Source organism: Brassica rapa, chromosome A07, assembly GCF_000309985.2.
Source record: "Brassica rapa cultivar Chiifu-401-42 chromosome A07, CAAS_Brap_v3.01, whole genome shotgun sequence".
NCBI lineage: Eukaryota > Viridiplantae > Streptophyta > Magnoliopsida > Brassicales > Brassicaceae > Brassica > Brassica rapa.
Window position 1 is genome coordinate 247,446 of NC_024801.2, and position 143,214 is coordinate 390,659.

General features: G+C 34.5%; 12 protein-coding genes, 2 long non-coding RNA genes, 1 other non-coding gene and 2 pseudogenes across 20 annotated transcripts in view; 11 read left to right on the forward strand and 6 right to left on the reverse strand.

Annotated features, from left to right (window-relative positions):
• Nucleotides 1-4,934: 4,934 nt before the first annotated feature.
• On the forward strand, nucleotides 4,935-7,600 carry LOC103828184 (WD repeat-containing protein 70). The gene is made up of 8 exons (XM_033274539.1): nucleotides 4,935-5,467; nucleotides 5,532-5,744; nucleotides 5,811-6,011; nucleotides 6,071-6,178; nucleotides 6,308-6,445; nucleotides 6,523-6,774; nucleotides 6,857-7,177; nucleotides 7,262-7,600. The coding sequence occupies exons 1-8, from the start codon at nucleotides 4,991-4,993 to the stop codon at nucleotides 7,442-7,444; spliced, it is 1,893 nt and encodes a 630-aa protein (XP_033130430.1). The 5' UTR covers nucleotides 4,935-4,990; the 3' UTR covers nucleotides 7,445-7,600.
• Nucleotides 7,601-12,080: 4,480 nt separating this feature from the next.
• Nucleotides 12,081-18,793, reverse strand: LOC103828185. Of its 3 annotated transcripts, none has more exons than XM_033274538.1 (19): nucleotides 17,578-18,793; nucleotides 16,288-17,217; nucleotides 15,996-16,196; nucleotides 15,825-15,908; nucleotides 15,602-15,661; nucleotides 15,463-15,507; nucleotides 15,167-15,363; nucleotides 14,586-15,065; nucleotides 14,379-14,469; nucleotides 14,105-14,284; nucleotides 13,952-14,041; nucleotides 13,731-13,793; nucleotides 13,571-13,645; nucleotides 13,447-13,497; nucleotides 13,197-13,274; nucleotides 12,976-13,110; nucleotides 12,787-12,894; nucleotides 12,627-12,692; nucleotides 12,081-12,551 (listed from the first exon to the last, which is right to left on the reverse strand). In XM_033274538.1, the coding sequence occupies exons 2-19, from the start codon at nucleotides 17,191-17,193 to the stop codon at nucleotides 12,477-12,479; spliced, it is 2,985 nt and encodes a 994-aa protein (XP_033130429.1). In that variant the 5' UTR covers nucleotides 17,194-17,217; nucleotides 17,578-18,793; the 3' UTR covers nucleotides 12,081-12,476. The 3 variants fall into 3 exon arrangements, with proteins under 3 accessions (XP_033130429.1, XP_009102043.1, XP_033130428.1); XM_009103795.3 differs by having other exon boundaries at nucleotides 16,288-17,258; XM_033274537.1 differs by having other exon boundaries at nucleotides 16,288-17,258; nucleotides 17,546-18,793.
• A 403-nt stretch (nucleotides 18,794-19,196) lies between these two features.
• LOC103828187 lies at nucleotides 19,197-21,336 on the forward strand. Its single transcript, XM_009103796.3, has 3 exons — nucleotides 19,197-19,738; nucleotides 20,109-20,195; nucleotides 20,275-21,336. Exons 1-3 carry the CDS (start codon nucleotides 19,430-19,432, stop codon nucleotides 21,202-21,204), a joined length of 1,326 nt encoding a protein of 441 aa, XP_009102044.1. The 5' UTR covers nucleotides 19,197-19,429; the 3' UTR covers nucleotides 21,205-21,336.
• A 463-nt stretch (nucleotides 21,337-21,799) lies between these two features.
• On the forward strand, nucleotides 21,800-25,754 carry LOC103828188 (receptor-like serine/threonine-protein kinase ALE2). The gene is made up of 8 exons (XM_009103797.3): nucleotides 21,800-22,244; nucleotides 22,628-22,723; nucleotides 22,820-22,933; nucleotides 23,037-23,405; nucleotides 23,481-23,741; nucleotides 23,850-24,239; nucleotides 24,351-24,576; nucleotides 24,683-25,754. The coding sequence occupies exons 1-8, from the start codon at nucleotides 22,172-22,174 to the stop codon at nucleotides 25,374-25,376; spliced, it is 2,223 nt and encodes a 740-aa protein (XP_009102045.2). The 5' UTR covers nucleotides 21,800-22,171; the 3' UTR covers nucleotides 25,377-25,754.
• Nucleotides 25,755-35,945: 10,191 nt separating this feature from the next.
• Nucleotides 35,946-45,771, forward strand: LOC103828189 (myosin-13). Of its 2 annotated transcripts, XM_009103798.3 has the most exons (38): nucleotides 35,947-37,377; nucleotides 37,777-37,902; nucleotides 37,991-38,134; nucleotides 38,209-38,354; nucleotides 38,443-38,608; nucleotides 38,699-38,757; nucleotides 38,854-39,013; nucleotides 39,118-39,267; nucleotides 39,342-39,469; nucleotides 39,532-39,678; nucleotides 39,766-39,867; nucleotides 40,029-40,086; nucleotides 40,163-40,264; nucleotides 40,356-40,393; nucleotides 40,478-40,604; nucleotides 40,701-40,871; nucleotides 40,953-41,084; nucleotides 41,165-41,277; nucleotides 41,358-41,418; nucleotides 41,491-41,647; nucleotides 41,736-41,929; nucleotides 42,037-42,156; nucleotides 42,248-42,346; nucleotides 42,450-42,662; nucleotides 42,758-42,918; nucleotides 43,008-43,119; nucleotides 43,196-43,309; nucleotides 43,387-43,557; nucleotides 43,645-43,794; nucleotides 43,887-44,048; nucleotides 44,153-44,263; nucleotides 44,371-44,441; nucleotides 44,530-44,629; nucleotides 44,705-44,761; nucleotides 44,866-44,922; nucleotides 45,004-45,084; nucleotides 45,169-45,239; nucleotides 45,368-45,771. In XM_009103798.3, exons 1-38 carry the CDS (start codon nucleotides 37,375-37,377, stop codon nucleotides 45,483-45,485), a joined length of 4,452 nt encoding a protein of 1,483 aa, XP_009102046.2. In that variant the 5' UTR covers nucleotides 35,947-37,374; the 3' UTR covers nucleotides 45,486-45,771. The 2 variants fall into 2 exon arrangements, with proteins under 2 accessions (XP_033130883.1, XP_009102046.2); XM_033274992.1 differs by having other exon boundaries at nucleotides 35,946-37,377; nucleotides 44,866-45,084.
• Nucleotides 45,772-46,477: 706 nt separating this feature from the next.
• LOC103828190 (zinc finger CCCH domain-containing protein 21) lies at nucleotides 46,478-48,796 on the forward strand. Its single transcript, XM_009103800.3, has 8 exons — nucleotides 46,478-46,939; nucleotides 47,102-47,186; nucleotides 47,312-47,452; nucleotides 47,554-47,645; nucleotides 47,783-47,971; nucleotides 48,051-48,181; nucleotides 48,258-48,360; nucleotides 48,422-48,796. Exons 1-8 carry the CDS (start codon nucleotides 46,769-46,771, stop codon nucleotides 48,617-48,619), a joined length of 1,110 nt encoding a protein of 369 aa, XP_009102048.1. The 5' UTR covers nucleotides 46,478-46,768; the 3' UTR covers nucleotides 48,620-48,796.
• Nucleotides 48,797-48,890: 94 nt separating this feature from the next.
• Nucleotides 48,891-48,964, forward strand: TRNAV-CAC. Its single transcript has one exon. It is a non-coding gene; the product is annotated as a tRNA-Val (tRNA).
• A 27-nt stretch (nucleotides 48,965-48,991) lies between these two features.
• LOC103828191 (monothiol glutaredoxin-S12, chloroplastic) lies at nucleotides 48,992-50,315 on the forward strand. 2 transcript variants are annotated; one of them, XM_018652795.2, is made up of 5 exons: nucleotides 48,992-49,353; nucleotides 49,439-49,512; nucleotides 49,722-49,796; nucleotides 49,882-49,955; nucleotides 50,048-50,268. In XM_018652795.2, exons 1-5 carry the CDS (start codon nucleotides 49,076-49,078, stop codon nucleotides 50,090-50,092), a joined length of 546 nt encoding a protein of 181 aa, XP_018508311.1. In that variant the 5' UTR covers nucleotides 48,992-49,075; the 3' UTR covers nucleotides 50,093-50,268. The 2 variants fall into 2 exon arrangements, with proteins under 2 accessions (XP_018508311.1, XP_009102049.1); XM_009103801.3 differs by having other exon boundaries at nucleotides 48,999-49,353; nucleotides 49,929-49,955; nucleotides 50,048-50,315.
• A 2,058-nt stretch (nucleotides 50,316-52,373) lies between these two features.
• Nucleotides 52,374-72,696, reverse strand: LOC103828192 (BURP domain-containing protein BNM2A). Its single transcript, XM_009103802.3, has 3 exons — nucleotides 69,638-72,696; nucleotides 59,844-68,243; nucleotides 52,374-55,174 (listed from the first exon to the last, which is right to left on the reverse strand). Exons 1-2 carry the CDS (start codon nucleotides 69,692-69,694, stop codon nucleotides 67,464-67,466), a joined length of 837 nt encoding a protein of 278 aa, XP_009102050.1. The 5' UTR covers nucleotides 69,695-72,696; the 3' UTR covers nucleotides 52,374-55,174; nucleotides 59,844-67,463.
• Nucleotides 60,263-61,102, forward strand: LOC103828250. The gene has a single exon (XM_009103865.2). The coding sequence runs from the start codon at nucleotides 60,263-60,265 to the stop codon at nucleotides 61,100-61,102; it is 840 nt and encodes a 279-aa protein (XP_009102113.2).
• Nucleotides 72,697-73,395: 699 nt separating the features above from the next.
• LOC117126897 lies at nucleotides 73,396-76,458 on the forward strand. The gene is made up of 2 exons (XR_004449620.1): nucleotides 73,396-75,549; nucleotides 75,654-76,458. It is a non-coding gene; the product is annotated as an uncharacterized LOC117126897 (long non-coding RNA).
• A 1,145-nt stretch (nucleotides 76,459-77,603) lies between these two features.
• On the reverse strand, nucleotides 77,604-82,391 carry LOC117126616. Its single transcript, XM_033275114.1, has 3 exons — nucleotides 80,501-82,391; nucleotides 78,338-80,079; nucleotides 77,604-77,654 (listed from the first exon to the last, which is right to left on the reverse strand). The coding sequence occupies exons 1-3, from the start codon at nucleotides 82,389-82,391 to the stop codon at nucleotides 77,604-77,606; spliced, it is 3,684 nt and encodes a 1,227-aa protein (XP_033131005.1).
• Nucleotides 82,392-102,395: 20,004 nt separating this feature from the next.
• On the forward strand, nucleotides 102,396-103,343 carry LOC103828193. The gene is made up of 2 exons (XM_009103803.3): nucleotides 102,396-102,500; nucleotides 102,597-103,343. Exons 1-2 carry the CDS (start codon nucleotides 102,444-102,446, stop codon nucleotides 102,786-102,788), a joined length of 249 nt encoding a protein of 82 aa, XP_009102051.1. The 5' UTR covers nucleotides 102,396-102,443; the 3' UTR covers nucleotides 102,789-103,343.
• Nucleotides 103,344-104,117: 774 nt separating this feature from the next.
• LOC117126462 lies at nucleotides 104,118-111,242 on the reverse strand (annotated as a pseudogene).
• Nucleotides 111,243-112,275: 1,033 nt separating this feature from the next.
• On the reverse strand, nucleotides 112,276-114,038 carry LOC103828195 (annotated as a pseudogene).
• Nucleotides 112,801-127,003, forward strand: LOC103828253. 2 transcript variants are annotated; one of them, XM_033274413.1, is made up of 2 exons: nucleotides 112,801-115,024; nucleotides 115,067-127,003. In XM_033274413.1, the coding sequence occupies exon 2, from the start codon at nucleotides 124,264-124,266 to the stop codon at nucleotides 125,374-125,376; it is 1,113 nt and encodes a 370-aa protein (XP_033130304.1). In that variant the 5' UTR covers nucleotides 112,801-115,024; nucleotides 115,067-124,263; the 3' UTR covers nucleotides 125,377-127,003. The 2 variants fall into 2 exon arrangements, with proteins under 2 accessions (XP_033130304.1, XP_033130305.1); XM_033274414.1 differs by having other exon boundaries at nucleotides 112,801-114,982.
• A 15,320-nt stretch (nucleotides 127,004-142,323) lies between these two features.
• The window catches only part of LOC117126463, a 1,482-nt gene continuing 591 nt past the window's right edge, over nucleotides 142,324-143,214 (reverse strand). The window contains exon 2 of the long non-coding RNA XR_004449045.1: nucleotides 142,324-142,924. This is a non-coding gene — a long non-coding RNA (uncharacterized LOC117126463). The remainder of the gene's footprint in view (nucleotides 142,925-143,214) is intronic.

Genomic DNA, 143,214 nt, shown 5'->3' on the forward strand with positions numbered 1-143,214 from the left:
TAAATTCATCCATACTAAGTTAAATTAAATCAGATTTGAAAAGTTAAGTCGATAGAACATAATCAACATAAAATATAGTTGAGCATTTCATACAAGTTTTTTTGTCATTGAGTTTGTTTTTGTAAATGTTTGAATACAAAATTGGAAAAGAACTTCTTACATCGCTGAAATTTATTAATGTGAAAATTGCAAATTGGTAATTTCATCAGCATAAACATCATCTTCATCAGTTAAAAATAGCATGTTGCAAAACCCACATGTGATTATTATATTCATTCACTTCATAGCTCAAATTAGAGCTTCAAATTTTGCAACTATGAGAGAATGTACGGGATATTCTTTGTGTAACGACCCACTCCCAAAATATTTAAAGTTTTAAAAGAAACTAGATTTTGATCCGTGCAGGTGTATTTTTTCAAAAATATGTTATTGTTTGTTTTTCATGTTACTATTTAGGGTTGAACAAAAAACCCGAATCCAAAGAGCCGAACCGATTCTGATCTGAAAAAGTAGTACCATATTTGAACAAAAATTGATTAAATATCCGAATATTCAAAACTTTGGTATTTGGAGAACTGAAACCTAATGCGAGTCGAAGTATTTTGGGTATCCGAAGGTATCTGAATACTTATATATATTAATAATTTTTTGATTTAATGTGTATAAAAACATCCAGAATATTTATGATAATTTTAAGTTGATTTAAGTACTTGAAAATATATACAAATAGTTAAAAGTAAATATCAAAAATAGTTAAAGTATATTCAAAACACCAAAAATACTTAAAATAATTATTGATTTTCTATCCAAATATTTAAAACAAACCAATTTATATGTTAAGTTTAGGTACTCTGACATATGTTATTCTTATATGTAATATATTATTTTTTTTATAGATTTTGAGAAATTTAAAGTATATAATGAATTTAAAATTTTTAAAAATAATTTAAATGAGTTATTTTGAATCCGAACCGAATCCGCAAAGATCCGAACCGAACCCGAACCAAAATTTAGAAATATCTGAATGGGGCTGAAATCTTTGACTCCGAAAACCCGAAACCCAAATAGACCCGAACCGAATCCGAATGAGTACCTGAACGCCTACCCCTAGTCGCTATTATATTATATATATATATCATATAATTAATCTTATTTTATATGTACCATCATATAAGTAATCATATAATTAATATTATTTTATACGTACCATCATATGAATAATCACATTATTATATTTTTAAAATTTAATGTGAAATATAAAACCATGATTTAAGTTGGTGTTTGAAATTGGGCTTTGTATTGTATTTTTCTTATATATATTGAAAACAATTTTTTATAATAATCGGAAAATATTTTAGTAAAATAAAGTTTTGAATATATGTATATTTTTGAATAAATTTTGATATAAATCAATTTAAAATTATTATGAGTTGAAATATATATATCAAGTAACATAAGCCCATTATTTTTTAATATAATGTAATGGACTTTTATTTTTTTCTTAATAACATAAGCCCATTACATTTTTTTCTTAATATACTAATATTCATATTTCCAAACAACATTATATTTTTTTTATTATACTATTCATGTTTCCAAACAAAATCTAAAGGTACTTCTACTTTAATAAGATAGATAGATCACGAGAAATTAACTCTACAAGGATAATAGAGAAAAATATAGAATTTAATTTCTATCATATTTAGAATATAGCATACATGTAAGAACTCACATTTTATCTACGATATATAATAGATTAAAAGATAGAACACAAGTTATCTTTTTCTAAATTTTCCACATATAAAAAGCCTACAATATATATTGTATTTTATAAATAACAAAGACATTTAGTTAGAACCGAGGAAGCTGTATTCTTTTGTTGGATATATCATAGAGAAAACTTCACAAATTATAACTTCTATTAAATGTATAAGATAAATTAGAATTTCTATTTTATCCTTGTAAAAAATGTTATAATATACATTCTATCAAATTTAGTTCAACATATCCACCATGGTGCCACCGTAAACTAATTATCTGTCGTAAAAAAAACTATGAGAGATTGAACACCACCAACAATCGAGGAGATATCGGCCATCTACTCGAGCTAGAACCGCGAAAAAGACCAACACATGAAAAAACTATTGCACCAGAACAGAGAACCGCCAACAAACCATCACCAGACCCAAGACAGAAGAATACAATGAGCTCTATCAAAGCTGAAGAACAAGAGATCAACCTTACTCCACATTAACAAAAACGGAGGACGAGGATAATATAACCAATGAAATTAAATGAGTAACTAAAATCTAAAATGAGAAGTAGCAGAGGCATGCTTAATGTGCATTTAAAAAGGCCATTGTCTCAGGCCCCGGGAGATAATACGATTTTTGGGGTCCCATTTCATGAACTGTTGTGTATCATACTATAGCTGTACAACATTAAATTCTATTTGTCCCCATTCCAAGTTTGACACCCTAAGTTAATTTTAGTTTTCTTTGTTTTCCAAATAAGATTAGGAAAGCGAAATCTTTTTTTATCTTGACAAGTTTCCAAATAGAAAAGATGTATCTCCAAACAATAAATCTAAATATATAAATAAGAGTATAAGGAATACAAATGTCAGTTAATTTTGAATAAATTCTCTATTCAATTTGAAAATTAAGAACTAAATATACTTTCTACAATTGTGTCAGTTTCATTTTCTCTCAAATGCATCAAAATTATGTCTGAAAAAGTAAAAACACAAAAAATCAATTATAATTTTGTAAGGAACCTAATAAGAAAAATTATTTAAGAAGTAAATTATGAAAGTCTAGTGAAAGATGTATTTTTTTGAACTGAGGCTAACTAAAGTGAAAGAGTTTAATAAAAATAATAAAGACATATTTTTATTTTGTTTTTGATTTTTTTCTCATTTCAAAATTATATTATAATATTTGCAAAATACATAGAAAAATGCCCCATTTTCTCCATTTACCCTAAGCACGGCACTGAGAAGTAGATCTACGATCTCCAAACATATTTGATCTACAATCTCAAAGAGTTAAATTATTCAATAAAGAAAAAGTTTATATTTCTCTGTCTTTAAACACAAAATCTTTACTATATATTGAAAGAAAAGTTCATATATGATGAGGCCATACAAGTAGTGGTTCCCATAGTTAGACATGGTCCGTCTACCCGAAGTGGAGCCAAGGCCATAAGAGAAGGTTTCTCCAAAGCCGTCCAACAAATCCTAGATCAAGACGGACAAACCGGACAGAACCAGTTCCTGATTGAAGAGATGGTCCAATTGAAGATTCAAGATCAAGCCGGTCCAATAGAGGTTCAAGATCAAGCCGGTCCAATTCAATTCAGGTCATTCGACCATAACCGAACCGGCCTAATCATTTCCACATGTGATCTCGGTTCAGACTCCTTCCCAATCCAAGCGGGTTCTGAGTAATCCGCCCCATTCCATTTAAGATAAGCAAGTACAATTACATTTATGATTTCTAACTGGTTTATCGTTTTTGGTTTGTGCTGGTTTTCTTTATTATAATTGCAAAAAACTTATGAGCAAATTCTTAGTTCTTTTATTTTATTTGAGTCCAATAATTCAAGACCTTTCTTAGCCTTTGCCTTAGTGTCCAAGAGTGACGGCCCATCTTGTTTGGCCTTGTCAATTTAGAGTCCAAGAGAGTCCAAGTTGTTCTTGATTCAAAGTCCCCTAGAAGAGCATAGCTGCCGGATATTTAATCCCCACTATAAGCAGCCTTGTATTTTTTTAGCTTATGAAATATATGAGTCAGTTTGCCCCAGCAAACAAACCATTTTCTCTCTAGTTTTGCATGTGAAGCCAGCTAGAAAGAGCCTTGAATCTTATCAAGTTTTCATCACCAAACTTGTGGCGATTCCTCACTCTATTCCATCCATCGATTCTGCTTGAGAGAGACACACATCCAGCAAGCCGGATTCCATCCTCAATCCATTCTCCATCCACTGTTCTTGTTGAGAGAGACACGTCCAGCAACAAGGATCCATCCGTCATCCTTCTTATTTGATTTGTTTTCATTTTGCATATCATTTAGTTTGAATCATAAAAATCCATAAAAATCATATATGCTTCAGTTTATCATTTCTCATTTAGTTTACTTTATGTTCTTCATATTTAAACCATAAGAACTCATAAAAAGGTTTTTCATTTGTCTCAGGTACAAATCGGCCGATCCATTCTTCCATCGCAGCCGCATAGCCGATCGTCTGTCCGTCTGTCCAGTCCGATCCAAACCAAACCTCAGTCATGACGTCCGTGTAATCGGAATCCCAGCCTGCAACATTTGGTATCAGAGCTTAAGGCTCATGATTATGCGGTTATATCTTGTCATTAAACTTCTTGCATATCGTTTTTGTGTTCATCCATTTGCATTAGAAAACTCAAAAAAAAAAATATTGTTCTTAGTGTTCTTGTTGTTCTTCATTGTTCTCGACACATTCATCTTAGATCTTGCTAGATCATTGTCGTGTGGCATAAGGAGTTGTCAATCTGTGTGTGTGATTGATCGAACAGCTTTTCTTATTTGAGAGGTCGATTTTCAATTTGCATTAAATTTGATTGTTAATTGCTTAGTTTGTCTAGATTGATTAGTGTTGCATTTATATTTATTTTTCCCATCAGTTTGTATTCATTTCTAATTGTCAATCATCATTAAAAAAAAATTGTTTTAAATTCGAATTGCATTTACTTTGAACTTTCCTTTTTTTTTTATTTCTTTGATTGATTTGATTTTCAATTTCAAACTTAAAAAAAAAAATAAACTTTCCTTTTTAAGTTATTTCCTTTTTATGGAGAATGAAAAAGGGTTAAAAAAAGGACAACATTGGGACTTGCATAGTGAAATGGGCCGAAGTGGGATATTATGAAGGCCTTATAAATCGAGGTTGGGTAATTTATATAACCGTCGCAAACGGGAATGTCCACGGCGGGGCTAGGTCATCGAGATTAGCCATGGAGGATGATGAATTGGAAGCTATGCGTGCTCACTTCCCTCTTTCTTTCGGCAAGACTTCCATTGTTTCGCCGCCCTCCGAATCCATCCACAGCGCTACTCGCCGCGCTGACGCCGGAGCTTCGTCGGACTCCAAACCTAGTTCCGGCTTTCCGTCTCTGTCTTCCTCTTCTAATTCCTGGATCCAATCTGTTCGCCGTCCCAAACGCAACCCTAATAGCACCGGCGGTGCTAAATCTAGTCTCTCTCCTTCCGAGGATGATGTATCCGTAGAGGATGACGGAGTTATGGTGGGACCACCACCGCCGCCCCCTACAAGGGACGGTAATGATTCTGATGATATGATCGGTCCCCCGCCACCGCCTCGTGCTGCAGATGTAGATTCAGATGAAGATGATGTTGACGACGACGACGATGAGGAGAATCGGTACAAGATCCCTTTGAGCAACGAGATTCAGCTCAAGGGACATACTAAGGTACTCAACAAATCTAATAATTGCTTTCGGAATATTGAAAATTGAATCTTTTCTGGTGGAACAGATTGTTTCGTGTCTGGCTGTTGATAACGCCGGAGCTAGGGTTCTCTCTGGCAGCTATGACTACACTGTTCGTATGTATGATTTCCAAGGGATGAACTCCAGACTACAGTCTTTCAGGCAGATTGAACCATCCGAAGGTCACCAAGTTCGCAGCTTGAGCTGGAGTCCCACTTCTGGTCAGTTTCTTTGCGTCACTGGCTCTGCCCAAGCTAAGGTGTGTGTGTGTTTCTTTATTCAATAAAAGGTTCATCTTCTGCTCACATTCGTTTGCAATTTTCAGATTTATGATCGTGATGGTCTTACCCTTGGTGAGTTCATGAAAGGGGATATGTACATCCGTGATCTTAAGAACACTAAGGGCCACATTTGCGGCTTGACTTACGGAGAATGGCATCCCAAGAATAAGGAAACCATTCTGACTTCTTCTGAAGACGGGTCTTTGCGTATTTGGGATGTTAATAACTTCCTAAGCCAAACACAGGTAACGATGAATATCTTGGTTTGATTGTTACATGCAAGTGATATCACTTTCTTGGACAGGTTATTAAGCCCAAGCTTGCTAGACCGGGGAGGATTCCTGTTACGACTTGTGCTTGGGATCGTGAAGGAAAGCGTATCGCTGGTGGCATTGGAGATGGATCTATTCAGGTAATGGCTATCTTCTTATCTCTCTCTTTTTCAAGATTTCCTGATGTGTTTGATCAAGTTTAACAAACTTATAATATTATGATTGTAATTTCCATGGATGAATGGTCGTTTTGTTGTTTATTGATCCAGATTTGGAGTCTCAAGCCGGGATGGGGAAGCAGACCAGATATATATGTTGGGAAAGCCCACACTGATGATATTACCTCTGTTAAGTTCTCTAGCGATGGGAGAATTCTCTTGTCAAGAAGTTTTGATGGTTCTCTAAAGGTAAACCCCTAAACCATGTCCTCTTTTATGACCACTTTGCGTAGAGCTATACGACAACTGAACTATTTCTTGATCAGGTGTGGGACTTACGGCAGATGAAAGAAGCCCTAAAGGCTTTTGACGGTCTCCCTAATTTTTATCCTCAAACCAACGTTGCCTTTAGTCCAGATGAACAAATCATCCTGACTGGAACATCCGTTGAGAAGGACAGTACAACAGGAGGCTTGCTCTGCTTTTACGACCGGACCAAACTCGAGATTGTTCAAAAAGTCGGAATATCTCCAACTTCCAGCGTGGTGCAATGCGCCTGGCACCCGAGGTTGAATCAGGTAAACAACAAAAACAATGTTCCTTTGAGATTGTTTTTCGACATTGCACTAAGAGTCTAAGAGAGGCTTATATTGTGTGTAGATATTTGCAACATCTGGAGACAAAAGCCAAGGAGGAACTCACATTCTTTACGACCCAACTCGGAGCGAGAGAGGTGCATGTGTGTGCGTTGCACGTGCACCAAGGAAGAAATCTGTAGACGATTACCAACCAGAACCAGTAATACACAACCCTCATGCATTACCGTTGTTCAGAGACGCACCAAGCCGTAAACGACAAAGGGAGAAGACTTTGAAGGATCCTCTTAAAGCCCATAAGCCTGAGCTTCCCATGACTGGTCCTGGTCATGGTGGAAGGGTTGGGACCACTGGTAGCGGCTTATTAACGCAGTATCTTCTCAAGGTAAAGGCTCTGTGGTATCTTCCTCGAGTTTTCTGACTAGTGATTGTAATACATTGAAACTCTTTTGTGTTTGTGTGTTTGCAGCAAGGTGGGATGATAAAAGAAACATGGATGGACGAAGATCCAAGAGAAGCAATATTGAAATACGCAGAGGTTGCTGTGAATGATCCCAAGTTTATTGCACCTGCTTACTCTCAGACCCAACCTGAGACCATCTTCGCCAAATCGGATGATGAAGAAGAAGAAGGAGGTGATGCCAAAAAATAACTAGAATGCTTCCAAGATACCTCACTTGTATGATGTATAATGAACATGTACGTTGTCAAAAAGATCATGTCATGGCACTTTAGAATAACCCCGGGAGTTGCATTTTCGGTGTTTTAAAGTTCAAAAATTAATTTCATTTGAAATTAGTTGCATTCAGACAACTGGATCTAAATGTTGCAAAGACCAATATTAGAAACGAAACTACATCCATAATCCAAACTAGGCTTGGGCATTTTGGAAATCGGTTCCGGTAGTTCGTTAAGGGTTCTATTTACTATCTGATTTATTTTCGGTTTGGTTCGGATAGTTTCGGTTCTGATAGTAAAACTATGAACAAAAAAATATCCGGAAAAAATACGGTTCTCATTTGGTTCCACTTCGGATAATTTGGGTAAAATATTAGTTATTTTGGATAAAATATCAGTTAATCAAGATGATTTAGATAAAAAATTTTTTTGGATATTTTGAATTACGTTAGATATTTTGGATAACACTATCCATATACTTTTGGATAGTTTTGGATATTTTCGGATAGTTCGGATACTTTTAATTATTTTCAAATATTTTTTGATACTTTTAATAAATATTTAAATTATATAATGTTATAAGTATATACTAGATTTTGACCCGCGCTTTGAAAGCGCGGGATAATATTTTGATTAAATTTTTTTATTTAACAGTTACTAAGTTCTGGTCTGAATTTTATTTTATTTGAGTTTTGACATACTTAACCGAGAGTAATTTATTTTAACTTTTCATAGTGATAGGCATTCAGGTTTAAGGTTCGTCTCAGTTAGGGTTATTCAGTTTTTAAGTTATTGGGGTTGGGGTGTTAGGACCCGTTTAGGAGAACCATGCATTTTTTGAATTAGATCAATTCGGGCGATCTGTAGTTCGAGTCGGGTTTTTATTTTTTATTAAAACCGAAGTAAGCCGAATTAAAATAGTTAGGCTTTAATTTGGATTTAAAGCAAAAAATACAAAAAAACGCAAAAAAAACCCTGAGTTAAACTGAAAACCAGGTAATTCATGTAATTTGGGAGGAGGGGGGGGGTGGATATTTTTTTTGGTAAATTATATTCTATACAGATATAAATTAATATTATATTATGTTTAATATTTGGATACCCGTTTGATTTTCAGTTTGGTTTTAGCTCTTTGGATTTAGAAAAATGGGAACCATTCACATTTCTGTAAATCACGGTTACAAATGGGATGATTAAATAATAAATAATGGGATGATTAAATAATAAATACTTTCTCAATATATAGTATAGATTATCATATAATATGTATATATATATATCTGAAATAAAACATAATCGAATATAATTAAAATAAGAATTTTTCGGAAACTTTCAACTAAAAGTCTATTGAATAATACAATATATTTTATATCTTAGTGTTTAAAATATTTTATAATTTTAAATCTAAATATAATCAATATTTTTAGGTATATAAAATGTATTTATTATATTTGGGTATAAACCGTTCAAATATGTGTGAACACTGATTAATTTTTGGTTTTGTTATTTTTTGTTTGGTTTCACTTTTTTTGGTTCTGTTTCAATTCGTTTTTGGTTTTCAGTTTATACGCTGAAGCATAAATTTGTTGGTATAATCTTTTTTTTGTGCATTTCAAATAATTGATTTATACTCCCTGAGTTCTAAAATAATCGATGGTTTAGAGTTTGTTTCAAAAATATATTATTTATCTTTCCAGTGCATTTGTTACTAAATAATAATGGTAAATTGTAAACTTATTTATTGAATTTTGATTGGTTAAAAATTGTGTAAAATAGTTAATCACAAAAATATGCATTTAATACTAAGATTTAATATGCTTTATTATGAAAATCTAAAAACATGTAACATTTTGAAACAGAATAAGTATTTATTACTGTTGTCATTTTTAAAACAGTGATTTCTTAGAATACATGACTGGTTTTTTCTTGGAACATTGATATCATAAAAAAATGTTAGGTATGATACTATTTATACATATAGCTTACGCATAGATTTCTGGAACTGCACAAAATACTAATAGGATTATAATTGTAGGAGATTATGGAAGTTCCTATATTTTGTGGATGGTAATATTTTCTAAGATACTAACAAAATTCGTGGAGTTTCAAACATGTCTCCATGTTTACACCAGATATAAATATGGGATATATTTAATTTTGTTGGCTGATCAAAGCTTAAACCATATTTCTCATGGTTCGTATTTATCATGTTACTCATTTCATCTAGCAACAGATTCAAATAAGTTGGAAATCAATGTTGCCTCATCTATAAAATTTTGAAAAGTATGTTTATATATCATTGTAGTCCGTGGAAAGAAACATTGTTTCCTATAAAGTTAATAGGGAAGAAGGTTTATGAGAAACTATAATATAAATAATGTTAATCATGGGTAAATGTGAAAAAAATTTGAAGAGAAAAGTATAGCTCGATCGCTTGTAGGTAAACCATATTTACATTTTTTTCATTTTTTTTCAACATATCATTTATAAAGCTCAAAATCCAGGAAATGAGTACAAAGTTGCTAGTTAACAAAAAAAAAAGAGTACAAAGTTGCTATGTAAGATTAAAAGAAGAGAGTACAAAGTTGTTAAGTCTAGAGGCCAGAAATGCTTTTAAAACACATGAGAACCACTAACCAAATCTGTTTTGGTCTACCGGCGGAAGTCCTCCCTGAAATCGAACCACTGGTGATGTCTTCGTTTCTTCCGTAAACCGCGATCTTCCGTAGCCTTGTACTCCCAGAGCAACATCTCTTTTGCTCATAATAAATGCTTTTGGACTGAAGAACTTGACTCGCCAGTGATCAAAACACAGGAAAATCTGATAGATCTAAAGAGAGACACATTCTCGGACCGCTCCCATCGGAGAATGCCAGCCTCTGATTCTCACCTGGGTCAAAAAACCAACTCCAAATCCATTAAATTTCTTCCAAGCAGAGATAATTTACTCATAAGCCGAGCAAAGACCGATACTCATATGAAAGAAATATATTTATAGCCATAGATGAAGCACATTGAACAAAAGCAAAGCCTAACAAAAGCAGATTAAAATACTAAATAGATTCAAGAAAAAGAAACTAAATATAATCCATCTAAATAGGGAAGTTCATATATTAAACATAGTTAAAATAGACGATAGGTAGTGAATATAGCTTATATTTTCGTCTGTAAAAAAAAGACGCTAAAGTTCACATATTAAATATAGTTAAAATGGACGATAGTTAGTGAATATAGCTTACATTTTCATCTGTTAAGACCATCTCAAGAGAATAACCATTTTTGAGATTGTTTGACTTCCATGTATGAACCACTTTCACCCGAACTCTCCATGCATATTTGAAAGGTTTAACATCACTCAAGTTACTGATTTTGATAACAGAATTCATAAGTGTAGATCAGGGTATAGAGCGTTTGAAGGTTTAGAATGATTATATTTGTTGTGTTTGATTCGATATTTATATATTTCTTATCGCTAGAAAATTAATAGGATAGTAAACATATTAAAATTGTTTATAATTAGAAATATTCTAGGGATATAGATTATTCGAGATATATTAAGTTACAACAATATACTATTTTTGGTTTTCGAGATCTATTAAGTTACAACAATAAAATCTTATTGTTAATCAGTTACAAAAAAAAATATATATTATTGTTAATCTCATTATTTTATAGAAATATAAGAATTTTGTATATACAAATGTATTCAAAAGATGTTATTTTTTATACCCAACTGTTAAAAAATCAACTTAATATTTTAAATAAAGTCATGAATTTAAAAAAAAAACAGACCATAGCTAGTTTATAGTTTCGTCTGTATCTGAATAAGCAATTGTTAGTGTTGAAGCTTGCAGAGAAAAGAATTTTGATAATATCATGAATTATAGCCAAAGTAAAAAAATCTAATCAAAACCAAGCAAACAAACTAAAACACTAAGTTCGTGTATAAAATATTGTAGCTCGAGGAACATGTTGTCGTTGGTTTTGTGTGACCAACATTTTCAATTCTCGTTTGATTCTTTGACCTTGTATTCCCCTGTTTGAGTCAAAGCTCTATATTATTATATTTCTCTGTTTTCTGTAAACTTTCCTCTAAAGCATAGATATATACACAGTTGGTTAACACGCACAAATTTACAAAAACCGGGTTAACCAAAGGTTATAAACATTCGATATATGTTAATTTATATAGCAAGGATAGGAAAGTTATATTTAAATTATAATTACAATGGTAAATTTACTAAAGTAGTAGAAAAAGATCACACGGACTTAGGAGGTGGTTATCTGAGATTTATGGAAAATAAAATAAAAAAGAAAACATTTAATTAAAATCATAGCTTAAAAATAATCTAGTGGCAATGTCTTGTAAATATTGTTGAAACAGGAGGGCACTTCAAAAAATAGTCTTCTGTTTTAATAGTATTGATAATTAATATTCTTATTTATTCGAGTATTATTTCGGATATAGAAATTTAGAAACCATTCAGATATTTGAGGGTTTCGGTCCGGTTTCAGATATCTCGGTTCCATTCTGATTCAGTTCTTCTGTTGCTGGTTTTTTTTTGCCCAAGCCTGATCCAAACCATATCATGTCTATATACCAAGCAAAAGAGCACAACATTTTTTTCTCTTGTGAGATTATTATGAAAAATCAAATCAAACACTTGAAATAAGCAAAACCGGTTTCAAGTGTTATGTACAACTTTTGTCAAACAACAAGCTCCTATTGAGCGTTGATTAATTTACAGGAGTAAGAAACAAGTTTAGCTTCTTAATGATACAAGGACCAGACATGATAAGCATGTCTCTGTTCTTCTTTTTCTTTTATTGTTTTCTTACCTTTTTCTACTGCAGTAAAATCTGAGTTAAGACATTTGTATACATCACATGTGGAGTCTTCTGAGTGTAAAAGGGTGGTTAAAGGTACCCTCATTTGCTTCTTCATATGATTTGACTTTGGTTGGTTTCTTCAGTTTGTATTGTATAAGTTGATGACAAAGTGAGCTTTAGAGACCCCCGTTCTCGAAGCTCGATAGCCGTGAGTCTGATAGAACGCTAAACAGCTGTGTATCTACAAATAACTACAAAATCCACAACAAAACTTGTAAGCTCTGGATTCGGAAACTCAAGCCAACAACAGGATTAGAATTTTGTACCTTAATGAAGGGTCTGTCTCTACCAGAAAAGGAATCGATAAAACTGTCCTTTAGAAGTAGAGAAACCTGAGGAGAAAAAGATTTAGATATAGTTACTGAGAGATAAGAGTGGAAGTAGCTCTTGTTATGCTTTGAGGATAGTCGCTATATAAGAAAGTACCCTGTCGCTATTGGATTGAACACTTGTTATGGTGTGAGAGTGTAAATCTGAGCAAAGAGACTCCATGTAATCTCTCATCACTCCCAAGAATTTAGTGGCAGCTTCCGCCTGCAGAACATTCACTCATATGAATCCAGGGTTCAAGTAATACAAAGTATAGGCCCATGCATTGGTAACGTCTCTACTTACTTGTACTTGATTGCATTTATAAACGGGGTGTTTTCTAGCAGTCGAGCTATGATGAGCCAGTGTGGCATGGATTGGAGTCAACTGAGCCATGAGTTCTCTCCGCTGAGGCAATGCTGGCATGTTACATATTTTCACCTGAAGAAACACACTTAACGTTACATGCCACCTTGATATTTGACAGAAAGAAAGAATAAGAGACTTTCATGAGAAGGCCATGAAACCTGATTGTTGATGATGTTAACTAGAATAAGGTTAGACGTCTTCACCTTCCAATCAGTAGGCTTACTGTGTATACCGACCTGCCAAGTGGCGAAAACGCAGACAGTTTGAGCAACAAGAAACATAAAGTTCATGAATTACAATCCAATAACATCCACTAGACTGATGAACATTCAACTCCCCAGAATAAGTAATCATCTAGCTAGTAACGACACGTCATGAGTTACTTCATATGAAAAAAATTAAACTTACAAGGAACGGAACGGGTGCCTCGAGGAAATCAAACATCCTCCCGGGAAGAACCTGAAGGCAACAGAGAGAAGTTACGACATGGAAACTCCCATTTTGATTGGTCCATTAGTGATGTGATACTTACCGGAAGCAATAAACTCTGCCACTGAAACGGTCGAATCATTGGGACAAGAGACAGTACTATTGCTGACAAAACACCCTGCATTAGTCGTCTGTTAGTCCATTTAAATTTCCCCCCAAGGAGCTGAATATGAATAAACGATTAGAAGACAGATTTAACTAACCAGATTTGGGCAGATTACCACAATTTGCTTTTCTAACAAAACTCCAGCAAGGAGTGACAAAATCTGGAAGGAAAAAGATACTTTGTTACTTATGATAACATTAACTCAAGGCCCAAAGAAGAGTCCAACGCAACAATGAATAGGATTTTAACGACATGTTGGTTCCAGAGTCGACACTAAGCCATCAAAAGAAAAGAAAGGAAGGTGGGAAGAGGGCGTACAGTTTCAAGAGAGAGAATACGACAAACTGTTGCCGTTGTCCACATTGAGAGACCCATAGCCTCCTCGGCAGCTGCCAACCTCGCATTTATCTTTGGCAAATTTAAATGAGATGAGATTACAAATTAGAGGCAAGACTTGATATAAAGGTATACCTCGGAAGAATCAGAAGAGTAGACAAATTCTTCTGACAATCCTAGAGCTGAAACAGGAGGTCTTGTATACGCAATGGATTGTAAATGTTCCAGCGGCTGGAACACCACTTCACTTCCACGGGAAGGAATTGCCAGTGAATGGTAGCCGCAGATTAATTGTAACGCATCATTGTTATGTTCCTATCAAGGTCATGACATACCATATAACAGTTGTATATGAGAACAATGAACACTGAGATAAGTAGAGCAACTAAATGGTTAACCCACTCCTTACCTTAGCCCATTCCAGAACTAAATCATCTCCGAAATCATTTTCGCTGTTGGATATTTCATCAACCTCATCTGACAACACACTTCTAGCTGAACTGCCATATATAAAAAGGCAAATCTGAAATTTTACTGGTAAAGAACTGAATCATAACAATAATTTAAGATAAGTGGTTAGATCAGATTTGATGGATAACAATTGTGTTAAACTTACCTGAACACGGACTCACAGCTTTCGTAACGCTCTATCGGTTGGATCCTAGGATCTGTACATGTAACCTCTGGAGAAGCGTGGCCGTTCTCAAAGCTTTGGGACGTTCTGTCGGGTGTACCCAAGTGGTTCTCAAATACTTCAGAAGAATTATCATCGTAACAATGGAAAACTTTTCTCCCATCTCTTTCTATTTCCTTGATCTGACTTGCATCTGAAGTATCACTGGCGACAACACTATCTGGAGACTGCGGTTCTGCAAAGCTCGCAATGTCACTATCAGATATCAAGCCTGCAGCAGCGGCCGTGAGTGCCATGACTCCATCCACAGGTATTGCAGAAGCCATCCAATCAGCAGGGTTGCTACGAGGTGAAGAAACACAGCTATTCATTCTGGAAACTGATGGACTATGGCATGCAGCAGCAAGAGACATCTCACTAACAAATTCAGTTATCCGTTTGAGACGCTCTTGTGCAATCATACTGCATCAACAAGTAAAACGCCATCAGTTTTCAAGTTCTTGGATCTCTAAATCATTGCAAGGAATAGCCACTACTAGGAGTAATAGGGGCATCTTTTGTACCTGTTTAACATCTCAAAGTGTAGCTCAAAAAAAGGAACTCTGGTCAGCAAGCAATAGCATCGAGGTGCAGAAACCAAAAAACGACTGCCTCCTCCAGATGGATGCAAGGGTGACGCAGTGCTTAAAACACCAGGGGGCCTCTGAACAATCTCCGAGACATGTAAACAAACACCATATAATGTCGCATCATCTGCTACCTGACAAAGAGAATTTTGAGAAACTCATGTAAGTTTTTACATGGCTAGTGGATGTCTGACACTTCAACAGTCCAGGGGCATGACGAAAAGATAGACTACCTTGAACGAAAATATGAACGATGAGTCATCTGTGCCTAAATGTTCCTGCAGTAAACACAAATTATCATGATCTATTCTAACTTTCATAGATGAACTACAGAAGCTCAGAGAGAAACTTTACTAAGATCAATTTTCAGACCTGTCCATACACAAGCTCATTTAGATCACTGAGAGACGGGGACCTCTCCAACAGTCGTGCCTGTAAAGGAAAAAGTTTTTAAGTCTCAGTTGTTGCATAAAGTTACAGAATCAATTCTCGGTAAATTTTCCAAGTAAGTGAGACGGCTCATAACTGGTAATATATACCAAAGTACACAGTCATTAAACAAATATAAAGAGACACGGATCATAAAGTATTATACCTTGACGCCACCAGGAAAGCAGAAAGCTGCTAGATCTTTTGGACGCATCGCCACCTTCTTCCCAGGAGGGTATTTAAAAAGTATCTGTACATGAAAATAAAAGTTGACATAGAAAAGAAAGAAACTATGTAAATGCCATAAGAATGCTTAGAACGGAAAATAATCACAAACCTGTGGCTGCAGTACTGGAAACTGAGGCCCACGGTGACGGAGTATTCTGTAGTCTGCCACTTCATACCTTGACATCTCCGTCTCCCACTTCTTCCTTCTACGGAAAGCCTCCTCAACTGGCTTCAAATCAGTTTCCGGATGAAGCCCCACAATGATAAAATGTTCAAACAGTGAGGTTGGCTCCTTATATTTTGTTTGGTCCTAGAGCGTTTATCAAATTTTTTAAAAACATTAGTCAGATAAATAGTTTCAAAGGTTTTGATAGAAGAGCCTAGAAAGAGAGATTAAATACCAGAAGAGCTTTAGAGGAGTGGAGCTGGTACCACTGTCTTTTTTGGTTAGCTAAGACCTCAGGGTTGAAAGTGGGCCGATTATCATCACGCAGATTGCTGACCCCACGCCAAGCCTTCTGCATCTGTGTTTTCAGTTTCTGGAAACTGTTTGTGCGCCTGTGTCCTGGAGTCCCTATCTCACTCTGGGCGCGCCTATGTCCTTGTGATGGTGACTGTGGTAACACTGGTCCATTGAAGTATACGTTTTGAGATGTCTCTCCAGCTGATTTCACTGCATCAGGAGAGTCTTGCTCTCCTGTAACTTGTATCATTTCCATCTTTCTAATAACTGAGTTATCAACTTGCGGGTTATCTTCACCATCCTTTCCAAAAACCCTGTTCCCATCTCCATTTTCGCATCTGTTACTAGTTCCTGTATCTTCTTCAGTTCCAACCACATCAAAATGACCATTTGACACTTTTGTATCCGGTGATGAATCCGAAGCAGATTCTTTATTATCCCTTGATACAAAACCGAGTACCTTTGCATCTCTTTCCAAGACAGTTTGTTCTTCTTCATCCCTATTTACACTTTCCAAAGGCTCATCTTCATCTTCTCTGTTAACGCTCTCAGGTGAGCAAAACCCAACTTCTTCCTCACAGCTAGCTTTCAAATCTTCCAACGCATCCACTTTGGGAGAAGAGCAATCATTTTTCTCACATGTAATTTGTTGTTCATCATTTTCTCCATCCTTGGTTTGAAGACCATCTCTTTCCACCACCAAATTATTCTGCTGCTCATCACCATCCCTAAAGGCCTCAGTTTTATATTCATCTTCCACATCCATCTTCTTGGGGTATCTTAAAAAGTCATCTCTATTCCCATCTCCACGATGAATTGCTAACATGTCTCCCTGCCTATCCATCCCTATTTAAAACCCAGCTTTATGCTGCTCAAACAACATCAGCAGAATCAATAACCCCCAAACTTCTGCTTAAAAATAATAATAATAACATCAACATCCATCAAAGAGGAGAATATTAGCAATAACACAAAGATGATGAACTTGACCCCAAAAAAACAAAGAAAAACACTTCAAATTTCTAATGGAACTTGAAGAATCTAACGATCTCAAAAGCCGCCTGTTTTTATTTTATTTCTATTTTATAACGAAAACCCTAAATTACCAAATTAGTTGAAATCCAAAGGGATAACGAGGACTATGTACGAATCATTCAAGGTTACAGCTATTAAACCCCCCGAGTCAATATGTTTACATCAACGAAGGGAATCGGTTCAGGAAATTAACCTTCAGCAACATCAATGATCCTGGGGACTTGTTTTTTTTTTTTATGATGAAAATTCAAACATAAAAAGCCAAAAAAGAAGAAAACTTTGTAACGGAAGGTTGGATAATGATTTATGGAGGGAACGAAATTAATGCGAGGCGTGAGGATTAATTAGAGAGAGAAAAAAAAAAGAGATTATCTAACAAAACACACACCAAAAAAAAAAGAAGGAAATGAATCTTTCTTCCTTTTTGTCTGTGAGTGGAAGGCGAAAGAGACAGGAGGTAAATAAAAGTTTGTGGCTAAAAATAGAATTTTACGTAAAAGGGGAGGTTATACTTGATACCAGGAGAGATGAACAACATCATCTTTTCTTTTCTTTATTTCATTTTTCATTTTTACTCCCTCACGTTATTTTGCCCCCTTTAGTTGTTCTACTATAAAACGTGGCTTCATGTTATGAGCATACCACCCAAAACACTTAATTATGCAAAATCTGACCCAAATGCAATCTTACAAGTTCAATAATAAATTAAATTCCCAAAATATCATTATCTAAGCGATGATGTATATAAGTTTTGGACAAAACTGAAATAATAAAAACTTGTTCACCAATTAATGAAAACATAAAAGTTGAAGGTGGTATAGCTTATAAACAACGTTGGAAAGTTGAATTGACTTTGAACGCGCTTTACCGAACCAAACGGTTGTGTTGAGAATATATTGGTTCAGATGTCTCTCTCACGCGCCACTGTCTTCCTTCGATCTCAGCCGTTGGATTTGACTCTTACGAATTTCGCTTCGACTTGGATAAGGAAAAAGCATGAAACTTGAAACTTATGTTTAACCAATCTTATGTTTTCAGAACTTTTGAGTACAGTAAACTAAACACAAGCAGTGTGCTAAAAATTTAACATGGTGTAACCCAAATTGAAAGGAGTAAATCATTTTCAAAACTTTTAAATTTTGATATTTGTCTTTTATATATATATTTTTTATTTTAGTTTGATTGCATTACTCATAAATAAAAGAAGTTCGAAACGTTTATAAAACATATAAAATATGCTTTTGCATTTTTGTTCCTGTTGTATATGTGTTTGACAATATACAATAACCACTCATTTAAGAATGATCGATGGATCATATATATAACCTAATAACCATCCAGTCATCCACACTTTATGTTCATCATAAATTGTAGATTTGTAGAGAAGACATATAATCTCATATCTTCATGTAGAAGTAAAACATGCAAACCTGAGAGAGGAACGTGCAGTAACGCGCTAAACGGTGCTTATTACGCGGAAGGTGGTGAAGCATTAATTATTTAAACCGTGAAGACGAGATCGAGGTCGCACATGCTCTTTGCCCACCACCACCACTACTTTTTTTGCCTTTGGAAATGGCGTATTTTACAAATAAAGGAGTATGTATATTTTCATCCTTGTTTCATATACATTAAATTACTAAGCTCGAGGTCGCCATACAGTACTTACATTGTAAGCAATGACTCGATAATAATGGAAAAGAAGTTGATGAGATAATAACAACAGTCGAGTGAAACAAACTCCATCCTACCTAATGAGTTCCATCGTTTGGGCTGGACTTACCAGGAGGAGTAAAAAAAGCGTGTTGGGCCAGGCCCAGATAAAGGCATTATTTTTTTACCCTCGATGCTTTTTAATTCACCTACGAGTCAATCTAGACCTACCTATTGTTGATCCAGTCGGTTGAGGAAGGGGTTGTCACCTCAGCTCAACTCAATTTCGGCTCTCAAGCCCTTTCATTTACTTGCTCCAAATTTCTGAAAATCAGGTGACCTCCGTAAATACCTTGTTGGTCTCGATTTCATTCAAAGAATCTTTTACGGTGATGGGTTCGGGAAATCACGAAGTTGTGGATGTTAGTTCAGACGAGGAGGAGGAGGTGGATACGCGTGTCGACGAAGACTTCGATTGGCTTAACGATCTGTCTTCGGACAGCACCGATGTAGTCGAGGTGCTCTCTGAGATGAAAGGCTGCGTTGATTCTCTGTATCGCAAGCCTAAAGCTTTGGAGGACGATGACGACGATTGTGTGATTCTGGACGGTGATCCCGACAAGACAACCAAGACTGATACTGATAAATTAGCCAAGGATGATGATGACGATGAGGTGCTTGTAGTGGGTCAAAAGGGTGAGGTATTGAATTCGAATCCCACCTCTATTTCTTGCTTCTCTTTCGCCTAAAAGACAGAGTCTTGTTAACTTATATGCGATTCTCTACAGATTAGTTCTTGCGGTAACTATTGTCTCGATGGTCTTGTGTGAAAATTTGTGTTCCTTTTCTGTTAATCTGTTTGGGATTCAATGTTATCAGGATTGAGAATCTTCACGCTTTGAATTTTTTTGAAGCCATTTGTTTCTGGACCTGTCTTGGGGTATTTGTGTTAACTGCTTATTAATCATTCTACTGTTTTTTTTTGTTGTTGTGTTCCATCTTCATGCAGGTGTGTGTCTTGTATACTAAATGCTCCCCTAATATCAAAAGCCATAATCATTTGTTTTGTAGATAGCCTGTAGAGACTTCCCTCATCCCAGACATTCCTGTGCTAAGTACTCTTTCAACTCAACATCACATGAGAAATACTGCGACATGGTAACCATCTCAAAGTTTCTCTTATTCTCCACTGAGCTTTCTTTCCCCGGCTAATCCTCTTTTTTTTTTTGCTTTGAAGTGTCACTGTTATGTCTGTGACATCCCTGCTCCATGTGCATACTGGTGTATCGCTGTCTCCAGCATAGACCATTGTCATGCTAATGACAAAGAAAAGATTTGGAGGAATCAACGAGAGTTCTTCAGGACAGGAACTATGCCCACCGAACCGTCTCCAAAACCCCTACCAGCTTCACCAACTGTGACCCGCCAGATTCCACCGTCTCCTATTCCAAATATCATCAGGCTGTCCCAAAACCCTTTGCCAGGGAGCATGATCGGGATCCGGCCTTGCTCATCATCCAGCCGTCTTGCTGCGAACCTCTCAAACGTCAGCGCCAGGCAGAGAAGTCCACACAATCATGGGTTGCAGTCATTGATCGGTGGTCGCAGCAACATCATCCGAAAGGATAGAAGTTCTTATAGTGGTGCTAACTTGAGGTCCCGGATGGCCTCGTCAGGAACTCGGTATAGTGGTAACAGCATCAGGGTGGGTCTACATACCAATGCTAAAGTCTCACAATCCACCCACCATATCCCTTCCGTAGTGGCACCACCAACCATAACCGCAGAAATGTACGCTCAACAACAACAACGCAGTCCTCATCTCAATGTCCCTGATTATCGTGCAGCGGTGACCGGGTCTCAGAGCAATCTTTACACTCAACATTCAGTCCAGAGCAAAAGTGTCGGTCAGTTTCAGGCAAATGCAGGTCTGTTCGCGCCACCTGAAACTCCTCTTACCACTGGTGGTTTGCAAGCACAGACAGTTCAACAGCAACCACCGGGAAGCAATGATAACAACGTCTTGCAGACCAAACTGTCGGAAGTTGAGAGCTGGCTTATGGACAGCTCTAACCAAGTCGGCCTGGTTAGCCCGTTGCCTGAACCGGTAGGTGAAGACAATGTCAGTCCGTTGACATTCGATTTTGAGAACTTCTTGAATGACTGAAACAGTACTATAGTTTGTAAAACACCCAGCTTTCCTTAATGGATTGTATGAATTGTAGAGGGAGCTTAGATTACTTGAATCATTATTGTGTATATAAATTTATTAGCTGTTATTATTTTAACTGTGTCACAACGAAGATGTCTGGCCAGGTAGAAATTGTGCAAGAGAGGACGACGACTGAGGTGTTGAGTTCATAGATGAGGTTCCCCTCTCGAATAGAATAGAGGTTAAAGGATTTGGTTTTGGTCGGTTTAATCGGTTTCATACAAAATTTAAGTTTCGTTTTACAATAAACCGGATTGGCAAAATTCAAGTAAGGCCCATGGAACAATAATGAGCCCATTAAAGGTCGGAGTGGGAAACGCCCAAAAAAGAAACGGTTTTGTGGATGTGACGGTGGCAAACGGCCACGAGTTTTGTCGTTTCGAGGAGGATAGAGAACACGCGCGTGAGAGAGCGCGTTTGTGTGTTGCTAATGGCATATTTTTTTGTTTTGTTTTGTTGAGCCTTTCTCCGAAAGCAGTCTCACTACGGCAACACACTACCCTACGCCCCCCTTCTCCCCACCATCCAGCATTAAAGTCTCTCTCTCTCTCTCTCTCTCTCTCTTCGCTTCTTCTGCTTCGAAATTACTTTACTCTTCTCTCTCTATCACACTCTGATACCTTCGCCGGAGAAGCTCGCTCTCGTTCCTTCTCTCTATCTCAAACCTAGTTCTCAACGTTCGACTCTGCTTCCCACTGTGTGTAGTAGATCTCCACCCGCATTTCGTGGATCTGTGAAAATCGCGTTAAACCTCTGTCGAAGCTAGGGTTTTGTGCTGGGGGAAGAAATCAATGTCTGTGAAGCTTTGAGGAAGTTTATGGTTAGTCGTCTCTGGCTTCGTTTTGGTTATTCGGAGGTAAAGATGCGGAACGTTAGGTGTTTCCGCCGCTGACGAATAGTGGTTTCAGAGTATCTATAAAAGATGCGGAACTATGCGATGCTTGTGCTGCTACTTCTCCTCCTTCATTCTCTCGCCTCCTTTCCCGTCTGCTTTGGTATGCACTAGTTTAGTATACAGCCCATCTTTTTCCCCGATTGAGAAAGGATAGCTAAGTTTTTTTTCTTGCTCTTGACAGCTCAAGATGAGCTATATTTAGATATATTTTAGGAGCTACCTTTATTATTACTGTATGTATAAACTAAGCAAAAGGTTGAATCTGTGATTGTGAAGCGTAATAGTGACGATTACTTCACACCTTTTGTGCCTTATTTGCCACCACTCACTCAGATATATAGACCTTACTTTCTCTCTTCTGAGTATCTCTTGAAAACATTCTCTTGCCAAACAATGTATGTAGTATTTAACGTAGGCTTGACATGTATATATAGAAATAAAATTGAATGTGGATGACTTATCAGCTTTTTCTATCACTTGCAGCTAGGCTCTTTCCTATGAGCTTTCCGTTTACCCGGTCAAAATCTCATCAAATGCGTTTCTTTCATCCTCATCTTTATCCTCCTGCATCTTCACCAGGTCAGCTAGGGAATCCCTTTTTAGCCACGTAGTCTGGACAAGTGTTCTAGTGCAATTACTCAATGTTTTTCTTTCTTTCTTTCTTTCTATTTTCAGCTTTTTCCCCCAACCCAAGTCACATTCCAACAACAAGACACAGCGCTCATCATCACCAGCATCGTCGTTGGCATTTAAGACCCAACGTTACTGCAGCTCCACCTCCCTCAAATGGTAATCATTTTGCTACTTGTTTATTGCTTTGACTTCAATCGATAGATAAATAAGTACTAATTACTCCATTATGTGTGTTTCTTCTATCTTTTCTTTTTGATAGATTGTCAGCAGACATGCGTGGAGCCTCTTACTTCAACTCCCTTTGGTTCACCTTGTGGTTGTGTTTTCCCCATGAAAGTTCAGCTTCTTCTAAGTGTCGCTCCTTTTTCTATTTTCCCCGTGACCAGCGAGTTAGAAATTGAGGTTGCTGCTGGAACATACTTGGAACAAAGCCAAGTGAAAATTATGGGTGCCAGTGCCGACAGTGAAAACCAAGGAAAAACTGTGGTGGATTTTAACCTTGTTCCACTTGGGGAAAAATTCGACAATACTACGGCCACCCTTATCTATCAAAGGTTCCGGCACAAGAAAGTGCCTCTAAATGAGTCTGTTTTTGGTGATTATGAGGTTACACACATAAGTTATCCAGGTGAACTGATTTCCTTTGTAATCTACCTTTTCTTTTGTTTTCCATTCTGTTTGAACTTATCAACTTCGGCTTCAGGTATTCCTTCTTCTTCACCATATGGAGACATTGTGGAGGGTGTTCCAACTGCAAGTACTGATGGGCTTCCAGTCACTGCAAACGTTGCCAACAAAAGCCAGGGAATAGGTTTCAGAACGATTGCAATCATTGTCTTGTCAGGTTTCGTGCTCACTCTTATTTTGGCTGGAGCTATATTTATAGTCAGGAAATGGAATAAAGTTGGGAAGTCATCGACTGCTGTCGGTCCTGGATTGCCTCCATCGATGAACAAAAGGCTTGGTAAATTTCTCCCTCTTGACTTTGTAATAGCTACTTGCTCTTGTAGCTTTATACGACAGGGTGAACTACCTGCATGAATCTGTTTCTGAATGTTTGCACACGTTGCAGGTGCTAGATCTATGTTTTCCAGTAGCGCCAGAAGCTCGGGATCAGATTCATTGATGTCGTCGATGGCTACATGTGCTTTATCCGTGAAGACCTTTACACTTTCCGAGCTCCATAAGGCAACTGATAAATTCAGTGCCAAGAGGGTTTTGGGAGAGGGAGGGTTTGGTCGTGTTTATCATGGCAGCATGGAAGATGGAACCGAGATTGCAGTTAAACTGCTAACTAGGGACAATCAGAATCGAGACCGTGAATTTATTGCAGAAGTTGAAATGCTAAGCCGTTTGCACCACCGCAATCTTGTGAAGCTGATTGGAATATGCATTGAAGGCCGTACACGTTGCTTGATATACGAGCTCGTCCACAATGGAAGTGTTGAGTCCCACTTACACGGTGACATTCTCTATCCTCTGCACTTTTTAGTAACCATATTTCCCAACTACATCTGTCACTTGTCGTTGTATCACCTTTTAAAGCCTGGTTTTCCTGGTGTTTAAAAAACAGAAGGAACGCTTGACTGGGATGCACGGTTGAAGATTGCACTCGGAGCAGCGAGAGGACTGGCCTATCTCCATGAGGATTCGAATCCCCGAGTAATCCACAGGGATTTCAAGGCCAGCAATGTTCTCTTAGAAGATGACTTTACACCAAAGGTCTCAGACTTTGGACTGGCCAGAGAAGCAACCGAAGGAAGTGAACATATTTCCACTCGTGTCATGGGGACCTTTGGGTATAGCTTCTTGCTACTTGTCTTGCTGTGGATACCTGATCTCGTGCTTATTTGATGTATACAGATACTCTGATTAAGCTTGAGCTTACATTGGTTATAATTGCAGGTATGTGGCCCCTGAGTATGCAATGACAGGGCATCTCCTTGTGAAAAGCGATGTATATAGTTACGGTGTGGTTCTACTCGAGCTTCTCACCGGAAGAAAACCGGTAGACATGTCTCAACCTTCAGGAGAAGAAAACCTTGTGACGTGGGCGAGACCTTTACTAGCAAACAGAGAGGGGCTGGAGCAACTGGTGGACCCCAGATTGGCTGGAACCTACGACTTTGATGACATGGCAAAAGTGGCTGCGATAGCCTCCATGTGCGTCCACCAAGAGGTCTCACACAGACCGTTCATGGGTGAAGTGGTGCAGGCACTGAAACTTATATACAACGATGCAGATGAGACCTGTGGGGACTATTGCAGCCAGAAGGAGTCATCAGTACCGGAATCTGCAGGCGATCTGGCTTTCTCGGATAGCAGCTGGTGGAACTTGACACCTCGGTTAAGGTATGGTCAAGCGTCTACGTTTATAACCATGGATTATAGCTCAGGACCGCTTGAGGAGATGGAGAACCGGCCTCACTCTGTCTCTAGCATTCCTAGAGAAGGAGGCCTGTATCTACCAAACAGGTCAGGTCCGTTAAGGCCAGTTCGAACTAGAAGAAACTTTTTCAGATTGAGAGGAAGCATGAGCGAACATGGTGGACCATCATCATCTAGACATCTCTGGTCCGGGAATGGCGACTGGTTCTAAGAAACCTGAAATGTACAGTGAAAAAAAGGGCTCACAACTCTTGAGCTGCTTGGTTAGGTTTGGTCTAATCCAGTTTGGTTCGGTTCATCAGGCTGGGTAAAGACATTCCAGTTAGAAGTTTCTTTTTTTGTTTTTTCACTTTTCACATCTTAAGCAAATAGATTTAATTGTTTGTTTTTGCAAGGATGCAAAAGCAACAGCACAGAGAGGGTTGGTTTGTTTTGTATGTTGAAGGACGTCTGTATCTATTTCTCTATTTTCTTCTTCCCCTACAAAAACATCTTCTTATTGTTTTTTTAGTGAAGTTAGTGTAAGCCTTTTTTTGTTTTTATTAACATTTGAAAGTTTAATTTTAGTTTATATGGATTTTGTTGTGTATTTTGATCAAAGAACAGATGCCAAGCCTTGCTCAGTATCCTCGCTTCTTATCTTCTTCAACTTTTTGTTCGAGTCAACATTATTATCTGGCTTGACAAAGCTGCTATGCCATCCTTGTTTCTTCCTGTCATAATTGGAAGTTTCTCACTTTCTCCATCCGCTTCTTCCAAATATGTGTATCTCTTTTGTATGGGCGATCGGTGTGTCTAATCGGGTTCGGATTCGGGTTTCGTTTTTGGGATCACAGTCTTTAGCCAAATCCCTTTCTTATTATTTGAGGAGATTTTTTGAAAGCAACTTTGACTTGATGTGTTATTAACTTTGTCATTACTTATGTGGCAACATCAAAATTATTCACATACACTATATAATTGAAAATCATTTTCTCACTAAACTAATTACAGATATTGTCATTATCCATTAAGATGTAGCCTAACATAATATTACTTACGTGGGACTCGATATATATGATATTGTATATACACCATATATACATGCTAGAGCGCTGCCCAATAATTTAACCCAACGCAATAACAAACATGATTCGGTTCAATATTATTCTTTTTCGTTATCAAGATCAGAGACATTGAACTCTACTGTAACCTCTTTACATTCGGTTAACACTTTTTAGTGGAAAAAAATATATAAATAGCAGAACACATAATATTTTTTTTGTTTAATATATCAGTATATGACTTATAAGTAGGCTTACTATTAGCAATGAACTGCATATTAATATGTGGACGAATATATATATGAAGTTCACCCAAATTAAATACACTAACTGCATATAAGTGTTAGCCTAGGTTATGAGGACGAATGTATATTTTTGTGGACGAATGTATATTTGACGTTCACCCAAATTAAATACACTAACTGCATATAAGTGTCAGCTTAGATTATGTGGACGAATGTATATTTTTGTGGACGAATGTATATTTGACGTTCACCCAAATTAAATACACTAACTGCATATAAGTGTCAGCCAATGTTTTGAAACCCGACCCAGATCCGCGGTTGAACCGGTAAACCCGGTGACCCAGAAAAAATCTGGTTTGGGTTTTATGAAAAACCCAATATTTAAAAACCCGCAAAAACCCACTAAAACTCGGAACCCGATACCGGTTGAACCACCGGTTGAACCAATAAATAATTTTACATCATTTTTTTAGTTTTTAGATTATGTTTTATATTCTAAATTTCCAATTAAGAAGTTAGATGTTGGCAAAAAAAAAACTTAGGTTTTCCATTTTCAGTTTTATATTTGTGATTTTTAGATTTTGATAAAAATTTCACTATGTCACTTGAAAAAAATGAAGTCAATAATGGTAGAGAGAACTATTAGTTGATGTGATTTGGTATTAGTTTATTTCTGATATTGACAATTTATTACAATGATCTTTTACTTTTAGTTTATTTTGAATTTGAAGTTTACTTTATTATTTGCATTAGATATTTAAATATTTGTGAATTTTATATCTTGACTTTTTTAGATGTCATAACTCTTACTTTGTTACAGAAAAATTTAAATAATCTAAACTACTTTTTGATATTTTGTATGTCAAATGAAAATAAAAATATGAAAATTAAAGTTAAGAATTTTCTAAATACTTTTTAAACATAAAATATATACATATTCAAACAATTATTTTATGTTTTAAAAAATATTTAAAAAATATTAAACTTTAGTTTTTATATATTTATTTTCATAGCTAATATATTATTATATAATAAAATTAATTAATTTATTAACCCGCGGTTCACTCGCGGTCGACCCAGTAACCCAGCGATCCGGCAAGACATCCGGTTCAGCGTCCGGGTCGAGTTTAAAAACATTGGTGTCAGCTTAGGTTATGTGGACGAATGTATATTTTTGTGGACGAATATATATTAATATGTGGACAAATGCATATTAATATGTGGACAAATGTATATTTTTGTTTGATATATCTGCTTTTTTTATTTGGGTGGATCCAAACTTTTATCTAAACGCATATCCATACTATTAAAGCAGGATCCTATTGTCCTTTTTACCTTAATTTACATTTTTCTTTACTAACATTGCATGTTTCATTAAGGACAATCAAGTAATATTAATAACACATCTATATTGGTATCAGAGCTTAAGGCTCCTGATTTATCAGTTATATCTTATCCTTAGACATCTTGCATATCGTTTTTGTGTTCATCCATTTGCATTATAAATAAAAAAAAAAATTGTTCTTGATTATTCATTCTAGGACAGTGCTAGATCATTTTCGGGGGTTTGAAAGAGTTGTCAATCTGTTTGTCTGATTGATCGACCAGCTTCCCATATTTGGAGGTCGATTAGCATTGAATCTGATTGGTAATTGTTTAAATCACTTAGATTGATTAGTTTTGCATTTAAGTTGATTGTTTTGATTAGTATTGCATTTAGTTCAGATTGTCATTCATATTCATTTAAAAATAATAATAATCAATCTCATATTTGAATTTCATTTACTTTAGAATTTTCATTTTTTATTGATTTGATTTTAATTTCAAAACTTAAAAAAAAAATTCAACTTTCCTTTTTAATTTAGATTCAAATTTCATTTTTCATTTAAAATTTTTTTTCAATCTATTTTCAAATTTGATTGCATTTAGTTTTCTACTTTCCTTTTTTTTCTTGATTGATATGATTTTCAATTTTAAACTTTTGTAAAAAAATATTCCAACTTTCCTTTTCAATTAATTCGAATTTTCTTCCATATTAAAAAAAAACAAAAATGAATCATTTGCTTTTCTTTGATTGATTGTTTCTTTTCTTATTTGTCTAAATCTTCTCATCCTTCTTTCTTTACTTCATTTCAATTTCCTTTTGCACTTGATCTTTTTTGTTCTTTCTTAACTACAGGAGAGACATGGTAGACCTCAATGCTACTGGAGTTCAAAACCAAGCTGACATCAATGCTCAGCTGCTCAGCTGCTAGCTGCCCAAGCCCAACTCACGGCCGCTATGACTGCTATGACCGAGCAGCTGGCTTGACTGGAACGAGGGAACCGTCCCAATGGTCCGCGTCCTAGAGGGATAAAGCATCCTTATCTGGAGGATCCACAGCTTCATTCCGACGAGGACAGTTCTGATTTTGAACCGCCCGATCGAGAGGAGCCTCGACCTGTCCAAGCCGGACGAGAAGGTCGACGCGAGCATCGGACCAAGGAGATGTGATCCCAATCAGGAGGAGGCGCCGTGATGAAGAAGTTCCATGGCAAGGAGGGAAAGACCTCAAGCTGAACCCACTGACCTTTTCTGGAAAGGTCAATCCGGAAGCCTATGTTGAGTGTGAAAGGCGTACAAAGTACATCCTTGAGTACTACAACTATTCCGAAGCCAAGATCAAGGTCCGGGTCGACCAGAAGAGAAAGGAGGTGTTGTTCGAACCAGGCGATTTGGTGTGGCTGCACATGCGACATGAGCGGTTCCCAGAAGAGAGGAAGTCCAAACTGTCGCCACGAGGGGGTCCTTGAGAAGATCAATGACAATGCTTACAAGCTTGAGCTTCCAGGTGAGTTTAAAATTTCTCCAGTGTTCAATGTATCTGATTTGTTCCCTTTTCTTGCAGATGATGGTGTTCTGAGGCCAGAACCTTTTCAAGAGGGAGGGAATGATGAGGCCATCCAAATAGAGGTTTCCATAGTTAGGCGTGGTCCAACTACACGAAGTGGAGCCAAGGCCATAAGATAATGTTTCTCCAAAGCCGTCCAACCGATCCTAGATCAAGATGGACAAACCGGCCAGAACCAATTGCTGATTATGGAAAAAGAACTTCATTTTTATTATTAGAAATAGAAATCTGAACATGTTTTAACATCACAACAACAAGGGGTTAAATAGAAAATAAAACATTAAAAGTGAACAATTGCATCCCTTTATTGCATCTCTTCAATGCATCTTTTCAATAAAGAGTTGTGTTATTACGAATGAAGAGTTGTGTCTATTTCTCTTTAAAACTCTTAAATAAAAATAATAAACTAAAAATCATAACCCTTGACACATGCACCCCTTGGTTAAACTCAATTACAACCAACGCTTCCTCTTAATTGTGTTTCTATCTAACTCCAAACTCTTTGTATTTTTCTTCAACCCCTTCATTCTTCTTGCTTTGTACTTAATTGAATTTCCATATGCATCCCTCTTGATACGATATATCCACTTCCAATTGTTGCTACTTTTCTTCTCGAGCTTTTCTACAAGTTTCCATTTTGTGTTTGTATATATCATCTTTAATTCATCACTTATAGCATTTCTCCATACCTTGATGTCAAATGCTTTATCATGTGATTTCAGTTGATTTGTAATGCTAAAACAACTTTAATGTACTTGAACCGAATCTTCACACTGCACCATTTGTGCCATTTGTGGTTTATTTTTTGTTGATATCTTCTTGTAAATTTAGATGCATCCTCTTCTGGAAGTGTCACGTCTCTTGACATCTCCACCTTTTCATTTTGTAAAATCATCTCTTCTTCATGAGTGATTTTTTCACTTACTGCAGAATAATTCTACTTTACTGGAAAACATTTTTGAACCATTTGTTTTTCTATAATCTTTTTTCCCTTAGGATCTGAGATTATGCATTGCTTGTTTACGAACAAAACATGATATCCACGAGATATCATTTGCAAAAATCTATGCAAACTTTTTTGCTAATCCATGAACTAGAAAGACATCCTTCATCACTCTTTTTCCTTTGTTAGTCATGATACTGATATTTCCTTTCCCGGTTGTCAATGCGACTTCTCCATTTCAAACTTTGATTGGAACTTTAATGCTTCTATCTAGTCTTGTGAAGTTGTTCACTTCCTTCGTCAAATGGTTTGTGCAGCCACTATCCACTAACCAAACATCTTCGTCTTTGATTTTCTCTGGACTCTTCACTTGCACTAAATAGCATATGATCTTCATCATCTTCATCCTCAATACCCATCTCTACTCGTTCATATTTCTTCGAACGTCAATCTATTGAGAAATGTCCAACTTTTCCACAGTTGTAACATTCTTTAAGGTACCTTGAACCTCTTTGCTGATCAGCCATGTTCTGTTTCTTCCAACAGCTAGATTCCGTGTGGTTGTTTCTCTTACAAAATCCACACCACCTTTTTTCCATGTTCTGGCTTATAGCCAAAACTTATTCCTTTTTGCCGAACATTAACAGCGCATTCCGCCATGTTCTCACTTCGGTTTTCACACGTTTTTTCGTGTGCCTTCAGAGTTTCTATTAATTATGTTATCGACAATGAAGTCAAATCTTTTGTTTGCTCCATCATAACCACAATGTTGTCAAATCTATATGGGAGAGATATGAAAATGTTCTGGAGAATATGATAGTCTGACTTCTCTTTACCATGAACCGTCAGTTGATTTCCTAAATCAATTAATTTGTCAGTGAAAACTATAATGTTATCACTTTCATTCATCTTCAAATTTTCATACTCCCTTCTTAACGATTGCAGTTTGATCAATCATACTTGTGGAGTTCCTTGGAATTCAGATTTCAAAGCATCCCACACTTCTTTTGAAGTAACCGATGGTGCTATGTGAGAGAATACCTTATCAAAAACAGCAGTTTGAAGAATATGTAGTGCCATCATATCTTGTGATGATGCTTCTTCCCACTGATTTCTCAATTGCAACATTATAAGAGTTTCTTCTGTTTGTGCTGATTGTTTGGTCTTCATTCTCCCACTATCCACAATTCTCGAGTTTTTGAAAATTATTGTCATTTTAATTCGCCAGAAATCATACTTGTCTCCATCAAATATGAGAATCACTTGTTGCATTGTTCCTTCCATCATTTCCATTTTTTTTTCTTAAATTCTTTTTTGCAAATACTTACTTCTTTTTTTTTGCTTTAGTTAGCCCTTGAACCAATAAGGTTATGATACCATCTACAAGAAACTAAAGTTTCTATAATAGAACAAAGTATAAGAGTTTCTCTTAAAGAGAGAATAAATAATTATATATCATAATCTTTGTGATTGTGATCACTACAAACTTAGGAAAAAAACTTCACTTTTATTATTAGAAATAGAAATCTGACTATGTTTTACATCACACCAACAATAGATTAAATATAAAATGAAACATTACAAGTGAACAATTGCATCTCTTCATTGTATCTTTTCAATGCATCTTTTCAATGGAGAGTTATGCTATTACAAATGAAGAGCCGTGTCTATTTCTCTTTAGAACTTTTAAATAAAACTACTAAACTAAAAATCACAACCCTTAACACATGCATCCCTTGGTTAAACTCAATTGCAACCAACAATACTAACACAAAACACAAACCCAATCCCACTATATTTTAAATGAGAAGTCATTTAAGTGACTTTTGTTTATGTATCGTTCATATGTGAAATTTTAAAGAATTTTTTTAATTTGATTAGATGTTATATTCGCTTATGCACGAGTTTGCATTAGTAATTTAGTTTAATTTTGTGATACTTAAATATATGTAGAATTAGTTTATATTTATTAAATGATGTTTTTATGTTTTTCTATAAAATTGTACCTTTTAAAACAGTTACTTCTTACCTTTTATTATATATTTATAAAATTATAAATTATGTTTAAAAATGTATTTATCTTGTTATAAAAAAATATTTTTTTATATTTTGATATTATATAGATTTTTTATTCATGCAAGTTTTTAATAAACTTTAATATTTTAATCATATAATTTATTTTAATGACATACACGATTAAACTATTTGCATAACATTTAAATCCTATCTATATTTATATTTTTTACATTTAATGTGTGAATACTATATATATATATGTGATAGTACATAGTCGGAGCGGACATTATCTTTAGAAAGACTGAACCTCAACTACCACTTAATCTTTATAAATGTGTGTTTCCAAAAAAATAAAAATAATAATCATAGTAAAGAAATATTATGATTCCAAAAGGATAAGATAAGCTGGCAAATGTTGGTTGACCTGAACTAACATGTGGATATGATATTTCGTAATAGCAAGGTGAGAAATCTTTTTTCATATATTGAAAATTTAATACTGTCAAAGCATATAAAATATTAAACATATAAGGAAATGAATAAAGAAAAAACATTATAAAGATGTTGAAAGACCAAACACAATTTTGGTAAAAATCTACTCAAAATTGGAATGATGCATACAAAATTATTATAAATAGATGTTTATTTCTTGAAAATTTATATAACAATCATAAGATAAAATAAGAGAGAAAAAGTAGAACAAAGTTTGATTTTTTTTTATCTAAGAATGGCAAAATAGAGTGCGATGGTAGCAGTGATAATGATGGTGACAATTGTTATGGTGGGCACCGTAGAATCAGACCCATCAGATGATTATCTAAAATGTTATCTCAATTGTGCTTTACCATGTGATGATCATGATGTTGATTGTTTAAACCTTTGTAAAAAGAAATGTAGTGGCATAATCTCTCATCATGGTCCAGGAGAACCCCCCGCTCATAATTTCCAATGGTACAAATCCTTCTACTCCTTTCATTTACAATTCTAAATTTATGAATTACTGTTTCATGCAATAAATTATAAACTCATATATGTTTTTTTTGCACAAATAGAACTTCACGTGGAATGACATATGTGGATGTTCACGGAAGGAAAAAATGATAAGAGATTCATGGAAAAATTTGATCATTTCTACCATTTTAATCTTATTTCCAAAATTAAATAAAATAATGATAAAACAAACATTGTAATATCTATTTACATGTCTGTTTATTAAAATTAATGACTAAACCTAAATATTAAGATCTATTTATTTATTATCTCAAATATAATGATAAATCACTGTTTAAATCGCTGAATTATTTGGTATTTATTAACAAAATTGTAATATCTATTTACATGTCTGTTTATTAAAATTAATGACTAAACCTAAATATTAAGATCTATTTATTTATTATCTCAAATATAATGATAAATCACTGCTTAAATCGCTGAGTTATTTGGTATTTATTAAAATTAATAAAAAAGCCTAAATTCCATACAATATGAAAAATTAACAAAATCACTTCCTAAATAATAGTATAGATACAATTAAATTTTCACTCTGTAGATTATATTAGTAAAAAGCGTTAATTCCAACCTCAACCATTTTTCGTCTTGACTTTTCCTACCTGAATTTAGATACCATGCTTATTTAATCCCAACCTAATATTTATTTTAAATTAACTACATGAACTATCAAAATCAAACCGAAATCAACTCTGACCAAAATAATATTGGTGAACGTAAAATCCAAAAAAACTAAAATATTTGAAATTCAAAAATAAAACTAAACCCTTAAAAATAAAAATAAAACCCGAGAAAAAACTATAAATATCCGAAACTCAAAAATATAGTTGAAACCTCGAGAAAAATAAAAATAAAATTAAAGGATAGATTCAAATGACTAGAAATTTTAAATATATTAAGTACCAAAATATACCCAAAATATGCCAAAAAATCACGGAAAAAAAGCCAAAGACTTAAAATATACCTTGATACCAAAAAATAAGGAATACATTAGACTATTCATTTATTGATAGAGTATAAAAGCCATATGTGAACCTATTTCATGTATTCTCGAATTTTTGGGTAGCTTTTATGTTATGGTTTCTAACCAAAAAGTGATCGTATACCCGAATAATAGTAATAATATATATTATAAATTTTTTGTTTCATAATTCTTTTTTCATTTTTGGACTTTCAAATCAAATTTTTGTTTTTTGGATATTTATTTTAAATATTGGGTATTTATTGTTTGTCACATACTTTCACGTATATTTTGATTTTGTGTATATTTTGATACTAACTTTTTAGTGTTTTTTAGCTATTCATATATATATATATATATATAGAGAGAGAGAGAGATGGTTGACCAATGTTAAATTGATTTTGGTTTGAAGTTTTTAGTTTAAATAGTCCATTTGAAAGTTTATGATGAAATAAACACGATATCAAAGTTTAGATAAGAAAAAGTACGACGAGAATTATTGAGGTTAGAATTGACCCTTATACCTGAATGAAAACATAATATATGCACGTGTATTAGGGATGGAAAAATGTATGTAAATTTTGATTTGATTTGTTATCTGTTTCAGTTTGAACAAAAAAAATCAGATATCCGTAACTTTACGAAGCAAATCAAATACTAATATGCAATATTCATAAAAGACAAAGAAAATAAAAATATTAATATTTTTAGGAACGAATATCTAATCCGTTATATATATATACATATATTTAATTATTATATATGAAATTATATAATTTATATAAAATATAGAATTATTATATTTTATGTTAATTATACTTTATTTTTGTTTTCTAAATTTTTTTAGTTATTAGAATTTCATTAAGTAAGTAATATTTTATTTTATAATAAAATATCATTTTATGTTATATTATTGGATTTTTAATTTATTTTTATTGTAATTGTAAGGATCGAATCGAATATCCAGCTTAAAAATAAAATTTTCTGAACAATATCCAGATAATTGATGTACGAGTTACCATTGTTGTTAATGAAACACAACTCCTCTTGACCTTCCAAACCCTCAACCTCATTAACAACAATGGTAGCTGGTACATCAATTTGATGTTAGGAGTTTTCAAGGCTCTTAAGACAAATGATGTAGTATAAAAGATTGTCGAACCAGTTCTGAGAGATATCAAAGCACCGAGAATGCAAGTACTCACTTAATCTAAGTGCAACCAATGATTTAGATGGGTTTTAAGCTATGACTAAAACTAAAAAGCAATAACAGAATGATACTTTCTTTACTAAGGGAAAAGAGAATTCATGGGCATAGGAATTAGACCTTGGGTGATCAAGTATCGAACTAAGGATGGCAAATGATCAATCAAACTATCGACCTTAAGCCTAGACACAATTCTAAGCAAGCTCTATGTCTAGATGAATGCTCATTTGCTAACATATCTCAAACATCAAATGTCTTTGGTTGAATAATATGAAAGCAATCATTATTAACAAGTCTATTAGCTATCTTAGCACTTTTAACAACAAATGTTTTTGGCAAAATATACTAAAAGCCTAGGAGAGTTGTCTCAGGCATTTCATCAAACATCTTTTGGGTGGGAAATGCCTATTGATCAACTTTTGAGTGACCAACTCAGAAGATGCATTATGAATACTCTACTAGCAAGGAACAAGAATGATCTATACTAAAACATCCTAGAACTAACCTAATCACCCTTAATCTCCCTAACCCATGAATTCAAAAGGTGATTACTCACTAATCTCCATGATTCCTCTTAAACCCATATTGGATTTCAGATTAATCATGTAGAGAAATAGATAAGAAATCAACAAGAACACAAGATGAAAGCAATAAAATCTGAATCAAAAGAAGTTTTACTAGTTGTTCTCTAGAAAAGAGATTATCTGCCTCCCATGGCTTACAAAAGTACTTAACTTAGGTTTAGACAATGTAAAACAACAAAACAAATGACCAAAAGGCCTCTGAAATAACATAAAAATCGTCCAAGCAAAACACATCGGGAGCGACCTCCTGGAGCGACTATGCTATTAGTCAATATATCAAAACTAAATGCAAAATAAAATATTGCATATTGTTATTTCTAACAAAATGAATAGATATATAAATCTAGCTTAATTTAATGTCACCGACGTGGAAATAATTTAAGTAAAGATAAAATTAACAACTAATCTCTTTATGTTATTATTACCACTAAATGCTTCTTACCTTTATCTTCATATTATTAAGTCTTTTTACTATAATTAACAAAAGTTCTAATTATTAACAAGAAAATGAAACTAAATCAATAAATGCACATTATGATAATATTTTTAACAAACATTTCCTTACATTTTAAGTAAACAATTACTATTTTTCTTTTATTATTAAAAAATAGAAACCAAGTCACATGTACTCATACTATTGGTTAACTAAGATTTTTATTAAAATCTATCTACATAAGATTAGATTTCAAGTTAAATTTATGGTATTTTAAGAGATCACATCTAATGTATTTAGAAATATATTTATTCAAAAATGGTATTTGTAAAAATGTGAATCTGATGTTTTACATAGTGTTTTGAGTAAAATAAGCAATAATAAGCAAAAAGAGATGTTGACAAAAGAAAAAGCAAAAAGAGAATTAAATATATCCTGCTTTGGAAAATTTATATTTGACTATTTTAGTTATAGAAAACAAAAACAAAAAACAAAATAGAGATGATTATTTGTTGGTAGCAAGAAGGGTATTTCAGGAATTGATTATTTCTTAATGAGCAATTTATGTTACTAAGAAACAGAGAAGACATTAAAAGAAAAACGAAATTATAAGACAAAACCAAACATAAAAAAAAAGAGAGGAAGATTTATCATTTCTTCATGACCAATTTATTTCTTCCAAATTTGCTCAAATGCCTTTAAGCTCTCTCACATACCCAACTCTATATAAGATTACAGTTTAGATTTTCTTTTTTATGTTTGTTTTGCATTGGCTCTCAACTCTCCAGCTTGAGCAAGTGAAGGATCCTTTGTTGCTAGAATCATCTCTTTCGCTTAGGGTGAAAAAGGGTTTCTGATTTGATAAATCTCCGGTGAAAATGGTACTCTAATCTTTGGTTTCATTTCTTTTACACATTTCAATTTCAAAGTTTTGATCTTTTTTCCAGTTTCAAACGGCAAAGGCTTTTGATACATTTTTTTTTTTGTTTTATATTATTGGGTTTCAACGTACTTTGCTTCTTCTGGGCTTCAATGTACCTGGAAAAGTGATTGTTCAGTGATGAACATCATAGTGAAAAAGGGTTTCTGATGTTTTTAAGGTTTTATCATTTGTTGATTTCATTGTGAATATTTTAATTCGTTTTATTTAGGTTTTATTTTATTTTTATTTTGTGGGGTCTAGTTCTTGAGCGTTAAGCCTCTAAACTGTTTTGTCTTCACTTTCCGTTAATTAAAGTGTTTTTTTTTTGTCACGATTAAGAGTTTCTTGCTTGCTTCAGGCTTCTTCTACAGTTAAAGTTGGCTCCTTCGTTTGGGTGGAAGATCCAGAGGAGGCATGGTTAGATGGTGAAGTTACTGAGGTTAATGGAGTTGATATCAAGGTCCGATGTACTTCAGGGAAGACGGTATGTGTAACCAGACTTTAGATGCACTTTGACTATGCATAAGGATGGAATCTGTGTATGTTGGTTTGTTTCTCATACTTTTTTTCAGGTTGTTGTCAAAGTTTCAAACACATATCCAAAAGATATGGAAGTTCCTCCTTCTGGAGTGGCCGACATGACAACGCTAGCATATCTACATGAACCAGGAGTCCTCCAGAATTTGAAATCAAGATATCACTTAGACGACATATATGTGAGCTTCCTTTACCTTTCTGTTTTATTGGTTCTGTTAGACATTTGGACTGAAATTTTGTTTTCTTTTACTAGACTTACACAGGAGATATTTTGATTGCGGTGAACCCTTTTAAACAACTAGAGAACCTTTACAATGACCATACGATTGCACTCTACAAAGGAGCTCCCTTTGGATCATTGATGCCTCATCCGTTTGCAGTTGCTGATGCAGCTTACAGGTACCTGTCATTCAGCTTTGAAGTTTTTTTTTTCTTTCTATCTTGTTCCATTCATCATTGGTTGTTTCCTGCTTTACATTTTTTGCAGACAAATGATTAATGAGGGTGTTAGTCAATCAATCTTGGTAAGTGGTGAAAGTGGAGCAGGGAAGACTGAGACTGCTAAAACGCTTATGAAATATCTGGCTAAGATGGGAGGTCGAGCTGTCAATGATCTCTCGACCAGAAGGAGTGTTGAAGATCAAGTTTTGGAGGTATGTAATGGCAATATTTTTTTTATTATAGAACTTGTGGATTTGTAAAAGATCATTCTTTGACATGAGTGGTTTGTGTTCTTTGTGCAGTCAAATCCTGTTCTAGAAGCATTTGGGAATGCAAAGACCGTCAGAAACAACAATTCAAGGTGAATGGGAACACACACGTTTCATAACTTTTTTCTCATACTGAATATCCGTTGGCTGAACTTTCATTCTATAATCAAAAAATTATCATGTTGCAGTCGATTTGGTAAATTCGTGGAGATTCAGTTCGATCAAAGGGGAAGGATATCAGGAGCTGCTATCAAGACTTATTTGTTAGAGAGATCAAGGGTGTGCCAAGTGTCAGATTATGAGAGAAACTATCACTGCTTTTACATGCTTTGTGCTGCACCAATAGAGGTACTGAAAGTTTGAAGTTTCATTGACGTTTCTAGTGTCGTCTAAGCCCATACCTCTGAAATTATTGTCCTGTTGTTTCTCATTTACCCTTTGTTATTTGACAGGACACTAGAAAACTTAAGCTAGAGGATCCAACAACATACCGTTATCTGAATCAGTCTCGTTGTATTAAGTTAGAGGGGATGGATGATTCGAAAGAGTATACTAAAACCCGAGAAGCAATGAGCATTGTCGGGATAAGCTCAGAGGAGCAGGTAGTTTATTGTTCCCTTCTGCTAGTAAAACAGTGGTGACATATGAGTGTAATTTGATATCACTTTCTTTTCAGGAAGCAATATTTAGAATTTTGGCGGCTATTCTTCATCTAGGTAACATAGAATTTACAAACGGAGAAGAAACAGACTCGTCAGCTCCAAAAGACAAGAAGTCACTGAAGATTGCAGCTGAGCTTTTCATGTAAGTCACTGATGACTTTGAATGATAAAAGAAGCTATTCATGACTCTTTATATTTCGGCAGGTGTGATGAGCAAGCACTGGAAGATTCTCTTTGCCAACGTGTAATGGTGACACCTGAAGAAACACTTTCCAGATGTCTGGATCCTGAATCTGCAGCATTGAGCAGAGATGCTTTGGCAAAATTTGTATACTCAAGATTGTTTGATTGGTATGTGTAGTATCTCCGAGCACATGGTTCTCTTTCTTGTTTCCCAAAATGTTACTTTCCTAACTCTTTGCTTATTGCTCTTTGTAGGATTGTTAACAAGATCAATAATTCAATTGGGCAAGATCCTGACTCGAAAAACATGATCGGAGTGCTTGATATTTATGGATTCGAGAGTTTCAAGACAAACAGGTGCATATGCAGTAAACCGGTTTAGTAAAATCCTATGGAACAAAAGGCTCACATGATGACATGTATCTAACTCTAGGAAGCAATGGATATATTAAAAGTCACATTTCTTTTTTTTTTTAATCAGAAAAGTCACATTATTTCTCAAATGCACTTTTTTGCAGCTTTGAACAATTTTGCATCAATTTGACCAATGAGAAACTTCAGTTCCACTTTAATGAGGTTTGTCTGAATTCTGATCTCTCTCTTCTGATATCTGCCTTATAGTATTGATCCATGATCCTCTTCCCTTGGACAGCACGTCTTAAAAATGGAACAAGATGAGTACAAGAAAGAAGAAATTGAGTGGAACCACATCGATTTCCCAGATAATCGATATGTTTTGGAACTTATTGAGAAGGTAACTAACTAGTTTTACAAGCGAGCTCTTTGTGAATAGCTTCTATTTTAACTCAAACTGGCATGTTCATCACTGTTTTCTCACGTTTCAGAAACCTGGTGGTATAATTGCTCTTCTGGATGAGGCTTGGTAATCCTAAGAGCTTTGACTTGCTATTAATCAGCGTGTTCTCTCTCTGTTTTGATATTGACATTGCATAACTTCATCTTGCAGCATGTTCCCAAGATCAACACATGAAACATTTTCTCAAAAGATGTATGAAACATTCAAAAAGAACGAGTACTTCCGCAAGCCAAAATTAGCTCGTACTGACTTCACAGTTTGCCACTACGCTGGTGATGTGCGTAGAAAACCTGCTTTAGCTTTCTCAAATTCTAATAACACAATCATGTCCTAAAATACTAAAAGTACTGAGTTTTTGTTTGTTTGTTTTCAGGTCACTTATCAGACGGAACAGTTTCTGGAAAAGAACAAAGATTATGTTGTCGCTGAGCATCAGGCTCTTCTAGGTGCTTCTAGGTGCACTTTTGTTGCAGGTCTATTTCCTCTTCAAATGGAAGATGCTAGCAAACAGTCAAAGTTCTCTTCTGTAGCTTCACAATTTAAGGTAGAATGAGTTTTTTTTCTTTTATTATGTAGACAAATCGTTATCTCAAAATTACTAAGTCATTATCTTTACTTTATGCAGCAACAATTGGCATTATTGATTGAACGTCTCAGTACTACTGAACCTCGCTATATTCGTTGCGTTAAGCCCAATAATCTTCTGAAGCCTTCTATCTTTGAGAACCAAAATGTCCTGCAACAGCTACGTTGTGGGGTGAGATTCACTTACCATTTTTTTGGTTTGTTAATTTTTTCGTGCAAGTTTTAAACTTCTGTATAAGCATTTTTTTACAGGGTATGATGGAGGCAATTGAGATTTGTCGTGCTGGATATCCTACACGAAAACTTTTTGATGAATTCCTGGACAGATTTAGTATCCTAGCAGCTTCTCTTACTTTGGATAAGAGGTTTGAACTCTCTCAACTCAAAGGCTGAAAGCTTAACTAAGCTATTGAAAACGTTCTAACTTTAGGCTTGTTCCTACTAGTTATGATGAGAAAGAAGCCTGCAAGAAACTTCTGGAGGCAGTTGGACTCGAAGGATACCAGGTGCTCATTTGATGAATGCTTGTTTGATTTTATCCTGCTTTAACGTGGAGCTTAACGTTCTTGTTTTTGAAGATTGGAAAGACGAAGGTTCTCCTCATGGCTGGACAGATGGCTGAATTAGATGCTCGGAGGACTGAGGTCTTAGGAAGAGCTGCCAGAATTATACAGTGGAAATTCCGCTCCTACCTTCTCATCAAAGCTGCAATAAATATGCAGGCTGTGTGCAGAGGTATATGATAATTTAATTATTTTATTTAGTTAGAGAACAAATTGGAGTGTTGCATTTACTTTTTGCTTTGTTATCCATCATTTTACAGGTCATCTTGCTCGACATAGGTTTGAGGACATGCGCAGAAAAGAAGCGGCTGCTTTGAAGATCCAGAGAGCTTTGCGGATCTACCTTGAGAGGCGTACTTACATAGAAGCTGTTGTTACAGTTCAGTCATGTTTGCGCGGCATGGCTGCTCGCAATGCACTACGAAAGAAGACCAACGCCACACTTGTTATTCAGGTGGCTTACTCTTCTCTTCTTTTCATCTTTGAGCTTTGCACGCTTTTCTCATCCCTCCATATTTCTCTTAGACTCTTGAGTTTAATTTTTCATTACATATATACCAGATCAATTGCCGTAGATTCCTGGCGGAGACGCACTACAAGAAGCTGAAGAAAGCAGCGGTTACTACACAAAGTGCATGGAGAGCAAGGCTAGCCCGTAAAGAACTGCGAGAGCTTAAGATGGTGAGCCTTATGTCCTTTGATATTTTAGTTTAATGATTGTTCTGAACAAAAGGAAAAACTGCTGCAATGACGCTTTCATATTTTTCTGCAGGCTGCAAAAGAAACTGGAGCCCTACAAGCTGCCAAGAGCAAGCTTGAGGAGCAAGTGGAAGATCTCAAGTTGACACTGGAGCTAGAGAAACGCTTGAGGGTCAGATTATACATCCTCGAACGTTGTCCTCTTTCTAAAAATCTATCTCTGGATACTGATTCAAAAAATTCTTCAACCTGTCATTGTGGCTTTGACGTTGTAGGTGGACGTGGAAGAAAGTAAAACACAAGAAAATGCGAAACTGCAATTGGCATTGCAGGAAATACAAGACCAGTTCAAGGAAACCAAAGTGTCTCTCTTAAAGGAAGTGGAAGCTGCGAAAAAGACTGCAGAAATGGTTACTGTGGTAAAGGAGGTTCCTATTGTTGACACTGAACTAGTGGAGAAACTCAAGAGTGAAAACGAAAACCTCAAGGTATGGAATTTGCGCTATACTTTTCTATTTTTGGAATATCAAAGCTGTAGAAAACCAAAGCAATGTTTGGAACTTCATTTCTCTTTCATATGCAGTCCATGGTAACTTCGCTGGAGCAGAAGATAGATGAAACAGAGAGAAAATTCAAGGAGACAACCAAAATTAGCGAGGAGAGACTGAAGCAGGTTTTAGAAGCTGAAAGCAAGGCTTTGGAAGCTGAAAGCAAAATCGTTGATTTGAAGACAGCCATGGACAAGTATTCACTATTGGCCTCTTAGCTATTGAATTTCCACAGAGGTTTTAAGGTTTCCGTACATCACATATGCGTTTTTTCTCCATTTGCAGACTACAAAAGATGTTAGAGGATGTGAAAAATGAAAATCAAGTTTTGAAGCAATCTGTCTCAAGCACACCTGTTGAGACAGCATCAGGACATTTCCCTTCTACTCCAGTAAAGGTAGACAGACATATCTAGAGAAATATTTGAAATGACTCTCTCAATCTATCATCCTAATTAGCTATTGTTGGCGCAGAACCTGCAAAATGTCCACCATCCTAGCGAAGAAAATGCGTCTCTGCAGGGAACTATGTTTACCACACCAGCAAGGATTCAAGAACCGAGGGGATCCCGTTTTGATCCTCGACATGTATGTTGTTTAGTTCATTATGTCCTTCCAGTCTTCGGTTGAAGAGAGATTGAATTTGACTCTTGTTCTTGGTACAGGAGGATGTGGATGCCTTAATCAACTGTGTCACAAAAAGTGTTGGATTCAGTCAGGGGAAGCCTGTAGCGGCATTTACCATCTACAGATGTCTTCTTCATTGGAAATCTTTTGAAGCAGAAAGAACCAATTTGTTTGATCGTCTTGTTCAAATGATTGGTTCAGCTATCAAGGTACATTGTTCATTTCCATAAAACAAATCTTTTCTTTTTTAAGTCTCTTTATGCCAGTGTTGAATGATCAATGATTCTTACTATCAGAATGAAGAAGAAGACAACGCTAGTTTGGCATATTGGTTATCCAATACTGCGACCTTACTGTTCATGCTCCAACAAAGCTTAAAATCTGGTGGAACCGGGGATAATACTCCACTTCGAAACTCACCTTCCTTGGTCTGGTGGATGACCAAGGTACATAATATAATCATCTTCGTTTTTTGTTTTATCTTGCTCCCCCAAAAAACTTAAAGAAAAAAACAATTCTTACCGTTTTATTTTACCAGGGTTTCCGTTCTCCAGCGGCTGAAGCGATTCGGCCAGTTGATGCCAAGGTTCCAGCTCTGCATTTCAAGCAGCAGCTTGCAGCATATGTTGAAAATATTATTGGGATTATCTGGGATAACCTGAAAACGGAGCTGAACACTTTCCTTACTCTCTGCATCCAGGTGCTTATGATCAACAATGCTTCTCTAACTTTTCATTGTATGTATGTGTTTAGAGCTGACATTAAAGAATCTCTCTCTCTCTCTCTCTCTCTCTCTCTCTCCAGGCACCAGTTACCTATAAGGGGAATGCACTGATATCTGATAGCACTGCTAAACACTGGGAAGGGATTACTGAAGCCTTAGATGCACTGCTAATCACACTTAAAGATAACTTTGTATGTAAAACTCTTTTCCACTCTTATCAAAATTTGACCCCGGTACAAAAAGTTTCTGCTCTCTAATGTATGTCAAGAGATTCTTATTTAGTTTATTCTTGTTACAGGTTCCGCCGGTTCTTATCCAGACTATATTCTCTCAGGCCTTCTCGCTCATCAATGTCCAACTGTTTAACAGGTGAGAGATTGTTTGTTTGTTATTGTGGAATATGAATCTTTATTATAAGCAGACTTTGACCCGACGAGATAACTGTTCTGATCTGCAGCCTTGTCACCCGACGTGACAACTGTTCATTTATCAATGGAGAATATGCAAAATATGGTTTAGATAAGTTAGAGAAATGGTGCTCGGAAACAAATGAAGAGGTATTACTTTCCTTTCTCTTATTTTGTTGTTGTCAATAAACACAATGTCTCACCTATGCGACTTGCCTTTGATAGTATGCTGGCTCATCCTGGGATGTACTAAAACATACCAGACAAGCTGTTGGATTCTTGGTATGTTCTAAACTTGTTTTTGAATTTGTGAAATATCTTCTAAGCAAATCAGCTTAAACTTTGCTTGAATCTAAGTAAGAGTTTGCATTTTCTCACATCAACAGCTCATCCATAAGAAAGACAGAATCTCATACGAAGATATTGCAAATGATCTGTGTCCAGTAAGTCTCTCTATCAACCAACTCATTTGTTGGACTTTGAGTTTGTGGTTATGCTTGACACCATTTTTTTCCTTGACTCAGATCCTTAGCATACAGCAGCATTTCAGACTGTGTACTCTGTACAAGGATGAAATCTACAACACAGAAAGTGTTGATCAAGAGGTAAGCTTTCTGAGGAAGTACTGCTGTAATTTTTTTAATTCTTTGTCTCTTGTAGTTTTGATCTTCTGATGATCGATCAATCAGGTGATCGAAAGCATGGGAAAAGTTATGATACTGATAGACGTCAGCGACTTCTTGTTAAAAGATGATTCTAGGTAAGTATCTATCTTCTTACTGTAAATATAGTAGGAATAGGAAACTTTGAATATCGTTTGCTGCTTATGAAAATCAAATACCGATGACCTTGACTAAACAAATACCGTTTCCTTTTGGGCTCCTGCAGCAACAGCATGTCCATGTTGATCGATGACTTATCAAGTTCGATGCAAGATAAGGACTTTTCCCAAGTGAAACCTGCCGAGGAACTTGTGGAGAACCCATCTTTCGTTTTCTTGCAGTAGTGCAATTCATAGAAACCAAAACTGCCCCCTTTTAACAAAAAAATATAGGAGGAAGAATCTCAGAGAAAATGGCTGAAGAATTTTTTAAGATTCGCCAGTTTGTTTATTTGTTTCTCATTACATATCTCTCTCTAATTATCCCAGAGAGCTTAATTATATAACTTGTGTTGCTGGGAGAAAACAAAAGACATGGTCAGTTCTTGTTGGTGTTGTGCAGTTTTTCTTATATATTTTCCTTCTTTATCTAATTTTATAAGTTTTATTTCAGTTCTAATATTTTTTTATTTATTGTAGTTAAATATTAGCAATTCCAAAGCAAAAATAGATTTATGTTGCTAAAAAATAGATTTATGCTCAAATAAGCTTTAGTGATATGAAACAATTACAAAAAGGAAGGTAATCGCTCATCAGAGCTTTATTTTGAAAGAAAGTAAATTAAAAAAAAAAAGTTTGAGGTTGACTCATAAATGTTGAAGGAGGAGAGCTGCAATTCTCTTGGTCACATTCACAATGACACAAGTAGGGATATTTCTTCAAATCTACTTGCTTGAAAATCGTATTTGCATGGGCTTATGGACTTGTCATTAGTCAATACAATGGACTTCGTCAGATCATTCAAATATCAAATGAAGTGAAGTGCACCAGTAGTTATTATGGTTATGTTTGGGTCTGAGAAGATGTCGTCTCCATTCTCCACCCATATGGTATATAGTTTGTACAAAAAAGTATGCTTTTAGTAGGAAAAAAAATCAATGATATTTTTGTTGTTGTAAATTGACATGCATTTAGCTGTGTGCTCAATAGTATTTGTGCTCATTCTCTATTGAATTATTTGAAATCATGGATTATAAAAGAATGTTGTTCTTTAGAAGAAAAGTATAAACTTAATGGGCTCAAATTAAAGCGAGCCGTAATATAGGCAGGCCATTAAAAGGCCCAAACATCGAAGTGTCTGTGGAGTAGACAGACATATAGCTGCTATTAGCAGGCAAATGTTGTTCCTTTATGTCTCATCTTCTTTTTGCTTCCTATCTCGATCGGTAATAAGTGATTTAGGGTCTCTGCGTCACGGGAAAAATATCTGAATCTCCGCCTTTTTGGTTCGATTCAGATTCTGTGGTCTTTTCTTCGGGTTTTGATTTAATTTTTTATTTTCACACAGAATCCTAAAAACCCTAATTTTGATTACATTAGCTATAGAACCTTGTCGAATATACATCGGAGAAGAAGAAGTTTGTGTCTTTTTGGATTTGATTTGATTTGATTTGATTTGATCGAAGAAGATGCCTCCAAAGCAACAACCAAAGGCTGATTTGGCGAAAAAGCAGAAGCAAGTGGAAGACAAAACATTCGGTCTGAAAAACAAGAACAAGAGCAAGAACGTTCAGAAGTATGTCCAGAGTCTCAAGCAATCTGTTCAGCCTAAACCCGACGCAGCTAAAGTTGCAGCCAAGGTAACGAACAAATCATTCCTTTAATATTCTGATGAAATTGGGATTTTGAGTTTCTTGATGCTTTGGAGTTAGAGAGTTAGTTTGTTACTGTAACAGTCGGTTCTTTCTTCGATTAAGCTCTTACGAAAAGAAAATGTTTTTTTTTTTGTTTGTTGAGGGCAGAAAAAGAAAGAGGAAGAGAAAGCGAGAGAACAGGAGTTGAATGAGTTGTTCAAGGTTGCCATTAGTCAGCCTAAAGTTCCTGTAGGTAATGTTTTGTTTTTGTTTTTCCATTAACTAAAATGCTCTGCTGTAAAGTTTCAGTCTTCCCTGTGTTGTTTTGATGTTGGTGTTTCGATGTATTTATAGAATTTTGGTGGTGGTTTGTGGCAGGTGTGGATCCAAAGTCAATCCTGTGTGAGTTTTTCAAGGCAGGGCAGTGTCAGAAGGGATTCAAGTGCAAATTCTCTCATGATTTGAACATTCAGAGGAAGGGTGAGAAGATCGATATTTACAGCGATAAGCGTGATGAAGGTATATAGCACAAGTGCAGCAGCAAAGTGCCTTTTATTTACATCCCTTCTGTTCTTGAACGATGGTCTTATGTTGGTTTTTTTTTTAATATTTGTTTTAAGATGGAGATATGGAGGAATGGGATCAAGAGACCCTTGAAAAGGTTGTGGAATCGAAGAAAAATGAATATAATCAGAATAAGCCAACTGATATTGTAAGTGCTTTCTTCTTTCTCTCGCTGTATCTGAACTTTGTTACTGGGTGGTTGTTGAGACATGTTGTTTGAAGGCTTCTGGTTTCGTAATATATGACTTTATATAATATGTTTACCGATGTATAAATAAATTATAGGTATGCAAGTATTTTCTGGACGCGGTGGAAAAGAAACAGTATGGGTGGTTCTGGGCTTGCCCCAATGGTGGCAAAGAGTGTCACTACAGGCACGCTCTTCCTCCTGGCTATATCCTTAAATCTCAAATGAAGGCTCTCTTGGAAGAGGAGTCACAAAAGATGCCAGTTGAAGAAGAAATCGAGAATGAGGTTTGATACTGTTTTTCCCAATCTGCTAGGACCAGGACCCTGAGCTTGATTCTTTTGTTTTCTTGTTGTAATGTTACAGCGTGCAAAACTGAAAACCGCAACACAGATGACACCTGCGCTATTTATGGAATGGAAGAGGAAGAAGATAGCTGAGAGAGATGCAGGTCTGGCTGCTTCTCAAGCCGAGAGAGCTAAGAACGACCGTATGAGGTAAATCCACCATTCATCACTTTCGATTGTTTTGTTCCTGGTAAGCTGAGCTGATTCATTGTGTGTGTGATGGCAGTGGTCGGGAGCTGTTTCTGTCGAATGCAAGCTTGTTTGTGGACGATGCTGAGGCTTTTGAAGAATACGAGAGGGAAAAAGAAGAGGAAGAGATTGAACAGAAGGTAAACTCTCTCTCTCTCAGACCGAGTCATGTTAAACGTAATCTAAAATTTTATTTCTCAGGCAAAGAGCAAAGAAACAGAGGCAGGGACAAGCAAGAGTAGTGGTGATGCTACTGAACAGTCTTCAAAAGAAGTGGATGAAGAAGACGACGACGATGATGATGATTTGGACATGGATGAGCTTGATGAACTGGAAGCAAGCTTGTCGAAGACAACGATCCAGATTCGTGAGCCAAACAGTGAAGGATCATCATCTTGAGAGGAAAATTAAAATGTGAGAGGTGAAGAGAGGAAAGCACATGTTTTACTCTTGTGTACTTTTGATATGGTTTGGATTTTACAGACGCACAAAAACCTATTTTGCAGGTGTTTGAATAAACTTGTTACTCTTAAATAATGTCTCTCATCAAGGACTGGTAACCAGTGTTCTTTTCTTTTGGTTCTTTGCTCTTAAAGTTGTGTATGTAGTCATATCATCATCGGCTCACATTAAATGTTTTATTATAAAAATGAACAAGAAAGATCAGAATGTCTGGGTGGTGTAGTCGGTTATCACGCTAGTCTCACACACTAGAGGTCCCCGGTTCGAACCCGGGCTCAGACATATCTTTTTTTTTTTATTTTAGCGAGAAAAGAGAAATCGGAATAAATTGCTGAGAAAGAAAGAAAGAAAGAAAGAAAGAAAGAGGAGAAAGAAGAATCATCGCAGCCTGCCATGGCCGCATCAGCCAATCTCGGGAGCCTGAGATCGACGACGACGTCGCTGTTTTTTTCGAATCGGCCATTCTCTTTGTCCATGTTAAGAAGCTCCCTCGTATTAAGGACATGCCTTATTAAGCCCACACCTCTCCGGCTCCTCGTGTCGTGGCCACCGCACCACGGCTCTTCCGTCAGGGCCATGTCATCATCGTCATCGTCATCTTCCTTGGAGGAGACAGTTAAAACGACTGTAGCAGAAAACCCTGTGGTTGTCTACTCCAAATCCTGGTGCTCGTAGGTTCTCTCGGAACTCTTCTCTGTTTACTTTGTTCAATTGGAGACTGGTTGACCTGAGTTTTTTTTTGCTTTTTGGGTGAAGATACTCGTCGGAAGTGAAGTCGTTGTTCAATGGGCTTCAAGTTAAGCCACTCGTTGTTGAACTCGATCAACTTGGTATCTCCCTACTTCTTTATTCTATATGGTTCTGCTTCACTTGTTTTGCCCAATTAGATTTAATTACAATGTCCTTGCTTCCCTTTTACTCTGCATCTACTTTATACTTGTTATGATTCTTGTTCTGTCTTATTATGGCCAAACCATTTTCTGCTTCATGGTATCGCTTCGAACACACATTCTCACCATTGTTTTTCAAACATTTTCAGGTGCAGAGGGGTCGCAGCTGCAGACTGTCTTGGAGAAACTCACTGGACAATTCACTGTTCCTAATGTTTTCATCGGTTAGTTTGTTGTTTCATCATTTACTTTCCTCAAATTAGATTTTTCTTAAACACCAACCTTTTTATATTTGACATCTTATCTTAGTCACTGCTCCATCACTTTACAAATCTTATTTCGTATTTCATGACCAGGAGGCAAGCACATTGGTGGCTGCTCAGGTACAACACTCTCAAGATCTTTCTCGATAGCTTGTGTTTTTTTTTTCTTTTCTTTCTGATAACTTGATCTCCGTATCTTTCTTGTTGCACAGATACGCTGCAGCTGTACAATAAAGGACAGCTCGAGCCAATGTTAGCTGAGGCCAATGCCAAAACCGGTCGGACCTAGGGATGAAACTGGTTGGAGATTTGGTTACGTTTCCTTTTTGTTTTATCAGAACCTCTGAATTAAAATTCTTCAAGTTGACATGATTTGGTGTTTTAACGTTACTGTCTGCATAGAGATTTCATAAGAACCTATTTTACGTACGTCTTTTCCATGGAAGTAGAATAAATAAACAGGCATGCTGGTTTCTGTTACTAGACCGGGGGTTTGATCGAGCCAGTTTTGGTCCATACGTTTTGGCTCAAGATTACAAACAGACGAAGACAAAAAAAGTATCTCATTTGACTTCTTCGATCTCGTCCAATGCGTAATTGTTGGTCGATATATTTGCGCTCTTCACCTTTGAGAACTGGACCACAGCCTGATATCGGCTCTTATGAATTGGAGAGGCCTGACGAAGATGTGGTTGCTGCAAACCAGAATCTCCAGGTTGCTCCTCCGATTGTTTGACCAGAGACTACAAATATTATACCATAAACTTTCCAATTCTCCGGTGGACAATCTAAACTATCTAATCTTACGTATTAAAATAGAAGTGACAACTTTGATTCATGTGATCTTTTTTAAAATAGACCTAATGGACATATTCTTAGAATGTCATGTTACATTTAATATTTAATTTTATCATTTAAATTTTGGGTCTATTAGAAATTTTTATTAGACTATCAATAATTTGATTTAAAGTTTTAAACAGTAGATGATCCATTTGATTTATATATTGTATAAATTAAATAGATATAATTTAATGTTGTAATATTATACCTTCATATGCTAAATATTTAAATATTTGTCTATCTTAACTTTTACCCGATATCCGAAGCCTACCCGAATCCAATCCAAAAAACTCATACCGAAATCCGAACCGAAGTACCAAAATATCCGAACGGGTATTGAATTAGGAGAGATTGGATATCCGAACCCGAACGGGTAATATCTGAACCCGAATGTAAATCCGAAGATAACCGAACATATGTATAATTAACCTTATATTTCTAGTTTATATCTCACATCTCACATTTTGTATAAAATATTTATATTAATATTTCACATACTTTAAGTTCATATAATATACATACAGTTACAAAGAAAATGATTTGCTACTCACTTAAAATGCATTTCAAACTTTTAATTTCAAGAATTAACAAAAAATTACATCCAAAATTTAAAAACAATAACCAAATTAATGTCTTTTTAGTTTCAAAATGTTATGTCCAAATCTATTAACCATTCAATATATTAAAAATAAAAAATAGTTAAGTGAAAGTTATATTTTTAAATACAAGAAATTTGAGAAATGAAAAATTTAATTTTTTTTTCAAAATCTAAATATCTGAACCCGATCCAAAATAACCGAATCCGAACTAAAAATATCCGAACCCGACCCAAAGTTCAGAAATACCCGAATGGTTCTACACCTTTATACCAAAATACACGAAAATCCGAAATACCCAACCAGAACCCGAACGGATATCCGAACGCCCACCCCTAATTCCCCATTTTAATTTGATTTTGGCTCGCTGACATTGTGATATAATAGGCCCACTTTCCTAATTATATTTGTGTCCATCATAATTAACAGTGTGGTATAATAGGCTCACGTTTCCTCTATTCGTATTTGTGTGTCCAAATCTAACGACCACAATAACCATTATAAACCAGGTATGATTTCACTGGCATTATACCATACATACACATGTCACTATCAATTTGTGAGAATATATTGTTATGAGTATGGGAATTCAACAATATTCTGAATAAACTTGATACATACAAGAATATTTTATGCAGGTAGAATGTTGCATTATTCACATTTTTGATACATAGGTGACAAATATTAAAAGTTAGCGAGTGCTAATCCCTAAAAGGTGAATCTGAACTCCGAAATTCATAACCTAGACCCCAAAATACTTAACATAAACCCTAACAATAGTTTTGATTCGCTTCCTATGATACATAACCCTAACTCTAACAATGCTTTTCACTCGATTCCTATATTATATTCCAGATTTGATTATAATATTTTTACGCAAAGAATATCAAAACAAATAATGATAAAATTTGATTCCTATGGTATACTCCAAAATTTGTTAGTAGTTTATACTCTGATATTATATTTTTAACATGCTAACTAGATTTTGGGTAACAATATTTTGATCGATTTTTTAATTAATATTAACGATTTTAGGATGGTTACAAATCGTTTTTATGATATAATTTAATACTAATTTCCAGAAGAAACGATTTTACGATTGTTAGAAAATAATATTACATCGAGACAGAAATTTTTGCTTCTTTCCTTTTCTGTTTTTTTTTTTTTAAAGTGAATGGGTCATAGACCACACATTTTTTCGGCACAATTTTTTTTACTCTGGGCCATTCGGGCCAATTTCAAACATATTGGCTTCAAATGGTAACTATCGTCTCGCCCCGCTCCGCAGTTAACAGTAACAAAAATCTTTATATATACTATATATATATTTTTATAACTGTTAAAACCGCACCGTAGTTGAAATGCTTGTCCCGCACCGTTCAAACCGCATTCACCATTCCGAGCCATTGTTTATCTGAACAAAAATAAACTCACATTAACACATGATTATTAGATTTTTCTGTTTCCTCAATAAAATTTAAACTTTCAAAACATATTGAAATATTTATAACGTAATCTGAAAAACTAATCAGATCTGTGGACTAATGAGTTTCACACTTTAAAATACAGTTTATTAACCGGTTACAATTTTAAATAAAATAAATTTAGAAATTCACTACATAATAAGATTTATTGATTAGATAAATACCACTTTGAATCCTTTCACAAAATCAATTACAATTTCGTAAACATAAATTGTCTTTATAAAATAATAATAAAAAGATGATAATTTTTAGCAACTAAAAAGAGAAAATAAAAATAAATGAAATATTACATTTCACAATTATTTTTCAATTTTTTAAAAAAAAATTAAGAGAAAAACAAATCCGCGCTTTAAAAGCGCGGTTCAAAATCTAATCTATTTAAAGTAGGATTCTATCTATTTTTAGCCTCTAAAACACCCTATTATTTACTACTTATGCCACTAGTTTTTCAAAGAAATTATGCCACTAGGTGTGAGAGTATTAGTGTAATTAGTTCTTTGAACACAAAATGATTTTCTTCCTATATATTCTCTCATTATTTATAGCGATAATACATATGAATTATTTTGTTTCAATGGTGAGCTGTTATACAATATAGAAATCACCTACACTGGTTATGTCCATATATTAAATTCAGCAACAGCCAAATAATAACCCGTACAACATATATGTGTTCTAATCCCTAAACCACAAAATACATACCCTAATCCATCTTTTCATTGTATAACCTTGGTACTACTGCCTACTGGTCATAATTACATTATAACAAATAAGTTTCTAACAAAGATAAACATATGAGCAAACATGTATACAAAAGTCGTGTATAAACTTTGGCTGGTATAAAGGTTAGCTCAAAATTTACAAATATTTGTATTTTAAATTGTACAAAACTATACATAATCCCTAAACAATACACTGATTTGATGACAGAAAAATATTATACTATAAGAAGTTAATAAAATAACAAGATACATTCCCTTTTTTCACATGAAAGAAAAATATTTGTAAATTGTTAAATCAGTCTTATAAGATATTATTGAAAGATTAGGAATTTCCTAAACTATGGTTGATAATCCAAATATTCCAATCTTCCTAACAAACAACCCTTATCGTTTCATTATTTTTAATAAGATTGATATATTGATTTAAATTTTTTTAAACGGATTATAATTACCTACAAAAAGCAATAACGTGGACAACACAACTGATTTAATTGTAAATAAATATTATTGAAAGAATCGAATTTTCCTAAACTATGGTTGTAAAATCTGAATATACTGTTTCTTCCTAACAATATTAACTGATTGTTTCATTCTTTAAAATAAATATATATATATATATATAATATTTAATGCATACACGATTTTAACCAACACTAAATTACACAATATATTATGAATATCATTAACTGTATAAATATATTCCTTAATATCGAACATAAATTCATACAACTTCCATAATATACAACTAGATTTTGACCCGCGTTTAAAAAACGCGAGTTTGTTTTCGAAATTAAATATATTTTAAACGAATTTCAATATAAGATAATGGATAAATCTTAGCATGTTTATCCAAAAGCACGAACTAAAACATACCAAACTGAAAAAACCAAAGCTGAATTGGATTTCATAAACTGAGTAGATCATATATTTATGGAACTGAAAATTTGAAACTGGTCCAGTTTCCAACTTTGTTACCAAACCAAAAACCAAAATATTCCAACTGAGACCTAACCAAACTTTGTAAATACCTGAACGGTTTCTATATTTATAGAATCAAAACACCAAAAACTAAAATACTCAAACTAAAACCAAATGATGAGGACTAATAGTGCATCACATTTAAATGGTGTGAAGAAAGTATACAAATTATTTAACTCCTTTTAGTAGTGTGGTTTATATACAAAGATATTAGCAATGGCTTTCAAGTCTGATTCGGACCTACAGTCGAAATGGTAAACCTGATGGATATATAAATCCAGAATAGCTGATGTTCTTCATGTAATATTCTATTAGAGTTTCTATCAACTCATATGTTTCCATAAAATTTGAATTTAATAAAAATTTATTAATTTAAAAACTTATTAACCCAAAAACTGCTATTAACCAGTGAACTGACACCGGTTGACTTGCTAAAAACCTAGAAAAATCTTATAGTATCAATTTTTTTTAAAAATTGATTAAACTTCTCATATAATAAATTGTATTTTTGTTATTCATTTGTAATGATCAGTAATATTAATATACATGGTATATATATCATTCATGTAGTAGTGTTAAAGGGGCAACTTAAAACAATCGACAATAATAGTTTTATAAACATTGAACAATGAACATAACTATTACTAATGTTTCATGGTATTTATATATATATATATATATATATATCAAATTTACGTAGGAAATATTTCATGGAGTAACTTTTATAGAATCACAAAGTTAATAAGAAGTCCTTCTCTTATTCAATCAATCAAGCAATAGCTCAACAAGTCAATCAAGTTCTCTTAATCACAATCACAACTCACGCTTTTGTCTCATGACAAAAGCTTATATATATAAAGCCATCAAAACCTATTCCTAGTTGATAAACCCAAAACATGTTATGATCATTATCTATAACAATTCATAATCCAACTAGGAATTAGATAACTTGTCGCTTAAGGTTTCTTCAAGCTAACTCCAACATTCTCCCCCTTAAGCTTGAACTCACTCACATCTTCAATTCCAATCAGTCTTCTCATTTCAACGAACTTGATTCTCCCGAGTGGCTTGGTTAGTATATCAGCTCTCTGTTCGTTGCCGGGTACATGCTCAACTTCAACCTGTTCATTCTCCACACATTCTCGTATGAAATGGAATCTCCTATGAATATGTTTGCTTCGACCATGAAACACTGGATTCCTTGCTAGTTGTATTGCTGACTTATTATCAACTCTGATGGTTATCTTTCTACACTCCTCATTCACAACCTCGCTCATCAGCTCTTGAAGCCAAATAGCCTGCTTTGCGGCTTCAGTAGCAGCCATAAACTCTGCTTCACAACTTGATAATGCAACGATCTCTTGCTTTGTAGAACACCATGTTATGGGACTGTCTCCAAGATAAAATACATGCCCGGTTGTGCTTTTCCCATCGTCTATGTCCACATTATGTGAACTATCACTGTAACCTTCAAGTTTCATACCTTTTCCTCTTTGAAACCGGATGCCAAGAGTACACGTTCCACGCAAGTACCTTATTACCTGTTTCAATGCTGCAGCATGAGACTCCTTTGGTTCTTGCATATATCTGCTAAGTACTCCCACGCTAAAAGAGAGATCTGGACGAGTATGTATTAGATAGCGTAAACATCCAATGCTACGGCGGTATTCTTTCTCGTCCACGCTTCTCTCATCTACTGCTTTAGAGAACTTCGAGTTCATCTCCATGGGTATATGCGTAGGGTTACAAGAAGCCATACCAGTTTCCTCAAGTATTCTCCTTGCATATCGATCTTGTTTCAGAACAATCCCATCTTCTTTTTGAATCACTTCAATTCCAAGGTAATAAGTCAACATCCCAGGATCACTCATCTCAAATTTAGTAGCCATCTCTTGTTTAAAGACATCTATCAACTTCAGTGATGTTCCGGTAACAAGCAAGTCGTCTACATAAACAACGACAACAAGAAGTTCATTGTTCATCTCCTTACGATATAGTGATGGTTCCTTTGAGCAACGGTGGAAGTTTAGTGCTCGCAATATCTGATTCAGCTTCACATTCCAGGCTCTTGGTGCTTGGCGCAGGCCATAAAGAGCTTTCTTAAGCTTATACACCTTATCTTCCTGACCTTTAACAATAAAACCTTGTGGCTGACTCACATATACTTCTTCTTTCAAGTCTCCATGGAGAAACGCAGTTTTAACATCTAGGTGGTGAATTTTCCACCCTTTTGAAGCAGCCAATCCAATGATCAAGCGTATTGTCTCAATGCGAGCCACTGGTGCGAAGACCTCATCATAATCAGCACCATGCTTCTGGACGTATCCCTTTGCCACGAGTCGAGCTTTAAACTTATTGATACTACCATCAGCGTTACGTTTTACCTTAAAGACCCACTTTAGGCCAATAGCTTTCGCTCCTGCAAGTAAACAGACGAGGTCCCATGTTTTATTTTTTTCTATAGATGAGATCTCGTCCTTGCAGGCATCAATCCAAACCTTAAGCTTCTTAGCCTCATCGTAATCCCACGGTTCTTCGTTTATAGCCATCAGCAGCCGCTCGCTTTCAATTTCAGCTAGAAGAACATAGTCGTCAAGGTGAGACGGTCTTGTACTAACTCGTTGTGATCGCCTTAGGAGTTGAGGATTATCTTCTTCCTCAACTGTATACTCTTCATAGTTTTCTTCTTCATCAACATCAGGTTCATTCTCAGCTCCTTCTTCTTTATCTTCTTCTTCGTCAATACCCATGTTCTTTATTGTAATAACAAATTCTCCCGGGTTGGGATGCTCTGTTTTCTGCTCTGTTTCGCTCCAATTCCACTCTTTATCTTCGGTAAAATGTACATCACGGCTTACTACTATCCGTTTGGTAATAGGGTCTAGCAGCCTATAGGCTTTTGACCCTGGTTCAGTTCCCAAATGGACCAGCTTTCTCGTTCTATCATCGAGCTTCTTCCTTCCTGGCGTCTCAGTTCTCGCAAAACAAATGCATCCAAAAACTTTTATGTGACTGAGGTTCGGTTTTGCTAGGCGTAACATTTCATATGGTGTCTTTCCTTCTAATGATCTCGTAGCCACACGATTGATCAGGTATGTCGAGTGTCTTACTGCCTCGCCCCACAGTTCGTTTGGTATGTTCATGTGTTTTAAGACGCTCCTTGTCATCTCCATAAGGGTACGGTTTCGTCGCTCAACCACCCCGTTCTGTTGAGGTGTATAGGGTGCAGTCAAGTGTCGCTTTATACCGTTCTTGTCACAGAATGTATTGAACTCATGAGATGTAAATTTTCCTCCCCTATCCGTTCGAAGCATCTTGATCTTACTCTGCGTTTCTTGTTCAACAAGTTTCTTAAAGTTTCTAAACTTTTCGAATGCTTCGCTCTTTTCTTTCAACAACGCAGTCCACATATATCTTGTATTATCATCTATAAGCACCAATACGTATCTCTTCTGAGCTGGTGTAGGTGGAGAGATTGGGCCACACAAGTCTCCATGAATGAGATCAAGAGGTTTAGTAGCTCGAAACGCAGTTGCTTGTGGGAATGGTTTTCTTGCTTGTTTTCCAAGTAAGCAAGAAACACATGTTTCAGTTTTGATCATGGTCTCTGGTAGACCAGTGACTAGTTCCTTTCTCGACATTAGCTTCAACGTCTCGATGTTGACATGGCCGAGACGTGCGTGCCACAGGGTTGACTCTGACGCTGCAGTTAACTGTAGACATTGTATACGGTCAACGTTCAAGATCACTTTGTAGAGTCGACTTGCAGTCCGAGCAGTTCGAACCATTACTTCTCCATACTTGTCAAACAATGTTAAGGTGTTGTCTTTCATACGAACCTCGCATCCAACTTCGGTTGCTTGTCCCAAGCTAATTATATTGCTCCTAAGCCCCGGAATGTAGTACACATTGTTTAATATCTTCTTCTCTCCTCCATCAAACACAAACCGAATAGACCCTTTTCCTTTTATGTCGATTCTCGAATCATCTCCGAACCTTACTTTTCCTGTCACTGTTTCATCCAGGCAGTAAAAGAATAGCCGATCACCACACATATGATTTGAAGCACCATTATCTAGATACCATATCTTCTCTGTATCTTGATTAGCTTCGAACATAGCAGTGTTTATTTTCTTTTCATTAAGATAGACAACCTCGTGTACCATCAACTCATCAGCATCTTGAGTGTCATCGTCCTTTCTCTCCACGGTTTCTTGAAGCTTAAGCTTCTTGTCCGGACAATCAGTCGCATAGTGACCTTGTTTATCGCAGCTGAAACACGTGATGTGAGATATGTCTCCACTTTGACGTTGTTTGAATGCTTCTCTTTGACTTTGATATGTTGATCCGGTACGGCCTCGGCCCCTACCTCGCCAGTTAGATCTACCACCTCGGCCACGGCCTCGTCCATAGCTTCCCCCATAACTTTCTTGACTTGTATCACCATACATCAATTTTTCTTTGTCGTCATGTGTGTCATCTTCTTCTTCTTCAGCGATCTTTTCCTCATATGCTTTCAAACGCCCAACTATATCCTCAAAACTGGTGATGTTAAGATCAAGGACTTGCTCAAGAGAGGCAACCATATGAATATATTTCTTTCTTGGCAAGCTTTTGAGGAATTTCTTCACAAGTTTGGATTCTTCGATTGTCTCACCCAAGGAAGCAGATTTTGATGAGATTTCAGCAAGTTTTCCAGCAAATAGATCGATTGTTTCATCATCTTTCATCTTGAGTCTATCAAATTCTGCCATTAGGGTTTGTAACCTGGCTTCTTTGACTCTCTCAGCTCCCACATGGCGTGCTCGTATTGCTTCCCACACCCCCTTCGATGTATCAATGTCGCCAACTTGTAGAATTAAGGCTTCGGGTATGGATTGAAATAAGAATGCTATAGCCATATTGTTTTTCTTCTCATCTTTTGATCCGGGATCAATTGTTTCCCACACCTCACACACTTTAAGCGCTATCTTCATTCTCATGGACCAGACTGTGTAGTTTGAAGAAGATAACATTGGGAATTTGACAGCAGCTGGGCCGGTGTCTTTGTTCTTGATGCTCGCTTCTTTGATGTCGTCCATGGTTGCAGTTTCTTAGTTTGTTTGTGTGTGGATCTGATACCAAATATAGAATCACAAAGTTAATAAGAAGTCCTTCTCTTGTTCAATCAATCAAGCAATAGCTCAACAAGTCAATCAAGTTCTCTTAATCACAATCACAACTCACGCTTTTGTCTCATGACAAAAGCTTATATATATAAAGCCATCAAAACCTATTCCTAGTTGATAAACCCAAAACATGTTATGATCATTATCTATAACAATTCATAATCCAACTAGGAATTAGATAACTTGTCGCTTAAGGTTTCTTCAAGCTAACTCCAACAACTTTTATAATTAAATACTATTCAGATTCATGTTCACACGAGTATTTCACTATTTATTAGTGTTACAATCAGTATATATTTAAAATGTGTCTAGAACAATTTTTTTATATAGTAAGTATAATAATATGGAAGAAAGTGGATATAGCAAGGTGGAAACTATCGACATATGATTAAAATATATTTGATTTGCTTAGTTATAATTTCCAGTTGATTGCAGGAGAAAATATAGGGTATGAAACATTTATTGATATTTTATAGTTAGGTTAATTTATTATATGGCCCAACAATTAATTAAGTAGGTGCAACAACTTTTTAAAGTAGATTTTTTAGGAATGTTTTCCTTTTAATAGTATTGATATTCAGAAGACTGGGGTTTTGGCTGACTCCTGATTCGAATAGGTTTTCTACAACAATTAGATTTATGTTGCAGCTAAGACCAATTCTTAAAGACTATATGCACTGTGATATTGGTAATGGTGAAGCTGCGAGCTTCTGGTTTGATTCTTGGACATCTCTTGGCCCTTTAATCGACTTCACAGGCCAAGGAGGTCCTCGTAGTCTTCGTATAAGGAAGGGCGCTAATGTCAATCAAGCCTCAACTAATGGATCCTGGACTCTACCCGCAGCACGTTCCAACGCTATTCAAACCATTCAGGAGGTCATCACTACGATTGATCCTCCAAATTCTACTAAAGGTACGGATACCTTTAAGTGGCGTAAATCTGATGGTACTTTTGGTCCCATTTTTTCTTCCAAAGTGACTTGGGAGTTCTTGCAACAACCCTCTCCTACTGTGTTTTGGAGCAAAGATATTTGGCTTAAAGAAAATATACCGAGAAACTCCTTCGTGGCTTCGCTTGCTCTTCTGAGAAGGTTACCAACTAAGGACCGACTTTTGCATTGGGGATTAAATGTCTCTTGGGTTGTGTTCTCTGCTCGTCAGGTTTGGAAACTCATCATCACCTCTTCTTTGAGTGTGATTATTCCTCCTCTCTTTAGCTGCCTTTTGCGTCGCACATCTGGGATTCACGCTGCAGCAGCTTGGATTCTGCAGCCTCATCCTCCTGCCAATCACAATGCATCCGTGCTCATGAAGCTCATCTTCCAGTCTATCATTTATATTGTGTGGAAGGAGAGAAACACACGCATTTTCACCGCTGTCTCCACCTCTGCTCAGGGCCTTCATCTTCAGCTGGACAGGCTACTAAGGGACCGCATTCTATCTCTTCCTGCCAGACTGCAGCCAGCTTCCTCTGCTTGAGTTTTATTTCCTCTGTTACCGTCCTCCTTGATCGTTTCTCTCCTTTTGTTCTTGTTATTGAGTTGGGTTGATCTTGTTTCTTTTCTTTTCTTTGTAATAAGTTGCTTGCAACAATTTAAAAAATCGAAAATGGTATAAATCTTAACATTTTACCAAAAAAAAAACTTCCATAAAATGCATGTAATATGCATTGAATATTAATGCATGCATCGCCTTTGAGCTGATAAAAAAACGATACCAACTTCCATATCTCTTCTCCTGAAAAATATTCCAAATTATATTATCTTAACGGCATAAACGATATTGGCTTTGAGATCACACAATATATTCTCAACTTCCTAAACAGTACAGATATATTCATAACAATAATTATTCATTTCAAAAAAATATCTTCTAGCATTTTCTTATAAATAAAGACGCCTTCTATCGACCTAAACTCACAACTCATTCAAAGAAAATACAGTAGACACATGAATTCTATTCCGAGACATCATGTATGGTTATACTGACACACCTTTTTGTACAATATCTGATATTACGTGTATATGCATACTAATTAATTTAATCTGCACACTACCACAATCAAATGGTATGTCGATGTAGCACTTGTTGCAGGCTGAGATTCAGACTACGCGGATGGCTTGACTGAGGTTCGGATGGATCGGCCTGGACAGAACGGACGGACGGTCGGAGGAGCGGCAAGGTGGATGCGATGGAGAGATGGCCACCCGATTGGTACCAGAAACAAATGAGAATGATTTTTTATGAGTTTATAAGATGAAATATAAAGTAAACTAACTGGAGAATGATGAACAGAAGCATATATGACTTTTTATGGATTTTAATTTAAGATGGTCGATCTAAAATTATATGATGCGATTGAAACAAAAACAAGAGAAGGATAGAAGATGGAGGATGGATTCTTGTTGCTGGGCGTGTGCCTCTCTCAACAAGTACATGAGATGGAGATGGCGTGAAGATGGGATCTGGCTTGCTGGACTGATGTCTCTCTCAAGCTGGATCGGTGGATGGAATGGAGTGAGGAATCACCACAAGTTTGATGATGAAAACTTGATAAGATTCAAGGTTTTTTCTAGCCGGCTTCACACTCAGAACTAGAGAGAAAATGGTTTCTTTGCTGGAGCAAACAGACTCATATATTTCATAAGCTAAAAAAATACAAGGCTGCTTATAGTGGGGATTAAATACCCGGCAGCTATGCCCTTCTAGGAGACTTTGAAGCAAAAACAACAAGGATTCTCTTGGACAACTAAATCGACAAGTCCAAACAAGATGGGCCGACTCTCTTGGACTCTAAAGCAAAGGCTAACAAAGGCGTTGAATTATTGGACTCAAATAAAATAAAAGGACTAACAATTTGCCCATAAGTTTATTGCAATAAAAATAAAAGAACCAAGACAAACCAAAAATAATAAACCGGTTAGAAATCATAATTGAATTCTTACCTTCTTACCTTAAATTGAATGGGGCGGATTACTCAGAACCGGATTGAATTGGGAAGGGGTCTGAACCGAGATCACATGTGGAGATGATTATGCCGGTTTGGTTCTGGCCGAAGGATCTAAATTGAATTGGACCGGCTTGATCTTGAATCTTCAATTGGATAATCTCTTCAATCAGCAGCTGGTTCTGGCCATTTTGTCCATCTTGATCTAGGATCTGTTGGACGGCTTTGGAGAAACCTTTTCTTATGGCTTGGCTCCACTTCGGGTAGTCGGACCACACCTAACTATGGGCACCTCCATTTGGATGGCCTCATCATTCCCTGCCCCTTGAAAAGGTTCTGGCCTCAGAACACCATCATCTACAAGAAAATGGGACAAATCAGATACATTGAACACATGAGAAATTTTTAACTCACCTGGAAGCTCAAGCTTGTAAGCATTGTCATTGATATTCTCAAGGACCCTGAATGGGCTAGTCCCTCGTGGCGACAGTTTGGACTTCCTCTCTTCTTGAAACCGCTCAGGTCGCATGTGCAGCCACACCAAATCGCCTGGTTCGAACAACACCTCCTTTCTCTTCTGGTCGACCCGGACCTTAAGCTTGGCCATCTTGGCCTCCAGTTTCTCCTTGACCTTCATATGCATGTTCTTAACAAACTCGGCCTTACTAGCACCATATCGGCTGCGGTACATGGAACTGGGGAGCTCGGAGAAGTTGAGTGGCGTTTCTGGCTTAAAACCATAGACAACTTCAAAAGGAGAGGGGTTGGTAGCAGAGTGCTTAGCGTGGTTGTAAGCAAACTCAATAAACGGCAAACGAGATAACCAATTATTTAAGTTCTTACCGACCGTAGCTCTCAATAACTGAGAGATTGTACGGTTTACTACCTCTGTTGGCTGCCAGTCTGTGGATGACAAGTGGTCGAGAGAAATAGTTTAGTACCGATTTTACCCCACAATGTTCTCCAGAAATGGATCATCTTGGAAAACCTGTCTACCACTACAAAAATGGAATCTTTGTGGTTTATCTTGGGCAAACCCAGGACAAAGTCCATAGAAACATCTATCCAAGGGTGGTTAGGAATAGGTAAAGGCATGTATAAACCATAAGGATGTGACCTGGATTTTGTCTTAGACAGACTGTGCATTTGGCACATAGGTTTTCAACATCTCTCTTCATGTTTGGCCAAAAGAAATAGTCGGTTAGGACACTTAAGGTCTTGTCTCGACAAAAGTGCCCCATGAGGCCGCCACCATGGGCCTCCCGGACCAGCAATTCCCTCATAGAACCTTTGGGAATGCATAGTTTCTTTTCCTTGAATAAGAAACCATCATGCTGATAGTAAGGACCGAATGCTCCTTGTGTAGTGTTTCTGAAAGCTTCTTGAAAATCAAGGTCAGTAGCATAAGAATCTTTAATAAATTCAAAACCCATGATCTTAGCTTCCATTGTCGAGATAAGAGTATATCTTCGGGACAAGGCACCAGCCACCACATTGTCTTTGCCCTTCTTGTACTTAATCACATAAGGGAAAGTCTCCATAAACTCCAACCATCTGGCTGCTTAAGCGTCTCATGATCTGTATGAATGACAAACTCTTTAGAATAATGTTGCCAAGTTTCAAGAGACCTTACTAGAGCATAAAACTCTTTGTCATAGGTCGGATAATTGAGGGCAGCTCCACTCAATTTCTCACTGAAGTAGGCCACTGGACGGCCTCCTTGAGTAAGCACGTCTCGTATACATGTACCTGATGCATCACATTCAATCTCAAAAGTTTTATCGAAGTTAGGCAGAGTAAGGACCGGTGCATGAGTCAAACTATATTTAATCTTGTTAAAAGACTCTTCTTGGGCTGATCCCCAAGTAAAGGATACGTTTTTCTTGATCACGGAAGTCATTGAAGCAGCAATGGTACTGAAGTCCTTTACAAACCGTCGATAGAAGCTGGCCAGACCATGGAAAGTGCGGACATGTCCGATCGTGGTCAGTGTGGGCCAGTCTTGTATCGCCTTGATATTTTCCTCATCGACCTTCAGACCCTGTGAACTCACAACAAAGCCTAAAAATACCAATTGATCAGTGCAAAACACACATTTCTTTAAGTTAGCATAGAGGCCTTCTGGTCTAAGAACTTTTTATCACGTGTTCAAGGTGGTCGACGTGATCAGTTAAAAGCAGCTATAGATCAGTATATCATCAAAGTACACAACCACAAATTTACTGATATAAGGTCGAAGAACTTGGTTCATGAGTGTCATGAAAGTGCTGGGGGCGTTGGTGACCGAATGGCATCACTAACCACTCGTACAGACCTTGTTTGGTCTTGAAATCAGTCTTCCACTAATCACCCTCCTTCATACGAATTTGGTGGTATCCACTCCTGAGATCAATCTTAGAAAACACAATAGGATGTCAACATTGGGACACAATCTCAGTATGGTGCAACATCATCTCAAAGTGGGCAAGACTATTCTAATGCAAAGGATGGGTCGTTTAGAATGGAATTTGATTTTGATTTTGGATATGAGCAATGGACTTAATTTTCAAAGAGATGATTAACGAAATCAGCCTTTAAGATATGAGGTTATAATCTATTTGAAAGATCAGGTGGAAACTCCAAAGAATAGTCTTCTGAGATAGACTATGATGTGTTGTCGTGGTGGAAGGTAAATGAATACAAGTATTCGGTTTTGTGCTCAAATTTCTTGTATTTAATAATATTTTTTTAACTTAACTGATTTTCTAATTTTTAATAGATTGAACGATTAATAGGTTTGGAGATACATTTTAAAAATAAAATGACACTAATTTGGTTGTTCTTTTGAAATTTTGGATGCAACTTTTGTTAATGCATGGAACAAAAAGCTTGACAAGCTTTTTAAGTGAGTAGCAAATCATTTTGTCTGTAATTAGATGTATATTATTTGATCTTAAAAAAATTTGCAACATTAATATTAATATTTTAAATAAAATGAGAGAAGTAAACTAGAAATATAAGTTAAGTATATATATGTTCGGTTATCTTCGGATATCCATCGAGGTTTGGATATTACCGTTCGGTTCGGGTATCCAATCTCTCATAACTCAATATCCGTTCGGGTATTTTACTACTTCGGTTTAAAAATTTTGGATTGGGTATGAGTTTGGGTATTGGATAAAATGCCCAGACCTAAGATGGTTCATTCAACTTGGTTGCTTTCCTATCTTCTTGAAAACACAAAAGCATGACATCATGTCTCGTTTATCTGCAGAACTAGAGTATCAAGCAATGACAGATACAGTGAGTGAGCTTCTTTGGCTTTGGGAACCTTCTTACGAGTTTGGAAAATCAGTGTGATTCTTTAGTTACGCTTCATTCCGATTATCTCTCTCAGCTACTAATTATGCGATGAACAATGTATCACGCCCAAACAAAACACAATGCTCTTGATTTTGATTTCATCCACGACGAGAACATACGAGGAACAACATCGACAAAACATGTTTATACCAAATCACAATTGGCGGGCTTTTTTACTAAATCTTTGGAAGCAAGGCATTTGACACTCTTTCTCGGTAAGCAGAGTGTGTATATCCAGCTTGAGAGAATGTATTGAGATTAAACCTTAGGTCTGTTTATATCGTTACATAGGTTAATCGTTGTATTACTTTTCTCTTAAGATAACCTTCAATTGATATCTATAAAAATCCTCTTTTACCACTACTAAAGGTTCTTACAATCTGTTCTCGTGATCCCTAAAAACATCCACAATGGATATGTTTTTGCAAGTGTTCTTAGACTAATAATAAAGGAATTAAATACAATTTATGAGAAAGAAGAAGAAAGTGTTTTTGTTTGAGAACACTTTACACAAGGTTAGAAACTTTGTTTTTTTTTTTTTTTTTTTGTCTTCAACTATTACAGACTCGTACTGACTCTGTAAACCAAACCGGGTGATCTGCATCCATGTGAACGACAAAAGACGGTTGCTTCCTAGCACTGCGTGCTAGTCTATCCGCCATTGTATTTTGCGTCCTTGGTACATACATGATCTCTGATCTGGTGAAGCTCTCTTTTAGGATCTTGACATCCTCCAAGTAATTTGCAAAAGCTGGCCATTCATCTGGTTCCGAAACCATTTTCACCAATTGAGAACAATCCGTTGCAAACGTAACCTGAAACTGACGTAAATTCCTCATACATTCCATTGCCCAAAGAAGCAATGTGTCATTGTATTACTGATTTAATTTTTTGAATTTTTAAGTTTAATTTCGATATTAATTTATATGATATTTATCCATAAGAGATTTTAATATTAGCTCTCACCAATGCTGATGCTCTAAATCAATTAAATCTTGCCGGTTGTCATTCAGAGAAATAAGAAGTTGTAATGGAAACTTTGATCATCGGTCGGATAAGTCTCACTTATTGATAGACTATTATTAGCCTTAGAGCATGAGTAATGCAGAGTTCTTAAGGTGAGGTTCTTAGTGCCGATTCTTAATTTTTTAGTTAAAAATTAAGAGACGGTTTCTTATATTCTGTCAAAAATCTCACTCTAAGAATCCCAATTAATCATGCTCTTAGCCTCCCACACCAAAAATCATCTTGACCCAAAACTCGAAATCTTCTGGATCGGACATAATAATACTACGTTATTATATATACAAATTTTTTTTTTCTGATAAACAATATATACAGAATTATACAACATTATATCAGGATGCATGAGATATATATATATATGTTACATTAGTTGTCGTAGTATATTCATGTAAGAAGCTGCAAGTCACACGAAACATGGCAATTACCAAAGCCAACAAGCCATTTTTTTTCTCTCTCAAACCATAGTTATTATAATACACATACTCACATCAACATATATAGAGAAGAGAGATAAGCTTCGATTTCCTAGTTTGCTAACCACACAATGTTATCAAGAGGGAAGAAGTGGCAAACCGGTGCCGACCTCGGCTCTATCTTCAACACCTTAAAAGCTACATGATCAGCGTTCCACATAGACGTGTTCATATGACAGGCAGCAGGTCCCACTACCCGTTGTCTCCCATCATCTGTGACCAGACTAACCTCAAAGACTCTGGCTCCACTTTTGTGACCATGGCAATAGTAAACTACATAAGGGTATGGCATTCTATGACATCCCAACATTTTAATCCCAATAAGCTCCTTTGGAGTCTCGACGAACGTATAGTTATGTAAAGCATAGCTTGTTGTGTTTTGGGCAATTACTTTAGTCGTCATGACCTTGATATCGGCATTAGACGCTATTGTTTTCTTTGCAAGATCAAGCATTGACTCCAACGAAGTCCCACAAAACTTGTACTCTCCTTCAATTTCCTTGTAGTTACAGCGTACCAACGTCTCCTTCATGGCTTTCCCTTGAGGAGAGTCTTTGGAGATAGAGAAGTGATTGAGAAGGAAGTCAAGCTTCGACTTAGTGAAAGGAATGAGATCAGCTTCTTGTCGTGTGAGAAGTGGAGGAAGTGTTCGAAGTTCGTTTTTGTTGAAGTAAACGAGCAATTTGGCTCCTAGTTTAAGATCATTGAAGTTTAAAAACATGTACATTGAAGGATCCTCGAATTCACCATCTTTGAGCAAATGACTAGTATTTTGGTCTTCTTGTTCCTTGTTTGATATCAGCTTTCTTGAAGTATGTGCCTCCACGACCAGCTAAAACATAACCAATCCAAGATATTTAGAGACGAAAACTTCAAAATAATACTCAATTTTTTTTATTTTTTTTGTAACTTAATAATACTCAATTTTTGAACTGCAATTTACAAAAATTCTAATAAAATGTTTCCCAGAACAAAAGGAAGATTTTATTCCATTTTTGAACTAAGAGAAGATTTTATTCTTAAAACAATACTAGATTTTGACCCGCGCGGCCGCGCGGGTGTTTGTTTTATTTTTATAAATCAAATATGATCGGTTATCTTTTTCAATTATCATTATACGATGTTGGTATCCATTCGGATTCGGGTCCCCAATTTGGTTTAGTTTGGATCTATTTGGATTGTGAGTTTTTGAATTTGAAGATTTCATGAGCATTTATAAATTTTGGTATAGGTTCGGTTCAAATCTTTGTGGGTTCGGTTCAGATTTATATAATCCGTAAATTATTTTGTAAAAGTTTAAAATTACTGTATATTTTAATTTTTCCAAATTAAAAAAAATAAAATTAATATATAACATATGGATTTGAATAATACATGCCAAAATGCTTAAATATAACATAAAATTGGCTTGACATGAATCTTTAGATAGAGAATCAATATATATATATATATATATATATATATATATATATTTAGGTATTTTTGGAGTTTTGAATATTTTTTAGCTATTTTAGCTATTTACTTTTTACTATTTGTATATATTTCAAGTGTTTTGGACAATTTCAAAATATCTTATTTATTTTGGATATTTTTTTAATATTAAATCTAAAAATATTTAATATATTTAAATATATGAATATGATTCAAATATATTCAAACTCGTAATATTTCAGTTTGGATATATAGAATTAGATGACCCAATGATATGGGTTACGTTAGATATTGGAAGATTATAGTGATCACAAAATGGAATATTCTTCTTTAAAAAAAAAGATACAATGATTTTATTGATCCAAGTTACTATTTACGTATATAACAATTAGATATTTAGGGATCCTATGGCCTATAATCAGTGCCTATAATGAAGGCCTAGTATGTACAACTATATTGTATCTATAAGAAATATTAACCAAAAAGGAATTACACATTAATGATGAGTCATAACAATTATATCGTATCAATTAAATAAGTAAATCAAATTGAGGTGGTTTGATAATTTAATATGAATGGTTTAAGTCAGTGGCATGTGATGGTAATTATTGTGGAAAAGTCAGAGTTAAGTACAAAATATATTTCTGTTTTAATAGTATAGATAACAGCCATGATGCTTATAGTAGCACTTATATACTTTGTAGTCGGTTCAAGAAACAGCCCAGAAATAATGCTTTCAACCCAAGCCTTATATCAAACACATATAGAGAGATGTACATAAGCATATGTACATACCAGAGAGAAGAGGAGGAGGAGGGTGGGGGAGGTAACAGAGAATCGCAAAGAAGCCATGTATTATATTCTCTATGTCGAGAGAGATGAGTTTCTTCTTCGTTCTCTTCTTCTAATTTTGACTTACCTTTAGAAAAATGAGCAACTTCTTATAAAAACAATTCAATTGATCTTAGATCTCAATGAAGTATGAACAGCCATCTCTCTCTATAGTATATATAATCAATCTACTTATGCTGATGCTGACTTACTAACTTTTTTTCGTAACTTTCAGTGATGTTTTCGTCTATTAGTTTACACATTAAAGTAGACTTTAACATTTTTTAATTTCATTTGATTTGTATTGTTAACTATTGTGAAGCCTGCAGCTTTTCTCTCTCTTTTTACATTGTTGTCTAATCTGAAACAGTAAAAGATACCAACATTAAATAACTGGATATTATCTTAAAGAGATTGGTTCGATTGATTCTATAGTACAAACTGTGCATGGAGCGAGATTATTAATTTTATTTTTTTAAGATAAAAAGACATTAATTCTGTTTAATCTGGATATCAATTCGTTTTTTTTTTTGTTTTAAATAGAGGATATTATCCTATTTCAATAACCGCTTATTAGTCATTACTAAGAAACATTCAAGTATTGATATTTAGTTATTTTCAAATCTCTTTTATTCGTTTTAATAGTCGAAAAGAAAAAATAGAAAAAACTATTTTGGGGGGGGGGGGGGGGGTGGGGTTTAGTCTTCTAAAATAATATAAACATCATTCTAAATTCATATTTGTTTTGTTTTGTTCAGTAAAATAAGTGAAGTTTTCTTTTTTTTTGGGTGATAAACCCCCAAAATATTATTATTTGGTTTGTTTCATCTTATATGCATTTTAGACTGTTTTGATGTCGAACTAATGGTTTTATTTTACAAATTTTAAAATAATAAAAAATAAAATAAAATCTTAATAATAGTTGAAGAAAAAGGACATCTAATATTATTTGTTATTATTTGTGTCGTTTGTACAAACATTATTGGTAACATTTTAAGATTATGTATTTTATATAATATAATCAAATTTTATTTGTGTTGGTTATAAAAATTTGTATATTTATACTCATAGAAATTTGTTTTTATTGAGTTGAAAATATAAATTTTAATAATAGTAGCTTTTATAGAATTTATATTGAATATTTATTTTTATTTTATTTAATTTCTTATTCCCTAAATCTAATATAATTTGTAAAGTAAAACAATTGGATTTTTAATGGATATTGAGAATGGGAGAAGTAAGTTTTATATAGGTCTAATAAACCTTATTTAAAGTCACGCTGTATCTATGATAAATATGAATTAAATGTCATATATTTGTACCTTGCTCATCACACTTCGATATATATATATATATGTTGCCATAAACCAAAAATGTGAAATATATGTAAATCCACTATCATTAATTCGACCTTTCCAGTCACTCAATGTAGCAAAATATTATCAAAACACACATGCAGCGGTTCCCTTTGGTATTAAAAAAAATGATTTTGTAATTCATTTTAATAGGCTTAGCCATAATAATAAAAATTTCGTCTACGAAAAAATCTTGTGTGCATGAATAAGTAGCCTCACATAACAAACTCCAAAATGTATAAAATGAACAAAAATTTGCATGTAAGATCATAAGCTATGACTCAAACAAAAGTTGTCCCCTTTGTCGAAAACTTGATTTCTTAGCTGGCATAAGCTAAGTTTTGTATAACATCAACAAAATATTGCATGTAGGATCATGAGCTATAAAACCCATGAAATCTTTCACTGACATAGTTGTCGAGAATTTGATTTATTAGCTGCCTTTAGTTTCAACCTCCACGCATAAGATTTATTTGTGGTTACTGCGAAGGATAGATGCTGAAGCCTGGATGGAAGCAAATTCAAGGAGACAACTGACATAGTTGTCGAGAATTTGATTTATTAGCTGCCTTTAGTTTCAACCTCCACGCATAAGCTTTATTTGTGGTTGCTGCGAAGAAGAGATGCTGAAGCCTGGATGGAAGAAAATTCAATAGAAAAAAATGGGGAGCAGCAGGTAATCTCTTGTATGTGATCTCTCGTAGGATGGAAAAAACCATGTCAATCTTTCGTTAAATTCATAGTAGCTCGTCTTGGATAAACGCTAATGTGAAATGTGGAGTCCCATGGCTAGTACACGATCACATGGAACAACCTGTTGTTCATGGCCGTCGATCATTCTCAAGGGTATCATTGGGTTTCATACGCTTTAGAGACAGACCTTCGAAGTTTCTTATGGGTAGTTGAGTGCTTCGCAACACTCCATCTCTAGAAATGGCCCCGAACGCCCATCTCTAGAACGCCCAGGCCGCACCACGACCACATCGACTTCCACCTGATCACGTTATCAGTCTTATATAGTGTGTGCTGCTCCGTCGTGGTGAACCAATTAATCCAAAAATAAGCAGCCGTAGACGTTGCACAAGACTGAGACTCCTCGAAGCCTTTCAACGTAGCATGCTCTCTTGAGGTGTGACTGCCTCTCTTTTATTTTGGATAAAACACTCTGCTTTTAGATCTCTATATTTGTTGTTGTTTTTATATGCTTAGGCACTTTTTAAGACTCACTTTCTCTCCTCTCTCGTACATTTTTGTCGAGATTGAGATGTCTTCTTTACCATAATGAAGTTATAAAGTGTGATGAAAAAAGTTAGTTCAATTTTGAGCCAAATGATCTGCGACTTGGTATGAGCTAAATGAGTTTTGCATCATATCCTTCGGTATGAGCTAAAGAATACGACTTCCTTGTGTTTAATTGTAAGCAAAATATGAAACATTATTGTGAGGAGCTCTATTAAAGCGATACGTTAGCGCCCATATATTCAAATCAATGTGAGGCTTTCACATCTCCTATATATTATTTGAGAAGCATTGCAACATTTTTTTGTAGCCACGTGTCATCACTAGCATGATTCTTAAAATCTTTAGAGAAATAGGTTGGTCCATCTAAATATATAATAAGCCCTTTATTAAACCACAATAAATACATTATTAATGTGTTTCATTATTTCCTTAAATAAGATTACAGAATTGTCTAATGTGGCTAAAGTATATATGACAATTAATGATTTTGAATAATAAAGATTTGATAAAAATAAGTGTGTATTATAATTATATTTGTTTAATTTTAAGCTATTAAAATAAATTAAACAATCATAGTAACCATATAATAAAAATTTAAAAAATATTTATATATTATATTTTGAATTTTTAAAAACGAGTATAAATTACCAAAACTGTTAAAAGTTTCATATTCAAATTTTGTGATCTATCATTTAAAACTTTTGTTATGAGATGATACAAATAATTAAAAAATAATATAAGTTGAAAGTCTCATTTAATAAGTATCAAAAACAAAAGATATATAAATATATGTATCATTTTAAATTAAACTACATGCCATATAAAAATGCATAAATATCTCAATTTTGAAATTTACTTTGAACATTTTTTTGATAAAATTTTTTAAAAAATATTGACAACTTAATTTTTTAAAATATTATAAATTACCTAAACCATTAATCACATAGTAAAAATTTTGTTATCACTAATTTAGAGTTTTTGCTATAACATATACAAATGATAAAAAAAAATATGAGCAAATATCATCATCTAATAAATATTAATATTAAAATATACTATATATATATATATATGTTACTATCATTTAAATTTAATTATATATCATATCAAATAAAAAATAGTTTTTTCGATTTGTAAAATTTATTTATATGTTCGCACCAATTTAATTATATAAGTAGTAGATAATGACTTTTTAATTATTCAATATATATATATATATTATTTTATAATATGTTATAAACATATAATATATAAAATAATTTATATATATAATGTTCATCCCGCGCAAGGCACGGATCTTAACCTAGTATCTAATATAATGTAAAAACATTAAATGATAATGCTTCTTTTTTAATATATAACGGATATTTCAAGGATCTTTTACGTCGTAATGGAAAAAATAGAAAAAAACGACCAATTTGTTTTTGTATATTAGTTAGGATCGCAATCATTTTCGAGTTAGACATATAATTCTGATATACAAATAGTACAAATTTCAATAGAAATGAATATTCATTAACACATATACATATATATATATATATATTATCATATTTTATATTGAATGCTTCTACTTTTAAGTTTTAGTTAGAACAAATCAATTATAGAAAACAAGGTCATTCTCACGACGTCTTGAGGTACTCTCAAGAAAATTTTGTTTTTTCTTAGAATGTGAATAGAATTAGCCACACAAGTAGTAATCTTCCACCTGTGGAAGCAACGAAACAACCTCATCCACTATCATATCTCTCTATCTGTCGCTTCGATATTCCACTGCATTGACAAGGAGCTGAGAAACATCATATCTGCTAGGAAAGGGAGGAAACAATTCAGATCATTCATGTCCATGTGGCTGAGATGATTTGATTCTTATAAAAGTTACTTAGCATCTAATATGTTTTAGTCGGTGATCCATCTTATTTTTATTTTTTTTTGTCAAGATGTATCAGACTTAAGATGTTTGCTTGCGGTACAAGCTTTTGTCTTTCACCTATGGAAACAGAGGAATAACCTGATCCATAATCAATCATCTCGAACGGCCGCATCTGTCTTTCATGATATTGACAAAGAGATGAGAAATTTAATCTCTGCAAGGAGAAAGAGGAAACACTTCCAATCGCTTATGATTATGTGGTTGAGATAGGTTGTTTCTTGTTGGCTTATTTTTGATCCATCTTGTTTTTATTCTTTTTTGCCAAGATGGATTCAAACTCTAGATCTTACTTTGTAAAATCTTCTTTCATTATATGATATTTACAATTTAGCAAAAAAAGATGTTTGCTTACAAGCTATTTTTTCATTTCTACGATATTTACAATTTAGCAAAAAAAAAAAAAAGGGTTAGCGCAATATCATTTTATTTAAAAGGAGTGTAACTAATATTTTTATACATACATGACGGCCACTGATCTTTCATTGAACTTAGTCTCATCATCATTTACATGTTCTTTTCATTAATACCAACCCACCAGTCACAATCTTTGACTTTAATGTACCACCCACCCATTCAATGTTATCATTAGAATTTGTGCGAAACAAAAGAGAAATTTTCAGAACGAATCTTCACGTTCGTGAAATCCTTCTCAGTGTATGGATGGGCTTGTCAAAAACTTTTGTGGTTCTTGAATCTTCACCACATCACACAATTTAGAAACTAATGGTTTTAAATCCATTTTCTATATATTTGTTTCGGAAAACTGATAAAATATTAATTTGATTATCATCATGCAAAATTAAAATCTATAAAAACTGATAATATTATGATCTTTAATAAATTTTCATCAATAAACTAAACAATAAAAACTAAGATATCATTCCAATTCCCTATGCTATATTCAACTAGCCATGATTTTGGATTTTGATGGTCCCATCTCCAATAATATCTAATTTTGAGATAAAAGTTTGAAAGAGATTTTTTTTTTCTGAGAAATTCTACTCACAATCTCATTTAATTTTTTTTCTTATTATCAATTGATATTTCAATTTTTTATATAATCTTATTTTATTTTATATTAGGGCAATTCTCCTAAATAGAACAATTTCAAGTTTTGGTCACAAAAAATAGACCACAAAGAAGAAAATAATCAAAATGTTTCATTTAATAGGTCAAATGACCATAATACCCTAAATATATAAAAAAATAAAAAAAAATGAAAAAATATGTTCTTCTGACCACCACGCTGTGTCGCAACTGAGGAGGTCTTGTGGTGTTTCGATCCTTTTTCGTCATTTTCTCTATTCTTGCTTTTTTTTCTTTCTCAATCCATCCAAGTGATGAGGGTAAGAAAATCTTAAACACTCTTTTTTTTTGTTCTTATTTCCCTATTTATTCTTCTAAATCTCTTATCTCAGATTTGGATGGAAACCAACATTTGTTCTTGTAGATCTGGTTTGTGTGGAGCTGTTAAACGCATTTTCTACATCTTCTCTCATCTCGCAGATCTATGCTTAGGTGAGAGCTGATAGCGATCTCTATCTCCTTTTCTCATTCTCTTGTCATGGTAGAAGTGTCTAGGTGAATCATTAATACATACCTATAACAATAAGCATACATATAGTTGTTTTGCCTAGATGTACATATACTTAAAATATTATATTTAGATTGATATAATATAGATGTTATATATAATGTTAGGTTGTTAAAACAAAAATGATTGAATAACTTTTGAGTACTATATGTGATTATTGCATTGTCTGTGGATATGACATGTGTATGGTGTATATGAGTTAAAGAAGGGGTTAAGGCCTATGTAGTTGCCGGTGAAATATAACGGAAAGCAGTACTACTGAGCGCGTTGCATTGTTTCTTGTTGGGTCACGGGTGGACCATGTAAGGTGGAATGGTTTATCGTCGGAGCAGACATGTCGTGTGCATGTGGGTGGAGTTGAGAATGTGGTGGCATGGATAGCATGAATGCCTTGAACTTACAGGAACTGACTGAGGTGGTGAGCTCTCATGCAACAACATGAGAGGTGTGGGGACCACATGAGGTGGTGTGGTCTCATGTGTAACTGTCAAGGTTTATCCTCATTTCTTATTGATTTATCTTGTTTTGTTGGATGTTCTAGCCAGACTTGCTATGTTGTGTGATGACTGTTGGTGGTTGATTTAAGGGATTCCAGAGATTCTCTCTCTAAGTATTTGTCGTAATATTCACATATTTTTTCTTTGCAAGTGAGTTCGAAGAAGTGCATGAATAGTCGTTTAGGTGGTGTTAAGTTTTTTGGTTTTCAATATGTTATTTCATTTTAAGACTTGCTACTTTGTTTAAACATTTCATATTTGTTTTAGTACAGTTTTGTAAGAAATTTAGATTCGCTCTTTAGGAATAAGATTTGCATTGGTCTATTAAGGGTCTCTTGAGGGTTAAGGCAATGTGAATAACATGTTAACTAGATTTTGACCCGCGCTTGGAAAGCGCGGGTTTTTTGGATTATATTATAATACAAAGTTTTATTATAACTGTTAAAATATAATTTTTAACAGTTATATAATCTACGAATTAGTTTATTTGAGATTTTATATGTACACTTTTATGTAAGTTTCTTTTAGGCATGAGAATTATATTCGGATCAAAAAACAAACCGAACCTACCCGAAAATATAGGTTTAGTTCAGGTCCAAAGAAGATAACCTATTGAGTTTTTTTTGGATCCGCAGGTCTTTGTTTGAGTCCGGGTCCTATCCTATACCCGATCATAAATATGTGTTTATTAGGTATATTTGGATATTTTAAATATGTTTCCGGTATTATGAATAAATTTTTTAAGTTTTTGGTTTACGACTATAGTTTTTGATTTCAAGTAAATTTTCGAATTAAAAAAAAATTGGGTATTTGGATAAAATTTTGGGTAATTTTCAGTTCATCGTGTTAGATTTTGAATAAGATTTTGAATTTTTAGGTATTTGAATTTTTTGGATATTTGTTTGGAGTTTCAAGTACTTTTCGTGTTTCAGATATTTTCAGGGTTTTTAGATATTTCAAATCTTTTAGGTTCCTAAATACCCGAACAGATGTGGATCCATTACGTCCATATCAGGTCCGACAACCTTTTGATTAAAGTTATTGTACAAAAACATGGTTGATGAAATATTTTTCTGAGTAAGGTATCATAAGGAATAATATTAGGATCTATTAAAAATATTTAAAATATTTTATGGTTAGAATGATTAATGGTATTACCAAAAAAATAATAAATTATACACGACTCCAACAACTTTTTTATATTATATTTTTGTAAGACTATTTTTCTTTTAATAGTATTGATTTGTTTTAAAGTGAAAATATATAAAAGTATAATATCTAAACCAATAATTTTCAAAATCATGAATAATCAATATTGATATCGTGAAGTCGGGTTAGCTTTAACAGAATCAATGAATTTCTACATTTTTGTGAAGTTAACATGAATATTCAGAAAACTCATTTTTAAATATGAAAATATCTATCAAACTATAGACGGTTGAAAGTTTAGTATATGAGATTTTAGTGGGAAAGTTTATATATGATATGAAAACTTTATTATAAAGGAAAGAAGAAATTAGAATGTACACATATATGTCGTGTAACTTCTCTTGCTTTAAATCATATATTATATGATAAAAGTGATAATATAAAACATAGTTTCATTGCTTTTACGATTAAAAATCAAAATGGTAAATATAGTAATAATAATGATTAAGATTTATGAATGAGATTTGAATAAATAAAGGAAATGAATAAATTATTGTTAGAGAAATATATGGTAACATATTGTTAGTCTAAATTTAAGGTAAGACCAAAAAATAATGAGTTAAATAAAAAGGTCCAAACAACTTTCATATGTAGATTTTTTAAAACTCCTTCCCTTTTAATAGTATTGATGGAAAATATTTATCCAATTAGTGTATTATTCACACCCTTGAAAATAGCAAATGGTTATACGAAAATATCTTTTCTATTATGTTTGATTCACGATATGGATATCACTAAATATTACTGGATATTGTATTTGATATCCGTTTTTTTTTTTTTGACGTCAAAAGGCTATTCTATTACTCAAACTTGAGGTGGCCTGGGTAACCAGACCGGAATAGAACAACCAACAAAGTGTAACTCTCTACGGAAAGATCTAGCAGTCTTAGTTAAGAAATCTGCAGTCTGATTATGCGCTCGTGGAACGTAAGTGATGTTGAAGTCCGGGAAGCAGATTTGTAGCGTCTCTATTCTCTCCAATTCCGTCGCAAAGCTTGGCCACGCCTGGGGATCCTTAACCATAGCAATCAGTTCCTTACAGTCTGTCCCAAAGCTCTGGCAGGTCGAGTGCTGCAACATATTCTCCATCGCCCACCGCAGAGCTTCTACCTCCGAATGCAAGGCCGATTCCCGTCGAGTGATATTTTTTGTCCCCATAAGCTGAATATTCCCAGAGCTATCTATCCATGTCCATCCACATCCACTGAAGTTAGCTGAGAGAGTCCAAGATCCATCTAATAGACAAATATTTCCCAAACATACGGCTTGGGGTTCCTCATTCATGGTGTCCTGTGTCGCAGCTTGTACCACTTCATTAGCCTCAAACCATGCCTGGCATTCACTCTCAGCATGTCTAACCAGTTCCAGAGGATCTCTATCTATTTCTCTGAAGAGTTTTTCATTTCTAGCCTTCCAAATGAACCATATTATCCAGGGATAAGGATCCCTATCTTGCTCTGGTTCCATGATACTATTTTTCCTCCAGAACAGATAATCCATGTTTGTGTAGACGCTCGATACCGGAAAAATATTTGGGCACGTCGGAGTTGAAGATAAAGACCATACTTGACGGGCTGGTGGGCATTCGAAGATTGCATGTGTGACTGTCTCCTCTGCTTTTCCACATCTTGGGCAATAGTTGTCGCACCTCATATTACGTCTAACTAAATTCCTCGTTACTGCCACATGACCAGTCAACAACTGCCATATAAGATGACATATCTTCGTAGGGGCCTTCAATTTCCACGCAAAGCCCTGCAGTTTCGTAATACTTGGCTCCAAAACTTCCTTCTCCTCCGATAACTTCAATAAATTCTGCGCCACCCAATATCCAGATTTAACCGTGTATTGGCCACTCCTTGTAAAGTTCCAGCAGAAAGTATCTCGACGATGAGTTGAGCTTATGGCCAAACTCCTTATAAGTGGTATATCCTCTGGATGAACATAGTTCTCCAATAGTCCCACATTCCAATCCTTCACTCCCTGGTCAATAAGATCGCTTACTCTCATGTTGGGGTTCATCACAGGAGCTATGGGGGCAGCTGGCCTGGCGGGATTCGATGGAATCCATGGATCCTCCCATGCTTTAACCTCATAGCCTGAGTGTATCTTCTGTCTAATCCCCAGTAGCAGTAATTTTCTTGCAGCAGAGATGCTAGTCCACACATAGGATGGGCTACTAGTAGGGTTTACTCTCAATGGAGAGCTCAATCTGTAGTACCTCCCCCGTAAGACTCGGGCCACCAGAGAATCAGGAAAATGTACTAATCTCCATAGTTGTTTAGCTAGAAGCGCCAGGTTAAACTCATGAATCAATCGGAAGCCAATTCCACCCTCTTCTCTGGATAGGCAGACTTTCTCCCATTTCGCCCAGTGTATACCTCTCTTTGGTGGATTCGAGCTCCACCAGAACTGAGCAATAGCACTTGCCAAGCTTTCACTTGTCTCCAATGGGAGCAGGAAAGTTGACATGACGTATGTCGGAAGAGCGAGCAGAATTGATTTAATCAGTACTTCCTTTCCACCTTTCGAGAGCCATCTACCCGTCCATCCATTCACTCTATGCATCAGCTTATCTTTCAGGAATGCAAAAAAGCTTGCATTTAGAGCCGCTTATATCCTCAGGGATGCCTAAGTACGTTCCCATTCCTCCTTCATTCTGTATCCCAAGGGCATCTTTAATCTCTTGTCTTGTATTTGCATTAATCCGCTTACCAAAGAGTAAGGAGGACTTGTCAAAGTTGATGCATTGACCAGATGCTTTACCATATCTCCTGACTACTTTCATTACTTCTTCACATTCACGGGGCTCCACCTTACAGAAGAAAAGGCTATCATCAGCAAAGAGAAGGTGGGATACCGACGGACACGTGCGTGTAACACGCATCCCTGTTATCTTTCCTTGTATCTCTGCATGATTAAGAAGGCTAGCGAGCGCTTCCGTGCATAGAATAAAAATGAAAGGAGACAAAGGATCTCCTTGTCTTAGTCCTCTACCTGGACTAATATTCCCTCTTAGCTCTCCATTCATGAGAACCTTATATTTCACCGATGTAATGCATCGCATGACCCAGCCGATCCAAGTTTCTGAGAATCCCATTTTACGCAGGACAGCTTCAATAAACGACCACTCCATCCTATCATATGCTTTGCTCATATCAGTCTTGATAGCCATCCTTTTATTTCGTCCACTGGGTTTCGTTCTCAATGCATGGAACATTTCCTGGGCAATCATAACATTATCCGAAATCTGTCTCCCAGCAACAAAGGCTGACTGGGTTTCCGATATCAGACCTGGAAGCACTTTTTTCAACCTCTGGCATAAGACTTTAGAGATTATCTTGTAGCTAACGTTGCACAGACTGATGGGTCTGAATTGAGACATTGCAGTAGGCTTTGTTATCTTCGGGATGAGACATATATTTGTGTCATTCAGTCCGTTCGCCATCGTCCCCTCTGAAAGAAATTTATTAACCATAAGGGTTAAATCCTCCTTTACTATATCCCAAAATTTCTGGTAGAAAAGTGCAGTCATCCCATCGGGTCCTGGAGCTTTCTCTGGGTGCATGGCAAAAAGCGCTAATTTGACTTCCCATTCAGAGACCGGAGCAGTAAGGTCGTCATTCATAGCACCAGTTATTGTTGTTGGCACCTGAGCTAGCGCCTCCTCGATTTCCTCCGGGTTCGATGATTCAAAAATCTGCCTGAAGTAACTAGTAGCAATGACTACAAGTCCTTCATCATCCTCGATAATGTTCCCATTCTCGTCCAGGAGCTGTGTAATCTTATTCCTTGCTCTTCTTTGCTTCGTCAATGCATGAAAGAATTTTGTGTTTCTATCCCCCTCTCTCAGCCAAAACACCCGACTCTTCTGCTTCCAAAACATCTCCTCCGCTTTAAGAGCATGTGAGAGTTCCTTCAGAGCTGCCGCAATTTCCTCAGTTGTGGCATTATCATCTGCATATAAGCCTTCCACCTTTTCTTTAAGCTCTTCCACCAATTTTGCCGAATTGACATTATTTAGCCTCCGCCATTCACTCAAGGCTCTCCTGCAGCTGGAAATATGTTCCATGATACTCGCATCAGGAGGAAGATCAGGTGATTTCCATCCCTCAAGGATAACCTGCCGTAAGTCCTCATTATCCAACCATTTTTTATCAAATTTAAACTTTTTGGATCTTCTCGTTGGCTTTATGAGTATATCTGCAAGAATCGGACGATGGTCCGATCCCCATAGCCTCATGTACTTGACATTCGAGTGTGGAAACTTCTCATGCCAGTCCGCATTTCCTACCGCTCTGTCTAAACGACATCGAACAGTTGATCCTCCAGCTCTCTTCCCTACCCAAGAAAGCATATCTCCCGTGAATGGAAACTCTAACATGCCACAATCATTAAGCATCTGCTTAAAAGGAAGGAAAGAGCTATCCGGGCGTTGTCTTCCACCTGTCTTTTCATTGTGACATGTTATCTCATTGAAATCTCCTATCATAAACCAAGGTCCATTTCTTGTTGTTGAGAAACGCGTAAGACGTTCCCAAACTTGATCTCGTCTTTCCAGTACAGGGTCACCATAAACAAACGTCATATAGACTTTTATTCCATTAATGATTGCCTCAATGTCAATCATACGATTATTCGAAAACAAAACATTAACTTGAAATTCATCCATAAAAAACAAAGCTAAACCTCCGCTGAGTCCAAGTGGCTCAACAGTAAACAAATGATCAAATCCTAAGTCGGTCTGCATGTTTTGCAACAGCAGCCTTCTGTTCTTCGTCTCAGAAAGAAACACAAGTCCTGGGCGATGCTTCTGACACATCTCCGTAAGGCGTCGAACTGTGAGGTCGTTTCCAATCCCTATACAGTTCCAACTGAGCGTCTTCATTGATCAAAGTGGGATGGGTTTTTGGATCCCATCGAACCATCATCCTTTGAAGAGCCGGTTCTCTTCCTCGAGCTATGGTGGTGGCGTCTTGAGCCTCCAGTCCCACCAGACTCACGAAATACAAGAGACGAACCATCACTCTTTGATCTCTTCTGTGGAGATCCTCGAAGAAGAATCTCAAATTTCTTTTTCTGAATGACCAAAGGAGCACTCGACTTGTAGCCATGCTTAACATGTCTCGATGATCTACCAGACAGCCTTTGTGATTTCTGATCAGTACGACGAACTTCGCTTCCCTGCCTGCACTTGGCTTCCATTTCCGCGAGCTCCACTCCCATCAAATCATCATCTAGCATCTCACTATCCATCAAACCATCATCTAGCTGCTCCGTAATATCCATATCGTCGAGTGCTTCGATCACCTGATCATTCTCCGTAGTTGGTTTTGGATCCTGCTCCGTCAAAGTAGCAAAAGCTAGAGACCGAGGAGTCCCTTTTAGACGTTTTGTTACATTCCCATCTAAGCCATCTCCCCGGGAAGGCGTGACAATAGTACTGGCTATTCTCCTCGTACCAGTACTACCCAAGCCTCTCTGTTCAGGACTCGTACGCACTGGAGACTGCAGTGGAGGAACCTCGCAATCAGCCTGCACGCTCTTAGCACGTTCCCTCGGCGGTGGAGAGGCCCGTTGCCTTTGGTGATCATCTCGGCCATCAGCACGATCCAGCGATACACGCACCAGCCGATCCCGTACCACATTCCCATCATAGCGGGCCTGGGACTGGGACTTCTTCTCACGCCAGGTTGCACCAATGTGCCTGGCGTAAGGCTTTGCCTCCTCTCGCGCACCCCCATACTTCTTCCTCCAAGACAGATCATCCCGCCGGCGAACAACCCTATCCGCATGGCCCTTATGATCCTCACGGGGGTTATTCAAGTCATGTCTTCGGTCTTCATTGGCATACCTCCCAGTAGCATAGCTAGACTGCTTAAGATATGGACCAGCCAACGCTTTCGAGTGTAGCGCAGTGGGTTCCTTCTTAGCCAATGGTTTTGAGTACTGCTGTGGCCCACGCTCCTGCAGCTGAACCCGCGCAAAGACGCCTTGTCGCTGTATCGAAGGACAATACTCCTTCTCATGTGTGAGCATACCACAAGTAGAACAATGCTTAAACAACATTTCGTACTTGATTTCAACCGTAACCTCATCTCCCTCCGGAGATTCAGCCTTCCGTGCAAACTTTAGTGGCCGACGCGAGTCAAAATCTAACAGCATTCTGCCTTCAATCAGCTCTATTGTGTCCTGATGAACGTGTCCCAGCCGGGAACCTATTTCTCTCAGGTTATTCTCAGTCCATAGGTGCAGAGGTACACCAATCAGTCTAGTCCAGAATGGTACTATCCAAGGATAGTCATCATGAACAATAGGCTCCCATCGAACCAGCACAAACATGCAGAAGTTGAAGTGAAACGGACCCTGTCGAAGAACAGAGTTTAGCTCCTCTTCTGTGGAAAAGTTGAGTAAAAACTTTCCATTTCCCAAGTCATTTGCAGTGATTCGATCCTCCAATCCCCATTGAACCGGCATTTTCTGGAGGAGTTTCTCCACGCTTTGTTTTTTCGGGTTCAGGATCTTTCCGATCAGAGACAGCTTGAACTCATTAATGTTTTGGGAGACATCATGATCCGTTAACTTGATCGGTTCATCATCATCCTCATAGAGGATTCCCTTGCCTTTGATATCAGCCATATGGGCTGAAGTGGAACGGTACGAAGATCCCATTCGAGCAACAGTGCTCCCGCTTCAAAATGATCAGTAGACTTGCTAATCGATCGCTCGAACGAGCAGAGCGATGAAGAGATCACACAGCAGGGAACGAAACAGAACCAACCGTGATCACACGACAGTGAACCGGGATCAATGATCTCACGTCAACGAACGTGAAGATCTGATATTGCTCGGCAATGAACCAGAGCCAATGACCGTGATCACACAGCAGTGAACCGGATGCAATGATCGCACGGCAACGGACGGGAAGATCTGGTATTTCACAGAGAAGATCAAGAGATCGGCAACGCACAGATCCTGTTGATGAAGAAGAGAGGGAGACTCCAATGAGAGACTCAACCCTTGCTGCCGTGAGAGATATGCCAGTGAAGATCGAACGGGATGGAGTATGTGATGGGAAGCTTCCTAAAACCAGGGTGATCCACACGCCAAAGAACGTGTCGACCAGGTGAAGATCAAAACTTCAATGGAAGTTGGTGATCTGATGAATCGCCATTGGAGTCGCCACAGAAGCCCTAGCCGCGTCTACGTGTTGAAGTTTTTAATTAAGTTCATTTTTGATATCCGTTTTTTTTTTTTTTTTAACGACAAACGGCTATTCTATTACTCAAACTTGAGGTGGTCTGGGAAGCCAGACCGGAATAGAACAACCAATAAAACATAAGGATCTATGAAAAGAACGTGCATTCCTAGCTAACGAATCCGCAATCTCATTCTGCGTCCTTGGAACGTAGCTTATCTTGAAGTCCGGAAAACATAACCGAAGAGTTTGAACGATTTCCAACTCAGTTGAGAAGTTGGGCCAATCTTGTGGCTGCTCTATCATTGCAATCAGGTCCTTGCAGTCCGTCCCAAACCTCTGACAGGTCGAGTGTTGTAGCATACTCTCCATGGCCCACTTTAGCGCCTCCAGCTCCGAATGTAGTGCTGTCTCCCGCCTCCGCAGATTCTTTGACCCCATGAGCTGTATCTTTCCCAAAGTATCTTTCCAAACCCATCCCATTCCACTAAACTGCGCTGTGGAGGTCCATGAACCATCCACCATACAAATATTACTCAAGCTTAAGACTTGTGTTTCTTCATTATTCTGTACATTTGGCAGATTTGGTACATTTTCTCTTGCATTATACCACGCTTGACACTCTCCCTCTGCATACCTAACTAGCTCCAATGGATCTCTGTCTATACCTCGAAACAGTTTATCATTCCTAGCTTTCCAGATATACCAAATTATCCAAGGATAAGGATCTCTATCATCCTCGGGCTCCAGAATACTATTCTTTCTCCAAAAAAGAAAATCCATATTAGCATAAATACTTGGTATCGGAAAGATTTCAGCACTCGTCGGGGTTGATGATAACACCCATGCTTGTAAGGCCGGAGGGCACTCGAAGATAGCATGAGTAACAGTCTCTTCTGGTGCTCCACATCTTGGGCAGTAATTGTCGCAGCGCATATTACGTCTTACCAGATTCCTTGTTACAGCCACCTGTCCAGATATTAATTGCCATATAAGATGGCATATCTTTTGTGGCGCATTCACCTTCCAAGCAAAGGCTTGAAGTTTTGTAATGCTGGGTTGTAGAATTTCTAAGTCCTCCTCATCTCTCATCAAGTTTGTAGCAACCCAATATCCCGACTTAACAGTGTATTGTCCATTCTTCGTGTAACTCCAGCTAAATGTGTCTCGTCGATGAGTAGGGCTTATGGCCAAACTCAGGATCATCAGGATATCCTCTTCATCAACATATTGTTCCAGTATTCGAACATCCCATTCCTTTGTAGCAGGATTGATAAGGCTACTTACGATCATCTTTGGGTTTACTGCTGGAGCCCGGGCCCGAGCCGGCCTAGCTGGCGTCGAAGGAATCCAATGATCCTCCCACACATTAACCTCGTACCCTGAATGCACTTTGCTTCTGATGCCCAAAAGTAACAGCTTCCTCGCAGCAGTTATACTTGTCCAAACATACGATGGGTTATCCACTGCGCCCATTCGCAACGGCGAACTCAAACGGTAATATCTTCCCCGTAAAACTCTTGCTACAAGTGAATCCGGAAATTGAACCAGGCGCCATAGCTGTTTAGCTAGCAGAGCTAAATTAAATTCATGGATCATACGGAACCCAATTCCTCCCTCTTCTCTAGGTGCACACATCTTCCCCCATTTTGCCCAATGTATTCCTCTTTTCGGAGGATTCGAACTCCACCAGAACTGTGCAATGGCACTTGCTAGGTTCTCACATATCTCCAAAGGAAGAAGAAAGCTGGACATGACATAGGTCGGAAGGGCTAGCAATATTGATTTAATCAAAACCTCCTTCCCTCCCTTCGATAACCATCTACCCGTCCAGCCATTCACTCTGTGTAGGAGCTTATCCTTTAAGAAAGCAAAAAGTTTGCACTTTGATCCACTGATGTCCTCTGGGATTCCTAAGTATGAGCCCATCCCACCTTCATTTTGTATACCCAGAGTATCCTTGATCTGTTGCCTATCGTTCGCTGGAACCCTTTTACCAAAGAGTAACGAGGATTTGTCAAAATTAATACGTTGACCTGATGCTTTCTCATATTTCCTTACTACTTTCATAACTTCTTCACATTCACGGGGCTCCGCCTTACAAAAGAAAAGGCTATCATCAGCAAAGAGAAGGTGAGATACCGAGGGGCAAGCACGAGCGGCTCGCATCCCCGTTATCTTCCCTTGATTCTCTGCTTGATTAAGAAGGCTAACGAGCGCTTCCGTGCATAGAATAAATATGAAAGGAGACAAAGGATCTCCTTGTCGTAAACCTCGTCCAGGGACAATGTTTCCCCTCGGATCTCCATTCATGAGGACTTTATACGTGACCGAAGTAATACATCGCATAATCCATTCGATCCACAATTCTGAAAAACCCATCTTTCTCATGACTGCCTCAATGAAAAACCCATTTTTGATATCCGTTAAAGGATATATTTTATCCTAAATGATATTATGAAAACTGATTCACATCCGGTTGATCAATTTGTTTACCTCTTTGCCACATATTAAATCACTAAATTATATTTGTCTTTATTAAAATTTGAACCAGTGCTTTGAATTTATCGTTAGTGATTAGAATTAATGTTTAGGATTTGTGTTTACCGTTTAGGATTTGGATTTTGCATTTAATGATTTGATTTAGGATACAAGCAGCCTTAAATCACATTTAGAGTATATGATTAAGTTATTTGATTATTTTTTTTGGCATCAAACAAACTTCATTCATAAAACTTACTCCGGTCCGTTTAGACCAGCTGCTATGGCCGGTCTAGAGTGAACCAGAACGTCTACAACGGTAAAACAGTGACCTCGTGATCGTCCTCCCTTAGTCAGGGAGTCCGCACGGATATTATTTTCACGGGATACATAAAAAAATTCAACATCATGGAAACAAGTTGAAAGAAATTTAATATCATCTAGGTATGGTGCTAAGCCTGGCCATTCGTCCTCCCTTCGAATGAGTTTTATCAACTGCTGGCAATCAGAGCCGAAATTAACCCCATCAAAGCCTCTTTCTTGGATTTCTTGCATCGCCCAAATAAGGCCACTAGCTTCTGCGTTTATTAGTGCTTGTGTACGAGGGGCACACTTTTGTCTCTGCAATATCGCAACTTCTCCTTCTGTAAGTACGAACCCCATACCCATCCAGTCGTCTTTGTCCGACCAGGAGCCGTCTACTTGGCACCTAAATCTCTTATCTGCGACATGCATAACTCGGGTTCTACAATGTTGGTCCGTTTGCCTATCATCAGCTGTCTCATCCAGTTTCTCTCCTATTTGCGCAATCCTCCACATCTCTGCTTCTTGTCTAGCTAACTGAATCGTATCCAGAGGAGAGATGTCTTTCGCATTGAAACACTTCTCATTCCTTGATTTCCACACATACCACATCATCCATGGGAATATCTGAGCTCCCCCTTGTGGATTTGCAGTCATAACTTGCTGCAGTAAGTACTCAAAGTTCACAAATAAGGACGTACTCGGGAAAGACCCGGAGGTGTTGGAATTGATGTGAGAATCCAGCATTGAAAAGCTGGTGGGCACATGAAGAGTATATGGTTTATGTTTTTGATCTCCTCTCTGCATCTTTGACAAGATTTATACGTGCCACAGTGTCTCTCTACTAGTTTTCTTGCCGACGAAACACATCCCGATAGGGCTTGCCAAAGGAAATGTTTAATTGTTCTTTCTGTCATCAGTTTCCATACCATTTGTTTCAGTGGTGTGATGCTTGGTTCCGTCATCGGCGCAAAGTGATTCTTCCTTCGTTGTTATACTGCGATATCGTATCATGTTCTAACCATGGTTTAGTGTTTGATTTAGGAATTAGTGATTTGTTTTAGCCGTTAATATTTAACAAATCTAGAAAACATCATAAATATCTGCTTTTAACATATAAGAAGAAAAAATAACATTAAATATTTTTCGTAAACTGCAACTAAGTTATATCATATTTTTTTCAAGAATTGCTATCCTATCTACCTGTAAGTCTAGGTATAATTATTAGATTTACTACTGACAACATAATTTATCAACACTCTAAACTCAAATTCAATCACATGGTTACTAAGGGTATATAACCATTCATTTTTTCCATATATTTAAATATGTCAGCTCAATGTTTACTTACCTAATTAAAATACCTTCTATGTATACTGACCTATGTATACTGACCTAATTAATTCAAAGTCAAAAACTTCTTGAACTAAAAAATGAACTTTTCAGTGAGATATTGCTTTTTCGGCACACAATATTTAACACCCCAATTAAAAATATAAAACTATTTTTGTACTGTATTTTGTATCTGATCAATTAGTGATTTTTTTTTATATACGGTTTTTAGTTAAAACTGCAGGAATTAGGGAAACATAAAAATATTCAGCCAAAAAAACATAAAGCTATAAAAGGTTGAAAACTACTATACATAAATTATTCTGTTTACAAATAAAATCATTTCAACAAATGAAAACAAATACTACATAATACAATAATACCAATGATCATACAATACTAAAGAAAGACTAATCATTCATAGTAATCAGGAAAAGTGTAACAAAATAAAACAAGCAAAATTTCTAAAACATTAAGTATTATGTATAATACTATTCAGAAAACATAAATTAAAAATTTGTATATGTTGAGACCATGAGTCTGCAAATAAATGTGTTCGATGTTGTTTTGTGGTTGCACAAGTCATAAGATGTTATGACGTGGAATCATTTTATTGGTTGGAGATATTATTTATGATTTGGCAAGAGATAATGATTGTAAACTTTAAGGATAAAGATGAATCAGAAAATTTAGACTTATCACGATTAAAACGAAGATTGGTTTGAGAAGGTAAAGGTATTAAGCTTTGAGAGTTTGTCTTGAGCGTTTTTGGAGTGCAGAGAGAAAACAGTGATGTGTCAAAGTTGAACAAGGTTTTGGGTGTCAAACAAGTCGGGAAACTTGGCTGTTAGATTAAGGTTGGGTAGATTATAAATTGATCAGTGTCGATTCACAAGTGTGAAGTCGAGTAAATCTGATTAAACAAAGAGTGTAATTTGTTTAAGAGATTTCTAATAAAAGACAACTATTATTTGGAGAATCTTGTTCATTAGTATTTTGTGTTTCTGTGTTCTTTGTTCTTACAGTATATTCTTAGCAAACAAAGTTCATCCAATATAACTTTTCATCTGCACATTCAGACCATAAACCTTATCTATACTCTTTAATAATTAACCCCATAACATAAAAATATAGACTACGCAAATGATACGATGGGCTCGGAAAATTTTAAACAGCTCAAATCCTAAAATCTATCAAATTATCTATTCGTATAATCAGATAATATGAGTATCTAAATTTCATGTAGAGTAATTGGCTTTACTTATCCCCAGGGTACCGTACCAAAGGATGTGGTACCTACCAATTACAGACAGATTGAAAAAATTGTATCAATCAGAGCAGACTGCTGAGAAGATGAGATGGTATGCCGAGCATACTCAGACGGATGGTGAGATGACTCATCCATCAGATGCAAGAGCCTGGAAACATTTCAACAAAGTATATTCGGATTTCGCTAGCAATAGCCGCAATGTGTATCTCGGACTATGCACAGATTGATTTAGTCCGTTTGGAATGTCAGGGAGACAATATTCATTGTGGCCAGTCTTTCTTACACCATACAATCTGCCACCGGAGATGTGCATGCAACGGGAGTTGCTATTCTTGACCATATTAACACCTGGTCCGAACCATCCAAAAAGGTCCCTGGATGTTTTCTTACAACCACTGATAAAAGAGTTGAAGGATTTGTGGTCGACAGAGGTGAGGACGTATGACTGTTCAATGAAGATGAATTTTACGATGCAAGCAATGCTTTTGTGGACCATAAGTGATTTTCCTGACTATTTGATGTTGTCTGGATGGACTACACATGGGAGATTTGCTTGTCCATATTGTAATGGAACCACAGATGCGTTTCAACTAAAGAATGGTAGGCAGACAAGTTGGTTTGATTGTCACTGTCAGTTTCTTCCCATTGGCCATCCTTACCGAAGAAGCAAGAATTTGTTTAGGCACAAAAAGGTTGTGAGAGACACTCCTCCTCCTTATCTAACTGGAGAACAAATTGAAGCGCAAATCGACTACTATGGAGCTAACGAAACAGTTCGTTGGGGTGGTAATTGGCATGTCCCTCGTAATATACCTGATTCTTACGGTGTTCATCACAACTGGCACAAGAAGAGTATATTTTGGAATTGCCATATTGGAAGGATCTTCTTCTACGTCACAACCTCGATGTGATGCATATAGAGAATAATTTCTTTGAGAACATCATGAATACAATATTGAATGTCCAAGGAAAGATAAAAGACAACATAAAATCGAGGTTGAAGTTGCCGGATATTTGCTCAAGAAGCGAGTTACATATTAAAAGCAATGGACAAGTTCCCGTTCCGATATTCAGATTGTCTTCAAAAAAGAGTCGGTGTTGTTCAACTGGGTGGCATCAGAAGTGAAGTTCCCCGATGGGTATGTTTCGAATCTCTCTAGATGTGTTGAATAGGGTCAAAAGTTCTCCGGGATGAAGAGTCATGATTGTCATGTCTTTATGCAACGACTACTGCCCTTTGCATTTGCGGAGCTACTTCCAACAAACGTACATAAAGCACTTGCAGTTACGTAGTGTATTATATCACAATAATTTTATAACGGTCTAATTTGTAAAATAATATATGACTAACAATGTGTTTAATTGTTTTTGGAATATAAAAGGCATTGGAGCATTTTTCAGGGATGTGAGCACACACACTCTTAAAGAAGAAGTTGTGGAACAGCTTCAGAAGAACATTCCCATCTTATTGTGCAACCTGGAGAAGATATTTCCTCCCGGTTTTTTTGACGTCATGGAGCATCTAGCTGTCCACCTTCCATATGAGGCATTGTTTCGTGGACCTGTACATTACGGATGGATGTATCAGTATGAGCGAGCCATGAAATATTTGAAGGGAAAAGCAAAGAACCTCTCCAAAGTTGAAGGTTCTATAATTGCTGGAAGTTTGACGGAAGAAGTTTCTCACTTCACATCGTACTACTTTGCGTCAAAAGTACGTACCCGGAGAAGAGCTCCAAGAAGATATGATGATGGTGGTGTTGCGCCAACATATGCAGTTGCTGGTGTTCCAGACATCTTTAGCCAGATTGGGCGCTCGGTGGGAAGTCTAAAGAGGTTTGGTGGTCGAGTGAACAAGACGCTCATAGTGCACACACCTATATTCTACCCAATTGCGAGGATCCATTGATGCGTTATGTTGAAAGGTAACATATATATGGACACTTCGAAACACATCTAATTAAGTATAATAAGTTATATTAATTGGGGGAGATTCATTCCTATAAAATGTGATTTTACAGCCTATTTGTTTCTCAAGTCGAAGAAACATTCCCCGGTATATCCACAAGTGACGTAGACAAAAGGAAAGATCAACACTTCATAAAGTGGTTGCGAAATCAGGTATTAACTCAAACTTTTTTTTCCGTACATGATCGGTATTTCAACATTCTCTTTACTTTTGCAGGTTGATTATGACGACGATGCAGATTATCCTAAGTGGTTACACAAAGTAATTCAATCTCCACTTGTAAAGGTCACTACATCACAAATGTATTTCACGCGAGGCCATAGTTTTTACACATATGAGTATGGTAGACAGCGGGCGACCAGTAACTATGGAATATGTGTGAAAGGGAAAACAAATTTCTACGGGATCTTGACGGAGATTATTGAAGTCGAATTTCCAGGATACTGAAGCTGAAATGCGTCCTCTTCAAATGTGAATGGTTCGACCCCGTTGTCAACAGAGGTGTTCGGTCTAACAAATTCGGGGTAGTTGATGTCAACGGTGGACGACGGTACAATAAATTCGAGCCTTTCATCTTAACTTCACAAGCAGACCAAGTTAGCTTCCTTCCATACCTTCGGATGAGAGATTCGGGTATAAACTGGTTAGCAGTGATCAAAGTTACACCTCGAGGACGAATCATCAGTGGAGAAGAACCACCATTGCAAGAAGAACAGATAAATGAAGTCGAGAAACCTGAACAAGAAATTGATGACATCCTTCTCATTGATCCGCATAATCACGAGTACGAAGATCTTACCGATGATGCCACAGACGAAGCTGTTGAAGACGAGTTTAATGAAAATGATGATATTTCTAGTGATGACGAGAATGTCGAGGAATCCGATTGATGTATATGATTTTTTGTAGTTTGTTTTAGAATAAGGTAATGTGAGAGTTTGTTTTATGAATAAGATAATATTGTGGGAGTTTGTTTTGTGAATAAGAAAATGTGGGAGTTTGTTTTATGAATAAGTAAGAATTGTGGTTTGGAATATATGAAGTAGAAGATAAGGAAATGTGGTTTGGAATGAAAATAAAGATAGAGTTTGGAATATATGAAGTAGAAGATAGGGAATATGGGGTTTGGGGTTTGGGGTTTCAGATTTTAGGGATTTAAACGTAATACTCGCTAATTCCTCGTACGTTGACGTTGAACTTACGACGTAGTCCTCGTTTATTCCACGTAGACAGATTCGTCGTAAAGGACTCGTTGGCTAACATGGAAATAACGACGAAATTAATAAATAAATAAAGCGAAACTTGTTAATTCCACGTAGGAGAGAATCGTCGTAAACACCTCGTAAAGTAAATGATGAACACGGCCCTCTTTAATTCCACGTAGGACGGAATCGTCGTAAACACCTCGTAACATAAATCGTCGTAAATACCTCGTAAAGTAAATGATGAACGCGGCCCTCTTTAATTCCACGTAGGACGTAAATCGTCGTAAACACCTCGTAACGTAAATCGTCGTAAAGACCTCGTAGTGTAAAAACTAGAAAAAAAAAGAAAAAGAAGAAATATACTGGATTTACATGTGGCAAGACTTCCAGCAATTATATTACTTAAGTCTCACCAACATAAATTCCAATATCTTCTTCTCTTCCTTTTTTTTCTCAAATATGTATCATTTGAATAGGATTGGATTTGGGAGTATGATGTGAGATAGGGTGTGATTTGGGAGTTTGTGTGTGGGTTGAGAAGGAGAGTTACGGGTATATTTATAGAGAAGCTTTCCTCGGTAATTTCACGTAAGCGAAATCGTCGTAACTTCCTCGTACCTAAAAACACGGGCCTTTGTAATTCCTCGTAACTTCCTCGTACAATAAAACGCGGGCCTTTGTAATCTCTCGTTGTTTCGTCGTAAAAAAAAACACGGGCCTCTGTAATTCGTCGTAAACTTACGAGGAATTTACGACGGTATGTAATCTTATATATACCTCCGAGCGCTCACTCTTTCTTTCCTCTCTACTTCCTCTCCACTTCCTCTCCATTTCCTCCCTGTTTCGTTGCAATGGTAAACCTCTTTAATTCCTCTCTAATTTGGTTAGTTTAGGATAGATTAGGTGGTTAGTATAGGGAATTTAGATTGGTTTACGGATCTTATGTTATTTAGTGTTGATTAGGTGGATAATGTTGGAAAATATACTGTTGACGAAAATTTAAAAAATTAAATTTTTTTCTCAGGTTCGAAAAGGTAGACTTACTGCCCATTACAAAGAGATGTTCGGTGAGCTGGGTAGTCGTTTAGACCCGTCGTCTTCTTCAGCTCCCGGTTCTTCGGGTCAGGAGACTGTCCCTGAGACTCAGTACACTCAGAGAGTCTTTGGGTCTCCTTCTTCTAGTGCACCATTGGTTCCTCATGTGCCTCCCCCGATTGCTCATCCGACGATTCCTCCACATGTGCCTCCTCTGATGGCACCTTTGATGCCCGCCGCCGAGATTCATCCCGATTTGATGGTGCCTCCGAGTGCTCCTAGCAGTACACTGTAGAGGACATTCTCCGTCTGCCAGGCAGAGAAGGTTTACCAGTCATCGACCCCGACCGACCGGACGGAACTTTGTGGTATGTTACATAATTTTTTTATTCGTTTTAAATTCTTTTATAACTTTAAAAAATAATTTATATTTTAAATTTGTATTTTCCAGGTTTGGGATTGATGGATGTCTTGCATCGGACGTAACCGACACGATGAAAGGTTACTTCTCCATGCCACATCCGAACTGGAGTAAGACGCCTCACTACGTCAGAAAGAAGTTATTCAAAATTAACGCTGTAAGTTTCTATTAATTAATTATATATCTTTTAATTTTTTCATGATTTATATATATTTCTTTCTGAAAAACTAATTATAAATTATTTTTTCCAACAGCAAAAGTATAATTGGGACTTGGGGATCACTGAGAGGGTGAGGAAGAAGTTTATCGCGAAGGCGAAAGTTCGCTTGTTGGACACGGTCTCCAACTGGAAGGGTGACTGGATCGTGAAGGGGTATGAGCGTGGCAAACCCGCTGAGCTCACCATGGATGTCTGGGATGGCCTCATCCGATATTGGCGTCTTCCTGATTCCATTAGAGTCGCCCAGTCTTGCTCTAACTCCCGTAACACAGCCGATGAGCATGGAAGCGGGCCGATGCTTCACACTACGGGCCAAAAAACCCACGCCGGTGTCCGTTTGAAAATGGTAACTAAATATTTAATTAAATTAAAATTTTAATATATTTTTAATATATTTTAATATATTTTTATATATATTCTAACAACTTTCTTAAATGTTTTTAGGCCAAAGAGACGGGAGAACTCCCGTCTCTTATGGAACTTTACGAGAGGACCCACAAGAACAAGGCGAGCCGATTTATAGATGGCAAGTCCGAGCAAATCTACAACGATTTGGCTGCTCGGGTTGAAGAACGCCAGACCCAGCTGACCCAGCAGTCCACCGATGGATTACCCGTCACCTTATCCACACCTGAAGTGGATAAGATTTACGGGGAGGTAAATTTTCTAAAATTTTAATTTTTTTATTATTCTTTTAATTTAACTTTAAATTTTTACTAACAAATTTTTTTTTTTGTTTTTAAGATTGTCCCTAAAAAAAAGGGACGGACGTTGGGGATTGGTTCCGTCAACGATGTTCCGAGAGCGACATCGTCTTATGGTCAGCGACGGGATGATGAAGTCTTTCAGCTGCGTAGGGAATCCGATGAGCTGCGTAGAGAGTCTGCTGAGCTGCGTCACGAGTTGAGCTTGACACGATCTCGTATGGGTGGACTCGAGGGCTTCTTAAACGTTGTAGCGGCCACAAATCCGGAATGGAAGACCTTGTTGAGGACCATGCGACAACGAAATCCTATTCCAGGCGAGCAACATCCGACACACATGCCGAGGCGAATATAACAGCGAGGAGTGATGAATTCTACCGGGTGATAAACGATTCTTAGTTCTTTTTATTTTCGGTTTTTGTATTATGAATTCAAAACTTATTTATATATAAAATATTTTGGTTTTGATTTTTTTAGAATTTTAATTTTATTAATAATTTAAATTATTTTTTTAATTATAATTTTTTTATATTTCTGTAAAATAACGAAACGACGTAAATTCGTAGCTAATTTTGCGACTTCTGTACGTGGAAGTTTAACGAGGTTTTTACGAGGAAAATTTACAAGGAAATGACGTGGATAGTTCACGTGGTCTTTACGAGGAAACCTATCAAGGAATTTACGTTTACTTTACGAGTATTTACTTTCGAGTTAGTTACGTGGATTTTATGAGGAACGCGTTTCGAGGTATTTACGAGAAAGTTTAGCGACGTTCTTACGTGGAAGCTTTCCGTGGTCTTTACGACGAAGTGCTTTTCTTCGTTTTTACGACGAAATTATTTCCTCGCTATGTTACGACGAATTAGTGAGGAAATATGTTTTACGACAAATGTTTAACAACGAAACGGATTTCCTCGATAATTCCTCGTAAACTTCCTTTTACGACGAATTCACGAGGAAAAGCGCCCTCGTAAATCTTTTGTTTTCTTGTAGTGATCACAACACATCGTCGCCTTAAGTATTCAAAGAATTGAGAAAATCAACTTCAAATTAATGGTGGGGTCTTATTAACCTATTCTTCTCCGACCAATTAAAGCAGTTGGTTATTTGTGCATAATAGTTGCTGCCAAACCAGTTTTCTTAATTCATAATGTTGTCATATTTTTAAGCCCTTTAGAAAATGTTGTCATATTTTATATATAAATTAATGACTAGACAACACGTGTTTTAATTCTGACAGTAAACTGTTTAGTATATACTCCCTCTGTTTTTTTAATATAAGTCATTTTGGAAAAATTTGTATGTTTCAAATTATATGTCGTTTTTGATTTTCTATGTAAAGTTTATTAACACTTAATGTTATATGACCAATGATAATATACCTTTTATTTTATTATTGGTTGATTGTGGTTAGGTAAATAATTAATGATGTTTTTGTTTTAAAAAATTTTAAAAAAAATAATGATTTTCTTATTGTATGTGCAAAATTATAAAATGACTTATATTAAAAAATGGAGAGAGTATATGTTTAAAATCATAAAGCATAATTATCAAACAATAGTAAGAAACTTTAACTCATTTTACCTTTTACCTTTTTAGCATCATTATCATTTTTATAGTTATGCTTAGTTAATTAGTAAATTATTTACAATGTAAAATAGTTTGTTTTCATGCCGATGAATTTATGATACTGATATATATAAGTTAAGAAGTCGATAGTGATCTTCTCTTCCTATTTATAGATAAGTTTACAATTTTTAACTCTTTTATAAATATATCTACTCTATGAAAAAATTGAAAAATTAATAAATTAAATAAAATCATATTTAAATATTTAATATAAATATTTAATTCTAATAATATCATAAAATGATATACACCATCAATTATAAATTAATATAATAACAGTGGGACAAAAAAGGAAAATGTATTTTAATAATATAAATATAATTTTTATATATATTGTTGGTTTCCGAAAGTATCTTTCAGTCATAAAAAAATAAAAATTAAGAAGCAAAAAGAGCCATGATTAAATATTAAATAAAATTTTAATTTTATATAATCGAAAACATTTGGTTATCATTAATGAAAGTAATCACTACAAGAAAACAGCTATATTGCAATAGTGATATATTGTTGCAATATGCTCATATATTGTTGCAAATATGAAATTGCAATAAAATTGTGACAAATTTTATCTTCTTGCTGTTTGAATGATGCAAATTCATGTTTGTTGCATATACGTAGCAAAATTAGCAACAAATTAAGTTGTTGTTATATATGTCATATTATTGCAACAATATTTTTATAACAACTTTGTTGTATATTTACAATGTATTTGTGCAACATTAATTGTGGCAAATCATTGCCACGTAAAATATATAGCAAACAACATAGCAAATTTGCAACAATTTTTTATTGCAATTTTGTAGTATTATTGCATCAAAACGTCTAACGTATAGAGCCAATTTAAATTGTTACAAAATCTGATATTAATATTTAGCGAATGTTGTTGCAAATTTTTTAATTACTTTTATATAATATATTTGGTGCAAATATTTTGTGGAGACAGTTTATTACGTGGTTACAAAAAAAAGTTATTACGTGGTTGCCAATTAATATTTTAATAAATTTAGTAAATTGTTAGCTTTGTTGCATAAATGATTACTTGAAGTATTTTATAATAACACAAAAGCAAAATAACCAACTTTACTAAATAAAAAAAATATTAAAAAGTTTAACAATGCATTATTAGAGAAAAACCAATGATAATTTGAAAGCTAGATAAACATAATAAGAACTTAGAAAACCTAATAAGAACTTTGAAAACCTAATAAGAACTTTGAAAAATAACTAAAGCAGCCAACTGAAACTTAACAGTTGACACCAATGGACAGAATAGCTGGAAAAAAGATTGTTATCATCTTCTCTAATCCTTCAAGTTTGCTCAGCCTTGCTTTGATATCTGTATTTTCTTCAAAAATATCTTGCACTTTTTTCTTGAAAGTGTCATCATTTTCCAAGATGCTTTCAATGGTGACAGGAAATTTACCATTGACTGAAATTTCACTGAGAAGAGATATAAGTGTTCCTATAGTCATAGCAAACATAAAACAAGAAAAATATATTCTGACAGTTTTATCTTTCTGTGATATACCTTAAATGTGTACCACCATCGATCTTTTACATGTTGCGGCGTAGTTGACCAGTTCCGATACGGGCCAGGAAAATCAGATCGGATGATTCTTCTTATCTCATTAGTGATTAAGGAATCACGTTTGAACCTGTACACAAAAATAAAAATATAACGCAATTAAAATTATAACGTGACGTATATAAAATATATGTACGTTTTCTGATCTTATTCACTCTGGAAGGATTAAGAACACCTAAGACATTCATAGGTTGGGCTGCTCCTTGATTCTGACCCTCATTTGCCATCTGGAGATGAGTTTCGTTCTAATAACTACTATGCAGAAGTTATTGAATTATTAAAAAGATCGTATAAGCTGATATATATATATATGAAAACAACAAATTCTAAACCTCTCTATATTGGATATGTCCATATCTTTTTAGCATGATATTCTCTAAACAAACTAAATTCAAGCGGAAAATGAAATATAAGACGGGAAGATCATTTGACTAAAAAGTAAAAATACTCTAGTAGTTACAAGCTCCTTTCGTATGGACTATTTGATAAATTTTCAGAAAAAAAAACACAAAATATATAACTTTTAATATGAAACAAGAATAATACGGCAGAACATCTATTATATATTTTTGAAACTAGAATAAAAATATAGAGCTTTTACAAAAATATATAATAGAATATAGTATATAGAGCTATACTATAAACTAGAATAACCACGATGTAAAATATATAAACGTTCATTTTTTGAAACTAGAACAAAATTATAGAGCTAAATAGGAAGCTTAAAACGGCAGATTGATATATAAACGAGAGAAAGATAGGTCGATGAATCTAGAAATAATTTGAAAATGCCAATATATAGAGACAGTCTAAAGAATAAAAGGAAGAATGAGCTCGTAATAATCAAGATGTCAAGGTAAGAAAACTAAAGAATAAAAAGAGGTTTTGTCATCCCGTAGTCGCAGTTTCACGTCTTGACGTCTCAGAAGTATGAAATGTCTTCTGTTGATTGAGAATCTTGAGATACTACATCATCTTGTTCTGAGTCTAGTTCCACATCAAGAACATCATGTAAGGCAGCCCAAAAGACCGCATCAATTTCTTTATGTCATAGTTTTTTTCACTTAATGATTTGGAAGGAGGTACGTGTCTAGTTTTTTGTTTTCTTATTTTTTTTTGTCTAATTTCCTTTTATTTTGAATAGGAATAAGTAAATTATACCATATTAGACGGACAAAAAAATTCATAAAATAAAACTATTAACAAAATCTCAAGAATCTGAAACTTAAAAAATATAGGTACATGTTTAAATATACACTATAAATATATATTATATATTTTTATATTTCATATACAAAAACTATTAACCTTTTTTATAAAAACATATAATAAAAATATAATCACAGTCACATTTTTTGCCACATTTTTTTTTTTTACAAATTAGCAATGATTCAAAATGTTGAATGTTTCTTGCAAAATTTGCAAGATATTTGTTTATGTTGCAAAAAGTTACAATTTAGTAACGAAATTATGCAACGTCTTTTATAGTTGTTATTTTGCAATAAATTTGTAATGAAACTGTAACAAATATTGAGCATTGCAAAAATATTGCAATAAACATAGCAAATTATATATTAACAAAAATGGATGTTGCAATTTTTCTGTTGCAAAAGAACTATTTTCTTGTAGTGAATGTATAAAATATTTTCAAAACAATTGTAATATAAATATAACTCGATGTCTGGTTTGAACTTTTACCTTAAGAAATTATTTTGTTGAACCAATTATTTAGTAACTTAGAAAATTAAACTAAATATATATCTACACTATTAAATTATTGTATTTTATTCCCCCATTTTTATTGACCTATTTAAAAAAATTAATTTTATGAAGATCTAAACAAAATCATATGTCGAACAATATTCATCCTATGATTTGGTAAATAAATAATAGGTAAATTTTGTGATCAAATAGTTATTAGATCACAAAGTCCATTTATCAGAAAAAATATATCTAATTTGTGGATTCAAATTATGTACCTTTAATTTATGTCATTTAAAAATATGTTTAGACTATTACTATGTCATGTTTTCTATTTTGTTTCTATGAATTTGCTTACACTTTTATATTTATGTATGAGTACAATATTATGTAATAACAATTTCCTAATGTAATAATTAAATCTAAATTAAATTTAATGAAAATATATTATTCACTAATATAATTTTATTACATATAAAATTTTTTAAAATAAATTTCCACAACAAAATAGGATCAACAATATTATTATTATTACTTCAAATGATATAATATGTTATTCATAGTCCATCGAAGCGCTTTTAAGTCCGTATGCAAATGTGATTCTCTTCATTTTATAACTTTTTTACTCATGAACTATGTTCGTCCATTACCACCAATTGATGTCAATCATTATCGACTGTATAAAAAAGTTCAAGAACCATTTAATCGACTGTATCAAAAAGTTCAAGAACCATATCTATTAAGCAAATGCTCTCCGAGCAAATCTATACTATTAAATAGTTAAAGGTATAGAAGTGGGGGGTTATGTGTCATGTCATATAGGTAATGTGCAAAAACATTCAAAGTTGACCCGCTTCATTTGTTATTATAATAATCTAACTTTTGACCTGTCGATTTCATCAATTAAATTAACTCTTAAGGAGAAAAGCAAACATTTGCTTTTAGATTTGTTTTAATTAAAAACTCAGAGGGGTGGGTGGGGGACAGTTTAAAGAGAAGTAACAAACATTTATATATATTTATTTCCAAACTGAAATGATAACTTAAGAAAACAACGATCTCAAGATCATCAACAATATAAAATCAGAAAATGTAAAAACCTTGTTTTGACATATATAGCATCATTTAAAAAAAACCCTTAAAAATCTAAAAGCCTTGTTTTGACATATATAGCATCATTTTGCAAACACTAACTAATAATAATGAAACTGTTTCCAAAAAGAAAAAACTAATAATAATGAAACTAGCACTTTGTGGTGTGAAGCGAAAACATTACAAAACATCTTTAATCGGGTACACGCATAGGTTTTTAGTGTTTTCTTTACCCAAAATGTTTCACACAAGAAAATATTAGTTCGTTTTGAAAATAAATATAATTGAGTTCTAGTTGCAATATTTCGTATATTTTACCCCCATATTATTTCTTGTTTTATTTAATCACGGAATATATATTTTGAAACTTTTAATCACGGAATATTTGTTATTGTAATTAATTAAGTACCGGAAAATTAGCATACTAAATAATAGAACTCTTCTATGTTCTATATATATAAAATGTTGGTGTTGCTCTCTGAGCTGTGATAGTTGATAGCTCCACAGAAGAATAGACAAAAAAATCCTTACTCAAGCAGTCCACAACTCCAAAATTTAGATAAAACATAAAAAAATTAGGTTACTGTTTATAAATACACACAGTACAAAATTGACCTTACATTGTAGTAATAATATTCAATGATTTTCAAATGATAAAAAAAATACGAGGATCCTGAGGGGAGTTGTCACTATTATCAAGAAAACAACTTAAGGGTATATATATTAACCTAACACCCGAAGCTTTAACATAGATCCAGCAAAATACTCGAACAACAAAACAAAAGTTAAAAAGACATGAAACAACAACATTACTTGGTCGTCGTCTTCTTTGTCCTTTTCAGCTTTCTCCTGGTATAGCTTCTTCTTTATATGAAAACCCTAACTAATCAAGATTTGATTTATACATCTAATATATATATAATATTTGTTATATTTGTTGGTATATAGTTTGTGAATCTGAGTGAAGGAAGATCAGGAGGAGTTGCAGAAGAATATTGGAAGAAGATGATGAAGGATGAGCCATTACCTGAACCAATCAAAGATCTTCTCAACAATCCATTTAGGACAGGACAAGAGAGGTTCGTCAAAGATTTTAACACCAAGTCTATCGTCATCATCTACCACAATCCTAATGTATAATCAATTAAAATCATATAATTTGGCTCTGCGTTTATGTATGCATCAGTTTACACATGCACCATATAAGTGTGTATTAATTAAGCAAATAACACATGCTTGAGTTGTTGTAGACTTATACAGTTATACTTACTATAGTTTATAGTGAAGAAATGTTAACCCTATGCTTCAGACGTTGTTTGTTTGATATATCAAAAACCAATCTACTGTTTGTATTTTTTCTCTCTTTTTCCTATATTTTGTGAAGTTTGTGTAATTAATATTCTTCTAACATTGAAGTTTATTTAATTCTATTCTTGAAACATAAAAGAATATTATATTCAATTTAAGATTTGTAATGATTTGATACAATTGTGATATCGTGATATCGTGTCAAGAGTCTAATATCAATCAAAATAAGTCATCCTTAAAGTTACAAAGTAAAAAAACAATAGTGTATTTCATAAATGTTAATAACGTGGACACCAGTCACACCACCAACGGTTAGTGATATCGTGTCAAGAGTCAAAATCAATAAAAACAAGTCAATCTTAAAGTTACAAAGTAAAAAAAAAACAATTGTGTATTTCATAAATGTTAATAACGTGGACACCACCAACGGTAAACAATGTTCAAAAGAAAAAAAAACGTTGAATGTAGAGAAAAGAGAGATCCACAATATACGACCACAAACACTGATCAGTCCAATTCAGTTTTTTCACTTTTTATTTATAGTAATTTACCGCGGAACAACAAATTTACAATATGGTAAAAATCCTCAACGATAAACTGGTGGTAGGGCTGTCGGTTGGATGTCTATGGGTGTGGCCTAATTCAGACTGTGTTGCGCGGGTAATGGGTAAGCCCAAATATTTCATGGTCTAGTTGGGCTAAACTCCAAGTTTATCCATGGACAAATTGGGCCAGTCGTTTTGGACACTGAGCTAACCAGTGAAATAAAAAAATTAGGTTTTCTAATATTGGGGAAAAATCGATCGAATCGATCGGTCTCTGCTATTCGATTCATCTGCGATTTTGCGATCAAAATCAATCTCTGCATCTCGATTCGTCTTCTCCGGCCTTGATTCTCTTAATCTGAACCAGATTTCTCCATTCTCTACGTCTGACTTCTTCTTCTTCTCGATATATGCATTTCAGGTATGCTTCATGATTCGATCTCGGTTTAACTTGTCATCCATCTCGTTCTGTGTTGTGTGTTTTAGCTTCGATCTTATTCTCGAGTTTTAGCTTCAATCCATCTCGGTTTATCTCTTCATCCATCTCGAGTTTAGCTTCATTCTGATTTAGTTTTTTTTTTCTGATGAATCTCGTTTAACTTTTGTTTTGTGAATCTGTGATGAATCTCGTTTTTACTCTTGCTCTGATGATGATGATGAATCGTTTAGATTATAAAACTCATATTTATCGTTTTGTTTTGGATTCAGAAACACGAGGAGTTGTATGAAGATTGAAGCTCAAGTTATCTCCTCGATATAGCCGTTATCTCTGCAAGAATCTTGTATTCTCTGTGTATCTCCTCGGTAAGTTTCGAACCACTCCTTTGTATGATGATGAATCTTTAACATTCTAACTGAGTAGTATCGATGAGTAGCAATGCTATGAGCCTATGATAACTGATTATTGATGAATCTCTAGAATCTCGTTTGCATAACTGAGTGGTATCTTTATGTGTTAACTGAGTAGCAATGCTATGAGCCTATGATAACTGATTATTGATTATGTGTTGTCGGTTTTGTGTGTTCATGTTTCTGAGATTCTACTTAAGTTTTATTTTCTTAAATTGAGTCAGTCTGGTTATGTGTTGTGGGTTTTGTGTGTTCATGTTTCTGTGTTCACAGTTTGCTAATATTATTCAATGTATCCTTTACAGATTGCCTTCACTTGCTACTTGCCTCGGCTTTCTCTTCAGACTCAAGGTATTAATGTATTATTTCTCTTTGAATGACTCATAACTTGTTTATATACCATGATAACTCTCATTTAAATATTTTTTTGTTTCAGAAAATGGAAGCTATAAAATTGAACGATGATGGTCAGAATGATGTGATGGATGAAGATATAGAGGATCATGAAGTTATAGAGATATCAGAGGCTAACAGAGGCACACAACCGAAACAAGTTCAGTCACGCCGTAGAGTCTCTAGGTGCTGGAGAAAGTTTACTATAATTGGAAGAAAGCTGTCTGATGGTACAACTATGATCAGATGCAACCTTTGTGGAAGGGTTTACTTCTTGAATCTTCGTAGAAATGGAACCTCAACTCTGACTCGTCATATGAAGGTATGTTCAAAAGCTGTTGGAACACCTAGAAGTAGTTCTAGGAATGTGGATATAATGGTGTTCCGTGAGATGGTAGATATGGCCATTATAGAGCATGATCTTGCTTACAAGTTTGTAGAGTATAAGAGGATTAGAATGGCTTTTACTTATGCTAATTCTAGTACTGAGTATTGGAGCAGAAACACAACAGCTTCTGATGTGTTGAAGATTTATTAAAGTGAGAAGTAGAAACTTAGGAAGGGTTTGTTTGACAACAGGTCTCTGGAGGGCTATTACCATCGAAGGATATCTCTGCTTGACTGCGTATTACATCGATGCTGAATGGAATTTGCAAGCTAAAATATTGGCTTTCACGCTTTTCCTCCGCCTCATTCTGGAATAGCCATTGCTATGAAGCTGGTTGAGCTGCTGAAGGAGTGGGGACTGGAAAAGGTCTTCTGTCTCACTGTAGACAACTCTTCTTCGAATGATAGCATGCAGAGTATCATGAAGAGATAGATGCACAAAGATCTGGTCTGCGGTGGCGAGTTCTTCCATGTACGATGTTCAGCACACATCCTTAATCTTATTGTTCAAGACGGCTTAGCAGTGATTGGAGAAGATTTGCAGAAAATCAGGGAGAGTGTCAAGTTTGTTAGAGGATCAGAAAGCAGGGAAATAATGTTTCAAAACTGTGTTGAAACAGTGGGAACCGAGGTCGAGGGTGATGAAGGTCTGGTCTTAGATGTAAGCACATGCTGGAATTCTACTTTCCTTATGCTTTCTAGAGCTATCAAGTTCAAAGCTGCACTTGGTAACTTGGCAATGTAAAACCGAGTTATGTGAGTTTTCTCTCTTATTCTGAGTGGAGGAGAGCAGAAGTGATATGCGAGTTGTTGAAGCCATTTTCTGAGATTACAAATTTGATTTCGGATTCCTCATACCCAACATCAAATTTGTAACCCGAAATCAAATTTGTATTTCAACGAAATTTGGAAGATTGAGTATTGGTTGAGAGCTCATGCAAATTATTTTGATCATGTTATTTGTCAAATGGTGAAGTGTATGAAGCTCAAGTTTGAGAAATACTGGGAAAAATACAGTGATATCCTTGCAGTTGCTGCTGTTTTGGATCCAAGACTGAAATTTCACTTGTTAGAATACTGTTTCTCGGTTTTGGATCAGTCTACTTGTAAGAGAAGGTTGGCTAATGTTTGTTCAAAGATCTATAAATTGTTTGGAGCTTACAAGAAAAACCATAGAATCAGTAGTGCTGCAACAACTTCACAAGGAGAAATACCCGATGTTCCAGCCGGTTATGGGGTAAGTTATGCTCTGTAGTCATTTCTGATAAGTGATATGAATTTCTGATATCATATAAGTGATGTTTAACCTGGCTTTCAGGGATTCTACGCCTTCTTTTCTCAGAAAGTTGTTGGCAGTGGAAATTCTGCTCTCGACATATATTTGGATGAGCCATTGCTTGACATAGCCGCTTACAAAAAACTGAATGTGTTACATTACTGGAGAGACAACTCAGCTCGGTTCAAAGAGTTGGCAACAATGGCACGAGAGGTTCTGAGTATACCCATACCAACTGTTGCTTCAGAATCTTCTTTTAGCATTGGTAGTAGAGTCCTTAACAAGTACCGGAGCTGTCTTCTACCTACTAATGTCCAAGCATTGGTATGTACAAGTAACTGGTTAAAAGGGTTTCCAGAAATGGGTTAGTGTTGCTTATAATTTGTTCATATAATAAATTGCTTCAGAATCTTCAAGAATCTTGTTTTTTGTAGGTGATGAGTCTGTTGAGAAGACATAAGAGGAGAAAGAAGAAGAGGGTTAAGAGAAGGAGAAAGAAGAAGAGAGTGGAGAGTCTATAGACTTGACTTGAGGTATGATCTCTACACTTTACTCGTTCAATATTGCAAGTAAAATTCGTTTGAGTTTATGGTGTTGATGAGAAGATCATTTTGTGGTTGTATTAAGTTTAAGAATCTGAGCTTGAATCTTCTTTTTTCTTTGTTGTTGCAGTCTTCAGAAGAAAGAAGAAGAGAGTGGAGACTGGAGAGTCTAGAGACTTAACGCGAGGTATTATCTTGTACTTAGAGTGAGTCTATTGTACTTTTGGATAAGATATTGAAATGTTCATACTAGAGAACTCACTACCTCACACTGATCTTGTCATTGTTTACTTATTGAAGTAGCATCTGATCTTGATTTATAGATGTGATCATTACATTTAAGCTTCGATAGTAAGTGAACGTTTACGTTTGTGAATTACTTATGACTGGTTGATACATAGGTTAAACTTGATATTCTGATAGAATCTTTAGCAGATTGTGTTTTTATATTGTTAATACTGTTTCTGTCCAAGATCTTTCATCTCAAATTCTCTTTTGAGATAGTCTGATGCCTTTTGTATTTCCTTTTGAGTTCCGATAGTGTTAAGATCATCAACATATACCACGATTATTACAAATCCGGATATTGTTTTCTTGATGAAAACACATGGGCATATAGGATCATTCACATATCCTTCTTTTGTTAAATGATCACTGAGACGATTATACCACATACGTCCGGATTGCTTTAACCGATATAATGATCTTTGCAATTTTATTGCACATAACTCTTTTGGTTTGAAACTTAATGCTTTTGGCATTTTAAATCCATCAGAAATTTTCATGCAGATATCAGTATCTAATGATCCATATAGATAAGATGTAACAACATCCATGAGACGCATCTCTAGATTTTTATCAGCTGGTAGACTCATCAGGAATCTAAACGTGATTGCATTCATAGCTGGAGAATAGGTTTCTTCATAATCGATTCCATATCTTTGAGAAAAATCTTGAGCCACTAGACAAGCTTTGTATCTCGTAACCTCATTTTTCTCATCTCGCTTTCAAATGAAAACCCATTTGTACCCAACTGGTCTCACATCTGCAGGTGTGAGTACAATAGATCCAAATACTTCTCGTTTATTAAGCAAATCAAGTTCGGATATTATTGAATCTTTCCATTCTTTCCAATCATGACTCTTTTGACATTCATAGACAAATTTTGGTTCTCGATCATCGATTTCTTCCTTTATTTCACTTGACACAATATATTAGAAAACATCATCAACATCATCCTGTTCATTTCTATTCCATATCTTCTTATTATGGATGTAGTTGATAGAAATCTCATGATTCCTTTGTGACTCATGATGCTCTACTTTGTCAGTGTTCTCATCATTTGTTTCTTCCAAAATACTTTCTGCTATTTTGGGTGTGTCTTTTATCTCGGCATCCTTTTGTTTTCTAGGATTTTTATTCTTAGAACCAGCAGGTCTGCCACGTTTCAAGCGTGTTCTAGACTCTCGTGTATCGTCTGCTTTCCTTGCTCATTTGATACTTTGATACAAGCATGAGCATTCACGGCTGGTATATGAGATTTAGTTACCGTCTTGGTATCTGCAAATGCATCAGATAGCTGATTAGCAATACTCTGTAAATGCATGGTTCGTCGAACTTCTAGTTGAGACTTTTTAATAGGAGGATCAAGATATTGTAACGAAGGTACACTCCATTTGATATCATTTTCTACATTTTTGTTTTCTCCTCCTAGAACCGGGAATACTTTCTCATCAAAATGATAATCGGCGAAACGTGCCGTAAAGACGTCACCAGTCTGTGGTTCTAGGTATCATACAATTGATGGAGAATCACAACCAACATATATTTCCAATCTTCTTTGTGGTCCCATCTTTGTACGTTGTGGTGGTGCTACAGGCACACATACCACACAACCAAAGATTATAAAGTGGGAAATGTTTGGTTCTCGACCAAACGCCAACTGTAGTGGGGAATACTTATGGTATGTACTCGGTATGATCCGAATGAGTGCTTCTGCATGCAAAATAGCATGTCCCCATACAGAGGTTGGAAGTTTTGATCTCATGATCAATGGTCTTGCAATCAATTGCAGACGCTTAATTAAAGATTCAGCCAAACCATTTTGCGATGAACATGAGCAACAAAATGTTCAACTTCAATTCCCGTTACCATACAATAGTCATTGAATGCTTGGGATGTGAATTCACCAGCGTTGTCTAGTCTAACTCTTTTAATAGTATAATCAAGAAACTGTGCTCGCAGTTTGATTATCTGAGTTAGAAATCTCGCAAATGCCACATTTCGAGATGATAATAGACAAACGTGTGACCATCTACCGTATGTGTCAATTAATACCATAAAATAGTGGAATGGTCCACAAGGTGGGTGTATAGGTCCACATATATCAACTTGAATTCTTTCAAGGAACTTTGGTGATTCTTTATCGATTTTGGTTGGCGATGGCCTTACGATCAATTTTTCTAGAGAACATGCAACACATGTCATTTTATTCCCTTGAGAAATCTCCTGGATTTTCAGTTAATGACCATGTGAACTTTCTATGATTTTATGCATCATTGTAGTGCATGGGTGCCCGAGGCGATCATGCCATAATGTGAACTCTTATGGGTTCCGTTTTACTACAAGATTTGATTCGATCTTATCGATATAAGTATGATGTAATCCTGAAGGAAGTTCTAGAAACTTTTCCAATATTTGTTTTTCTGCCACATTTCTCAGAAGTTACATACATGTATTTCTTTCCATTCTCAGTTGCAGACTGAGTATCATATCCGTGAAGATATATGTCTTTAAAATTAAAAAAAACCATGTTAGAACTCGGAGAATATAGAGCATTATTTATGGAAATTTTTATTCCATTCCACAACGTAAAGTTTTCTTTACCAGCTCCTTCAATCACGTCTGCAGGACATGATATTATATTGACGACAATTCTTGTCGGTTTTATATTAGAGAAATATCTCTTTTGTCTCAGAATAGTGTGTGTTGTTCCACTATCTTGTATACATATTTCACGAATCCGTTTCTTGGATTTTGTTCCATGAGCATTATGATCCATTTATGTAATTGTCATAAACATTAATAAAAAGTGAAACATGAAATTTATTCATTTAATAATCATATAGAAAAACACACAATAATTATATATTAAGTCGAGGTTAAAAACATTATTATTCAATTAAGACAGGAAATGTAATAATTATACATGACAATACTGAAAACTATTCAATAGTCTTATTATAAGCATTTCGGTTCTCTTCAGGAGGAATCTAGTCCAGCTCATTTGTGAAGTCAGAGGCATCGAGGTACGATGTCCCTTCAAAGTTTTCAGTGAGGTTCACTTCTTTATCTTTGCCTTTCGTGGACTCTTGATATAACTTACAGAGATGTGGAGGAGTACGACAGGTACAAGACCAATGTCCTTTACAGCCACATCTGTAACACACTGTCTCACGCTTCTGGGTGATATCCTCTTGAGTTTCTTTACCCATGGAAACTTGTTCGGATCTAACCCACTTGTTAGATCCCTTCCATTTGGGATTGTAAGTTTTCCCACGTTTGCTGTTGAAACGGCGGCACGATCTCGGTTGGTCTGGTTTCTCCTTTCTGATTTGTCTACCGCCGTAGCATTCACTTCAGGAAATGCTTTGGTTCCCGTAGGTCGGGAATTGTGGTTTTTGATCAGGAGCTCATTGTTCTTTTCAGCCAACATGAGCGCAACCATCAATTCAGAAAATCTCGTGTACCCGCATTTTTTGTAAATTTTGGGCAGGAAGTGGAGCTGTTTGTGGAAAGTGTTGTACGTTTTATTCATCATTTCTGCCTCAGAGACAGGGTTACCACAGTATTTCAGGAGTGAAACTATCCTCAGGACAGCGGAATTGTATTCCTCAACCTTTTGAAAATCTTGGAACCTCAGGTTTTTCCACTCTTCTAGAGCGTAAGGGAGGTTGACTTCTCTCTGCTTATCGAACCTTTCTTTTAAAGTTTGCCACAGTTAAAGTGGGTCTTCTATGCTTGCATAGTCATGAGTGACGTTCTCATCGAGGTGTTTCTTCAGGAAAATTATCGCTTCAGCCTTATGCTCAGGTGGCGATTTGTTACCGATTACAATTGTTTCAGTTAACTTTTTCATGACCAGATATGGTTTCACGTTTGTGACCCATCCGACGTAGTTTTCGCCAGTTATTTTGAGAGCCGGAAATTGAAGATGTTCAATTCTTGCCATTTATATTTCTAAAACACAAAATATTAAATTTTATTAGAATTTTGTAATTTTAAAATGAACTATTTATATTAATAATAGCGCATAGAAAAGTAAACCGACATTAAGCGTAAATTCTTCAAGAGAAAATTTTCCAATAAAAAGACCGTACATAGAAGCAAAAATTAGAATTGCACATAAAACCAAAAATATGCGAATCATCTTTCTTGCAATGAAAACCCGAAATGAAGCGATTTGAAAATATTTGAGAGAAGATGAAATATTTTGGATGAAGTAAATGAGTGAAGAGTGAGTATATTTATAGATGAAAATACTGTTCATAGCCGTTTGAGAAAGGTAAAAATGTTGAAAATTTTCTTTGTGACCGTTGGGATTAAATTGTATGAACGAAAATCAATCTGAAAATATTGCAATAATCAGTCAATCAAATTCCGTAAATTTCATAATATTTTATATAGGTGACCAAACATTTATATAATAACCATAATATAATAAACAAATAAATATCAATCGTATTATGGTGATAGAAAAATTATAACATTAAATAAATTATGCAGCCAGCACAGCCAAGCCTATTATTATAGTGTATATAACAATCAAAGTTTATTAACGAGGCGACATACCGCCCACATTAATATAGGTAAATGATAATTATTAAAACAATTACTACAAAACAATAAATAGTAATATAGGCGGTATACCGGCCATTATAGTAGGGTATATATGATACATATAAATTTTACCGAATCGCAGAGTGATCGTGCTGATAACATGTTATAAAATAACTTACAATTTTATAGCATTGAAACATTTAAATAAGGGAGAAATTTTATACCGGCAGAAAGGAGCTAACAATGATATATGATAAATATACGATAGAGAGAGTTTATTATAAAGAAGGAGAAGAGAGATGAGTTGCAAGTTACAAATGATCGAAATCGATCGTTTATATAGAAGTAAAAAGTAGAATTTACTATGTGTGCACAGTGACGGTGGGCTCCACATGATTTACATTCACGTAACTTTTGTCAAATTTGGTGTGTATAATGTTGACGTTATATTTCCTCACATTTATAACACAATGTTCTTCTTTTTCTCACTAGTGCTCTTTGCTATGTTGTTGTTCATTGTGGTTGCATTCAGTATAAGAATCTGAGGTTGAATCTTCTTTTTTCTTTGTTGTTGCAGGCTGCAACTGAGAGTAGATAAAGTCACAAAACTAGAATATAGTGAATTCATAAACAGAGTTATAAAAAACTCAACCTTTTGAGATTATTTTACATCAGATTTATTTTCAGATTTTTCAATGTTGTCTAAAATTTCAAAACTTTATTACTCAATTCAATGTTGAATATTTCTATCTCATTTTGATGTTATTTGATATTAAAATTGGGCTTACATTGAGTTTAACAGATTTGGGTTAACATTAAAATTTACTTATAAATGGGCGGGCTTGGGTTGTCCAACTGGGTGATGAGTGAAATTGGGTTTGTGTGTTATTGGGTGTGGGCTAAATATGGGTGTGAGTGTCTTTGAGTCCAGGAAAAATAAATGCCTATTTGGGTGCGGTCCAACCCAACTAACAGCCCTAACTGGTGGTGAGAGAGCAGAGGTAAAACAATCCTTCTTAGCATTCACATCCTGTTGACCTCTGTGTATTGCTGGTTCCCACATATATTGTGTCCGGCAGGTATCTAAAATCAAGCATCAAACCAAAAACACCACAAGTTTTAAGACAGAATCTCTATTACATCAACCGCAAAGAGAATGTGTGATAAAATATATAAACTTACATTTCTTCCTCTTCGCCACTCTTCATTGAATCCTTGGTGATACAGATGAAAGTGTATTATACATTGGTGCCTTCTTTGGCAGAGGTTTCATAGTATGGAATGTTTCCTTTTGAAGCACACCAAGCTCGAGCTTCCTTCTCTAAAACTACTCGACTGTTTCCACCATCCACATTGATTTTATTACCGATGACAATGAAGGGAAAGTTCTCTGGATCCGACGGACTTGCCTGCAAATCAGAGTAACAAGACTTGAATAAAGACATCTGGAGCATGTGGGAAGATAGCATGAATACACACACATACCTGGATCAGAAACTCTTCCCTCCAATTATTGAGATATTCAAATGATTTAGCGGAATTGACATCATAGACAAGCACACAGAAAACAGCACCACGATAAAAAGCTACACCAAGGCTTTGGAATCTATAAAAAAAGAAGAAGCAAGACCTTAGCTCTTATGGTCAAACAAAGAGAGCAGTACATAGAGTACTTGGGGATCAATTCTTAATCTAGAACAGAGTATGTTACTAAACATTAGAGAATAACATGTAAACTATCTTTATGGTAGAACCCTATGTCTATTCATGCATGCCAAAAGAAAACCTTCTTGTAATTACATTAGGAAACATTATAAAAAATTTCTAACTTGGAATAAATGCACAACTATCCCACCACAGAACTAAAGTTTCCATTGGTACAAGATGAAGCAGCAGAGATTATCAGTCTGAAGCTGCTCAACTTTGTTTCTAATTTTACCTCTGCAACTTGGGAGTCATACTCAATCGAGTCCAAGAAGAATCAAAAGAAAGAAAGTAGTTGACTTGGTACAACACAAACCTGTAAAGTGAAGAGGCGGTCTTCATACTGTAATTCCTTAGTCAAGAAATCGGCTCCAATGGTGGCTGAACTTCTTGTTAACATATCTCAAAGGCGTTGACGTTAAAGCCAAACAAGAGCACATACTAATTAATAGAGACCAAAAATGTAATCTTTCCATTTCTAGAAAACCATAATTAACAGAGAGTTTAGGATACTGATTCATCAAAATTACAAGTCCGGTGGATTCAATTGCTGATTACTGAGTGAAGATCTTTTCATAAATAATTTTTCACATTCTTCGAATATGGTACAAAGAGTCAAGTCAGTATTCAAATATATTCTTTTGCAAGAAGACAAACTACTTAGAGAAACCACCAAGTGAAAATAAAACATGACCTTAACTAGCAGCAGTATCATCACTTAAAGAAACTAAGTCTCCTCTAAGAGCCTACAAGAAGAAGATAACAAACAACATCTGATTCATAACTTCCCATTTACAAACGAATTCAATTCCAATAACATTTTTTTAAATCACGAAGAAGCGACACCGAACAGAACGAATCTAATCACTAAATCACCATGAAGAAGCAGATACATACATAGATACATATAAATAGAGAAACAAAGAAAAAAACAGACCCGCTATCACCGAGGATGATGACCTTGAGGAGAGTTCTTCTACGAGTAGTAATCATCCTTTTCTTTTTTTTTATGAAACTTTAACTTGGTACTGTTGTTGACATGTCTTCGATAAAATGAGAATAATAAAGAAAAATTGTTTTTAGGCCAAACATAAACTAATTTCACATATTTTATGTTTCATTAGGTTAATTATTTTCAAAATGGCAATAATTCCCTTAAATTCAATTATAAATTCGAAATTACAATTAACAAACCAATAGTAAATATTAAAATATAATAAATAATTAAAGTAATTAAAATAAAAGAAAACATTAAAAAATCTCAAAAAGAAAATAAATCTAAACCTACACTTTATGTCCAACAATTTTTTTCTTTTTTTTTTCTTTTGAAAAATTGATTTTTTCATATATGGAAACAAAATATTTCCAAATATTTTCTTTCCATATTTTGCAGAACTGATTATTCTTATTCGTAAAATACAGTAAATCTGTAGAACTTAGTTCCTACAGGTTTTTAGATTTATAGTAATGTATAGATTTTGATTTCTACATGTATTAGATTTACAGTAAATATGTAGAACTCGTATTCTACAAGTTTTTATATTTATAATAATGTGTAGATTTAGACTTTTACAGGTTTTAGATTTATAGTAATATGTAGATTCTGATTTCTATAGATTTTAGAGCGATAGGTTAAGTGCGGAATGTGTATTCTAAATATTTTTAGAGTACTATTATTTACGTACATCACGTATTCTAAACATAGTAGATTCAATGAAGAAAGTGGATTTTATTTTCTACTTAGTAGAATGCCAATTCTACTTTATGTAGAATATAATTTGAAATTACGATTTAAACAATTTTAGAACTGAAAAAATACCACAAGTTCATGTATTTCATCAGTAGTTACTATTTTCCATTTTTTAGATTGTAAAACTATTTATTTATTTATTTTCAAAAATAATAAAGGGCATTAGAGGCAAACGTGGTAAAAATAATAATTAGCCTAATGGGACATAATTACAATTTTTTGGGCCTAAAAAAATAATTTTCCTTAAAAATAATAACGAAAATTAAGAAAGAATAGCCAAAAAAATTCCATCAACTTGGGCAAAAAGTTGAAATAAATTTTTAACTTTTGTTAAAACCAGTTTAATCTTCAATTTTTTAAAATTGTATATATTAAATATCAACTTTAGTTAGCCATGCCGTTTTAGATACCTGAAAAATTAATGTTAAATCGATTTAATAATTGAGGTTTTGTGTATCTAAAATAGCTTGATCAACAGAAGTTGAAGTTTAAGATTGGCTAATTGTTAAAGTTGATGATTAAAATGGCTTAAACTAAAGTTCATGTTTTTTATTTCGTTTTGAAAAATCTAATTGTTTTTTACTTAGTTATTTATTTAATAAAACCACTAAGTTAAGTTATTTGTATTTTCTCTCTTTCAGTTCACCTTTAGATTCTTTTTATAATAAATTAAGAACAAATTTATAGTGAAATGATCTAAAAAACCGATTGCATCTATATTATCTAAGACTAAACTTGTAGCTGCAAAACAAAAGGTAAAGTTAATTCAAATCTAAATTCAAGACTTTCACTGATGTATGTAGAGAACTCTAACAACATCCAACAAGATGGACTTTCTCGGACCAAAATTCTTGGTATATATGCATTGGCCGTCTTGGTAACATACGAGTCACTAATTAGATCCAACATATTTATTTATAATAAGAGAGTTCTATGTCCTTTAAGTTTGTTTTACATGAGACACCCACAAACTTTAAAACTAGTGTGTTTTAGTTAATATTTGTTACATGAGACACACCCACACACTTGTTGTAGTTAAGGATCCAAGATCCTATTTTGAAAGAATAATTAAGTAAAACACAATTAGACTTTTCCTGCTCAAAAGATAAAGTTAAAATTCATATATTTTAAAACGAAACAATAACAGAATTTTTTTAATTTGAGCCATTTTAATTTTAACTTTATAAAATTATTTTAAGCCTCATTTTTTGTTGTTGATCAAGCCGTTATAGATACCTCAAAATTCAATGTTTAATCGATTTAACAATTGCCTTTTGTGTATCTGAAACATTTTGATCAATAAAAATTGAGGTCAAAAATGAATTTTTTTCAAAAGTTGGAGATTAAAATGGTTTAAACGGAATTTGAAAGTTATTTTGGGCTTTTTTTTAATTTGAAAGTTATTTTGGTTTTTTTTTTGGTGTAATTTGAAGGTTTTTTGGCCGTTTTCACCAAAAAGAAATAAAAAAAAAATTGTTGTTTTTAGTTATCTAGTTCTTAGAGAAACACCATCCATCAGAAAGTTATTTTCTTCTTTTATTCTATCAAAAGTTCATTTATACTGATTAAGAAAATGATAGAAGATCATTGTACAAATGTTTAAATAACCATGATGATGGATAAATTGATTTGAAATACCTAATTTAGCTAAAAATGTGATTTTTCCTTGTTATTTTTTCTAGAGTGTGATTGGTAAGTGTTGAAGTAAATGAGAAGAAATTAAAGTAGAGGGAATGAGTGGAAAATTTATAGTGTAAACAAACCAAAGAAAATAATAATTAATTGAAACCAACACAACTTTTTTACTCTAAAAAACAATATTTTACAGTTCAATCACTAAAAAAAACACTGTTTAACATCATTTATTTTCTATTTTGGCATTACTTATAAATGATGTAAAAATGTTTTGCATCACTTAAAAAATGACTCTGAAAGTGGTGATGCAAATAATTTTACATCATTTTATTAATAATTGATGCAAAAAAAATTCACATCAGTTACTATAGATGATTTTAATATGTACCAATTGTAAAAAGATGATATTAACAGTTAACATCAATTGATGTTTATATTAGCATCAGTTACAATAATTGATTTTAATTAATTATATTATTGATTAATAAATAAATTTAAATTGAGACGAATTTAAAAAAAAAATTAATCGTTATATTATTTATAATAATAAATTTTACGTTTATACAGTATTTTGATAAGAAAAAAAGATAAATAATTTTTTATTAAAAATTTATTTTTCAGTGACAATACAATCTAACAAAAAATTAAAGAAAAAATAAAGAAGCAGGAGGATAAATTTATAGAGAAAAAAGAAATGTATAAATAGATAAACAGAATTGGCCATAGAAATTTCTTAAGTCCATATTCTTCTTCTTTCTTTTCTTTTTGTTCTTTGTATCTATATTTCAATCTTCGTTGGTGGCGTGAAGACTTCTACTCTTTCTCCATTTTTCAAATCAATGTTGTATCGACTTTTACCTCTGGTCATTCCCAAAGATCTGTAAGCTATAAACAGAAGACCTATAAACTTGTAATTTTCTCAAAACGTGAGAAATTGAATAAGTGAAGAAGGAAGAAAATAATACTTTCATAAATTAACTTTCATATCCTTCCTAAGAAAAAAAAAACAAATTGCCATCATAATGACTTATATAAGTGCTTGATTCTTTTTGAGAATTTGTTTTGAGTCGAATAACTTAGAACCATAAATTTAAAACTGATAAAAAAAATCTAAGAAGTTGAAACAGTAAGAGGATTTATTTTTGGGAAGAAACCTCCTCTCCCAGGATTCGTTTTGGGAAGTAAGGGAGGATGGGAAAGGATCTTGGATCTGGAGGAAGCTTCTCAAGTTGAGAGAGTTGGCTTATCAATTCATCCGGTTTGAGATTAACGATGGTCACACTGCATTTTTTTGGCATGATGACTGGTTGCAGATGGGGAGACTCATGGATATCACGGGTGATGTGGGTACGTACTACCTTGGGGTTGCGAGAACCGCTCGAGTTAGTGAAGCAGTTCTGGGTTAGCAATGGAACATCAGAGGTCACAGGAGTAGGCATTACCATGCACTTCATGACTGTATCCAGAATGAAAGGGTACCACTTGATGAACATGGTAGAGACGTGGTGCTTTGGAAGCATGATGAGAACACATATAAACCGCACTTCTCTTCTAGTAGAACTTGGGAACAAGTACGGGTGAAGAAGAATAAGGTGGTCTTGAGCAAGAGTGTTTGGTTTTCACAGGGCGTTCCTAGATACTCTTTTATTGTTTGGCTGGCAATAAAGGATCAACTATCAACTGGAGTGCGTATGAGGGCGTGGGGCATACAGCAAGGTTGCTTGATGTGTGGAGAAAGGGATGAGTCGAGGGACCATATCTTTTTTGCTTGTCCCTTTACTTTCACTGTCTGGAATAGACTTGCAGGACGGCTGTGTGGGCGATGGATCAATCCCGACTGGAGTCTTACTCTGCAATTTGTTACCAGAAACACTCTTAGCAGCTTGGACAAGATACTAGTCCAAATGCTGTTTCAGACATGCATCTATTACATGTGGAAGGAGAGGAATGATCGTAGACATCAGAAAGGTTATCACAGTACAGAGCAAGCTATCCGAATCATCGACAAGGCCATACGGAACCGAATCAGTTCTCTTCGATACAAACCTGATCATAAGCTAGCCGGGTTGATGCAGCGTTGGTTTGAGGTTTTTGATAACACATAGGTCTTTACGAGCATTTTCTTTGTATAGATCATAGCTTATAGTTTTCTCACCCAATGTAAATGCATATTCTTTACTTGATCAATAAATTTCACATTTCATCAAAAAAAAAAACAGTAAGAGGAAGAGGAAGATGAAGATATTAGTTATTGACAAAGAACAACATGCATTGTTTTACTGAGGTAGCAAAAAGAAGTAGTTAAAACACAAAAAATATTCCTTACGAGATTGTGATCTATTTCTTTTGTTGTTTATCTATTTTTTTAACGATATTGGTTCAAGTAATTATGATAATGGTTCCTTCTGGGATATACATAATTAATTGCATTGTTTTATTGATGTAAATTATCTTTACATTAACTCAAATGTTTTAACTGATGTAAATTAAAATTAAAATAACATCATTTTATTAAACTGATGTCACAGATAAATATATTAATATAGTTTAAGTTAGCATCAATTTTTTATTGAAGTAAACTATGTATCATTTTAATAAATGACAACTATGTATCATTTTAATAAATGATATCGACAAAAAACAATGAATATATCATTTATTTTTGAATTAAATTAATGAATATGTCATTTATTTAACTGATATAATTATTTATCAGAGTATCATTTTTAGTAAAGTGATACAAAATACAAAAAAAAAATATATCATGCAAAATAAATTAAAAATAATATCACTTATTATAAATGATGCTAATTTATATTTATTTGTCTCATTTATAAATAAGTGATTTGAAATAGAATCACTTAATTATGTGATACAGTTTAACTGATTCAATTTATTTCTTTTTTTGTAGTGAATTGTTTTCCACTTGATTGACACAACAAAAGCTGAAATGAGAGTACATGTTTTTTTCACTCAAAATATATTTTGATATCAAATTACACTCCTAGTGTATCTAAATAAATAATGAAAAATTTTGATTCCATACATAGATATCCTAATAAAATATTTTCAATGCAAACATTTATTAGTTTTCTGTAATGATATCTACGAATAACACTTTAAAATCTCTTACAAAGTGATTGAATGTAAATCCATTTTCTATTGTTTTGCATATTTGATTAGTAGAAAGCGCCTCCACAACCGTCGTCACATTGCCAATCGATGATATTCCCCAAAGTAAAGTGTTTTTGTTTTGATCTCTTGCAATCGAACATGTATTTTCTTGAATCTGATTCTTTTAAATATGAATAAAATTTAAATTTAACAAGCCCATTATTTGGTTGTGCCCATTTATATTTTTTGTCTTCATTGTCAGGTGAACTTCAAGTGACTGGTTCTCCCTCGTACTGTAATTCACTTGTAGGCTTGGTTGTATCGTTGATCCATTTTTGTACCTCAATATGTGCTTCCATAATAACGTTTTGGTAGATGATGTTATTTTGAAACATTAGGTTACATCTTGACTTCCATATTCTCCACATGATCCAAAAGGAAGCAAACTTTCAGATTGGATAGCCCTTGTATGTTTTGGACATTGATGATTGAAATAGTATGATCGCCACATAATGTGATGGTAATGTTTCTATGTACTTTCAGACATTCTCCAGATCATTTATGAGATCAGACATGAAAAAAAGTATGTGATATAATTTCTGGTATCGAGCAACATCTCCGAAACATATCCGTAAAATTACCCGTTGTACTTAATCTAGCTGTTGTCCCAAATTCTTGATAGGATCCTCCATATGAAATATTTTATTTTTGGCATGGTCTAGAGCTTCCATAATATTGATTTTAGTCCATTATCACCATATGGTGTATTAATGTTTGTTATCATGGATTTGATGTTTTATCTTTTGTCCAATAACTACTTTCTCCACACGTTGTATAGTTACAGATAACTCAATCCTTTTTATCTTTGATTGTAACTAGATTAATATGATTATTTTACTATATTCCTCATAAAATAACTTGTCTATAAGATTGGTATTCCATTGTTGGCTACTACTTGTGGAGGTAATCAAGTTCTAACTAATAGATCATTGACTATTTGATGGCATATAGCTGATCGGGGGGATTGCTTTCTATCCAATTGTCTTTATAGTCTTTTGTTGTTTCTCCATCACCAATTATGGTGCATAATCCTTTCTTAAGATGATGAAACCAGTAACAATGTAACTTCATTCATACGGTTGATTTGTGAGTTCAATATAATTGTGTCTTTGTTATATCAATCTTTCATTGGTCGTGCAAATAAAGAGTTCATGTGTTTGTGAAGTCCTAATACTTGATTAGCCAAAAGAGAATCATTAAAACTTTATGAATCCTTAAAACCTAAATCTTCTTCCTTCAGGGTCTGAATGGTAACATGTTAGGTGTTGTACTGTTATAATAGTAATAAAAGCGTATAATTACATCTATAAATGTAGAGATTTTTGTTAATATTAACCGCAGCGTGGTGCGGTTCAAAGTGTTACCATTTCAAAGCCTTAGAATATTGCAGTTTGTTTTCATGCAATCCATTATATAATTTTGTTATGATATCCGGGTTCGCACCAAAAAAAATGCATTAACATATATGTTATTTCATCCACTATTTTTTTTTTGTAATTTAAAGCAAGACACTGAAAAAACTGGCATTGAAACCCTCACTGATTTAGTAAGTGTCCGCTTTTCCAGTATATGACATAAACTTTGTGCTCCAGTTTGATCCTAGTTGACAAACCTTGTTTAAAATGTTTTCAAACATTTCTTTCTTTAATGTTCAAATTGTTTCAACAGCCCTATCTATTTATCATCTCGTCCATGATATCTATTCCATGATTTGGAATATTCAAAATGTCCTTAAGTTGTAGCTGTAGCACCATGTGTATTTGAGCCGATAGTGATTATGGATCTGGATGGATTAATTTTTGATCTGATGCAAGCTCATGTTCTTTGAGAATTTCTTCAGTTTCTCTGCTTTTCTTAGTATTTGCTTGACAAAAAAAAGAGAATCATCTGCAAAGAGGAGTCATGAGATAGGAGAGAATCCATAACCATTTAATTTCCTTTTTCAGACCAAATGTTATCTGCAATTAGATTAATCAAAACATTTGCACTTATTATATGGAGGTACAAAGATAAGGGGTAACCTGTCAGAGACCCTTTGTAGCCTTATACCTTCTTGTACATTTCCATATATAATAACTCGATATTCTATAGACTTCACAGTTTTCATAATCTATTTGTTCAAATGTCCATTGAGACTGAAGGCTCTTAATGTTAATTCTAAAAAATCTCATTCTTTCGTGATGCATGTCTTTATTACCATTTCATTATGTGAAACTCGTTTCTTTGATTTTAACGAGTGCATTAGGTCAAGCACAATTAGGATGTTATGAAGGCACTTTGAGATTCAGATATTCTCTTATTAATTGTGGAAGTGACTTAAATCTCTGTGTACCATTAAAAGATCACATTCGTTTAGTACAATATGCCTTTTGGATTATGAAAAGTATCTTTAGTAAAATAAAAATGTTTTCCTATAGAAAAAGAGGCTAGTATAAATACGGGTTAAATGATTGAAATTATAATTTTCACACAATCAATATAGATATTCTAAATGGGTATTTTTCTCAATCATACTTTTTCTCTTACTTTCGTCGAAGTTAATTTCTCTTATGTGCACAACAATTTTCTCAAGAAAAACTTTTATCTTCTTTACTAATTTTTTGAAACATTTTGTAAATCATATTGCACAAACCGGTGGACCTATAATCATATAATGTTGCTGGCTTAGCTATTTTAGGATCATACAAATTTTTTTATGGTTGGTTCCATTTTTCATATATGATGTATCAAGTGTTTTAGCTTCACAGATCACATCTTTTCAAATAATATTCCTACCTAACTAATACAAATGAGTTGTTAAGGCATCAGGTCCCATATATGTATCCTCACATATATATTTCATGATTGTCTCTGCTATTTTTGTTGCATTCACCATTTTTCATTAATTTGGCATTTATTTCTCTTTAACGAACGGTTTGAACAAGTTCTAAATTGATATTTCACAGTTAAAGAAAAAATAAAAAAATAATAATAACTTTTATCTTATTTTTTGTTATTATAAAATTTGCCATTCTGATTTTAATTAAAATCAGGACGTCCAAGATAATTATTTTGGTTGTGCTATTTTGGGCTTTTAAAAGCTATGGCAAGATTGTACCATGGTTTGTTATGGGCAATGCAAGAATCACTTAATCTATCAAACATGGAATATTAAAATTCAAAGAGAGCACTAGAAACATTATGACTCTAAAACTTTTACTCAGAGTAACAATTATATTTGACAAAGAAATAAGATTTTTTATCAAATTAATATTTTAAATAAAATTACTTCTAGTAGTCTGACCTTTATATTTTTTTACCTTTTTCATAAGAATGCAACTTTGACTGTTCCGAGGATCATGGTTGTTTATAGAGAAGTTATCCATAAGAAAAAAATCCAGTTTGTAACTTTTTTAGCAGTATAAGTAATCTAGCCACACAATGATGGTCTAATAACATGTGAGTTTTAGATTGATAAGCAATTTTTCAAAGGCCCTTAACAATACTCGATCGTGTGGCCACACAAATATGTGCTTCTTAATTACAATTCATTTGAATACCGGAAAGAAGGTATATATGTGGATTACATTTTTCTTTGGAAATTAATTTGAGCCCCCTCAATAACTTCGGGATACTCTAGATTAAAAAGTATGTAATCGTTTACATTCGTACAAATCTTCTACTATATAACAATTCTATATAAGAAAATGTTATTTATTTATATTATTCAAAAACTGAAATGCTATTATTGTACATTAAGAGAAAGAAAAAAATACATTCAACCATACTTTATACAGAAAGATATCATCAATTGTCAACCTCACAATTTTAATTTAATTTAGTAAAATTGTAATATATATATATATACAATAATATATGAGGTGTTTTTATTTTTGCTTCAGAAGTCAGAAAAGATTTAGGATTTTCCATAAAAGAAAGAATTATAAAAAGGAAATTATTCAAAAAAATGTTGGAATACAGGGTTTGGAGATGAATGATGAATCATCCGTGATGATCCAAGGGTCATGATCTATCAGTTAAACGAAGCCTTGATACTCTTTCTATCAGAAGGTATATTACTTTCAATCTCATTAACAAGAGATATGACCGAGGAAGTATATTATAGAAAAAAAAGATTGCACATCTTGACCAATTTGACTGGAAAATCATCTATTTAAACTTAGTATACAACAAAGATCATTTCACCACCACCATAAAAAATCTAAGAAATATCATGGCTTATTCTTCTTCTCTTTTTCCTTCTCCATTTTTCTCAACTGATTCTTCTTTGTTTGAAGTGGAGGTAACTCGAGACGAGTTCCATTCTTTCCACAAAATCGACAGAGACTTGTTCACTCGCCTCGTCTTTGTTCTAAAACGAGACATGAACCAATCGTCTCAAGTGATTGCGTTTCTCCTCGTGGTCGAGCAACTTGGCTTCGCACGCAACTTGGTCGCGTGTCTTGTCTCATCACAAGACATGTTAATCGATGCGGTGGCCAACGAAGTCGGTGTGTGTCTAAGTATCTTATACAACCAAAACTACTCAAGCTTCGTCCTCCTTAACCACAACAACAATGATGAGGTGGTTATTCCTTTTCTCAAAGGTGTAACTAATAGTAATCTCACTCTCAGTTACATCATTCAGTACCGCGACACTATTCTCGTTAGAGTGACAAAAAATTTGAACGATGTCTGCAACCGAGCTTTCGACGATATATACGAGAAGGGCTACAAGGAGCAACGGCTGGCGTTAGAGAGGGCAAAAGTCATTGAGGAGATGAAGAAGATCCGGTTGGGTGCTCCACAACAAACCCCTACTAGGTTTAGTGTTCAACACCAAACCCCTAGCTGGAGGAATGTTCAACAACAGATCCCTCGTAGGTCGAATGTTCAACAACGAACCTCTATTAGGTCGAGTGTTCGACGATCAACCCCTCTAAATGTGAGTGCTCCACAAGAATGGGTTCCTTCTCCAGCTGTTGAAGAAAAAGCAAAGGCGGCCGTGACGGAGACAAAGGGGGCGGACAACAAGGAGGACGAGGAAGAGGTGACGCCGGCGGATGATAGGACGGTGTTTCTGACGTTTTCCAAAGGATATCCAATTTCTGAATCGGAGGTTAGAGTTCACTTCACGAGGAAGTTTGGAGAAGTGATAGAATCCATAGTGATGCAAGAAGTGCAAGAGAATGAGCAGCCCTTGTTTGCGAGGATGGTGTTGAAGATGGAATATGCGTCCAAGATTGAAGAGATCGTGACTCCAATGAACAAAAACAAGTTCACTATTGATGGAAAACATGTTTGTGTTCGCAAGTTCTTTCCTGACCCCTCCTCCTCGCATGTTTGACCGTCTTCTGGAGTTTTATAAGTTGTGTTTTGCTTCTGAATAAAAAATGGTGTTTGTTCTTTATTACTACATTGTAATTCTTTAGTGGCAAGATGGATTACCTATTTATAATATATCTTTTGTTTTAAATGTCATTTTTTTCTATTAGATAATACAATTTTAAAACCTGAAGTGCCGCACCCAAGGAGCAAAAGACTTTTTTTTCCTCGGTTGTAAAAATTCAGAATAAATAGTTAAATTAAATTACTGATATAGTGATATAGAATTAGAATATTAGTAATTAAATTAGAATCTTAACATTAATGACATTTATAAATTTGATAAAAAATATCACAATATCAGATTTTTCAATTTTACAAAATAAAACTTTTCTTGGACCAAAGTTTAAAATTAATTACGATAAAATTATATGTAAGGTAACAAACGCCTCTCATAAAATTATCATTATCAAACAAAATTTAGGTTGTACCTATTTCGTAGTACGATACTGTTTTTTTTTATGAAAATAAATTTCAACATGTAGAAAAAAGAGATACGGACTAACATGAATAGACAACAAAAACAAACAAACAAATAGTAGCCATTGGAATTATTTTGCAAGGAATTTATTCATTATTACTGGAAAGTGTCGGATTTTGAAATGTAAAATGCATCATATAATTTGGCGTATGTAGTTCGTACAGAAGAATAATAAATCCAAGCTTGATCAGACGGGTACCAAATATGGTATTCACGATCAAAGCTTGATCTTAAGATTCATACAAGAAAAGAATAAACCAAAGCTATTAGATGGTACTACGAAGACAATACTACTTCTGTAGGCAAAAATATCGATGAACTCTAGTTAAATCCCACCATTATGTCTTTTTGCAAAGATAAAAGCATGAGTTCTGTATTGTGTTTACCCAAGAATTTTGATGAATCATATAACTCTGTTCTTGTATTTCAACATGTACAAACCAATTAACCCTAATTAAAACCCCTTACCAATCCTTTAGTTTCAGCTATGACAATTTGACTTTTGATACAGTAGGCATACAGTAGGCTACAGATGTTCGGTACAACTTGTAATAGTGTTTAAAACATGGTTGTGAAATCTTTCCAGAGTGCTCTTCTGCTGCATCTGTGGAGTTGACAGAGACAAGAGCCAATGCGACAATACAAGAAAGAATTACCGCAATCGGTGGATATGTGGAAATAATGGAGAAAGGAGTCTTCGGGTTGAAGAGTGGAGGTAGAAGCGTGGGAAGTCCAATGCTGCAACTAATTGCTATTATTTATGGAGAACATGCGGTGAAAGGAAAGCTCTAGAAGCATATATGGAGGATAAACCTTCAATTCATCCTCTTAAAGGCAAGAAATATGCTCGTCTTCTACATACCATTCTCAATCAACCAGTGCTCATGGTATTGTTGTTACTCTCAAACACACCACATGAGTAATGATGATATTGCTTGGAATTGTCAAAAGTTAGAAATACCTCTGATAATTCTACATCTGAAGGATATTAGGAGAGTTCAAAATTCTGATGTTATGCTTCTCATATAAATCATGAATGTAGATAAGTGTGTATATAAGGTAGAAAAAGAACTAAGTTTGACAAAAAAAAAAAAAGAACTAAAAAGAACTAAAAATATTCTCACTCTGTTGTAGTATCTGCTAAGGAGGGGAAGTGGTGGACTAGCCATCTATATAAATGATGAGGTCAAGATTCATTTTGGAAAATCCTTCTTTCTATTGTTCAAACATATATGTAAAAGATGGCAGAAATACTTTTTGACATGTATGTTGAATTATCGTCAGGCTCATTGGCGAAAACTTATATATTTGCTGCTACTCGAGTTTATCAGCAAAACCTCAACTAATATTTCAGGACTTCAATGATATTAAAGGCAATTATGAGAAGGAGTTAAGAGTTATCAGGTCATAAGCCTCATTTTCCTTATTTAATCATATGTTGTTGTTATCCGGGCTTCATGATTCAAAACAATATAGGGAAGATTTACTTGTATTGGTAATAAATATAAGTTTAAAATTAAATCTCAGATTTATAAAGCAGTGGCTAATTAGGACTGCATTGATATGTAATCATCTGCTTGTATTTATCAACCATCCTGGATTGGTTCTGATAATAGGCCATTATTTATTAGTACTTATTCATTTAAATATAGTGAAGAAAAATGTTTAGATATAATAATAGATAGATGCTGCAACACGAGGTAAAACAAGTGATATATGATGTTTGAAGTCAAGAATGTATTAATCTACATCTAATAATATATATCATGGTTTTATGGAATTTGTCCATGTTATAAGTCCTTATTTAGATTCTTTATATGATTTTCGAGTTGGTTTTAGAACTTTTGCAGGTTCAGGTACGATTTGGTGCATTTTGGAGATTCAAGAGATATTTGGATCATGAAGAGAACTGAAGCTGAAAAGTTAAAGTCGGAGTCGATCTGTCACTATGGTGTTGATCAACACTCAGTTTGGTATCGGTCGGCACCCGTCTCAAGTTAACAAACTGACATGTTTTAATGATGTTTCAAAAATTACACAAAACCCAAAAGTTTTCCTTATTTGAAGAGAAGATTCTAATCGTATTTTTACCTATATTATGTTTTCTTAAGCCACTTTTTAGGCGACCCCGAATTAAATTATAGAGTGATTTGAATAGAAAGATCAGCACTCATTCAAAGATTGATTTGAAACTTCAGAATTTCTATTTTATCTTAATACAATTTATCCAGACTCATTTATGCGTTCTTTGATCTTGTCTGACTAATCACCCTGTTATATTTAGAGATTTCTAAGATTTAGGATTAATTGCTAAGTTGATAGAATTACTACGGGTATCTATAAATTTCTTCGTAACTGATAGATATCACTCAAATTGCCCTAACGAGTGAATTACTCTCTCAAATAAAAGGTTCAGATGTAGTACTTAAGGATCAAATCCACAGAGACTCTAGGATTACACAGTAGATTTATAGTCTTCTAAATAAAGCTAGATTAATAGGTTATAAGCAGTAAATGAATTGGTGAGCAAGGCAATTGCTCGATTGGTTTGATTTAAGGTTGTTAACAATTGGGGAAATAGCTAGATTCATGTATCTTCTTAGGTATGACGAGTAAGCAACTTAATTTGGGGTTTTAGGGGTAGTATTAATTGTTCTCGAACTCAAACTTAGGTAATATCAAATAGATTTTCAATATCTAGATCTCAGATTTCAACCTTTGTATATTAATCACGAGAAAGTGTTGATTGAGTATTCTTAAAGAATATCGATCGATACACCTTTCAAAATATTGATCGACACAACGATTGTCGCGTCGATCGACGCTTCTTCCAGAAAGTTTTATGAGCTTTCTCTAATTTACTAGACCAACTTTCGTGTGTATCGCTTTACGAGCTTTCTCTAATTTACTAGACCAACTTTCGTGTGTATCTAGTCAGTTAGATCATACTAGTTTAGTTTCAGGTATTGAGTCAAGCTATGGCTTGTCTCAATTAATCCTAGGATCCAAGTTAAAGGGTGATCAATCGTAAACTTAGCATTAAGAACAACTAGATGAAAAACTATATTTTAAACACCTAGCAATAGTTTAGTTAGCAATATATATATCAATCTTATGGGAAACTTAAATCTAACACTAAGACAACTCAGACATATTCATAAGAAACATGGTTATGATGGTCTGAATAATACTTAAGTAAAACAATAGTAAGAGAAACAATAAACAAAGTAAAGAAAGCAAGGGAGTTCATGATCTTCTCTGTTATGCATTTTAGATCTCTCTCTCCAATCTTAAGCTCCCTCTTCAATGGTGGAATGGGTTGCTCCTCTCCAAACTACGTCTAAAAGGTCTCTAGGCAAGTCTTCCTCTCAAATGATACACGTAATAATATAGCCTAACAGGCGGCCATAGACTTAAAATGTAAATATTAGGACTTCTGTGAAACTTGCAATCTTCTAATTAGTCATTAACTCGGATGGCTCCGCTGTCGATCGATGGTAACAACTCACCGTCAACCGATTATTCCTGGTGATCGTCAGTCGACATTCTGGCTCAGTAATCGACTCTTTCTATGTTTCTAGCAAAGCTCAAAAAGTCTCCAAATTGCCCCAAATTGCCCCAAAAACATAATTTTCCTCAAGTAAGTACCTAAACCTGTAATTACCCTAAAAAGGGTCCGGATACATATAAAAGACTCTGAAAACCTATATAAACCATGGCTAAAAGTGGGTAAAATCCATGGTCTATCACTGATTGATCTTAATGTTATGTTCTAGAGTAATTAACTAGAATCCTGATTACATGATAATTCATAGATGCGACAGCATAGTGATTACCAGAAATTATCTTTGATGAGCTAAACAACTAATCACAAAGAGATATGATTTAGGGATTTAGTGAACTTATCAGAGTTTTCTTAATGCTTTATTTAGTTTATGAATTTGCAAAGATATTTGGAATTCTAGTATCTAGACATAGATAGTGTCTGCAACGAGAGCTGATTGATTTGATAATTGTAATCTGAGTTCAAGAATCGTTCTTCATCAACCCATAACATTCTATAACTTGCAATTCTGACTTACCTGTTTGGATTTCCCGAATCTAGCTTAGTCTTAAATTCAAGTATATTGTGTGAAACATAGAGTCTCTATGGATTTGATCTCTAAGTGTTACATTGCCCTTTGAAATTAAACAGTAGCTCACTAGTAAATTTGAGAATATCAAATTTTGGTGTTGTTTCTGTGGACTCTAATCACCAATAGTCTAGGTGTTTTTGACTATATTTTTCTTTTTAGTTTACTTACTTTCTTTTCTTGTGTTTCAAGTGCATGCATTGCAATACTAGAAGCAACAAGGAAAACGAGCTTTTGGCCCTGTTCAACCAGGAGTTATCGGAGTTGGAACGTACGAACCGCACATACAAGAAAAGAGTAGTCAGACATCATATGCTTTAGTGATGCATGTCTTTATCACCAAATCATTATGTGAAACTCGTTTCTTTGATTTTAACGAGTGCGTTAGGTCAAGCACAATTAGGATGTTATGAAGGCTCTTTGAGATTCAGATATTCTTTTATTGATTGTGGAAGTGACTTAAACCTCTGTGTACCATTAAAAGATGACATTCGTTTAGTACAATATGCTTTTTGGATTATGAAAAGTATCTTTAGTAAAATAAAGATGTTTTCCTATAGGAAAAAGAGGCTAGTATAAATATGTGTTAACTGATTGAAATTATAATGTTCACACAATCAATAATTCTAAATGGGTATTTTTTCAATCATACTTTTTCTCTTACTTTCGTCGAAGTTAATTTCTCTTTTGTGCACAACAATTTTGTCAAGGAAAGCTTTTATCTTCTTTACTAAATTTTTTGAATCATTTTGTAAATCATATTGCACAAACTAGTGGACCTATAATCATATGATGTTGTTGGCCTAGCTATTTTAGGATCATACAAATGTTTGTATGCTTGGTTCCATTTTTCATGTAAGATGTATCAAAAATGTTTTAGCTTCACAGATCACATCTTTTCCATATTAACTCAGCCTTAATTCCTTTCATCTCAGCTTAGTCCATGCTAAACTGAGTCTGATTCCATAATTAAAATAAGCCTAAGGACTCTACCATGCAATAATGTGAGTATTCTACTCTTATGCAGACTCGATCTACCCTAAATTTCAAGTGGAATTCAAACAAACCAACTCACAATGTTCTAGGCGAGAAGCAGCTGGTTGATCAGAGAAGACTTGGCCAAAACCCAATAGACGACTTGACTGGACTGGACTGATCTTGACTTGGACACAACCTCCCCTGCTACTGGTCTGGACTGAAATAAACTCGAGTTGAACCTTCTCTAGCTTCTGGACAGTTCTTCGGACTTCTCGGCGGAATATCGAGCTTCAGAACTTCGATTAGTCTGAACCCGTGTAACTGAACTAAATCCGAACAGCACTTCCTCTTGACCATCAAAGAACGGACTGATCTGGACTGAGCTTCCGCGTCACATTTGTAGAGAATCATCGATTGGACAGAACTAGCCTTCTCGGTAGAGTATCGGTCTTCATAATCGACCACCTTCTTTCTCTCTCTATCTCTCTCTAGCCATGTTGACTTGCTTCCCATATCTTCACTTGACTAACCTTCAGTTGGACAGAACCTTCCCTAGGCTTTGACTCGAAATCAGTAGAGAAACTACCTCGAAATCCCTCTAAAACTCTCGAAATATCTCGGAAACTCTTGCTTTCTTTTTCAACTTTTCTTTCAAGTTTTTAACTTCCTTTGGACAGTTGTGGATTTATGAAACTGAAGAGAGTGTGTGCATATTTATAGAAGACAGCAACCAATCAGCTTCAGGTTGGTGGCAGCCCGTGTGTCGTTCTGCATGGCTCCGGACGCATGCGCGGCGGTGCCTCGTGCTCCACATGGTTGGCTGAATGTCTCAATCACATTCAGGACAACACACCCACGTCCAGATGGCATTCCGCAGGACTGGAACTCATGCAAGGCGACACAACATTTCACACATGTCGATCAGCAGGCTTCGGTTGCATGCGCAGCAACACCTCGTGCTTGGTCGATCCACCTCGTGCTTCTACATGTCAGGCTGCATGTACTGTTTCCATGCAAGGCGACACCTCAAGCTTCTGTAGAAACTCAGCTTGTTCGATGGTTGACACAATGTTCTTAACCCATGCAACGAGACACCTCGAACTTCTCGGTTCATTTGTCTGATTTTTGTCTTTCCGGCAAATTTCTGATCTGCGATCAATCCTGAATATTTTTCTGCTCCCATTCTGATGGCTGATGTTTTTAATAAATGCTGACCTTGACGAAAAATATTTCCCGAGCCTCCGCCTTCGCCGAGAAATTCCAAAATACTAAAATTAAGGTTTTCATCATATTTCGGATTTTCCCATCATGCTTCGATCCCGTCTTGCTTGCTTCTCGTCCTTATTAATTCCCGTCCTGCTTCCGACATATTATGTTTCCAACATAATATTTTACTGATACGAAGTTTTGCAGAAAACTTCGTGCTGAAGAAACGTCGCTTTTCTAAAAAGTCGAGCTTCTAAAATGTCGTCTTTCAAAAACATGATGCTTCCAAAACGTTCTTTTGATCAATCTATTATATTGTCTAACCATGATCGAGCAGTTTATTCGACTCATGGTTCACTCATGATCAATTCTTTGACCATCTTGTACTTTAAAACTTCTCGCTCGATCTTTATCGCCCGCGATTCGACCACCAAGTTGATGCTCAACCAATCTTCTCTTTTCTCTGAATCATGTCAAGTTTTATGTGATCAAAACTCAACATTCCTCCAGATACTTTAGATTCCCAAAAGCTCGGCTCTAAATTCTAATTTTGTCGATCTTGACCATTTTACCTCTTCGGGAGGGTTACTACACCTCAAGCTTGGATTGATTCATAAAAGAAAAATCACTGATGGTGGACATGACCTTAAAGCAGCTGCTGAAGAACTACTTGAAACGGTTTTGGTTGCCACAAGTCAGTAACTCTCGTACTTGCATAGTTCTGATCATCTGGTGTCATGTCGTTGTTTCAGCATTTGCTTATACAAACACATTTAAGTTCAGAAGACATAAAATCTATGATTTTTAGATCTTGTATTAGCCGCATTACTGATGAATTGATTGAAGGATATATAGATTATGGTCGATATAAAATCGATCCGACATAGACTGATATATGGTTGAGATGGTAAAAGATCATCTTCAATCCAGAGTTATTCATGGGGACATTAGTAAATGGTCATCATTCTTTGACAACCTCTTTGTTTTCTGATGAATGAGCCTCTTAGACTCTTCTCAACCACCAAAGTAGTTGGAATTCATTCGTCTAAATAAAACCACTGGTTAGTTTGAGATATCTGAAATTAATAAAATGAATAATAGAAGGAATGTAATATATCTAATTGCAGATAGATATGGTTGTTTCTTTCATGATTGCTACCTCCTCATTCATTTTGATGCTACTTCCTCTCCCATCAATCGTCATTACTATCCCCCCAATAAATTTTGTAATTATGAATTGGTTATGTGTATGGTCAGCTGAATAAAATGCAGCGTTCAAAGTTTATGTCTAGTGGAAATCGAATTTGGAATGGACTTAACTTCCTTGACTAACACTTTTTTTTTTGTTTTCTTGTTATATTTTTCTACAAAGATGATCACAATGCATATTCAACAACAATAAGCTTCATATCTTAAACTAAAATCACTAACGCCTCCTAAAAACGTTTCTAGAGTTCATATGATCATATGTTTCTTGCTTTCAAAATGTCGTACATTTAACCATCTTTACTGTTTATAATTTTGTCACAACAACCTTTATAATGTTCAAACTCAGAGGATAATAGAAACAGTTTTGTTTAAAAATGTATTTAGAAACTGAAAGTACAAGAAAAACAGCTAGTGTCTTGACCTAACTTCGTATGAATATGCGAGTCACGCGCACCTGTTTACTGACATCTCTGACCCCGATCACTTAGTTTATATTTATTTCAAATAACTATATACTCATAGTTTACGTAACTACAAACACCTAACTATAACCGTATCAAAAAAGGACCAAACACATGTAGCCAAACTGATGGGTCAAAAGTTAGTTCGCAGTTAATGCGATGGAACCGAAATTCTAAGAAACGGTCGAAAATGTTGAAAGTTTGATGGTTTGGTTAAGAGAGCCGGTTCATAACATGAAGTCTGTCTCTGACGTGAGAAACTATAATTAAACCGTGCAAATGTGTCCACGTGGTCTACAGGCTCTATTGGAGATTTGGAGGTTGTAGGTTTGGTTATAGAAATGCCCAAAGAAAGTCAATAAGATTAAAACCCAATTATAAAAAGTATTGCATCTTTGTGTTATTTCTTTGTTTTTGTTAATATTTGGACAAGAAAAAGACATTAAAAGAATAAGTTAGTTGGTCCATTTAAAGTTATTCCTGGTCCCAATTCTCTTGAAATACACATTAGAGTAGATTATGATTATTCTTTCATATATGTTTGCATATATATGATAAGAACATATAACATGCATGATGCTATTGTTTTTTTTTCAATTGTTGGGTCATTTATTAGCAAATGCAATATTTTCATGTAATATTGCCAAATGGTCTTCAAAAAATTAATTTTCATTTAAGAGAGAAAATATTGTTAGTTTCTTTAATCTTCATTGCTAAATATGAAAATTCATATTAAATATCTAATGTGTTTCATCTGCCACAATAATAAGCATCTTGAATAGGTGATTGATCAATGGGGTATTTGAAATTAAGATAATTATAAAATGAGCGTCTTATATAAGTTCTATTGATTAAAAATAATCTAGCATTACACCAAAGAAAAATATAGATAATCTAGTGCATCAGTACATATATTGTTAACTTACTAGTATAATTAAATTACAAATGAAATATAGAGATGAATAGTATTTTATGGATAAATATTTTAAATTACATTTTATATGTTGTGCTTTACAAAAAGTATCAGTAAAAGAAACTTTTTTGGCTAAAAACCACTAGAAGGTTAATATTTCAAAATAGTATACGTTGTAAAGTGCTGTAAAGTTTAGTATTTTAAAACCACTAGAAGCGTACACATGATGCTTAATACTTTTAAGAGTTTAAGAGTTTAACTCCTAGGTCCTAATTGATTTAAGAGTTTTTCCTACACTTTTGGTTACCCTTTCTAAAACACAAACCTAACTTGTTTTGGATTTGGACTAATACTTTCAGTCAGAAGATATAAAGTATTTTGTATAGAAAACTATTTTTGTCAACTAGTTTTATAGAAATAAGATTTAGTCCATAAAATTTGGGTACATAAGAAAAACTAAAAAGTTCTTGATAATGGGCATTTTTATATTCAAATTTATTCAATTTAACTATTAAGATAATGGTAATTCTATTTATATAATGGGGGTTTTTTTGAGAAAGTATATAATGGTTGAGAGAAAGAAACTAAAGAAGATAAGAGAATTATTAGTTGCGGTAAAACTAAATCAAACGAAGTAAAAACTAGGCTATTTGCATATCCAATGTCAAATTGCATCTATTGGTTGAGACAAACCATGATGCATATCCATGCTAACAAACATAACAAGATACACCTATAATATTCGGAGCTGCCAATTCGGCGGGTAAAACTTTCTACTTAAAGAGTAGAAGTGTCAGATTCGAGTATAGGCAATTACAGAAAGAAAATTTAGCAACCAAATCTTGTTTCTGGTGGATGAGATCATGAATTTGGGCTCATAACCTCTTGAATACAAAAATAATTATTTCTTTAAACAGAGGTTTATTTTGAAATTTTCACTTATATTAAAAAACATTTTAAATTTAATAATATATACACTAATTTGTGGTTAACCAATTTTTAGAATTTTTATCAAATCAAAATATAATACTCAAAGTTTAAAATTTAATATTATTAAATGCATTAAAAAGTAAAAATATATTTTTTTGAAACTAAATTCTTCTGATATATATATATATATATATATATCTCATTTTGAAACAGAGTATTAGTTAAATATTATATATTAGTACGTACATAACTATTAAAAAACATCATAAACACTATTTATAAGTAATAATTTCGTCAATAAAAATAGGAACAAAATATATTTTGATTAAATTATAAAAGTGAAGAAGCTAGGGGAGGGCGTTTGGGTACTTGTTCAGATTCGGATCAGGTATTTCAGATTTTTGGGTATTTTGCAGTGTTTTGAAACCCGATCCGGATCCGCGGTTGAACTGGTAAATCCGGTGACCCAGAAAAAATTCAGTTTGGGTTTTATGAAAAACTCAATATTTAGAAACCCGCAAAAACCTGTAAGAACCCGCAAAAACCCACTAAACCCCAGAACCCGATACCGGTTGAACCACCGGTTCAACCAATAAGTAACTTTTACTCCTTTTTTAGCTTTTAGATTATGTTGTATATTCTAAGTTTTCAATTAAAAAGTTAGGTGCTGACAAAAAAAAAAAAATAAGTTTTCCCTTTACAGTTTTATATTGGTAATTTTTAGATTTTGATGAAGATTTTTCACTATGCCACCTAAACAAAAATGAAGTGAACGATGATAGAGAAAACCAAAATTAGTTGATGTGATTTGTTGTTAGTTTATTTTTGTTATTGACAATTTATTACAATCATCTTTTAATTTTAGTTTATTTTGAATTTGAAGTTAATTTATTATTCATATTAGATATTTAAATATTTGTGAGTTTTATATCTTGATTTTTTAGATGTCATAATTCTTACTTTGTTACAGAAAATTTTAAATAGTCTAAACTATTTTTTTTTGATATTTTGCATGTCAAATGAAAATAAAAATATAAAAACTAAAGTTAAGTATTTGTTAAATACTTTTTAAACATAAAGTATATACATATCCAAAATATTATTTTATGTTTTAAAAAACATTTATAAAATATTAAACTTTAGTTTTATATATTTATTTTCATACTTAATATATTATTATATAATAGAATTAATTCATTTATTAATCCGCGGTCGACCCAGTGACCCGGCGACCCGGTAAGTCGTCCGGTTCAGTGTCTGGATCGGGTTTAAAAACATTGGTATTTCGGTATAGAGGTATAGAACCCGTTCATGTATTTCTGTACTTCGGATCGGGTTCAGATATTTTTAGTTTAGATTCGGTTATTTCGGATCGGGTTCGGATATTTAAATTTTGAAAGAAAATAAAATAAAATTAAAATTTCATTTTCAAGTTTTTTGCATTTAAAAATATAACTTTTACTAAAACTGATTTTTTATTTTTTAATAGATTGAATGATTAAAAGATTTGGACGTCACATTTTAAAACTAAAAAGACACTAATTTGGTTATTGTTTCTAAATTTCGGATGTAATTTTTGTTAATTCTTGAAACAAAAATCTTACATGCATTTTAAGTGAGTAGCAAATTATTTCTTACATAATTATATGTATATCAATTGAATTTAAAATATGTGTAGTATCAATATAAATATCCTCATATATATTAATTGAGAAGTCATTTAAGTGATTTCTGCTGACATGTCGCTCATAAGATAGATTTACAATTAATTGTTATAATTTGATTGGTTGATGATATTTAATTTTTTTATTTATTTAATTAAATTTCTTAAAAGGAAAAACTAACCCTAAAATTACCTAATCTAATATATGTTTCAAAACATACAATTAAACATCTTAAATATATATGAATTAATATAATTGAAACAATTAAATATTATAGATTACATTATATAAATTGATAATATACATTTAAATACATATGAAACTATAGAAACAATTATAAAAATGAATTTTAATATATTTATATTAGTAGTGAATACAATAAATCATAGATTCCAAAAAACTAATTAATGTAAACTTAATAATATTAATTAAACTCACTCATTCACTATATATATATATATATATATTCTAAAATGTTTTAAATGAATGTAAAACAATCAAATATATAGTTTTAAAAATTTATCATAATTTTCCAATGACAATGTGATATTATCACTTTTAGAAATAATTAAAATATTTTTATATTTTAAAAAATAAAAATTATATGGAAAGTCATTTAAAATTATATTAATCAAGAAATTTTATTTTATTCTTCTATTAATATAAACAGATGAATTAAAATTATTATATGGTAGGTCACTTAAAATTATGTAATATGGTAATTCATTTAAAATTATTATATAGTAAGTCTTTTATAAAGAAATTAATCAAGGTATTTTTTCACATGCTTTTCCTAGAGTTGATACTCTATTAATATAATTCATATAACTTTGATTATAATAAAATTAGCATGCTTGTTTTGAATAGTAAAAAAATAAAGGAGACATAAATAAAAAAAGGAGGGAAGAATAATAAAATATGTTTGTTGTGTTCTTAGTTTTTTTATATTCTTATGTATTTAATTTTATTTATTTGTCCAGATGCGTGTATTTTTTGTGTTACTATAAATGTGAATTAATTAGTTTTACGTGCGTTTCAAAACATTGTGATAAATTGAGTAAGAAAAATCAATAAAATGACATGTTCTACAATTGGTAAAGTCAAAAATAGAAAATATAATGTAAATTGCAGGTAGGATAAATTATTTAAAAATAATGAGATGTATATTTTACAGTATAATCAACTTTTAACATGTACAATAGTAAAATTTTAACAAATTATATACAAATAAATTATTTTATTTTGATATAGTATTGGATCTCATATTAATATTAAGTATATATGCCTAAAATAACAAAATGTACAATAGTAAAATTTTAACAAATTATATACAAATAAAAATATTTTATTTTGATATAGTATTGGATCTCATATTAATATTAAGTATATATGCCTAAAATAACAATATTTTGTTATTTTAAAATTATTTTTCTTATTAATTAATCAGATTTTATTAAAATAGGTATGTTTTAAAGGAAGAAATGGTTTGTTTAACCCATTTAAGTTTTATTAAATGAGTGAGAAAGTATGATTTGTGATTTGACAAAACTATGGAGAAATTACTTAGACTACTATTTTCCTAATACATGTTTTCATGTTTACATTAACCAAATTTATCCTTGGTTTTAAAGAGATAAATCATACTATATATTAATTGAGAAGTTATTTAAGTAATTTTTTTGTTATGTATTGTTAATACGTTAAGTTTAAAAAAATATTTATAATTTGATTGGTTATTGACGTTTATTAGTTATTTATTTTAATCAGATATAAAAATAAAGGGTAACCATAGAACTAATTAATATAAATTACCAAATAACACAAGTAGTATTATAAATAATGATTTGTGCTAAGTAATTGTAGAATTGGAGAAATAATATATAGGTTTTATCAGTTTCTTTTTCTTTATCAATTATTTCTATATAATTAAATAAAATACTTTAACTTTTTTTTATTAAAAAAAATTTAGTGGATATATATTCTTATATGCCTAAAATAACAATATTTTGTTATTTTAAAATTATTTTTTTCGTATTAATTAATCATATTTAATTACAATATGTATTTTTTTTTGATGAAATTTTAAATTTAATGATCTAATAAAAAAAAAATTGTTATGTACAATGAGGAGCCTTCTAAGAGTTTATCTATTTGCTAAAGCTATAAAAGACGAAAATCAAAGTGTGATTTCAAACCATCTTGTTAACATTCCTCCTAGCTTGTGCTCTGGCTGATATTTAAGGGAATATATCCTGTTTCTCATAGCCTTGTCTATGAGCCTGCGCATCTGTTCTATGGAGTTTCGAGGTTGATGGTGGCGCCTAGCGTTCCTCTCTCGCCATATATATGTGATAGATGAGTGTCTGAAATAGGAGTCGAGCAATGCATGAATCAACCCCATTTGTACCCATTGTCTCCAAACGCTGTATTGTCCACTGCCAATCCGGATTGACACCAGAGCCCATCAATTTACGCGCTCTTACTTCCCAAATAGTGTATGAATATGGACATACAAAAAACAAATGATCTCTTGTCTCATCCCTTTCCCCACATAGCTCACAACCTTGGATCATCCCCCATTGCCTCATGCGATCACCAGTAGATAGCCTATTTTTTATAGCTAGCCAGGTGATGAAAGAGTAGTGTGGCACTCCTTGTGGAAACCACACCACTCTGTGCCAGTCTACTTTAGTGCGCTTTGTTCTAAGCTGATCCCACATATTAGATGATGAAAAAGTGTCCCTGTAATCATCATCTCCGTGCCTCAATAGCACTACATCTCTGCCTCTCTCCGTCTGAGGGACGTTTGTTGCCATAATGACGTTGTGAAGTCTTGAAAAATGTCTGCTTCTCCCACCCCGTATGTTCCATCCAGCCGTTGTTACCGCGTCACTGACCATGGCGTGCCTTTGGACTCCAAGATAAATAGTTCCTGCAGCTCCAGTGATATCTATCAAGCGATCCCTTCCCAACCAATCATCAAACCAGAAGTGACAGCTTCTTCCATCCCTTATGTCTACCTTGAGATAGTGATAAGCGATATCCATTATGGTAACACAAGAAAGTGTTATGTTAATTGTGTTACTTGTGTTAATACAATATGTATGTTTTAAAGGAAGATATGGTTTGTTTAATCCATTTAAGTTTTATTTTAAACACTAAATAAAAAATGAGTAAAAAAAAGTATGATTTGTGATTTAACAAAATTATGAGAAAATTACTTAGACTATCATTTTTTTAATACATGTTTTTATATTTGCATTAACCATATTTATTCTTGGTTTTAAAGAGATAAATCATACTATGTATTAATTAAAAAGTTATTTAAGTGATTTTTTCTTATGTATTGTTAATATGTTAAGTTTTAAAAAATAGTTATAATTTGATTGGTTGTTAGCGTTTATTAGTTATTTATTTTAATCATATCTAAAAATAAAAAGTAACTATAGAACCAATTAATACAATCCAAATAACACAAGTAATACTACAAATAATGAATTATGGTTACTAACTGGAGAATTGGAGAAATAATATATATGTTTATCAATTTTTTTTCATTTATCAATTATTTATTTATAATTAAATAATATACTTTAACTTTTTTTTATTTAAAGAAATTTAATGATTATATATTGTTATATAAAAGAATTAGATTTGTAGGTAAAGAATTATTAGAACTTTTTATGTTTTCTAAAATCCACACAAAAACATTTACAAAATATCTTCAAGATAAAAACATCTGATCATTGTATTGGTCCTACAAAAAAAAACAGTTTATTATTTCTTGAAAGCTACAGACAAAAAAAACTCTTTATTATTTCTTGAAATCTAGAGTATTCCCGGTTTTTTCACGTCTTAAAATAAAATATAAAGTAATTCTACAACTAATTATCTGAATTAATTATAATATTATTTTTTTGTAAGAGAAATACTTGTAATGACTAAGTTTTATGTTGTTGAACTATTTTAAATATCACATATCTTTTAAAAATATATACTGAAATTTTTGATTATCCAACTATTTAAAATTAAAAATTAAAATTTAGTTATTATTCAAAAATTATAACAATGTAAACATAATATATATTTCTTCATATAATTTAATTATCCGCAAAATTGCAGGCAAACACCTAGTTTTAAATAAAATGAAAGATATTAAACTAGAAATATAAGGTTAGTAATACATATGTTTGGTTATCTTTAGATATTTAATCTTTCCTAATTCAATATCTGTTCGGATATTTTGCTACTTGGGTTCGGGTTTGGATATGGGGTAAAATGCGGACCCTAGAAGAAGCCATGAAAAGGTTTTTCTATTGCAGCTTTTCCCTGTGATTATTAAAGCCCCCTTTTTGTATCACAACTCAGAAGTCGTCCCCAAATAGCAGCTCCGACTGTTAGATTCAGAAGATTCTCCGGCGAACTAACACTCCGGTGGAGCTTAGAGAGATGCTTCTAATTCGAGCTAGCTTCTAATAGGTCCTTCTCTCTCGCTCTCACTTTCCGATTATACTCTCTGCTCTCTGCTCTCTCTCTTAATGTGCAGATTAGCTTCTCATAGATTCGTAACCCATAGCTGATGAATTTGATTCACGAATTTACTCAAAAGTTTTTCATATAGGAAATGCAGATCCAGTGAGCCCTTAAGGAAAGGCAAGGGGACAGCTTTATCTATGAGAAGACTCGTTCCTGTAGAAATGTCCAAAGAGGTTGAAAACACCGAAGAAAGCTTGACGGGGACGTGACGGTGGTACTGATCGAGCATCCATATGGAGTAGATGATGATGGAAACACCGAAGAAAGCTTGGACGAAATTGAGGATCTTGAGTGTTGAAGCGAACGAAAGATGGCAGCAATTATGCCTCATTTCTTTCTTCCTCAGACTCAGAGATGATTGATTGATTGATTGATGGAAAAGCTTTTTTCAAAGGTCGTCCCAGTGTCTGTCTCCTTCCCTTTTTTGAAAATATTTCTTTTTTTTTTATTTTCAATTAGTCACGGTCTGATGATGTGTTGTGGCCTTATTTGCTATTCGTTTAGCTCTTATCTGCTGACTTGTCTTGTTGGATTTTTTTTTTTTAAAGTGTTAATGGTTTTCATGATTATTATGTCTTATTATACATAAATTTTGTTTTTTGAAAGTTATTTGAAAATAAAATCGACAATTTATGTAAGGTATTTTGGAAATAAAATTGACAATTTTTGAACAGTTAATGATTTTTGAAGATGTATTGATTTAGTTAATAATTAATTTAACATTAATTGTTCGAAGAGAATATTTTAAATATTTGTTTTTATATAAAGTAATTTACATTCCGAAAAAATATAAAAAAAATTTCATTAAAATATTTTTGAACTCTGTATTTGTATCAAAAAAAAAGATTGTAAAATACTATTGTCTGTATAAATATATTTTAGTATTTGTGTTTTGTTACAAGTGATATAATTGACCCCAGAGAAAACCCAATTATTACAGTAACCTGAGCTATACTAATCGGCCCATTATGAAAAGAGCCCATAACAACCAGAGAGAATCTTCTCTATTAAAAGAGAAGTACCATTTTTATCTATTATTTAGAAGTTTACTAGGACAATTTCATTAATTACATAATATAACATAATAATTAATAAGAATATTAATAATAAATTAATTTTAACTATAGATTTGAATTTTATTTTTAGTTAAAACAAAATATGTTGAAAAAAATCTAACAAAATTCTACTTAATTTTTAAATAATTTTTATTAAATATTATATTAATTAATTTCGTAATTAAGTAATATAATGCTTTCATTTAAATAAATTATCATCTACCACTAAAACAG

Bases quoted from the DNA above. Each gene is read 5' to 3' on its own strand.
- LOC103828184 (XM_033274539.1), top strand. From the start codon at position 4,991: ATGGAGGATGATGAATTGGAAGCTATGCGTGCTCACTTCCCTCTTTCT. The intron at 6,179-6,307 runs GTAATGGCTATC...TTATTGATCCAG, and splicing joins TTGGAGATGGATCTATTCAG to ATTTGGAGTCTCAAGCCGGG. The intron at 7,178-7,261 runs GTAAAGGCTCTG...GTGTGTTTGCAG, and splicing joins TAACGCAGTATCTTCTCAAG to CAAGGTGGGATGATAAAAGA.
- LOC103828185 (XM_033274538.1), bottom strand. From the start codon at position 17,193: ATGGATAGGCAGGGAGACATGTTAGCAATTCATCGTGGAGATGGGAAT. The intron at 14,470-14,585 runs GTAAGTTTAACA...TATATATGGCAG, and splicing joins AGCTGTGAGTCCGTGTTCAG to TTCAGCTAGAAGTGTGTTGT. The intron at 13,498-13,570 runs GTAAGTATCACA...TGTTGCCTTCAG, and splicing joins GGCAGAGTTTATTGCTTCCG to GTTCTTCCCGGGAGGATGTT.
- LOC103828187 (XM_009103796.3), top strand. From the start codon at position 19,430: ATGGGTTCGGGAAATCACGAAGTTGTGGATGTTAGTTCAGACGAGGAG. The intron at 19,739-20,108 runs GTATTGAATTCG...TTTGTTTTGTAG, and splicing joins TAGTGGGTCAAAAGGGTGAG to ATAGCCTGTAGAGACTTCCC. The intron at 20,196-20,274 runs GTAACCATCTCA...TTTGCTTTGAAG, and splicing joins ATGAGAAATACTGCGACATG to TGTCACTGTTATGTCTGTGA.
- LOC103828188 (XM_009103797.3), top strand. From the start codon at position 22,172: ATGCGGAACTATGCGATGCTTGTGCTGCTACTTCTCCTCCTTCATTCT. The intron at 23,406-23,480 runs GTGAACTGATTT...CTTCGGCTTCAG, and splicing joins TACACACATAAGTTATCCAG to GTATTCCTTCTTCTTCACCA. The intron at 23,742-23,849 runs GTAAATTTCTCC...CACACGTTGCAG, and splicing joins ATCGATGAACAAAAGGCTTG to GTGCTAGATCTATGTTTTCC.
- LOC103828189 (XM_033274992.1), top strand. The intron at 42,919-43,007 runs GTATTCACTATT...CTCCATTTGCAG, and splicing joins TTGAAGACAGCCATGGACAA to ACTACAAAAGATGTTAGAGG. The intron at 44,264-44,370 runs GTATGTAAAACT...TTCTTGTTACAG, and splicing joins TCACACTTAAAGATAACTTT to GTTCCGCCGGTTCTTATCCA.
- LOC103828190 (XM_009103800.3), top strand. From the start codon at position 46,769: ATGCCTCCAAAGCAACAACCAAAGGCTGATTTGGCGAAAAAGCAGAAG. The intron at 46,940-47,101 runs GTAACGAACAAA...TGTTGAGGGCAG, and splicing joins CAGCTAAAGTTGCAGCCAAG to AAAAAGAAAGAGGAAGAGAA. The intron at 48,182-48,257 runs GTAAATCCACCA...GTGTGATGGCAG, and splicing joins GCTAAGAACGACCGTATGAG to TGGTCGGGAGCTGTTTCTGT.
- LOC103828191 (XM_018652795.2), top strand. From the start codon at position 49,076: ATGGCCGCATCAGCCAATCTCGGGAGCCTGAGATCGACGACGACGTCG. The intron at 49,354-49,438 runs GTAGGTTCTCTC...TTTTGGGTGAAG, and splicing joins TACTCCAAATCCTGGTGCTC to ATACTCGTCGGAAGTGAAGT. The intron at 49,513-49,721 runs GTATCTCCCTAC...AAACATTTTCAG, and splicing joins TGTTGAACTCGATCAACTTG to GTGCAGAGGGGTCGCAGCTG.
- LOC103828250 (XM_009103865.2), top strand. From the start codon at position 60,263: ATGTTGCAGCTAAGACCAATTCTTAAAGACTATATGCACTGTGATATT.
- LOC103828192 (XM_009103802.3), bottom strand. From the start codon at position 69,694: ATGGCTTCTTTGCGATTCTCTGTTACCTCCCCCACCCTCCTCCTCCTC. The intron at 68,244-69,637 runs GTATGTACATAT...GTTATGTTTTAG, and splicing joins TCCTCCTCCTCTTCTCTCTG to CTGGTCGTGGAGGCACATAC.
- LOC117126616 (XM_033275114.1), bottom strand. From the start codon at position 82,391: ATGAAGACGCTCAGTTGGAACTGTATAGGGATTGGAAACGACCTCACA. The intron at 80,080-80,500 runs GTAGAGGACTAA...CATTCCTGAAAG, and splicing joins AAGAGGGAATATTAGTCCAG to ATAAGCTGATGCATAGAGTG. The intron at 77,655-78,337 runs GTCTGGTTACCC...ACAAAAATGTAG, and splicing joins TTGTTGGTTGTTCTATTCCG to AAATTCATTGATTCTGTTAA.
- LOC103828193 (XM_009103803.3), top strand. From the start codon at position 102,444: ATGAAACAACAACATTACTTGGTCGTCGTCTTCTTTGTCCTTTTCAGC. The intron at 102,501-102,596 runs GTATAGCTTCTT...GTTGGTATATAG, and splicing joins TCCTTTTCAGCTTTCTCCTG to TTTGTGAATCTGAGTGAAGG.
- LOC103828253 (XM_033274413.1), top strand. From the start codon at position 124,264: ATGGCTTATTCTTCTTCTCTTTTTCCTTCTCCATTTTTCTCAACTGAT.